At 38.7% G+C, this 144,179-nt stretch overlaps 2 protein-coding genes across 2 annotated transcripts; one reads left to right on the forward strand and one right to left on the reverse strand.

The window, feature by feature from the left end:
- Positions 1 to 42,159: 42,159 nt before the first annotated feature.
- Positions 42,160 to 117,715, forward strand: CDKL5 (cyclin dependent kinase like 5; the record flags this gene model as incomplete). The annotated part of the gene is made up of 17 exons (XM_082277341.1): positions 42,160 to 42,223; positions 42,769 to 42,803; positions 69,486 to 69,531; positions 72,540 to 72,676; positions 75,660 to 75,780; positions 76,909 to 76,968; positions 82,410 to 82,500; positions 86,731 to 86,920; positions 89,989 to 90,069; positions 94,329 to 94,489; positions 96,750 to 97,776; positions 101,120 to 101,225; positions 103,256 to 103,379; positions 110,745 to 110,847; positions 114,514 to 114,636; positions 115,732 to 115,851; positions 117,332 to 117,715. 17 exons carry the CDS (start codon positions 42,160 to 42,162, stop codon positions 117,713 to 117,715), a joined length of 2,973 nt encoding a protein of 990 aa, XP_082133467.1.
- Positions 117,716 to 130,583: 12,868 nt separating this feature from the next.
- On the reverse strand, positions 130,584 to 143,165 carry RS1 (retinoschisin 1; the record flags this gene model as incomplete). The annotated part of the gene is made up of 6 exons (XM_082278796.1): positions 130,584 to 130,736; positions 131,866 to 132,061; positions 132,201 to 132,342; positions 134,813 to 134,918; positions 135,231 to 135,256; positions 143,114 to 143,165. 6 exons carry the CDS (start codon positions 143,163 to 143,165, stop codon positions 130,584 to 130,586), a joined length of 675 nt encoding a protein of 224 aa, XP_082134922.1.
- Positions 143,166 to 144,179: the final 1,014 nt, after the last annotated feature.

A 144,179-nucleotide genomic window follows, 5' to 3' on the forward strand; every position in this document is an offset into this window, starting at 1 on the left:
GTGTTCAATAAAACTTTCCAGTAGCTAAAAACAAATTACAGGAAAAGTTTCCTCTTCTGTTTTTTTATTTTGAACACTTGGCAGCATTTTGTTTATTCCCCGGAGTCACTTAAACCCTCTCTGCAAATATTTGTGCACATGTAATAAGTTCAGCATGTGTTTAACTTCAGTTGCATTGCTTATAAAGGCGTGTGTGCAGGATTAAGGCCCATCTGACTTTGTGACCCCTTTCAGAGGTGAAGAAATATTAAAGCTGTCAAAACATACAGCATCGTGTATAGTATATGAAGCTGTTTTTAACACATCTTAATTGATTTTTCAAGTTGATGTTGTTCAAAATAGTTGGTAGCCATACTGGAAGCTCTTCAGTGTTTTCTGTGTTGTGTAAATATAAATGTAATGATGATGAACAGGAGATGGACAAAGGTTTATAATACATTAAGACAAGTTTGCTTTTAATGTCATATGCCATTTGAGATGAAAAATGGTTTATTATGCTTATGGGTTATTTATATATAGGATTGTTCATCCAAAAGTTAAAGCTGTTTGTTAGTCAAATAGTAGGCAATTGTCATAGCAGTGACAGTAGCTGTTACTGATTTTCAGTTCTGAACCTCAGAACGTATGCTACTTTTAATTATAAACTTTTTTATTCCAAGATGGGTGTTTACTGAGATGAGGTTGGATCTATTAATAAATACAGAATACTTCCTCTCCAACTTTCTACTGCTGTTTTTACTAGGATTGCATAGGGTATTTTGAAGTGATAACTAACATCAATGATGGAAAAGACCCCTCGGGGTTCTCTAGTTCGACCTTCTGCTCAAAAGCAGTATTTTCCTAGAAGTATGTTTATTCCTAAAGTGTCAATGGGAAGAAGTTGTGTAAAATTAAATTATTCTTCTTTTGCTGGGGAACATACACACTTCCCTGCTCAGCTCATTTTAATGACGCTGTTGCATTATTTTCTTTCAAGCACTTGAAAAGAGAATTCTAGCTAAAATGAAGCAAATGTCTTTGGTGCAAGCAGGCTTTTTTTTTTTTTCCTCTCCTTTTGGCTCTGATCTCCCTCTATTTTTGTTTCTACTCTTGATCTACCACATCCACAGTGTTGCCATCAGGTTGTTTACTTAACCTCTGCAGAAGTGCTTCCAGTCTTCCTTGCTTTGCATGTCCAACAAGGATGGAGTATTCCCAAATCCACCACTCCAGACACACAGTGTGTTGTTATCTACCTACATCTATGTGCTTTTTCAAAAAAACCAAAGAAACCCCTATCTCCCCTCACCTTAACTAATCCTTTTATGAAAACACCTACAATGAATCTGTGCTTGCTTCAGAAGTTTCATGCTTTAAAAACTTGAGTCTACCTTATGGACCTCTTCACACTTTCCTGATCCATCTGTTCATCTAGCACAGCTTCTTCTCTATCCCTTCACACAATCTTAAGCTGTTGAGATGCAAGACGCCTTTGCAGATCCTTTAATTGGTAGTAGTCTTTATTTTTACTTCTCTACTTCTTTTCGTATTTATTGAAAAACAAAACAGACCCCCCCAAAAAAGGGGGGGGGGAAAAAAAAAGAAAAAAGACAACCTGAAAAAAAACCCTACCCCAAAAGCTTGTGCTTGCTTTCTTTTCTCCTTGCTGGCATTATTATTACAAAGGATGTTTCAAATTACATGCCATTATAATGTTTTTATGCAACCATTCTTTTTCTCCTTAACTGTGAAATCTTGTTTGAGTACAGCTTGTGTTTAAAGGCAGTTATTTATGGAGCGCTGTGGCTGTACATCGTGATGTACAGTCAGTAATGTGTTGATCCGGTAAGTCTACAGACTAAAGCTACTCCTTTATGCAGTATAGCCTATTATAAAACAGAAAACCTTGAAGTGGGGAGTGGCTAGTGCTGATGAAATGCTTTGTGGAACAGGTGGGACTTCAAAGTTTTATTTTAGTTTGAGGGAAGGTTGCTTATGCAATTGTTCCATCTGTCCATCCATCTGTCCATTAGCCTGTCCTCCCACCCTGCCAGTAACTTCTGAACTGCTTGCCCAATTCCTAGTCGACTTTGGCAGAGGGGCAGTGTTCTCCAGTCCTGTTGCATGCATATACAGGTCTGACAGAAACAGGCAGATGGTTAGAGAAGAGATTGGGCAAGAAACGGGGAACCCCAGTCTGTGTGTCTGTGGCTGGCCTGTAGTAATAACCACCATGGCATTTGCTGCCTTTTCCTAGGCCAGCGTGCACAGGGAAGGTCAGATGGAAAGTGGGAGAGTTGTGAAGCTGCTGCAGTAGGTTATTGCCTGTGCATGATGGGAGGGAAGTCACAGGGACAATAATTTTGGAATGTTATTCTAGATGGGAAGCAGGGGTATTCTCATGGGTGGTCATGGGACCCAGAGTTACTGTGAGGGGGGAGACCTGTTTGGCGGTCTAACTTAGGTTTTTAAAGAATTTCCTGTCTTTAAGGGTATTGGGGAAAGCTGTTCCGCTTAGACCTATTATCAAGAGCAAGGAGGAATAGGTGGCATAGAAAACATCATCTGATGTACGTGGGTAAGAGGTTGTGACTATACAGTCAGTGACAGAAATATGAACTTGATGGAGGAAGAAGACTGTCAGCCAGCCAGGAGGAACTTCAAACATAGAACCTCATATATAGAAATGAGGGGGATTAGAGAGAAAAGAGGTGCTGTAGCACAGCAGATCAAATTGAAATAATTGAAATATTTCTTGAAAAAATTGGAGGGCTGAAATATTTTTTTCAGCTTAGGATTTAAAGAAATCTGTAGCTTCAGCACAACAAATGTGTTGCTTGACTCTCTTTAAAAACTGTACTACTGGTATAAATAAAAACAGATTTCAGAATGAAGGTGACAGTGTGGGATGCCCACAATAATAGTAACAAAATAGTATTTTCAGAAGGTGAACCATGACTCTGCTTTTCCCAAGAAAATAGCTATTCCTGTCATTTGAAGATCATTAAATCTGCTTCAGTAAATTCTATACGCATTGATGCTTTAGTTGCCTAAAGCTCTGTGAGTGAACAACCTATCTGAAAAAAAAACCAGGCATGGCCTTCTATCTATTAGCCTAGTTTTTCAGTTGCTTCTGCTGACTCAATAATATTATGTGATGTAACTCACAGAAAAAAAATCCATGCGTATTTGTAATTAATGTATTTGAAACTTAAGATTGTTTTAACTATAAGTTTGGATGCTTGGAGATGTTTGTTTGGGGTTTTTTTTGTTCTGAGATAAATCACAATAAAATACAGTGACTAAAATTGTATTGCAAGTAATATGTATGGATGAGGGGAGATAGGAAGATACTTGTATTAAGGTCACAGTCTGTTCGCCTTTGATCATACAAACTACTGAACAGCCCTGGGAGGCTTGGAGGCCTATCCTGTATTTTTCCGTACCAGTAAAATGGGTGACCTTTTGTTTGACTGTTCCAGTTATAGTCACCTAAAATAACATTTGAGCTATTGTTGGCTATTTCACTGAGAATGAAAGGCAGATCAAGCTTGTTATCTTGCTGCTCTTCAAAGAAATTAACCAAGAGGAGGTATGCTGTCCTTAAAGTGTAAGTCTACACAAAGCTTCAATGCTAGTGAGAAGAGATTGTTCAGTTACTGAAAAAATAAACAGTTCTACACTAATAAATTTACCTTCCCAATTTAAAATCAATGGGTAATTTTTTAAAAACCTAGTTCTTATGCCTTTTTAAAAACTCAGATTTTAAAATAAATTATTAATAATAATTGTAACTTTCACTTTGTGATTATCAAACTATGTTGGAGTTTTTCTTGCTCACTTTCTGGTATTTTTATGATGAGTTTTATTTTTGACCTCTTTGTAGCTTGTGAAGTACAGCAATAGTTACAACATATCAGTTCCCACCAAATTGTCAAGTCCCATGCACTTTTAGCATCCAGAACTATTCAGTCCCCCAAATTTGGGGAATGAATTTTAGTATTGAGTATACAAGGATGATGGTGTAGGGCATGAAAGTAATGTAATGAATGCATGAATGTAATGCATGAAAATAAGAATGTGCTTTTATACTGTTGAATCTCAAAGGTAAGGGCTGTATGATGGGACCCCCAGCCTAATTTGTGCTTCTGGAAGTTGCTGTGCAGATGAATGACCTGACCACTTCCACTTTCTGCAACCTATTGTGAATGTAACTAATACTTAAAAAGGAAAATACGCTGTATTTCCTACCCTTAAAGCTGGTTTTGCATACAATGCTGAGAATGAAACAGTGGAAGCTGGGTTGCAGCAGTGAAATGGAAGCAGGGATGAAAGCGAGACTATTCTGTTGAGCATGTCTACAGATTTTTCATCTGTTGTGGAGCCCTGACATTGAGAGAGCCATGTGTTGGGTAATCTGGAAGACTGTGTGCATTATTCTGGGCCATGTGATTGAGAAGGGTCTGGTGCAAGGATGTGGTGAGAAGTTGACCCTGTGGATAAGGCTCCCACTGGCCTGAAGTGTTCCTGCTCAAGGTGGAACACCAGGTGAGCTGTACTGCCCAAGTATGGCATTATACTATGGATAGCAGCCCTTGAGCTGTGTTGCTAATATTTGAGAGGATGTGTTGTGCTGAAGATTTAAATTGGGGAGCTGCAGATTCTGTTTTATGTTTAAAGTGTGGGATTTGGCAGCTCTTTTTGAAGCATATATATTTGTGCAATCTTTATTTGTATTTTTTAAAAATCATTCATGGCTCATTCATATCTCTTGTGATGAAAAGCCAGTCCACCTGTGAAGCTGTGAAAAAATTGGATCTTATTTCAGGTGCAATGATGGATAAAGATTAAAATGGACCTCTAGGATCAATTACATTTGTGAGATGTGTGGTAAATTTTTTACTAACTTCCTTTTCCTTCCCTAATAAACTTAGCCATTTTATTGAGGAACTGCAGGACAGATAAGGCTGACTGTGGTGGTGAAATTCTCTGCTGTAAATCAGAAATAATTTTCAATGTGATGTGAATTGTTTAATGTCTGCAAATGCCTGGTAGTTACATAGAACAGATTTTTGGCATGATGCCACAGCAGAAGTGGCATCATTGTATGCTTTAACCTGAAGTTTTAATTTGGAAGGAAAATAATGAAAGCTGAGATTGTTTTCAGTATTTGATAACCCTGCTTTTGTCTGGCTACATGTTGCAAGCAAAAGCACAAGGATATTACTACAGTGTAGTGTGTGCTCATATTTAGGTTCTGTAGGGCCACTGGTAGAACAGTAAGTGATGCTGAACACCTGAGTATCTGTAAACTAGATAATGTCCTGTGATGTGTGCTTTAAGATTGACTTTATGAGTATAAAAATGTACAAAATACACCATTAATGCTTTTATTACAAATAAAGCTATTAAATTGTTTGTTACAAAAATCAGATTATTTTAAATTACAGAATGCCTTAAAGGAATATTTAAGTAACAAATAATACCATGCTAATATCTTGTTTTCTCTTGGTAGTTTTTTTTGTTTGTTTGCTTGGTTTTTGTTGTTGTGTTTTAAATATGCCTCCAAAATACATGAGCTAAAGGGAAATTGTCCAAAAGGTATATGGATTACTGGAACATGAAGCATTTTTAAATAGTGTTCAAGAAAGTCATCTGGAATATGTACATAATGTTATTTTTTTCCTAATTACGCCTTGAATTTGAGAAGTCTTTTTCAATTTTATCTGATTAAATGAAGACAAAGAGACATTCTCTTTTGAATATTGTTCCTTAACAATACAGAATAAAGTAATGTATGTTGTGTTTATCACTTTTATTATAACTCAAGATGCTTTCTAATAATTCCATTTGAGAAAAATAATACTGCCGTTTAGTGAAGAGCAAAACCAAAGGAAGAGGAGAAACTGCTCAAACTAATCTAAAAAAAAAGATGAAAGCAGGGGTTGATCAATTGCACTGCAGTACCTAAGAGAAATGTAATGCTTCTGCAGGAGAGACATATAAAATAAGTTTCCAAATTGATTTCAAGTTAAGATGTCAGTAGTGGGGGGACAGAAAACTGTGCATGTGCCAGTGCTAGCTATTTATGGTACAGCTGTGACTGGAGTGCTAAAAAAAGGTGGAATGTAAGTCAAGGTAGCAACTGGACTAAATTCCAGGTGAGTTAATTCTAGAGTGCAGCTATTGACTAAGGCTTACTTTGGTTCATTACTATGCTCCTAAAATACTGTGAACCCAGCATACCTGAATTAAACTCTAAACACTGTTAAACATACATCCTTATGACCCTTCCTTTTCACAACAGAAGAACTAGATGAAAACAGGAATTTGTCCTTTGGTAAGTGAGAAACAAGATTTAGTTAAAATGTTGGGTAATTAAGAGTTACTTACCTTCATTTGTTACATGATGAAAGCTGTGTATTTTCTATCAGCACTTTTGAGAGTCCATGTTTCCAAACTAGCAGTCTGAGCTTTTTGTTTAAAAGTCTACTAAAATTGTGGGATATAATAAACTGCTCCTGTGACTTCAAGGAGTTTAGGTAATAAAGCATTGTGTACCATGGTATAAATGACTGACCAATTGTTCAAAGTTATTAAGTGGAGTAAATAAAATATATTAAATTTGGAAAGAGTGGAAAAAATAAAAATCTATGCTGTATAAGGAGTTGTGTTGAGCATGACCTGAAACAGTACTTTGGGTTCCATGAATGGGCCTATTTAATTGCCTTGTTTTGCATGTCTTCCTTGAAGAGATTTGTGAAACAAGGTGGAGAAATACAGACTGGAGAAAGTATTGAGAAAACAGAAATCTGTAGCATGCTTATGCTTCTTGGTATAAATTGTCAGCATTCTGGGCTGTATCTGAAGTTGCTATGTGGTTTTCACCTTTGTTGCTTGGCTCTGATCAAGGTGGCATCTTTATTCTTTTATTCCCCACTATTCATTTGCTGTTGCTTATACAATTTTAAGGTAAAAAAAGTGGTCAGTATTTTCTTTGGCACTTATTTGTAATGATTCTTTTAGGTAAACAGTATAATAACGAAGTAGCCCTTTTGCAAAATAAACAACATAATTCCCCCCAATTATCTGGTAATACTGTAAACTATCCATGTGTTGTAAGCGTTTCTTGCAGTAGAGGCACAGCTTAATGGAATCAGAGCTGAAGGATGTGAACAACAAGAGTTTTCATTTGTTCTACTTGTACCAGAAGGTAAAGTGGAAATGAGTTTTGCTGGTGTATATACTGAAAAGATATTTTAGATAGATTTTGCAGCTTTGTCAGTGACGTGAACTGGGATGTTCTGAGCATTCCTCAGTGTCCCTGCTATCTCTGTACAGAGGAAGTTGTTGGGAACTCCTTAGTTTTCTCCTTTTTCATACTGGAGTTCTTGGATTACTGAACAGAAACCAAGCCTAAAAAGTCTCCCTAGGCTGTAGACTGCTTTTAAGATAGAATACTGAAGTATGCTGAGCTGTTTTATTATTCAGTGATAATTGCCATTTCTCCCTAAAGTTCCAGTAATGTCCTTCACTGTTTTGTCCATTTGTATTAAAGAAATGAATGCTATTCAACTGCATAATGCATTTGTTTTTTTAACTGGGACACAAAACCCCACTATGATTTCAATATTTTTCTCTTGAAGACTAAAGACCTGGCAGTAATTAAGTCATAATTACATAAACTTTACATTTCTAGCTTTGCAGTTCAGTTTTACTTATGTAAAAATAAAGAAAATAAAATGCAAAGCAATAATTGATGAATGAGGTGATAGGATGTGGAATTACCAAGAGGGGAAGCATTGAAGCATTGCTTGTGAGACTGGGGGAGGAGGGGGAAGTGTGTTGCTGTAGTACATCTATAAACACATTTTACAAATACTTAATTCAGAAACAGCAGGCTAACTTGCTTTTTCAATGGAGGGAAATACACCTTTAATGACATCTGCTCTTCCACTCTGTTTTACACATAGCTTAATCTCTGTAGTTCTTGGGTCTTCCAGTGTGGGTTATTCTGTTTGATAGGTTTCTACAGTTCTGAAATTTTGGGGGAGAACTTCTGCAAATGTTGCAGTAGATTAGAGAGAGGAAGGAAAAAAAATTGTGGTTGGGAAAAAATCCTGGTGAAATATCATGATTAACACTTCTTTGTTTTTTTAACATTTAAGAACTTTGTGTTTAGATGCCAGTTGTGTGCTGTGTCAAATAGAAATAGAAAAAAGTCTCAGTCTGCACTTCATTTATGTTCATTTTCACTAGAGGAAAAAAAAGTGTAAACGCAATTCAGTCCATTTCTGTTTCTCTGAAGTTTCAAGTCCCATGTCACCCTGAAGTGAAGCCTGCTTTTTTTTTTTTCCTTAAACAGCATTGCATTCTTATAAATAGTCCACTTGTATGATACAGAAATACTGTGCATATGGTTTATAAACATAAGATGATCTTAAGAGAAGTCTTTAGTATCCTACGTGGGGTTTTAATGTTTTTGGTTTTTTCTTACTGTGCCTACTTTTATTCCTCAAATAGGGTTTTGAAGCTCTTCAATTGAGGTATTAAGAAAACATCTTTTGAAAATTATGGTGAACTATGTCTTATCAATTGAACAAAAGAAAAAAAGAAGGACTGAAACTAATTAGCTAATTGTCTTTTATTCCAGCTGATATTTTAACAGTTACCTTCCGATATTTGCAATACACAGTCACATTTTGAAGAATAAAAAAACTCTAGCCTTGGTATTTTTGTTGAAAGATGTGTCTGTGATAGCTTATCCATAATGGTGACACTAATAAAATGAAATACTGAACTAGAACTATTTCCCAAAGTCTTATTTCCTGTCAAACATCCCAGAAAACATAGAATGATGCAAGGTGGCTATCCCAAATTAACTGAAGAAGCTGGTGCTCAGTTTCTTCTTTCAGATGAGACAATAATGCATTGATCAGGTACTCTGAAAGAAGGCAACATGCAAGAAATCATTCATCTTTAGAAGACTGATACCTGTATGTAAAATTGACAGTATTTGCTAGGCTCTGCTGGTGGGTAGGAGGTGTTGGAAGTCCTACTTTGTTAGTCATCTTCTACATATGGAAGCTCTACTGTTATTCTGCTGCACTTCCCACTGGTTAACATCTTAATATATGGTGGAATTAATGAGATTAGCATCAGCAGGTTTTAAAGCTTACTGATTTTTACAAAGGTATCTGTCATAAGTGGAAATCATACACATATGAACTCGTGCTTTCTATTACTTGCCTGAGAATAAAAATTCACTGTTACTGCCTATAGGGTTTATTTTACAGCATAAGATCACATGACAGCATCTTTAATATTAGTCTTTTATCTATCTTATCTACAGCTGAGTCTGTATAATACTTGTGCACACTGCGTATTTATGGCAGATACAACATGTAGTAAAGAAAATGCATTATTTAGGATCAGTTATTTTTACAAGGCATCTTATTTGGTGGTGAGTGTAGGATTCTGTTGTTAATCATGTTTGTATGCTAATCAATGGCAATAAATTGAAGGGGATCAGAAAATACTGGGAGTGGTAGCTCCATATTGTTCTATGCTTTTGTATCAGTTAAAAAAATGCTTTTAAACCAGAAATAAGTGTCTTTTCCTTCTCAGGAAGACTTCCATATTAAAACAATTTAATTACAACCATTAATGAGTGTTGAGATGAATGAATCAATCTGTGCTTCTTAAACTACTGAAAACACCCTATTCGATTTCCATTCCAATTCAATTTAAACTGATAAAATTACACTTAATAACTTAAAAACTTATCAGTTTTACAGTAGTGTATTTCAAAAGACTAACATAAAATTGTAGTAGGTTTTTTCAATGTTACAAATCTGAAAAATAAAAGAAAAAGGCAAGTTAATTATTTGAAGGCATAAGCAGATAATGGATGTTGTGTTTCTGCTAGTAAACTTAAATGAGAATTTCACAGTATTAAAATATGTTGAATTTTGAAGCAATTGAGAGGAAGAGAGAGAATTATTAAAATTATAAAGTGTCCTGAGTTGGAAAGGACCCACAAGGACCATAGAGTCCAATTCCTGGCCCTGCACAGGACACCTCGAGAATCCCACCATGTGCCTGAGAGCACTGTCCAAATGCTTCTTGTACTCTGTCAGGCTTGGTGCTGTGATCACTTCCCTGGGGAGCCTGTTCCAGTGCTCAACCACCCTCTGGGTGAAGAACCTTTTCCTAATATTTAATCTAAATCTCCCTGACATAGGGTTGCCCCATCCCAGGTAGAGAACCTGGCACTTGCCCTCGTTGAACTTCATAGGGTTGGTGGTTGCCCAGCCCTCTGATTTGCACAGATCTCTCTGCCTGCAAGAAGTCAACAATTCCTCCCAGTTTTGTACGATGGGCAAACTCACTTTGTGTACCTTGAATATAAGCGCAGTAAGCTGGCTATTTCCCCTGCTCTCCCTGCCCTCTTCAGCTCCCACAGTTCAAATTTGTCATTATAGCTGGATTGCTACACTTAAACAACACTCAAGTAAAATGGGAATAGTCACTCCTGACAAGACGAAGTCATAAGAATGCAGATAAGTTGTGACTACAGCTTAATAATTTTTGGAATTTCTGGGTTCCTGCGTTCTTTCAGAAAGCTACAACTTAGCAGTGTTTTCAATATTCAGTGAAAGCGGTCTGAAGACATGGTAGAATGGAATGCTTTAGTTGTTCTGCGCTGCATGTGAGGTATTGCAGATGAAAAATCCTTTAGCCTTTTATTAGTTTCTCCAGCATCCTAACCTTTTTTGTTGACGTGTGCCCACTTTAGGTTCTTCAAATAAGGTACATTCTTTGTGGCCTTTCAGTAATGAATGTGACATTTTTAGAAAAAAAATATTTTGAACATATGGCTGATATATTAGTCATTTTCAGTTAACTGTTGTGACTTTTGGTTGGCTAAGGCAGTTTGCTTTTTAGCTTGTTGTATTCTGTAGAGCTCTATTCTTTTTACTGCAAGGTAAGGCTAATAGGTTTTAAGACCTTGAGTAACTAACTGTAATGAACTACCTTAGTCTGCCACAAATCAGTATATGATCTGTCCAGAAATTTGTGTGCAAGCATGGTAACATCAAGTTTGAGCTAAACTAGGTTTTACTTGCAAGTCTATATTTGATAGATTATTCTTGTATTAAATTACTCTTCTTGTTATAACTGTCTTACTGTCAATATGGCATGAAATTATGCTCTTTTTAGTTTCTGGGGTGTTTTGTTAAATAAGCATTGTTTTGTCAAAATGTACAAAACAGGGCTGTACTGAAATCTAGATCTTAGAAAGCAATTATCTCACTCGAACACAGTGAGAACAATAGTATGTTTGGGGGTTGTGCCTGTATAGGGAGAGTCTTTGGGAGAATATTTAGGGTTGTCCTTTCCTGCTTGTAGCATTCTTATGCTATACCTGTTATTACCTCCTGGCTGTTGACAGAAACCAAATGCTAGATTTGGTAGACTTGTGGTCAATAAAGTGTAACTGTTTTACTTAAAAGATTGGATCTTAGTAAAGCTCCATTTTCTGGGCAGATGACCATACTTCATATAGACTCCTACTATGTCAGTGGAGTGACAAATATTTGAAATACCTGTGGTCTGCAGGTCTTACTAGTGTTAATGATTTACTTTCAGTTTAAAGAAATCAACTTTGGGAGCCTCTAAAGATATGTAGCCTCCACCCCTTCTTTTAAAGGAACAGATCCCAGGTTAATGAAAAATACATAGTACTTTTTTTGAAGACACTGCCTGTATTCTTTCTCAACAGGGCAGGATTTTTAGAGAAAGAATTTGGTAACCTAGATGTGTTGATACCTACTCTGATTCCATATTTAACAGATACTTTAACAGTGTCACAGATTAGTGTTTTTACTTTCTTCATTTAGAATCTGAATTGTTGTCTGTGAGAAGACTTTTTGTCTTGTGTAAAGCACAAGGTGAGTCTCAAGGGATGTAGAAGAACCAGTACTAGGAGCAAAGAGAGGAGAAAGAGTAAGTTGTCCTTCTCTGCTCATTAATTGCAAAGTGGGCAATAAATAGGCATTTTGTTTAATTTTTTATATTAAGATATTTGGAAGTACTAGTCTTAGCCTTTGCTTAAGCTGTGAGTCTTATGCCTGGCTGTTCACTGTATGAATTACTGGGTTTATGACAGTTTTGTTTTAAATGGGAAGATTTGGATGTTTGTCCTCGTCTCTCCCAAAGGTTTGAATCATTGGGTGTAATAGCAAGTTACTTTCCATTTTCTAGTGCTGAATAGTCTATTTGCCTTAAAAAAAAAATACCCTCAAGGAATTCTAGATAAGATTCCCTAACTGAAGTAATTTAACTCTTAAATGAGTTTTTTGCATACTGCATTTATAACATGGACTAAAGCAATGTGTTTTGGACAGATTCATAAACTCTGGGCAGATGATCATGTGAAGAGGTTTTTACTGGCGCTTCTACCTGCTCTTGCACGATTTTGTATTGGGACCATGGTACGCTAAAATAATTTCTTGGACACCATCCTGTCTGTCAGCATTTAGCAGATGCCATAAGTAGACGACATTTTTTGCACACAGTGGGGGAATTTGAGGCTCCTGAAAACCTCAGGAACTCTGAGAAAGAGCGAACATTTTAAAAATTCATTATGATGAATTAAATCATCATGATGGAAGAACCTTAAGCAGGTCAGAGGCAATCGTTTCAGTGCCAGTACTCAAACTATATACTTGGCAAAAGGGCTGCAAATATCTCTTTCCCCTGATTTATATTGTTTTATTTGATGTAATATTAAGTTATAATATTAGAGTTAAAATGGGCACATGATACCTACAAATGGACATGCTTGTACGAGGACTTTTTCCTCCCCAAGTGCCTGTCTGTGAGGAAAAGCTTTCGAGCAGTTCTTTGATGTACGGATGTAATTAGGTAGGCTTTGAATCGTACCTTGTCAGTCTAATTGTAAAATGTAACAAGTGCAGGCATCAGTTTTGAAACAGACTTAAAAAACTTAAAATTAATTTTCTTAGGGCTGTGTTTTGTACTTTGGCAGGGCTGGCTGTCCCTGTACACTGAAATGGGAGAGGGATATTCGAAGGGACCTTGTAAGTAAAGAGTTTTCCCTGCAGTCTCCTCTTACCCAGTGTGGTGAGTAGGAGAAAGAATAGAAGCCCATCTTTCCTCCTTGGTTATAGGAGACCATCCTTTCTAATTTGAACAACTATTGCTTAGTATACTTGTATACTCCAGAGAAATCATAAGTAGGCTTAGAGTTAAGCAAGCAACGAAAAGGCTGAAACCTGTTGTTGTGGGAATGGAGATAAATAGTCTGGTCCTTTTCAGTAACTTCTCACCGAAACCTTTTCTCTTCTTTGGTGTTCTAAGTGGTAAACTTTTCCCTGTCCATTTTGCATCTCCACAGCAAATTAAGACTAAAATCCTAAGGAGAACCTGAGTCAGTCATGCGTTTTTACATTTGGTTCAAAGTGTGATCATTTTCCTGCTCATAGGTCTGAGGTTTTGTTGCGTTATATCACTTATTCTCCTACTTACACTCCACAGTCTTCTGTCTTGGCTTTTTAGACTTGACAGGGGTTTTTTGTAATACGAAGTAGAGGATAAGCAGCTAATAAATCATTTGCTATACAAATGAAACCACAAAATGAAGAGTAAATACACTGGTAAGGCAAACGCAGGTAACCTAGAATGTCTTGAAGAGTAATTTCAGGCTGTATGCAACTCCTTCAAAGGGAATTAAAGTTCATCTTGTATCTCTGTTTCATTTTATTGTCCTGAAGGAAGATGGCACAGTTCATATTGCTTTTTCCAATAAAGAAAGCTAGCCTGGTAAAATAATTTCATTCCTGGGGACTCTGATAGGGATTTTAAATGAATAATATATTGCTTTAGTATTGTTAGTGTTTTGGTGATGGGTCATTGAAACTATTTCAAAACATAAGTTGCAATTGCTGATCTATCCCTTAAATTCTCAGACATTTTTGTATTTATTTGCCAAAGTAACTGCTACATGACATAGCATATTGGTTAATTTAATGTAGCAAGTGTGGGGAATAAAGAAGCAAAGTTACCTATTTTTTTTTTAATTTTTTTTGTTAGAAAGCTATAAAAATCTGAAAATTCAGGAAACACATGTTGCATTCAAAGAGGGAACACAAAATTCACATTTTGCAAAATAGGCACCTGAGCCAAGATTAGCAATATAAAGTTTAAAAACTATCTTAATTTAGGCACATCTGAAGGGACTGTGGATGGATACCATAATGTTTAGAAAACTGCTAGCTGCCCTGAAGTGTGGGCAGGAGCGAAGAAATATCTCAGGGCTAAAGAGGATTGTGGCAAATTAAAATGTAAGCATTAAACATGGACACCATAGAACAAACAAGGGATAATAAAATTTTGCAGTCTTCTCTTGAATTTTGGAAATTACTTCCTGTTGTTGTGTAATACCCTCAGACACATCATGCACTGTAGTTTGAGATAACCCCAAAGGTGTCAAAGAATCACAGAGTAGCTGAGGCTGGAAGGCCCCTCTGGCAAGCCAAACCTCCCTCTCCAACAGGGCCATGTTGAGCGGGTTGCCCAAGGACCATGTTCCAGTCATGTTTTGAATATCTCTGATGTGGAGACTCTGGAGCAGCCTGCTCCAGTTCAGAGCCCTCCTTACTGACACAGACTTGCTCTGTGTCGGTTCATGCCCACTTCTGCTTGTCCTTTCAGGGACACCTCCAAGAAGAATCTGGCTTTATCTTCTTCACACCCTCCTGCCAGACGCTTAAACATTGAGGGGATCCCTGTCTGGTCACCTGTCTGAAGTCCTTGACACCCTAGTGTAGGGTCTTGGAAAGTGGCAATACCTGTTGACTCGTGAAACTGCCCTGAATACTCGAGCATTTGTGGAGCAGCTGTTGTACATCTCTGGCTGAGGGCTTGTGTAGTTGCAATTCATACTGCCTCTCAGGTTTTTGATTCAAAACTTCGACTATTTTGATTCTTAGAGCAATCTTAAAAAAAAAAAAATTATTATGTTTTGGATCTTTACTAAGTATTTTTAGAAGTGAAGGTTCAAGGTACTTAGTCATGTATATGAATACTTCACAAAATCCCATAACTCTCTTCAAATGACCTTGAAAAGTTATCTGCATCTGTACATTACTGAACTGGTTGCTATACTTCATTTGGTTTTCAAATTTTAAGGAGAAGAAAATTTCTGTTCTACAGCTTGAGATGAACCTTGCTAATTTTGTTTGGATTCTGTAAGTGCTTTGGATAACTGAGGAGAACGCTGAGCATTTTTTTTCTCCCTCGGCCTTCAGTGAGGTTCACAGATGTTGCTCCTCCAGTTACAATGTTGCTCAGGAGTTCCTAATCTGATCAAACACACTACCGTATCCTTTTCAGTCTCATGAATGCATTGTTCAGCCTGCAGTTGGTTAATTATCTCTTAAGCAGTTCCTCTCTAATTCATTGGTAATCTTCTGCTTATGTTCAATTTCCGTGGATTAGTCTTCTGAATTAACAGAATGAAAAGAAGAACATCAGAATCTTATTGATTTGATCATGATGATGAAAGAGAATGAGAGTCCGTGACAGCACACTCTTCGTGCTGGTTTTCCATCTCAGACATGTGAGTTGCCAAAGATTCTAGTCATGAACAAGCCATGTTATTTTTTGTGAGATTGCCATGGTGATCAGGTGGGTTGTGAACCACATTGAAGAAATAAATACCTTTTCCCAATTTGTGACCTTAGAAGAAAAGGGGAATTTGGGAACTCCCATTAATCTGAAGCTGTCAGGACTTTTCATGTCTTGCCAATACCATTCTACTGTTGGTAAAACTGCAAGGGGAGGGAGCATGGTAGTCCCAGTGTTATTCCAACAGTGGGGAATGGGCTGTTTCTTGGTTGCTCCTATTTGACCTTATGGAATGTCCTTAGTTTGCGGGTGCTGGTGGAGCTTTTCCAAGTAACTAGGAAACCTCTGTAGCCTTCTGCAAGTGTCTTGCCTTTTATCACAGGACTTTACAGCCACTGCTGGAATTGTGGGGTTTCTAAATAGCAGGTTTTTTACTGGTTGACCTTCTTGGCCGTTTCTCCTGTACTTCCAAAGTGCACACAAACCTAGTAGCATGAAGGGAACATGAGAAAAATTCTTCACACTCAGTTGGACATTTTTTTATGATCTCCTCCTATTGCTATAGCAATTGGTCCAAGAACTCTTATGCTGTTACTGAAATTTTCTTGTAATTACTGAGGCAGACATGCAAGGCATAATGTCTGTTTCTACAAACAGTGTATTTAAGGTGATCACTATTTGTGTGGGGTAGTACAGTGCTCTGTTTATCAGTTGTTGCTGTTGGTACAGAAAGAAGTAATTCATAGGATTCTGACTGCAGTGGTTGAGATGTTCATTTATTCATGCAATACTCTGCTGTTTAATTGCTAAAGTGGAGTTAAAAGATATATGGAACGGGATTATATGGAAGGGGATTTAATACAGTAAAAATACTATATATAGAAGCAATGAATTAGACTTAAGAGAGACTGTGCTAGAGTTGCTGCAGGGAATAATATTGTGTCTATCATAAAGTTCATTATTTTTGCTCTGTATAGACAAGCTCAGCACGTGTGGTAGAAACATAGGCCTTTTAACTTTGGTTTGCTTTCTTAAAATGAATGCTATCCAAGTTAATAAGACCTTAATGTCTTCCCTGTGAAGTTTGTAGTTTGACCTGTAGAATTAGTGAATACAGTACTGAAGTCTTTGAGGTGATTGGTTATTATTATATGCTGGGGGTTAAAGGTGTATGTCATGCCAGAGGGGGACAATTTGTAGTTATTTTGAAGAAGACAGGTGATTATTTGGATCCCTCAATTTTAAAATTTTTTGGGGGGATAAAGCAGTGTAGAGAAAAATACAAGTGCTGAAGAATCTTCTATGAAAACTAATAACTGGATGGAATGCAATCATAATGCCAGTTTCCTTGTATGCTCTGATGCAAGCTGATTTGCCTATCAAGTTGTAGTGGTCCAAGGAGATAGGAACTAAGAGAGACACCAGTGCAGTACAGTTTGAGATACAGATATAACTCAGGATTTTACTGAAATCTGGATTAATGAAAAACAGTATGGCCAGTATTTAACTGGTGTAGATGATCAAGTATCTTTTGCTTTTTTCCAAGGCTTACATTTCAAGTTTAAATTCAACTAAGCTGCTGAACAGGTTCCATGATCTATATTTAAGCAATATTTAACAGCTGAGGATGCCGGTCCCAAATACCATTCTTTAAATGGTTGCGTAGCATTTCCCTCCTCACAGGAACACAAAGGTAGTTCCAAAATTGAATCTGGTAACTTTAAATTACATAATTACAAGCAGAATTTCTAAATTTTATTAGGAAAATATGTAGTCACAATTACGCATTTCTTTTGCTTTCTTCATTTGCTGTAGGGATACTCTTACGTGATCCCTACTCATCATGCTGATACAGTGAGTGATGGTAAACCTTAAGACAAATAAGTATTGTGGATGAACACTGAATCACTTTTTCTTGGCAGATATAAAAATCCAATTATCCATATTAATCTGCAGTGTTAATCCATGAAACAGAATTCATTACTGCTTTTCAGGGTCATGAAAGGCAACATAGCATCACCCAGAAATGAATTTTGAAGGCTCTGGTGGGAGAATGTGCTGAGTTTCTACTTAGTACAAAACAATATTAAGTGTATCTTCTCAAGCTGTAGTTTTTTTTTTTTTCTTGTGACAGAAGAAAACCCCATTAATACAAAACATTTTAGAAAGCCCAAGAATCTGTGATAAAAGTGGATATAAGAGGCTAGGGTTTGTGGGGGCTTATCCCAATACCAATTTTACTAATGAAACTTCTGCTCCCTTCAGCTAATCCTGAAAATGTCCTACTAAGTAAGCAACTGGCAGTCTTCAAGTTAAATTACATTCACATCTGTTCTAAGTCTGTATCAGTTTGCTGATCTAAGTTTTGTGGTAAAGAAATTACACCCATGCAATACCTAATGAATTGCAGTAATTCAGAAGGGAGTGGTTCCCCCCCACACACATGTAAGATTTGAAACACTTTCCTTGGGTAATTGCCTGTCATTTTGTGGCTCATTGTCTTTCCCTCTTTTTTTCTGTTGTTGGGCTTTTGTTTGGTTACAGTTCTCCTTTATATCAGTCTTTCCTGTTTCACTAGAAGCAAGTCATCTGTTCTTGATTGCAGATCTCTCTTCTTTATTAAATTTGGCAAAAGTCTAGTATATTCATGATATTGCATGAACTGATCTTTTGATTTAATCTGCTTTCTGTTATTTCACGAAGTGAAACTTCTGAAGAAGTAGTATTTTGCAGGAAAGAAATCTTGGGTAACTGAAATGAGTTTCTTGATACGGCCTTAAACTTGTGGACAGACAACAGTTTAAGGAATTTACAAAAAAAACCAAAACAAGCCCAAACGCCACAAACAACAAAAATCCAAAAAAAGCTTAGATCCTGGTTCAGTGTTTGTGCAAAGGTACAGGGTTTTTTAGCTTTTTTTGTTTTTTTCAAGACTGCTGCCTGCAATCCTTAGGCTCATTTTAAATCTTCTTTAAAAATTATTTTAGAGATCAAGGCATATACCTTTTAAGCAGTCTTTTGTTTATCTTGCAGTGCCAGTTTTATTTGTTACTGAAAGGAAGAGTGGCACCAGTTCTGCACTATATATATTATACTGAATCCATCCCTTTCTGTTTGTCTCAGATCTCTGCTCTAAATGGTACGAAGCCTTCATGAATATCATGGTTGTCAGCTTGAAACTTGTAAATTTGACAAGTGAATACTGTAACCATACTCATATTCTGTGATATATATGGATCTGGAGATAAAAAGTGAGATCTATTGGTTTAGAATAGATGTTGATATATATATGGGAGTTTCTAAGCTTATTTAAATAAAGTGATGTTTATTTAACAAAGACACAAAAAGAATAAATTGAAACATTTGGTCTTGCTATCTGTGGATGTTTTTGTGTTCATTGGGTTGGGTTTTTTTTTTTAGTCCACAGGTCTGGATGTCTCTAAGGTTTGCAAAGCTTCCCCTTTGGATCCTACTTTTAAATTGCTTATAACTTTTGCCAAATGCATCTGGGCTCTTTTTTTTCCTTCCCTCCACCCTCCTGATACTGAATGACCACCTCAGCCTGATTAGTTTATGGATTTTCATGTGGTTTGGTTCTGACTCTTACTTAATTCCAGCCGAAACAGTTAATTGTTGAGAAAGAAGCTACTTCAGAATTAAGAAACCAAAGTTTTCTTTTAAAGTACTGTTAGAATATCTAATAAGGGATGGAAGAGTCACCTTCTCATGGTTATGCTCAAGATTTCACAAATGATAAGAACTTGTCCGGCTTTCATACACTTAAAAAATATAAAAAATTCCTGTTTGAATGTGCTTATTGCTGTTTGGAATTTAGAAGTTACAGGATCCAAAGATGAAAACTTGAAGGCAGTAGGAAATTGATTTAACTTCTTATAGTGACTGGGCTTAAGATATAGGATAATGGTGTGGGAAGGGGAAGAAGAGATGGTATTTGAGGGCAAGGTAAAGATCAATTATTGAGGAGGGAATATGAGAGACCAAAGCTGAGAGCAAAGGGAGTCTGCTGTAATGCCAGGTTTTTGAAAGGGAGTTTCTTCTTCTTTCTCTGCTGTGAGGCTTGGTGGCAAGGTATGTGTCTTACTCCTTTCTAGGGATCTGATCCCAGAATCAGAGTGGTTGAGGTTGGAAGGGGGTTCTTCAGGTGATCCAGTCCAGCCCCCCTGCTCCAGCAGAGACACCTAGAGTCAGTTGCTGAGATCCATGTCCACGTGACTTTCGGGTGTCTTCAAGGGTGAATACTCTGCATCCCCTGTGGAGAAACCCGTGCTAGGGCTCAGTCACCTTCACAGTGGGAAATTGTTTCCTGGTATTCAGTGGGAACCTCCTGTTTTTCAGTTTGATGCCATTGCCTCTGGGCAATCTTTCTGCTGGACACTACTGACAAACTTCTTGAGAAAGCTGAGATTTCAGTGGGAGCAATGTTTGAATGACAGGGATAGGTCTGAGGCAGTCGTGGTTCTGACTGGCTTTGGAACTATCTACAGGCATCATGCAGAATGAGTTAATCTGCTCCTCCAGTCCGTACACACCACCTGGAGAACCTACATAGAGGTGTGAATGTGTCCACATAGGCAAACTGTTAAAAATATTCCTGTGTTGAAACAGGAGAGAAAAAAATTAGGATGCCTGAGTCTTCTTAATTTGTGGCCTGTATTTGATGGTATGATTGCAAAAATCATTTGATTGCATACTCACAATTAACAGGAGTTAAAAAAAATGACATATGGAGTAACTGATTATTAAAGGAGCATTATACATTGTGCAGAGTGAATGAAATCATAAAGAAAACAGTATTTTCAGTGTTTGAACACCGATAGGAAATGAAAGTTGTTTGCTTTCTCATGTCTTGTTCACTGTAGGGTACAAGTGCTTGGTACAGCTCTCTCTGATTTTGTGTTCTGCTTGGAAAGGTGCATGACTTGACTGCATACAATGTTTAAAATATCTTCTAGTGTCTAGTATCTTATTTTAGGTAGTTTAGTTTTTAGCATTTCATTTCATGCTTCAGCTTTTTACTCTTCTTGAAACTGGTTGTAGCCATGAGTGTTGTACATTCTTGGAAAATCCTGATTGAGCTATCAAGATGGGAACCCAGAGTAGAATGACAGAAGAGTCTTTCCATGCTGTACAGGCTTTTTTGGTAGCATATGTTTTATGGGGTTTTAGTATGTTTCCACTTGGAAATAATTAAATTTATTGACTTGTTCGTCGTGTGCTAGAACTTCTTGAACTTAATTCCATAAACTTCCTGGCCATGCAACTGGCTTATTTGTACTGACTTCCTTTGTTTATTAGAGGGTATACTTAATTAGCTGAAGAGTAAATTTAATTTTTCTTAGATGATTTTCAGGAAATTTGGCTGCACCTTAATAGCTTTGTATTGGATTTTTTTGGTTGGTTGGTTTAGTTTTGGGGTTTTTTTAATCTGAATGGATGGGGGTCCCAGTACAGATCTTTCATATAGTTAAATTAATAAAAGAGAATTGTCTACTTTTTTGAATGCTATAGGATTTTAAGAAAACTAAATGTTATATTTATTTTCTCGGGATGATTCATAATGCTTCAGTGTACTTATGTCATCCTACGAGTCTTAAATATTGAACTTAACATAGGAATATTCTACCTCAGGTATTAGAAGAATGTTACTCTTTACATTAGGAAGGAGAGATGGATAATGACATTGGAGAGGTGTTCTATATTTTTGTGGGGATGCTGATCAATTGTTATGCTTTTTTTTGCTTGTTTCAGTTCCCTCATCACTGTAACTTAATGGTCTATATTTAGTATCTGTAGGCACTGAATTAAACAGTACAGGGTAATGATATACCCAGATTTAAGCCTGTGACATGGCAAACACATTTGCAGCAGTTAAAAAAACTAAGTGCATTTACTGCTTTTTAAAAGACCTTCTGTCTTACTCAATCTTTGTTCAAGCTAATCACTGTTGCATTGGAACACAAGCAGTGAGTTTTTGTTTACACAACAGGTTAAACGTTTATCATTGTAATTGCTGTGCTATGAAAAAAATTGTCATGCTGCTAATCTGTTAGTGATGCAGGAGAGACTTAGTCACCTCTGCTAGATACAGAGCTGGAAGACAATCTTGAATTTGTAGTGTGAAATCTTAAAATATTAACCTAGACTAGGGTAAGAGGAGGTGTGTGAGAATCCATGTAATCTAAGTAACTTGATCTGTGAATTGTCTTTGCTAACATTGTGCTGGAATTGTCATCTAGCAAGAGAAAACAGTGGCAGGATTCTGTAAAAGGTTTGTTGTCTTGGCTTGGAGTCACTGTTTGTGAAAGAGCATTAATAATTTGTCAGCCTGGGATCCAGATGGCAAAGCTACTCCTCAGTGTCCCCTTGAGCCTGCTGTGATGGTGGCCTGAAGGGAGAGCAGAATTTTTTTGAGGAAAAAAAAAAAAATTCTGCTCTCTATCCTCATTGTGTAAAATCTTCTGGACTGAAAAAAGAGTATAGTAGGTTTATTGCAAAGGTTTTTGGAGGTAGTATGTAATTTCAAAGAAGAAGGCTAAGTAAGGGTGTGGGGATTTCTTCTTGAAAAAAAGTTATACGTAAACAAATAAATTAGTGTAAAAACTTTTAAACTAGAACTGTTTTTTGACCCTGGAGTAGTAGAGGTGGTAGAAATAGGAATTTATGATCAGCTGTGGATACTTGGATTTGCAGACAACTCTATCTGGATCAGGAGCAGCTAGAATTGAGCATCTGGTTGTATCCTGAAACATTTAAGCATTGTCTTGCAAATATTTGTGGACACTTATTTTTGTTAGTTTTGATTTTCTCTTCAGTGACGTTCTGTGAATGCAAAGCCTGTGGTGTACTTCACAGGCTTCTATAACAGTAAGGATAACAACAAATCCATGCTCAAACACCATAAAATAATATTGGGGTGTTTTTTAAACACATGCTGAGCTCACCATGATAGAGACCATTTCTTAATGGTGAGGCTTCAGCCAAGTTCTGTTGTCTTCTCTCTGAGTGGGCTGACCCCTGCAAGAGCTGCTTTCACAAACCAACAAACTCTGTTTTCTGTGTCTGCAAGGTTCATAAATTTTTATTAGATTTTCTGCCTTGATTTGGGATAAGGGCTTTTTAGGAGGCCATTTATTTTTATTTTCCCTTTAAGGAATAGATAATCTTTTCCCATCATTATTTTTGATTCTACATGGAAGTTTTCATATAGTAGAGCCCTGAAGAACTTTAAATGGAAAATATGTTGCAGAAAGAGGAGGGGAAATAACAAAGATTAAGGCATGAAAGAACTTACACAAAATTTACATAGACAACACTGAAACACCCTCATCCATAGAATCTTTTGAATTAACTTGAGAGTTAATATTCATTATAATAAATAAATAAATGTCCTTGAAATTACAGCAAGAATAATGTGTAGATTTGAATAACAAGCTGCATAAATTGAAAAAGGGGATATGGTCCATCACATTCTCTCATATTAAAAAATGAAATATTAAAAACTGTAGGGTCTTGGAACACTTTTCGCTTAGATGAAGTCAACAAAGATGTATTACAGTTCATATGGAATCTGTTGCTGATATTATTAAGTGCCTTTTTGCCTACACTGTACTGACCTGACAGTCATTGCAGCAATCCAAAGCAGTTACTTGTTGCTATTTCATGTATAATGAGATTTTTGGGGAGGATGATTGAAAAGATAAGAGATACTCAAAAATTGGCATATGTTTGCATTTGACTTTTTTTCCTTCTCTAAATTCAGTAGTAGTTTTTGTCAAGACTTGTTTTTTTTTTTAAAAGGTGCTCTACACACCTGTATGTATACTGAATGCTCCTTTCTGTGTATACTATGTTCATGATTTGAGAAATGCAGTCAGACATTTTGTAACTGCAAAAATAAGTGGTAAACTGTACAAAATTAATATCAGCAATACACCTCAACATAAAATACTGTGCTATTTTAAAGAAAAATTAGGCCTGTAGTATTATTGTATGACTAATGTATAAAAATAAATACCATATGTCTTGGAAAATAACATCTGTTCTCTTGAAAAGAAACTTTGTCAATGCCTTTTGCTTACTGTACCTATGAATTTAGTTGTCTGTAGTCCCTCAGCACAGTCGTTGTTCTGGTTATTGATGAAGTTATTTTAGAGCATAATTTTTTTTTTTCTTTTTTTCTGATAGAAGAACATGAAAATACTGAAGGCAGATTATTTTTCTTGGGCCTGTAGAAAGCACAGGCTTTATAAAATCTTGCTTGCAGAATTTCCAGTTATCCGTTTCTGTTGTGGCTTTTTCAGATGGATTGAGCTGCAAGGTCTTCAGAAGCAATAGGGGAACACCAGAGAAAGCATCTCACAATCTCAGTTGATCTTGTTTGATTATTCAGCTCATCTGGACCCTAGCTTCTCCTTCAGGAGTGTTTTTTGTGTCATGACCTCATTTAAACAGGAGAAAGTAAGAAAGCACAGGGCTTTCAGAACGGTGATTTCTTCATCTTGATTTGCAGGTTTCAAGGGGTTCTCAGTTGACTACTGAGGTCTTATCTGAGTGCAAAAAAAGAAGCTAATCAGCCAGCATGATGCTGCAGAAAATAGCTGAGACTCCAGCTCACTGCAGAGAAAAAACCCTTGATTTTCCTTTAGAGATTTTTTTCAAAACTAATTGTGTGCCATTAGACAAGCAGTTAAGAGGATGAAATAGTATAAAGCTTAGAAGTACTTTTGTATGCTTCAGTTTTGTTAGTATAGGCATATTATAGTAGGTTGGTTTGATATTGGGAGGCAGTGCCAGCAACTAAAAAAATCCAACCAGCAAAAAACTAGCAAACTTCAGGCAGTTGAATGTGCTGTCTGTGAATATGAGTGTTCAGTACAGAAGCTCCCTTGAGACTGTTGAATTTTTATCTGGTCATCCTTGCACTCTTCAATTCATTGATTTGGTTTGGGTTTTGTGTGAATTGTTTTCTTGTCATTGCTGATTTGGCTGTAAATGTGATACAGGGTTTTTTGTTGTGGGTTTTTTTTGGTTTGGTTTTTTTTTTTTTTCCTCTGGGTCCTGCATGTGAAGCACGTTTGTCATAATGTTGTTCTAGTTTGTCTTGTTTGAAATGCTCCACAAATGTAATAAGGATTATAGCCCAAGTCCTGAGCAATCTGGTTGAATGCCTTTGTCCCATTTTGAACTAGAGCAGAGCAGGCTCTGCTCTTCTGCTCCCTTCCCGCCACATGTATTCCGTACTTCTAATCTTGTGCATCTCCTTCGTAGGTCTGCTGCTCACTTTTGGAAACCAGGTTTTTTGCACAGTCTGGGTGTGATTATAGGTCTGCCATCTAGACATTGTCAAAGACGAATGCTTCTTTACATTTTTTTCTCATATTATCTTTTCTTACTTCTGTGTATACTATATAGTATGTATACATTTTTATAAATATATATGTGTGTGTATAAAAACATACACTGCATATATACAAAATGGTGTGTTTATGGCTGCTGACACTTTGTTGACGTATCTGGAGCTTCTTACATTTTTACTTCTGCTGCCTGATTGGTTAAATGGTGCCACGAGTTTATTGTGTGAAAGCTGATACTTGCAATTTCATATGTGAGTGTTTAGAAGCTGGTTAATAAATCGGTTAGTGCTTTCCAGTGAATTAAATTATGTATTATAAAGGTGAGGATTTTTAATTAAGGTACGTTTGATTGTAACTGGTTTACATACTGATGCCAAATAACCCATGAGTGTTGAAAAGCATGCTGATGTAAGTTACTTGTTGAAAGAGCAGCTCAGTGTAGGTGTAGCTTTGCTGGAAGCCAAGCTTTTAGCAAATGTTGATTCCTTTCTTCCTTCCACCTGCAAAAACTCTTATCTGAGTTTTCTACTCTTTTCAGTAGAGCTGTTGAAGCTCAGTATTGTGGTTACAGGCATGAACGTAGGTACTTGTTTTATTCCTAGTGAAGGTGTCCTTGGCAGATTGACATCTCTCTGGTGTGGTCTCGCTGCCAGATCTAGAAAGAATTTCCTGGTTTGCTGCAGGGAAAATGTGCATGGCTATTTTACTGAAATGATGGCTTGTTACCTGTTGTGTAGGGATGACATGAAATTGGATTGGACAGTAACTCAAAAGGTGCTGTAAAACTCCCACCACTCAAAACTTCTGTTTCTATTTCTCTTTAAGATAACTTTCTTGAGGGAATATTAAGATTTTATGGCTCTTCTGAGCTAGGTTTTGGAAGCTGTTTTTCCTTACTACAGGAAAAAAAAGGTTAAACCCCTAGCAGGACATGGGACTGAGACCCTGGGAAGGCAGTGCAGAGGACTAGAGACTGTTGTCTTGAGTTGCTATGTATAAGTTAATTGGTTGGTGTTAATTGAAGGCTTGTCAAGCTTTTGGCTTCATTTGTGTGTGGAATTTAAAGGCATTAGAGCCTCTAGTGACACAGCAGTCCTTTGCTCCTCAGTGGTCTTTTGCTGGCAGTCCTCAGTGGTCTCTTGCAGATTTTTGTGCAGAGTATGTGACACATTGTGAGAAGATATTTTGAGGGTGAAAAATATTTATCATTTCAAAAACTGACTTGGAATATATCCAGAAGAAGAACTGAAGTCTTGGAGATGTTTGTTTGTTTGTTTGTTTGTTTGTTTTTTCTTCTTCTGTTGTTGAAATTCTGTGAGGACAGCATGGTCATGTACTTTGTCAGGGAGTAGATGCTGGGACCCTTACTGTACTGAGGATAGGAAATTCTGTAGTTGTATGCCTGTGAATTGAATGGAACACACCACCAGTGGCTGATGCTTTGTATTGTGGTGGCTTTGGTTTGTACACTTTTTCTAAGTAGCTTATGTAATCTTACTATAAAACATAATATATTTACTGTAATCTTTTTAGTACTAGATAGATTTGACTTCTCATGGGAGTAGACTTTTAAAAAAATATTCTTGATTCCTTTAAATATGGTATAAATGTTACTGGTGAAAATCTTGGTTTTTAGTTTAGTGTAAATCTCCCTTCAAAACACTTATTTTTAACTAATTAGATAGAAATGAAAATACTTCAGGCTCTACACAGTAAAAGCATGTTTTCATTGCCAGATTCAAGCTGGCAGATTCACTGTCCAAACAGTTTACATAAACTAAACAGGATAAATTTAAATTGGGCTAAGAACTCCTAAAAGGACACCAACTAAATTAACTCTGGGATTTTGTACGAATTACATTTGCTTAGTGGCCACTTGACAGTGCCTCTGTTACAACTAAAATAAGTGTTTAGTATGCCTAAGCCTCTAGTCTCCTATATTCTTGAACTCTGAAAGTTTTAATGTTTTCCCACTTCAATTGGATACTTCAGATGGGGTTAAATAGTATTTCTCCTTTTCTTTTTACTAAACATACATTTCAGTGTATTCCTCAAGTTGGCACAAGTTCAGGAACAGCTTTGAGGAGAGCTTGCTTATGTACTGTGTCTTGGGAGGGGATTTCCCTTTTCTCATATGAAAGAAGAGGATGCAAACTATTTTTGATGGCATGGTGCATTTAAAAACTGTGTGGAGATAAGAAATCTTTTACTTCTGCTTTTGAAATCAAGTATTGCAAGATCTCATTGATTCAGGTCTTTGGGTGCAAATGTATTTGTCTTCCTAATAATGGCATTTGACGTTACGGTTTTTAATTATTAATAAAACTATACACTGGAAGTAAGTTAACAAAATCTTACTTAGAGAAAGTTCATCAACACTTGCATCAGGCTTAAAATAGTTTCTTTTGTTTGCAGTGTGAATATCTGTGCATATTTCATTAACCTTTTTCTCGCTTGATGTATTAAGGTGTGCTGAGGAGGCTTTCAAAATGCCTGACGTTAACCACATTCCATGTTCTATTTCTAGTGTCACTTAGCTGCTACAGCTGCTACAGGCTGAACTGGAAGTAAGATCATTGCGTTTCACCGCCACTGGAGCTAAGGGTAAAAAATTATTTAAGTTCACAGTTGCCCAAGTTCTCAGCTTGCCAAGAAACAAGTTTCTAATAGTTGGAAAATGTGCTGATGGATTCCTCCCCCCTTCCCCCCAGTTAATTAAACTTCAAGAGCTGGAATATATTTCTGAAATGAATTGAGAGCTTGTTATTGGAGCGGATTCAAGTACTATATGGAGAAGTTCTTCTAAGAGAAGAAAAAAAGAAGAAGGGTTGCTTTTACATAAGTAAAAGAAAAGGGCTGATACCTCCTCCTCACACCCCCAAACAAGATCAGAATGGCGTTAGATTTTGCCTCTCTGTTTTTACTTGCAAATTAGTAAAAATGGCAGTATAATTTGTGTTCACATCTCATGGCAATAATGACAGACCTTCTATTTTGAGAAATTGACTCTTTTAGTGCTGGAGACAGTTGACATTTTCCTTGAAGTTGTTTCATAAAAGTGAATTCATTCTCCAATATGCTGGGCAAAGCGTGATCCACGTATCTGTTTTACCCTCATGTGGGTGATGGTGCTTTGTTAATTCATGAGCTGCTGTCTCTACAGGTTTGTAAAGCGTATAATTTCTTCAGTCCAAAGAGTTGCCTTATTTTACAAGTGTTTTCTGTGTAGAGCTTTCAGAAAGCAGTGGTCTGTATCATTCTTCCAGTCCACTGGTATATGAGAGATCTGGTTTTCTTGGTGCATTTTCTGCACTGCAAAAATGCCATTTATTACTGAAACAGGATAGCCTTTTATAGCAGATCTTCCAACCATGGAGGATGATGTCTATCAGACCATTTTTTCATTTTTGTAGAGTTTACCTTGTGAACTTAGACTAAAAATAGGAAGTAAATGACCTTTTTCTTGCTTGGGAATCTAGGATCTGTTTAGAAGTGCTAAAAAGAGAGTAAGTTATGATATCAGCGAAGCTTTTGGCTTATGTATGATTCATTTCTAGAAAGTAGAAAGAACAGAAGAGGTAATCCAGTTAATTCACAATTACTTTCAATAAGGACAAGAAAGGTGGTCATTAAGCTGAACTTCTAAGAAATTAAATTTACTGGAAGAAGGACTTTGTTCCCTGTCATTAGAAGTAAGTGCATGCATATGTACATTTCTCTGTGTGTATATATATAATCTGCAGAGATAAGAAAAAAATACTTGACCTTGTATGTCTCTGTAGTGAGGGTATTTGTAAGGAATTTTGGCCATCAGTTTGCATGAGAACCAGTTAAAAATTTGCCAGTCTTATCTCTGGCAAAATTGACCAAACCCTCATTTTGTTAAACAGAGCGAAGTGTAGTCTTGTTTGAAAAACCCAAAAGAACAAAAAACTCACCCAAACTCCCCAAAATACCCCAATATCAGTATGATGTACTGTGCTGGGGGGGGTGGGGGGGGGTAGGGGGGCTGAAGAGCTGGGGAATTTTAAATGAGAGGACAAAGCAAATGAAAGAAAAGCATATTAAAACTGGACCATTGTCTGGACTAAAAGACCCATAGTGGAAAGATGTTGTGATTTAACTTTTTTCCTCTTGAATTTCTTGAAGACAAAGGTATTGAATACCTCCACCCTAATGACAGCAGTGAGTCTTTTTACTCCCTCGTTTTTAGCCCCTCCCTTGAATTAGCATTTTAGACTGCTTTTTCCTCCTCCTTCTGAAGTTAGCAGTTAGTTTTCATGCAGAAAAAGTAGTTTAAAGTTTTGAAATTTTACTAGATAAGAAAACTGTTCCTATCTTTTTCTGTATTCTGGCTTTCTGGAAAAACCCCAAAAAACAACGACAATAACAACACCCCTCTCCTCCCCCACCCCCCAATATTTATAGAGTGGGAATAAGAAATTTTATGTCTATTTTACATTACAGGCAGCTAACTAGATTTATTCTTTTAAAACAATAAGAAAGCAGGCAGAGAATATAGCCCTTTTTTTTTACCTTTATTCAGTATTAACAAAGGAGAAGAGAAGGTGGCTTCTAAAGTTGGGTACTTAATGCAAATTCATTCTCTTGCATAAGCTACAGAGCAATAGAACATAACACTGTCATTAAAACTGACTCATAGCATTCAACAGAAGGTGTGTTTCAAGCTTTAAAAGTGTTAAGAGAATTACTGCAGTCCAGTAAATACCTTGCAGTGGGAAAAAGTACTTGAGCTGCATTTTGTTGCAAAATGTTGTTGTGCAAATTATTTTGAAAGTATTTTGCTTTTTAAAAATATCTGACCATGCAAGCGGAGAAATAGTTATTTTAAACTATAAAGTATTTCGCTCATTTGAAAAATGGATGCAAATAGACTGTGAAATTCATTTAGCATCCATATTTGAAATTTCAGCTCAGGATGGGGACTCTTTACGTTACTTGATTGTCTTTTAGCTCTCTTCATTGCGGCTGTGGGGAGATGACTCCTATATATTAGAAAAATCTCTCTCCATCAGTAGGTATTTAGCTCTGTACGTTGGTGTTTTGGTGGGTTGGGTTTGGTTGGGCTTTTTGACATATTAGAGGAGGGGAACATAAAATGCATATCTAGCACCACAAAAAGGCCTAAATGTTAAACTTGCATTTAAATTGGTTTAGTATGTAGCCTCAGCAACAAAGAAAGTGGTATAATCCAAAGAAGATTACAAGAATGACTTCTTTTTGTCTGAGCAAATAGTGTATCACCCATTCTATCTGGGTTCCAAAAGAAAGTGGAGATTATTCTTCCGATGTTAGAAATGCACAAAGAGAATATTAGTAGAAAGAAAGAATATGGTGTGGTTAAAACTGTACTCTTGCATGTTGTCTCCCTACCTGCTGAGCAGTGGCTTCTTTGGTTGGATGTGCTGGGTTAGGCATGGGCTCTGTGCTGCTGCTCTGATTTCTGCCTGTGGTGGGTGAGGAAATGTCTTGATATGCATCCATCTAGTTCCTTGATAACCAATATTTAAGCCTATCAATATATGCATATGGTTCTGTACAGCTTACTGGCAAGCAAAAGTCAACTGTTTCATCTTTGATTTAGAGTCTTTCACCTCAGCATCTCCCTAGCAGCCTTTGTCAGTAGGTGTAACTGAACTTTGGAAGTTCTTTTTAATCCTCTGAGACATGGTATGCCCTATATTTTTCTTAAGCCATTATTTTTCTTAGTAGTTTTTACTTTTCTTTTGCAGGAAATAAATGACAGTATTTCTCTGGGTGTAGACTTCAACATTCATATCTCCCAAGTTACTTTTATTTCCCTGAATATTAGAAGCCTGTTTGTACAAGAAGTAACTAGATATATACGAAACAAGAAAGTCAGTTATGCAAATATTGACTTTTGGATGCTGCAAGTCTGTATTTTTTTTATAAACTAATATAAATCTCAAATATCATTATGAACTCATTGCTCATGCCTGAAACAGCTTGTCCTTAGAATTTTGTTTTCTTCTTTCATTTCAGAACCTCTCCATCTGCCAGCCTTTTACTGTCTTCTTCTGTGACTCCCTGAAGTAGTTTCCCTTCTCTTCCTCCCTCACCCACCCTTCTTGCCCTTTGCCAGGAGCATTGCCTTCCCTCTTTTCTCCTTCTCCTCCTCCCACCCTCCACACTCCATAATTAAACTTGGAAGACTCAAAGGATAGAAAAATGCATGAAGGATGAAAATCAGGATTATGAGGTTTTTTTATTACCTTTCTTCTGGTAGGTCTGCCAACATTATTTACTGTTTAGATGCATCTCCTTTTTCTCAAGACCTGTTTTTCAGGTCTTCTTTTGGGTCACTTACATATCCAGACATGCTTTTGCTGCCATGGGAATCTCCCATGCAAGAAGCTGTCAGCATAGCAGGAGAGTCTCTGATTGGCAATTGCCTTTCTCTGTGGGAGAAAGGCCACGTATCTGCCATTTCGTATTTATGTTAAAATATTTTTCCCTTGATACCTAAACTTCTAATCTGGATGATTCTTCTCTTTAGATTATAGTGACTAAGTTGCAAAAATATTCTTTTACCTTTTTTTTTTTTTTGGTGGTAGCTCATGCCTTCAGTAGTAAAGTCCTCTATTTACTTTAGAGACAGTTTTGTCAGATTAATAATGTTAGCAAAAATACTAGTTAAAGAGAGTTCATTGGATATGAACGTTTTACCTGTGTATGGTGGTTGATGAAGGTATAGAGCAAGTACAGACTGCATTTGTATTAAGAAAGTTAGTCTGAATGTTTGTACTTTTAATTATGAGGATAATTTTCACTTTATGTGAGATTCAAAATATCTTGGTTTTTTTCTTTTAGCTACTAAGTGGGAACCACTAGGCTGAAATCAGAAGAGAAGTTATTCCTTAATTAATTTTTTTAAGTGATTATGGAAGTTGGCATTGAAATAGCATTGTTTATTATTAAAAAAAAAAAAAATTATTACCAAATCCTGTTTCCAAAGATGAATCAAATTGCCTCCTAACAGTTTTGAAGTTTTTTCCTGAGTTTTCTGGTAAGACTTTCACTTACCTTAAGGCTCATATTTTACCTCAACAATGCTGTTCATGCACAGAACCATTATCATAGCATGGTTTCAAACATTAAATCTTAGTTATTTTATAACACCATCAGAGGCCTTCAACATAGCAAAAAAGTTTCCTCATCAAAGAGTTTAACATCTAACTAAAGACAAGACCTGAGAATCCAACTAACAGTTGAAATAAGCAGGAGAGGAAAGAGAACATCATCGTGATTATGTCTTTGCAATTAGGAATCTCTGGTGGGTTGACCTTGGCTGGCCACTGTCACCAAAGTCACTCTGATTACTCACTCCTCAGAGCATCACAGATGGACTTGGGTTGGAAGAGACCTCAGTGATCGTCTTGTTCCAACCTCCTCTCCCCAGGTCTTTTCAGTGGTGAGCAACCCCAGCTCTCTCAGCTTGTCTGTAGGAACTGTGCTCCAGCCCTCTGACCATCTTTGTGTACGGCCTCCTCTGTACCTGCTCTAACAGGGTCACGTTTCTCTTGTGCTGAGGACCCCAGACCTGGATGCAGCACCACAGCTGGGGTCTCATCAGGGCAGAGTAGAGTGGGAGAATCCCCCTCCCTCCACTTGCTGGCTACGCTGCTTTTGATGCAGCCCAGGGTGCCAGGGGCCTTCTGGGCTGCGAGTGCACACTGTTGGCTCATGTTGCTTTTCATCCACAGGAACCCTCGAGTCCTTCTCTGCAGGGCTGCTTTCAGTGACTTCTCACAGTCCTGTATTCATGTCGGGGTTTGCCCTGACCCAAGTGCAACATCTTGCACTTGGACTTGTTGAACTTCATGGGCCCACTTCTCAAGCTTTTGCAGGTCCCTCTGGATGCCATCTTGTCCTTCTGTTGTGCCAGCTGTTCCACTCAGCTTCATGTCATCAGTAAACTTGCTGAGGTGCACTCAATCTCACTGTCTGTGTCATTGATAAAGGTATTAAAGTGCACTGGACTCACAACAAGCCCTGAGGAGCACCACTCATCACCAACTTCCAACTGGAACAGGGAGCCATTGACCACAATCTTTGGCTGCATATCCAGCCAGCCAGTTCCTTATCTGTGTCCTTGGCTGCATAGGGGAGAGATAGTATAATGAATATTTATTTTCCTGCTGCTTTTGGATGAGATCACTAAATTAAATTCGTGCTTTTGTTTCCTTCCACACGTTTTTTTTTCTCTACTGGAGAATTGCTTGCACGTATTGCAAATGGAGTTGGTCACCTTAATATATCTTCCAAAAATGTTTGCAGTAATTTAGCAAACTGAAGTCCCCCTACCTGAAGGTGTTCTAGGTGGCTCAGCATGAGGACATCTGTCATCACAGCACAAGTCAACACTCTGTTGCTGTACTTTCTCTGTGGTGGATTTGCACTGAACACAAACTTTATTTCAGAGTTTTCAGTTTAATGTTCAGAGTCCTCCCTAAAATTGTCTTTGGTACATGATACATTGCTGCTGCTGCTGTTTCTGTAGGGAGGCATTCCAGAACACTCTAAGCTTTCATCCTCTGCTTCAAGAAAGCTTATGTTAGTAAGTTGGTATGTTAATAGCAGTTAACAATTAACAAGTAATGTTAATTTAGAGGAATTGGGAGTTGGTTGGGGTTTTTTTTCTCTTCTTCATCTGGAATGTGAATCGTTTTTATTGAACTTCAGCTTATTGTGATGGTCATAACCTCTTAATGCAGTCTGAGCCACTTTGGAGATTAGTCTTCTTGACTTGGGTTTTACTTAATTGATTTATTCACCTGTGTAAGTTTAATGGGGGTTTTTTTCAACTAGAAGGCATAGCAAAACTCACCTTAAATTTAAACATGGTTAGTGTTCAGTTACTCTGATAATAGACATCGTAAAAAAGCCCCACCTACAAAGTGTAAAATAAGCACACTGATATACTTTTAGTACTAATCATACTTGGTTAAATTTCTAGTTGGTAAAACTGGAGCAAATGCCTTGCAATAGACCTTCACACATTGAAATAGTAGCAATGTCTTCAAATTCAGATGAAACTTCATATGGAGGGATGTTTCTACAGGTTTGAATTTCTTTGAGGTTTTTTTAACCAATCTGCTTTGAGATTGATGGAATTAGAGAGTCTTTTTCTAGTTAAAAAAGTAGTCAAACCTAAACAAAATTATTACAAAATCCTGCAGCACTCCCCCACAAAACCCACTGTACACCATTTGTCCACCATGTGGTTTAATCGCTTGTAATGACTTTAGTGGCAGAAGATCCTATGATAAATCTTTGAGTTATTTCTTTAAATGTGCTCCTGTGCATGTGCTTGCATATTAATATGAATTTATTCTTGAAATGACCTGGGTTTGGGTATTAGGACCATTAGTTGTTGACTGGTTTCTTTTTTAAAACTTTTGATGACATTCTTTTCAGGGTTAACTTTGTATAAGGTTGATCAATATTATTTAAATAAAATGTTTCTAATTATTTGCCTGTAAAATGCATGAAGAAGCAATGATAAATAATTTTATAGTGTAATTAGAATGTGGTTCTGTTCATTTGTATTTATTGTATTTTATTATTAATTTAGTACTAAGTTTTGGGGGGCTCCCCCCTCATAATTTTATTTGTTCTGTGTGTTCGGTATGCCCTTTTCAAGGAAAAAGGGATTTCTTGCTTGGTTTCTTTCATAGTGAACCAGTCATTTGTATTTAATCATATACTTGAAGATTACAAGAACAGTAGTCATTGCAGTTGTTTTGATCTGCATTAGAATGCTCACAGAATTTAGTTTCAGCATTTGTTTGCTATTATAAATACTTTTAATCCACCTTTACTTTTCTGTACTCTTATGAGAATGATCTGTCTCAGCCAAAGCCAGTGCAGGGAGGAGCATCTGACTTTTAGAATGTGAATGGGAGTTATTTTTAGAACAATGAAGACAGAACTGGGTTGGAAGGGAGGGGAAACTTTGTCAAATTAGAAGAATTTCAGTCTCACTAAGTCACCAGCATGCTTTGTGTGTGCGTGTATGAAAGATTCAGTGGCTGATCCAGTTAAGAATGCATCAGAGGACTTTTCCTAAAGTGGCCAGGTCTTCTGCATCTGTTGTTTTGTCTGCTGCCAGCATGGCAGTGCAGCACTGCAGGGCTCGGTCAGGGGCTGCTGCCGTTGTGGAGAGGAACCCCGTGGTGCCAGTGGATGCCAGGGACCGGGGAGTGTGATGGATGCGCTTGGGAGGCCCATTCTTTCCACAACCACCCTGCTGAGTTCAGGCTTCAAAACAGACCTTCAGCTGACTGGCTGCTTCTAACATGTCCCCTTCAAGAGAATATATTGTACTTTTCTTGGACAGGAACACCCTCTGCCCTCGTGCCTCATTTTTTTTTTTCCCCTTCTTATTCCTAAGTATGTATCTTTAAACATTGGAATTGACCCAAAAAGTGAGTCCTGATGTGTAACTGAAAATAGCAACTCCTTCTGGGCACTTCTGAAGATGAAAAAGATATGTCTGTAATAATATTTTGGAATATTATATTGAGGATTTAAAGTCCATGGCAGATTGTCAGAAATAATATGGGACTAAATAGTAGGCAACATGACAAATGAATATAGGATATTACTGGAGACTGGTGTTCTGAGAAGAGAGAAGGAAAGATTAAAATCAAGAACCAACTTCCAAGGAGACCGCTACAAATACTGTGGCAGATAAAGAAATATTAGCTTCTTCCACAGCAAGCTATTCTGTTACAAAGTAAAACATTCTATTATCTAAAAAAAAAAAAAAATTTTTTTCTTTACCGTCTTTGCCTAAGAATATATCACTAAGCCAAAGTGTGCTTTCACTTCAACTGCAAATGTTGGGCACTTGTGTTTGATAGAAGTGAAAGCATACAGTGTCAGACTCCTTGTGCCAGAAGACACTGCAAAGGCTTTGGATTTCACAGGTTGCTGTTGAGAGCATTATCCTCTGCATGCTGATGATTTTTCTTCAGAGCTGCCACAGGTACAGTGAAGCCCGCCCAGCATGCGCAAAGACTGGCATCAACTGCGTAAGAAGCTGTCACACCCACAAAAGACTTACTTGTTAAGGTTCTTACTGGAGAGCAAGACTAAAATGGTAGCAAAATTGTCTTTCCTGTCCTCCTATTATGACTCATGGGAGCTGCTTTTGTGCTCAGCGCTTTCATAATCAGTCTGCTTATTTGTCAGTATGGTCTTAGAAGCATCCTGCTAAGCACCCACTCTTTTTGAGTTGGCCACAGCTGTTAGGGAAGATCGTGAATCCTGCGTTTTAACTCTGAGAAGTGAATTTAGTTCACATATCCAGGATGAGCTGAATTTATTTTTGAATCTGTACTTGGATACAGAAGGAAGAGCAGTCATAGAACAAGATAAAACAAACCAAATAATTGTTGCTGCCCTGGCCTTCAAGCTCAGTTTTCCTTTAGGAATTTGACCAAGAGGTATCTTTAATAGTTGGGAACTGATTCATCCTTTTTCAAGTTGCGTGCTTGCTGTGGAACAGGAACTTTGTTCAGGTTCTTCCCCCATGCACTCTTGGCCCTGCTGCCATGGAGATCAGCTGCCTTTAGGCCAGTTATGTGCTGATGCCTTCCCTTGATGTGTAATCATTTATGCATTTGCAGGTTTCAGTATATCAACAATTATTAAAAAGAACCAAAAACCAAAAAAATCCAAGCAAGTTCTCCAGAAACCAGCAATGGTGAAGTCAGAGTCCAATGGTGATATTAGCAATATCAAGAAAAGCTTTCTGGAGCTGAATTTTAAAACCTGTAAGCTTGTGCAAGGAACCTTGGTGTTTTGCTTTTACATAATTTGTTCAAATTTGACAGTTTTCTAAATTTTGTATTTATTTTCACCAGCTGTTCTTTTCATTCCTAATTTTTTCTTATGAGCAGAGGAGGATAGATTGAAGCTTAGAGTATGAAAAATGGCTTGCTGTAATTGTCAAGTTCTTGTTGCTTTTTATCTCTTCAGCTTTTTCTTTTTTCAACTTCCTCATTGTGGATTTCTTCATATTGTGAAATCTTCATGGCCCTTCCTCCAGAATCTTGTCTTATTTAGAAGATCTACTGTCCCTTCATAAAATGGCAAAATAAAGTGGTAGCTTTTTTCCCAAATTAAGGATTGAGACTGGTAAAACTTCACTAGCAGTATGATTGTATTATTTTTCTCTCCATTCCTTAAGTTAGAATGTTACTGCTAGCTTCCTCCTTACAGCTTTTCATGTACGAAATTTTTTCTTCCTGACCAGTAATTCCTCATAATAATCCTGATGCATTCTTCTGGGTCAGAAAATTCAGAAAAAAAATCTTCCCAACTATTTTCTTTACCCTGTCAGTTATATATACTGCTGTAACACTGAATTGGGTGCTTGTAACTCTAACTAGGGTTTTCCTGGAAAACCTTAATGAATAGAACTACGTGTATATGGGGGAGGAAGAGTAAAGGTGCTGAATGATGCATTATTGCTAGCAGAAGTGGTTAATGCTTCTTTCATCCGTGTACCTTGTATAACAGAAGACATGACGGGGTGTGGACTAATACATAACCATCAAAGACAGATGATATGGTATAAGTTCTTTACATTTGTTTACCTGCTGTTTTGTTAGTGAACAGAGGAAAATGTAACCAGCTTCTAGAAATTCCTAGTTGTGTCTTCTTGGTGAGTAAACATAATAAATAAATAAACAGATTAACTTCTTGTTTTAGAAGAGCAAGAGGGGTGTATTATCTACTGGCAAGAAGCTTGTTTAAAATGAGTTTGAAGTCAATTAGAAGTTTGTAACTGAGTTCAGCAGGATGCAGGTTGAGTTCTTTCTGTCATGATAAATGAACTGAATACTTGATTTGCACTGATGTTGATACACAAATTTAACTGTATTTCTAGAACAGTTTTACTTCTCCACATTTTGTGAAGACAAATATCTAAGTGTTTCATAATTCTCACTAAGTGTCTCTCTTAAAATCTAACTATGTAAAAAGAGCTTCCCCTCTCCACATAGGTCTTGAAATAAATGAAATAAAGAATAGCATTTCTGTTTAGGATTGAGGCTTTGGATTGAGTTTGGTTAAGTCTGATGCTTTTGGGTCATGCTGTAGAATTCTTAATGGTCCTGAAGGGAAAAGGAATTGTGGAAAATCTAGGGGTTTTCTCCACTGCTTTAATTTTAATTCAGATGATCAAGTAACATAATGCTGTAGTATTTTGTATGCTCATCTCAAAAATGAGCAAATGAGTTTGTACATTTTCTGGGATTTACATATAAGCGTTACATGCTATTGCAAAACAGCTGCTTTTGTATTAAAGTCTCACACCGTTACACTTTGGGATTAAATAAAACTTTTTCTTGTTCATCTCATGATGTCTCATTTTGCCAAGGTGGCTCTGTGTTCTGTAGCACATCGCGGTAATGTTGAGAGCATCTCAGAGATCTGTTGGTGTAATTCACAAGTTGTTGATGTGCTGTGAATCTGGCTGCAGTAGAAAGGGATATTAGGAGAACGACTGCAATTTCCCTACTGAGAGCCTTTGAGAGATAAATGATGGCCTTATTTCCTCTTCTCCAAGGGTTATTCTAGCCAGCAGGCAACTTAGGAAAACAGACCAGTGTGGCACTCAGTGCAAAGAATGAAATTGTGGCAGCTATTAGTAAGGTTTTCCTTGCTATTTCCAGTGTTCAGCTTGAAAGAATCTATCCTGTCTTCACTAAGTTACAGAATAAAGTAATTCTTGCTATGGATAACTTTCTTGAAATTACTTTCTTTTTTTAAACTAATAGGTTTTTTCTTTGTTTTTGTTATTACAGTTACTCACTCTGACATTCATGAGACTGTATGTCATTCATGGAGTTTTGAGTTCATGTTACCAGATTCCCTGCAAGAATCAGTGATTTTCAAAACAATCTTAACAAGGCCAGTGACTTTTGAAAAGCAGAAAAATCCCAAAAAGTGGGTACTGCCACTGAAAAAATATTTTTAGTAGCTTGTTTTTAATCTTTCAGCAGCTTTTGATGGCAAAGATCTCAAACAAGCATATAAATTTTGTCTAGAGATGAGATGGGTCTAGCTAGTCTGACTTCACTAATGTTTGAATTATGGCCCAGTTTGAGGCAAGAGTTGGGGAAAAGTGTTTGGGTATGAATCCATACTACTGCTGCATGCCACTTGTCATCTTTCATTAGCTTTTCTTTTCATTTCAAGATTAAGTTCTCATAAAGTGCCCTCAGCAGAATTGTGCAGAAAGCTGCCTGCAGCTAGTGTAAAAGAGGGGGGTCACTCCAGTGCAGTTTTCTCTTGGGAGTCCCCCTGTATGCATCTGTGTTACCCGTGATGTCAGTCGTGGTGCACTTGGGGGAGAATTGGGGAAGCTGGTCTGTGTCTTTCTTTGGGCCAGTTGAAGTGTGTCACTAACAGTGAGTGAACATAAATGAGTTGACAGGGTATTACCTTTAAGGAATTGCATGCAAATGCTTCTCTAGGTGCCATGAACCCGGGGGTAGCAGGGGATCAGCTTTCTGTGGCTCTTCTAATGAAGTGAAAAGGGAAGATAACAGTGGGGAGATCTCTCCCATGATCAGTGGGGAGAAGATGTATAGTACTGAATTTCGTAGAATCATAAAATGTTAAGTGTTAGAAAGGACCTTAAAGATCATCTCCTCCCAACCCTCCCTGCCATGTGCAGGGACGCCCCTAACTATACCAGGCTGCTTAAGGCCTTATCCAACCTGGCCTTCAACGCTGCTGGGGTTGGGGATCCACAGCCTCCCTACCTGGGGATTTTGGAAAGGAAGGTTAGCTGCTTGCAAGTCTAGCCTTTATTCCCAGTAAAACGCTAGAATTCATACTGAATATACTCGCAGAACTGAAAATAAAAAAATGAAAATAGTGGATCCCCGGCTGCAGGCCTGTATAGCTCTAAGTAGTTCATGAGAAATTTAAAAATTGTGAAGGAGGGACAAAGGAAACTGCATCTTAATTTCTTCTTGAGTTTTTGGTACCGTATCTCATAAGTTTCTTCACTGTTTTATCATATATCCAGGAAGTATTGTATACACTGTAAGGCAGACAGTGTACAGTGATAACATTAGCAGATAAGTAATCAATTTATCACAAACTAATTTGTGGAAGGAGTTGTAAATGAATAACAGTTGGGAACTGAAGTAAAAGATTTGGTTGTTACTGAATGGTGCTAATAGAAAACAAATATATGTTTTCTGACTTTTCCTTTCTTTCTGGCAAGTAATTTTGCTGTTCTGACCTTGGCTGACGAGTTTTCTTGTGTCTTGCTTACATTATGGCATTAATGGTTGTTTCAAGGTCTCTGTAGCAGTATTTCTGTCACTCAGCTGCAGCGTAGGGACAGTCAGCTAGCTGTGCCTTGTGCCTGGCACCAGCCTGTTTCAGTAGAAAGCTGAAGCAGCTCAGTGAGGGCTGTGTTCTCATGTTGATGGGTGCAACTGAGCAGATGCTCCTGTTTTTCCAGGACCTCATTTTTTTTTAGTCTGTTACTGTAACCAGAAAGTCTGGACAAACAGCAAAAAGGCTTTTGTGAGAAGGAGATGCCAAATGAAATAGGAGGAGAACATAAGGAAGGGAAAGGAAAGAGTATTTCATGCAATTCACAAGTGAAGAAAAAATTGATTAATTAAAACAGTAAATTAAACCACCAAAATGATTCATTAAGGACTGGGCAGCTTTTTTAAAAAAACAAAAGCAAACTAGAAAACCCTAACTATCCCTTTAATTTGGAATTCACTGCTTTATTTTCAAATTACTGTGCTTGATTAACTCTGGAGTTGCTTCTAAAATAACAACCTCTCCCCACATGATCCGCCTGTGTCTTGCTGAAGCAAATGTCATTGTGATTCCCCTCCACCCTTGGATTGTCCTTTTGTTACGTGTGACTTGGTCAACACAGGGCTTTTGGCCAGCACCCCTGGCATATAGTGAGATCCCATTTGTGTGAGCTGAACCCAGCATTATTGGGTCACACTCACCCATTATGCATAATTAAATGTATTCGCTCCCATTCTGCCATCTTGTTCTTCATGAGTAGTTCTGTCCTTGAATCACTGAATTTAAAGATTATATATTTCCAATTCATGGTGAAGCCATTTTAAAGCTTTTGTTTCCCCATTTTTGAATGTGGTATATATGCCTTTAATTTTAAGGCAACAAATGTGGTCTGAACTAGTAAAACCAAACTTTGATGGGTTTTGTTTATCAGACTTCTAATATGATATCAGAGAAGTGGTGGGTCTAAAACAGGCGAAAAAACTTTAGTTTTTACCCTGTGTATAGTTGCTTAATTTGAAAAATTACTTCAGTGTTTGGGGAGCATGGAAAAGACCCTTTGAAAACATTTTTTTTCTGTTTATCACATTTCTATTAAATAGCTGATAATGAAAATAATTTTTAAATCTCATTCCTAATCAGTCTAGAAAATAATTTCCTTTAAATTTTTTTTTTTAATAATCACAGAAAATAGTAGTAGAAAACCGTTTTCTCCTGTATAGTGTTCTTTCTACCGTATCCTTTTTATCATTACCGTGAACAAATAAGAAATTAACTAAAGAAAATTTGTTTTTATATCTAGGTGTCAACATACACCAAGCAGACCATAAGTAATTATAACTGTATTTTTGCTTACTGAGGTAGTTCCTGTCAACATTTTTATTTGCTTCTGTTCTGTAGAAAGTAACGTTGTGCCAGTTAGTTATTATTGTAACAGACATCCATCTGACAGGATATATGGTCTCAGTAGGTTCTGTCCATTATACCTGCTGCTATGCTCTCCTGATCATAAAATGTGGAAGCAAATTAACTGTCTGTTAAAATTGTTAGACTATATTGGTGTGATGTCTGTATACCATTGCTTTCTCTTACTGAAATAAACCAAAGCACTAATTACATTCTTTTCTCTTCTTTCCCCAGGAAGCTATTGATTGCCTAGAAATTAAGAAAGGGTGTGAGAAGTCTGACTGATCAAGGTGGAATTTTTTTTTCCCAGAGCCTTTTCACAATTGCCTTTTGCAAAATCTTCAGACAGTCCCATTTGTGCCATGTTTTGTGGCTCTCACCGTAAGAGGAATTTGTCTTGATGAAGATTCCTAACATTGGTAATGTGATGAATAAATTTGAGATCCTTGGGGTTGTAGGTGAAGGTAAGTAGGATCTTAATAAAAGATTAATTAGAATTTTATATAGATTTGAATTAGTCCTCTTGATGATAGTAAGTTAGCAGTTGCAAAATTTTTCTTGTGTATGTTTATTATCTATGGCTTCTGCTAATTTCCTTGTCAGATGGATAGAGAAGTTTGGAAGCTGAAAGGAGTGGAAGAGAAAAAGAACAGTTTTGTGGGGGGGTTGGGGATTTTTTTGTGTTGGTTTTTTTTTTTTTTTCTTTAAAAAGTTTAATATATTGATTTCTCATTAGTGGTACTAGGGAGATGCAAGTTATCAAACTTACCTGCAAGCGTATTGTTAAAAAAATAATTTCAGTGTTTTAAAATCCATTTACTTTTGAACAATTTTTATGAAATTGTTAAGAGTGTACAGAGATTTAGCACCTGTATATGCAAGTTCTGGATAATAATACTGGGAACAATGTTATTTCTATAGTTAGGAGGTTACTGAACACTGTTTTATCTTTCCACTTTTAATTTTTTTCTGCTTTGAGATGGCTTATATCTCATCATCTTTGTTTCAGGAGCCTATGGCGTTGTACTTAAATGCAGACACAAGGTAAGTGAATTGCTTTTAAGTCAGAGGGAAATACAGTGACTTTTGATGAGAACTGAAGTGTTACTGTGTATGAGATGTGGCATCTGGGGTGGACTTTTTCTTGCCATCAGTTACTTAATAACAATCTTAATTGCAAGTGTCAGGGGCAATGGCTATATCTAGTACCAAATCTCTTTTTTTTGTGTTTAATGTTTGTCTGAAATATTATTAATGTTTAATTAATTTCAACTAAGAGAGTTTTTAAGAAAAGAGACCAAAAAAAATTATTTTGGAACACAATTTATGCTCACGCAGTCTTAATTTGAATGCCAAACTATTTGCCAAATAGTGCTGCATAAGGACTTAGCTGTCTTGGAAGAGGCAGGGGAGAGAAAGCAGGAGTCCATGAGGGATTTTGACATCTGTAGGATGATCAAATGGCAGTAAGAAAGCAGTAACTTGTTTTGGTTGTTGATTTTAATTTTGAAAAGGAAGAAGTTAAAAAGGAAAGAAGAAACACTGATATAAAAATGAAGTCTGGCAACCTGTCTGCACTATTTTAACTAGTGTGTAAGTGGGATGTATTTGAACTTGCTGCTCATCAACACAGAACTGACACAAACTACTTCGCTGTCTTCGGAGCTGCAGTATAGTCATATAAGAAAATAACTTCTCTGAAGCAAAACATTTCAGAATTGTAAATTTTAGTGATCCAAGAATACAAAAAAGTATTTTTATGTAGTTCGTACCTTTTTCTAGAAAAAGTTAGGACTGCGCAGAGGGTTTGTGTTCCTATGGTAGCTTTTAGCATGTGCACAAAAGGGCTTTTGCACACACCGTATGGTTGAGTGTCTTACACTGTTGTACTGACTCAAAAAGGGAAAAAAAAATTAGAACTTAAGATCCTATCTCAAGCTGAAGCCTTGTTGGGCTTGGGGGTCTATAGCAGTCAATAGACTGACTTAGGTAAATTGGATCTTTTTAGATAGTTAGGGTATGAAAATTCAGGGCGAGTAGTTTGAGAACACCTGGGTAGTGATGATACAGTTTGTACTAGGCAGCTCTATTCTTTGTGGAAAGTAACCTCACCCAGACTCAAGAAGTTTCTAGGATTTCCTGCATTGCTGAGTGAAATTTAAGCTGTGCATGTTTATTCATGCTCATGGGAAAGAGTTCAGTACTCTAAAAGTATAGTATATTGGTAGGGTAATCAGTTGTCCAGGTTCCCATGAGAATACCTTGCAGTACAGCAGATGACTAGAAAGGAAAGGCTTTCCTTTAGCAGAGGAAAGTGTTTTTTCTTACATCCTCTTTGAGACTGCTGCCTTCCTTGTGAGCATCTATGTTTTTTGGTAGTAGCACCAATTTTTTTCTACAGCTTCATCTTAATGGAAACAGCTGTGCTAAAGTTTTAAAACAAAGTGGCATTTCTTTAAGCTTCTAGCAAGTGGGTTTACTAAGACCTAGGGTTTCCAGTTTTTGGAGATTTCAAGAAAAGGTGAGGTATGTTGCTGTTTTCATCTAACTGATTTATGATTCTCACTTAAAACAAGCTGCACTGGGCCTCTGAGAGGAGATGTGTTTAGGAGCCGTCTGTTTTACAAAAAAAAGAGTAACTGTCTAAAAGTTAAATGTTGGCCTTTCCTACTTGTATAGGAAAACAAAGATTAAACACACCTTCATACAATCTTAACAGGCTTATCTGGAAATGCAAGGATGTATGGTTTGGGTTTTTTTGTTTGCATTTTTGGGGTATTTTTTTACTGTTCGGCTGCTGGTGGGCATACTTTTGAATGTAGAAGTATTTATATTAATGTTTATAAATAGTGGTAATATGCCAGGATCAAATTCCCAGCTATTTTAAGTCAATATATCTCCACTGTATTGAGAGAGTAAATTTTGTGTGAAATGAGGAGCCAGCCCCTAATTGAAACAATTTTCCAACATATAATCCACTAGTGCTTCAGTAAATATATAGCTTTTTGCTTCAGTGCATTTCACTGGCGTGTGTATGTAGATTTAAGTAGGAGAGAATGGCATAAGGAACAAATACCTTGTCCTTATTATATGTATTTTTCCTTTGCTAAGGGAACATTAGCAGAAAAGCTAAAGTAGCTCCTCTAGAATGACTGTGTTTACATTATTATACAGCATGTTTTTATCCCAAATCCTTCATCGCTAATTGTGGTTTGTGCATAAAGGTTACTTGTTTATCTGAGGGTTTTTTTCTGATGCAAAGCTAATACAAATAATGTTGAAAAAAAGCAGAGATGATGTTCTGAAAATCTTTTTCCTATTTTTTCATTTAGTCAAAGGACTTTTCCTAAGGAAATACAGTGAAGTGCACTGTATTTGAAAATACTGGAAATACATTTGATAGTTACAAACTCTTAAAATAGGCTGTCTTAGCTTACCTGGATTTTGGCTGTTTTCTGAAAAGAAAAGCCACTTGAACAACTCAGAGATCACAGCTGAGGAGAAGAATCTTTGCTAATGTTTAAGATTTGTCAAATATTTTTCCTTTGAATAAAACCAGTATCCCTTTTACTTTGCAAAGTGGTCTTGCTGCTTCTTGCAGAGTTAACCTTTGCTAGTAGGCACAACTATTAGCAGGACTCTTGCTTCAGGTTTGAAACTAATAGGATAGTACTGTAATTTAAAATCAATAAAGTGGTAGGAAGATGCTGTGGTCTCCAAAGCCATAGGTCTGCAAAGATGGGCACATGGAGAAAGAAGCCTAAAGAAAAAAGTTAAGCCTAAAGCTAGTGTGAAATGGAAATGTTACACAGTGAGGTAATAAACTGTGTGTATAAGAGGAACACTGACAATTGTAGTTTCAAGTAGAGTCTGTTGAAATGAGGTGAATACATCTTTAGATGCTTGAGATAAGCAGAGACTGTCTAGGTTGACAAGGTGATGATACTGGAACAGGGATTGTTTTTTTGGGATGAGGCAGAGCTCACCACACAGCCAGGCTGGAGAGAAAGAGGGGTTCATACTAGCAGGGAGTCAAACCGTGAGAAGCATTTGGATTGTGCTCTGATTATTGGGGTGCTCTGATTATTGGGGTGCCCTGTGCCGGGCCAGGAGTTGGACTTTGGTGATTCTTGTGGGTTCCTTCCAATGCAGGACATTCTATGATTTTATGCCTATATTGGTATGTATAAATTGTTGGCTGTTTTTTAAGTTAGCCAGTTATGCAGGAAAATGTGTGATGATGAAGTTTCTCTAAAAGCATAGTTTAAATGAATGAAATCTCCTAGACTTATCTTGCAGTGTGCTGTGTTACCAGAGGCCTGGAGCCTGAGGGCATATAGTTTAATTATTTGGAAGTTTGGTGCAAGTTGTTCTTATATGTCCAACATCTCTTGCCTAATGAGATGTTTTTTCTGGTGTTTTATTTTAGAAATGTGTCTGGTTTTGGTTATTCTTAACAGTATGAAATTCTTCTTTGAGATAAAGACCACTCAATTCCCATATTAAAAACAAACAAAAAGAAATGTTAGTTAGAATTATTTGTATTTGGCACTTCAGTACAATGAAGAACAACCTTTTGAATAGGTTTAGTACTTCCAGGCAATTTCTTCTTAGCCTAATATTTAATTTTGTTTTGTTTGAGCCTTCTGTAATACTCTTGCATTGTGTTCTGATAAGTTGTCTGCCTCAGAATACATGAAAGAAATATTTGCTGACCGCTTAAAGAAAGGTACAGTTTACTCATTAGAAAATATAATGAATGTGCATATGTAGCAGAATCATAACATTTCTTTTCAGTATCTCAGCCTTTTTCATGTCTTTTATTACCCAAACCCCTACGGACCAGCAGGGTCATGGTTTTCTTAGTTTTCCCTTTGAAGACAATTTTTTTTGTTGTTTCTACAGGCAGCCCACTTCTACACACTTCACACTGTTTGTGTTTGAGCAGAGTAAGGAATTCCCCTTTTACCAATGTGGGCCAACTTGAGAAAATTTTCCCATGTCCATTACTGTGCTTTGAGGAAGTCATCCTTGTAGGACAACCAGCCCTCACAGGGCTGGCTCTGAGCAGCTCCTAGAACAAGGCGAAATCTGTTCTTTTGAAAGTGCAGGGTTGTATTTCTACTGTCCGTGTCTCTTAATTCTTTCAGAATCTTAATTCCATTATGTCATGGTGGAGATGCTGGTCTGTTGTAATCCCCGTAAGAAGGGCATGTAGGCTCTGTAAATTGTAATTTAAAGTGCTGCTTCTTTAGTGAGTATTAACTTGAATAAAGCAAAGTAAGACAGGTAATCTTACATCCCTTAAAATGCTGGGAGTCTTCAGTTGTGCAGCATCAAAATGGCCTCTGATCAGAGTGCAGTATACTGTGCAGACCAGTCTGTAAGAAGAGGTTTTTTCATTATTTTCATTATCCAACCTGTTACAGGATTCTTTTAAAAGAAAACTCCTGATCAATTCTGTTGTCAAATAGAAAGATGTTCTCAGGAGAACTTCTTGCTACATCCCTAGATAAAGGCAAGGCCACACAGATGATGTAGCTTCAGATGCTGAGTGGGAGCTGCTTGCAGGCTCCTCTGGTACAATGACCTGGCTGAGTTTGTCCTGCAGTCCAGTCAGCTGAGCCTGGGCCACCTGAGGTGAACTCTGATGTGCATCACTGGTTTCTCCATGTACAGTGTTCTTCTGGTTAGGGTCCACACACATTGCCTCTGAGGTGATCATCAGCCTTCACCGTCCTGTTGGTTCATTGATCAGTGTCAAGAAATTGCCTTCTCCATTTTCCAAAAGTCTGATTGTCTCCATCATGCTGTATTACCCTTGCAACAAATGTTGGAATGCTCTAAGTCCTCTGTGAAAAATGGACTTTTTGGTAAGGCTTCTCTTAAAAAGGCTGTATCTATTTGCTCTATTCAGAAGGTGCTTTGAAGCAGGTGTTCCCCCTAATGTAACCTGTGTTGTTCTGTCTTCTAGCCCTCATGCAAAAACTTTTGACTTGTTTCTTAGCTATTTCAAAGCAAATGTACGTGCATTCAAGCATCCTTCTCCTTTGCAAGGATCTCCTTGCTTTCTTAGGATATTTGAAGGAAGATGAGCTGTGCCTGTTGTGGCAGTGCTCTGGTCACGCAAGCAATTCCACTACATTTTCTGTAACCCTAAAGAGTGGTTTCATCATCTGGGATGACAGGTAGTTCAGATCATGAGTATTTCTAGAACTGTGCACTGATTCTGGTTCGTCCTGGTTTTTTCTCACAAATTTTATGTGAAGCAGCTAGGACCTGGTCATGCCGCTTTCATGGAGCAAATGAGTATTTCATACTCAGAAAATTTGGGTTTTCTCTAATATTGTCGTAAAAGCAGAGTTCTGAATCTCCCTGGTGGATGTTAGAATCCCTTTTCTGACTCTTGTATCTGCTGATGTTATTAACACCTTTGCACTTCAAATCTGCTAACCATTTTTATGTTGTTGAGTTCCCCTTTAGTGTTAAAAGGTAAGCGTACTTGTTTGTAAAAGTTGCAGGTTTTTTCAGTGTGCTGTGTATTTTCATGTACTTGCTTTAGATTTGGCTCTCAAGGTTCCTTAGCTCCCCAGCAGGTGCTAAGCCAAGTATTTGGACTGAAGAATATAGTCAATGCAGTTTAATGTTTATGGTATTATCTTTTGTACTGAAATGGGTACAGCTGTTTCTTGTTTTACTTTGGATTTAACTGATTTGACAGTAGTTCCTGTTTGGTTGATTGAGAAATAAAATGATGAGTAAATGAAAAATCTGAGTTCTCAAAATGAGACCAGATTGCTGCCTGTGTTTTTTCCCCTCCTTGCTACAGTCTTTCATATGGTGAAGGTAGTACAAATTGATTTCAAATTTTGGCTGCTGAGTTGAAGAACACAATAGCACTGCCTGGTATTTGAGCCCTGGGATACCAGCTGTGCTGATCTGTAATTTTCTGGGTTTTGGTGTTTGTATTTCACCAAAATTTCTGTGATACTGTGAGTTAAGGAGAGGTATTTCTGTCTTGACAGAAGTAGACATCGCTATTGTTATATAAGTATGATATTGGTATTCAACATTTTAATGATTTGTCTGATGGTAAATGTTAAAATACTGCTGTTAAAAGATAAGGAAAACAGACTGCAGTGGTAAGCATTTAGCATTACGTGCCAAGTGATTCTGTTCAGGGAAAGCATATTTTAAATATTTGTATTTTTTTCATATGCAATGGACTTTCAAAATCAGAAACTTTCAGCAAAATATTAATGATGTAAGGAGCATTTTCAGTGTTTGGTTTTATCATTTCAGAGTAAAGCTGAGAACTGAGAAATGTGTAGACTTTCTCCAATCTAATTCCTGCACCTGGGGAAGACTAACCCCGGGCGCCAGCACAGGCTGGGGGCTGACCTGCTGGAAAGCAGCTCTGTGGAGAAGGACGTGGGTGGGAGTTGTGGTGGACAACAAGCTGGCCATGAGCCAGAAGCACCCTAGAGGCTGAGAAGGCCAATGGGATCTTGGGGTGCATTAGGAACAGCATTGCCAGCAGGTCAGGGAGGTGATCGTGCCCCTCCACTCCCCCTGGTGAGGCCACGTCTGGAGTGCTGTGTCCATTTCTGGGCTCCTCAGGACGACAGAGACATGGAGATCTTGGAGCGGGTTCAGTGGAGGTCAACAAAGATGATTGAGGGATTAGATGTCTCTCTTATGAGGAAAGGCTGGGAGAACTGGGCCTGTTCAGCCCTGAGAAGAGACAGCTGAGAAGGGATATCATCCAGTCTCTGCAGGGAGGTGTCAGAGGATGGGCCCAGGCTCTTCTCAGTGGTGCCAAGCAATAGGACAAGAGACAGTGGGCAGAAACTGATGCACAGGAAATTCCACCTGAACATGAGGAAGAACTCTTACTGTGTATGACTGAGCACTGGAACAGATTGCCCAGAGAGGGTGTGGACTCTCCCTCACTGAAAATACTCAAGAACCATCTGGGCACAATCCTGTGCTATGTGTTCTAGGATGACCCTGCTTGAGCAGGGAGGTTGGGCCAATGGCCCACTGTGGTCCCTTCCAACCTGACCCACTCTGTGATTTTGTGATATACACTAGAATGGCTATTTTGTGTCAGATGATTTCAGACAGCTCAGTATCTTAAAACTGATTTTATTAGAGGTAAACAACAGATGAACAACAGGGCTGGTGTGATGTGATACTCCCCACAGTATTCACAGTGTCTAATTCATACAGTGCTACTGGAAAGTCATTATCATCAGAATATTCTAGCACAGAATATGTCAGCAGTGTATTTTTTAATTTCCTTATCCTGTGCCTAAAGCTGCCTATCCTATAGGTCTTCTACTTGCCAATGTGTCTTGTTTAAAGTATTAACTGATGTTTTTGCATGCTGTGTATTCTGTCCTTATGTATTTTTTAATATACCATCAATTTACATGTAACTATCCATTACCTAAAACTAGGTAAAAATACAGTGCCAAATCATACTGATTCATGTCTAAGATCTGACATATTCTCTCACATTGTTACTATTGCTATCTCGTTGTTGCCTCTGTTTGGTTACATCCTCACATTTTTTGCTGATTTTTTTCTTTGATTTTTGTATGTAATTAAAAGCAGTATGCTAATTTTCTCAATTAATCAAATGTGGTTTGGCTTTGTGGCAAGAGTTTTGATTTTAATTGTTCTGGCAGGGTTAAAATCTCTGTGCAGCATACTGTTTTCTTTCAGTAAGGGCACCTCACCTATGGAGTATTACTGCGTTAATGCTGTTGTTTCTCAGGCTAAAGCATGACATCACTGATGGTTTTTTGTGGGAAAACTTGTGTAAAACACATACAATGAACACGAGACTTCATGGAACCTCTGAGTTTGCCAGTAGTAAATGTTTGCAGTAGTCGAAGTTGAGATCTGTCCAAAGTATTATGTGAAGAAAATAGAGCTATTAGGCAAGCGGTAGTGCTGAAAGTTGTATTAACTCTTTAATAACCACTTGCTTCAGCTTCACTATGAGGCAGTGAATAACCTTTTGAATTCCTTACAGAATTCTGGTGTGAAATGTTAGATGCAGAGTATTTGTTTCATGGTCTTCCAGACTACTTCCATGGCATTCCCTTGAGTGCAGCAGTAAAAGGCAAGCTCTCACTTGATTAGTGCTGATTCACTTCAGTTATTGCTTTCCTATACATAGAAGTGACATACAATGAACATCTATAACTGGTCATTGTGCAGGGTAGGTGTGAATGTGGTATTGACAGTTTTTAAAGCTTTCATTTTTCATTGATGAATTGTGACATTTGTCTTTACCTGAACCTTCCATAGTCCCCTTGGTGCCCTCTGGCAGGGGGAAACAGACAATCAGATTAGCATTATATTAATGTATTTTAAATATCATCTATGTCAATAAAGTCCTGATTTACATTCAAGTAAGTGGAAGATTCATATGTATACTGTGGCTGCTCCTAAGATTGGATAGTTGTGCAGAATGGAGCATAGAAACTGAAGTTGCTGAGTTCCCACAGTTTGACCAGACCACTACTAACTCAGTCTCCCCTCTCACCCCCGAGATGGGCTATAATATTCTCTGTATCACAGTATTGCTGCCTTTTATTTCTTTTCGTTAAAATCTTATTCCCAAATCTCTCTCTCTCTTCAATATTTTTTAAAGAGTTGTTTCATACTACATTTCTTAATAAAAACCATTGAAGTACTAATTTTGAGGAAGCAGCAGATTGTAAAATGTCTTACCCACACTAGTGGGAAAAAAAATAAATTAGATCTCTGTGTGGTGTTGTCCTGATTTCTTCGAAATCTGAGTCCTGGGATTAACTGAAGTAAACATTTGGATTCACACTTGTAAGGCTGTGTAGGATGAGGGGATGAAGTAAGGTAGTCCCAGATCTTTTTTTCATTGTTTCTAATGTTTTCTGTCTGTTACTTCTGCTATACATTGCTAAGATATGCTTTGTTTCAAGGTTTTATTTAATTTGATCTTATAAAAAACCTTGTTATCTTTATCAGTCAAATACAGTGATTTCTTTAAGCGGGCTGGCCAGGGTTCAACAAAGTGGGCATGAATTTATTAAATTACCAGAGGGAATGGTAAGGGAGGCTTAGGTTGGGTATCAGGAAAAGGTTCTTCATCCAGAGACTGGCCAGGCACTGGAACAGGCTCCCCAGGGAAGTGGTCATGGCACCAAGCCTGACAGAGTTCAAGAGGCATTTGGACTATGCTCTTGGGCACATGGTGTGATTCTTGGGGTGTCCTGTGCAGGGCCAGGAGTTGGACTCAAGGATCCTTGTCCTTTCCAGCTAAGGATATTCTGTGATTCTACGAAAGTTCATTTTTTTGTTATTAACATAAGTCACTTTGTAGCCATATCAATGGAGTGGTGCTGCTTTGATGTCTGCAGTTGTGCTGTGCTGTTTCCCTTTTGAGTGTTTTATGACAATCCAGACTGGTGTTTGAAAGTTCCCCTGTAGGATACTCCATTCCCTTACCTCCTCCTTTGTGTTTGTCATGTTAGGAACCCTGCTCAGATATGGGTGGTGTTCAGTACCAAAAATTCTCATTCCGTCTCTCCTTTGTTCCCAAAGGCTAATATTTAGAAATGAAAGGTGCAGGGCAAAGATAAGAGAGAGTACTTTCAAAGTGGAAAAATTAACTTGCTGTGGAAGGGGGCACTAAGACTTTTTTTTTCAGATGTGTTCAATTTAAAGCAGTACAGTGTGAGGGTGTTTGCTCTCAGTACCACAGGTTAGGATGGCTTAAGTTGGCTTGTCCATTATAACATTTCATACAGTACAAAGCTGGGGTGCAGAGACGCCTGATGCTGCTGAAGTTCGTCAAAACAAGAAGGGTGAGGGAGACAAACGGGGTTCACCCTTGTACTTCAGTAATTGAGGTAGCTGAAGGAAGCATAGAAGCCTGAGTTAAAAATAACAAGAGTGATTCATCTTACTTTGGAAGGATATGTAAAATGTGTTATTGATGGTTTTCAATTAAAATTAAGTCAAAGATAAGCAATTTGTTGCAGTCACAGTATCTCAGATCAGTATTTCTTTTAGTCAGACAGTTTCTTCCAGTTGGTCACACTAATGGCTCTGGATTAACTACACATCTTTTGCACTTTTTCTTTTGTTTCTTAAAGAAACTAGATGTATTTTTGATAGTATTTTACCTAATATGTATGTTATATGAATTCTTGCTGTGGGTACTGGTGTTGCTAAGTGAAAGGTTACTGCCTATGCTGCGAATAACAGCTTTGCTTGGAATATTGCTGGTAAATAAACTAGCCCCTTAATAGTTGCTGCAAACTCCACCTGCAAAGGGATTATATATACACTTGGAATAATACAGAAATCGTATTCAGACCTGCAGCAGTGTGTTCTGTGGCTGCCCTTAATGGCTCTTAATTGCAAGCAGCTTGTAGTGCTGTATCTCATTTTAAGTCCTGGTAAGGGAAATCTTATTTTTAAATCTGGATGTGATGAGCACCCAAAGCAAGACTATCCATACAAATTATTTTTTCTTGCAAAAAGTTGGAAATGTTATGCTGAAAGTTAAAGTTTAGGAACGTGACTACAGTATTTCTTAGAAGCAGCAGCAGGAGGAATTGAAACAGATGAGAATTAGAGATCTGATGTAGGGTCTTGGACCATTAGGAAAGTAGCAGTGCAAGCGAGTGAATTTATAGTTAATGCAAATTAATATATGGGAGAGGGAACAGCATATGGCTAATTATAGGGCTACATCTGTAGTAGTATGAACTTGGTTGAATATTGGATTACAATCTGGTCTTGTCATCAAATTGCAAATGACTGTGTATTGTAATTGATGCAAAGAAAATTATATTTCTAAATTTTAGGCTAATTATTTTCCTGCGAGGGATTCTAGTGGAGTTTTTAAACTTTTCTGGGACACGTGAGCAGCTCTGAGCACTGGGTTCATCATCTATTTCTGGACACTCTGTGTATTTAAACAAAGGCCACTAAAATAGAGCACAACTCAATGTTTCAGAAGATCATTCATGTAGATTATTAAATGTAAAACGGTAAAAATGGGTTGGGATCATCTGGCTGGCATTTAAAATTGCTTGTAGCAACCAAGTTGATCTAAAAATTTTAATACACTAAAGTGTCTTGAATATACCATTCACATTGCCTTATTTTCTTAATTTTTTGGTGAATTTAAAGTCTTTTTTTTTAACTCAGGAGTTCTGGAAAATGAGCATTTGACAGTGTAGGTAAAACACTGACAATAACAGTGAAAACTTTCCTATCATTTCACTTTTTCTGAAAACTATAGGCTCTTCCTGGCACTGTATTTTTTTCATCAGTAAAGATTACAGTGTGTTTTTAAATAGTATGTTGTCCTTCTGAATGTCCTGGTTATTTCCTTGATTCCTGAATTTCCTTGATTACTCTCTTCTCTATAATTCCTAACTGGTGGAATACCCTCCTAAAATATAAAAAACTTTCTATTCTTTTTGAATAAAAATTCCTGGAATTTGTAACTTCTTTTGAAGTATACTGGTATTTACTTCTAATTCAAAGCCTGGATAACAATAAATGGGGAAAAAAGGAAAGTAGTTTCCATTCATACCATTACAGCTGTTATAATTTGTACAAACGTGTAAAACCTCATGCAGAGAATTTAATAATTGCACTTATTATGTGTGGTGTTTGATCACAGCTAAAAGCCTAACTAAGGGACTAGACAAACCTGACATCACAGTGTGGTGATCAAGAAATTTTGGATACAGTGGGAAGGCAGGCTGAGCTCTTGAATAGAGGCCACTTTTGCCAAGACTGCTTTGTGCTCTTTTTTCAACCAATAGCAGTTATTAAATGTTTGCACAGAACTGAAATCATTCTTTATGATATCTATGCCTTATACATGTGTTACAGTTCTGAGACTCTTCAAAACACATAGTTCTTTTTGCTGTGTGTAGCTGCACCTGCACCTGGACAATAAAGCTTGATGAGTCTGCTGCTTGCTTTTTTTCAAGAATCAATTTTTTTCCAATGGCATGCTAGCTTCTCCTTTTCTAAAGTATGTCTATTTAAGTTGCTTCTGGTTTAAGATAAAACCTAAAACATCCTCTGGTTTTATAAAGTATTTGCATTTTTACTATCCCTGATTTATTTTAATTTAAATTGCTAAATTAGCCCAATCTTTGTGCAAGTTCCTTTTAAGCCCTAACATCTTAGAACATAATGGCTTTACTTTGCTCATTATGAAAAATCACCCACTTTATGCAATTTTATTTTCACTTTTTCGGATGTGTAGCAAAGTGAGGATTTGTTTCTGAACAGAGCAGGTAACTCTTTTTTGGAAACAGATACCAACATTGCTGTCCAATTTTATAGTTGCTTGCACCTTAAAAACTTCGATAAGGCATCTTCTGTTTCTTTTTCCATGTGAAGAGTAGTTTCTGTACAGTACTGGGGTGTAGAAAGATTAGTATTATGAAGTTCAGTGTCAGTCTTGCATAAAGGGAGGGTGAATATTTGCAGTTCTTGAAGTGAAATGATTGTACTCGTGGATGGCTATTCCTTCATGGTTTCATTCACTTGTACCCTCATACCCACACACTTAGAAGTATAAAGGGACGTGTGTGTGCTCATGGGAGGTGTCAGATTTGGGCAGTGTCTCCAGTGTGCAGAATGAAGGACAATGGTAAGCTTTCAAGTCCCCACTTCATCTCTGAAGTTCCTCTGGGTGGTGATGACAAACTAGTTCTTACATCTTTCGTTTATGTGTTATGTTTAGGTGTTGTCTGTTGTTATGGATGGTCCTTAGCTTCAGTCTTGCTTTCTTGAATTTCCATGGGTCTGTTTTCTGCTTTTCCTTGTTTGGAGTTTGTGTTTTAAAAGTATGTTTATAATCTGTTTCCCTGATAGGCTAACAGAGGATAGGCTCATATATTATAAGCTGCAACCTTGTGGCCATCCTCCTATTGGGATGCTTGATCTGCTTGTGAGTCAGCTGTGCTGCAACCTTCTGGGCTTGGCATAATGTTTTACTCAATTTTAATATTGGAGCACCATCCCATGAACAGTTTTCTTGGTTATTAACACTGTTTTCTCTTGAAACCTTGTTGTGCAGTTTCTCCTCATGCTCATGCATGCTTGTGTGTGCACTCTCTGAGTGCTTCCCCAATATCCTATTCATACTTACCCTGATCTGTTACACACTTCTGCAGCAGAAACAAGATGCCTATGTTCTCTGAAAGGGTGGTGGTTCTGTTTTCGGTTTTTGGCATAGAATTGTGTTGCCTTGTTAAACAGCTCTCCTAATCTTTCAGTCTAGAAAGAATCATTATAACATTGGGAAATCCTTCCCAAATGTGTTTTATGATGCATATTTTTCATACAGTTCTAAGAACAGAAGATTACCACATATTCCAGTGTGCTGAAAATTATTTGCAAAACAGTTTTCTTAGACGTAACTTTGGCTGAACAGGATTACCATCATTATTGATTTTCCTTTGGGTTGTAGATGGACTTTAAAAAAATTGTGGTTTTGGGGTATGACAGAGGTAGGTGACATTTGTAGGTGTAATAATGCACTGAGATGTGGAAAGACGAAATTCTGTAGGACCTAAAACACTTGACTGGTTACACCTACCACTTCTTTTGACGGTATGCATCTTGACCAGGAGGCAGGCTATCTTCTTGAAATCAATTAACATTTCCAGCAGAGATGGAGTAATGTCATGTTTATGCACAGAAATATGTTGCAGGCAATGCCATCTGCAGAGCAGAGCTGACTAGCTGCTGCTTCTACAGGATCAAGTTTCCTGTGACTGTTTGTGTGAAAAACTCAAAGTGGTGCCTACCTGTTTTTTTCCCCTCAAAGCATCAGCCAGTGAAGAATGGTGTTAAGAAACATATACAAGATAGTATCTGATGGAATTGCACCCTGGGTTCTGACCCTGCTCTAATTTTGTAAGTCCTTCCTGCTTCCACTGCTATAAATGTTGTAGTGCTAAGGGACTATTTGAGGAGCAAAAGAGAATCAGCAGCAACTTCCCCAGTGACTTTAGAAAGGCTGAACACAGGCCAAACAACATCCATCCTTTGGGCTTTAGCAGGCTTAAAAAAAAAAAAAAAGAAAAAAAGTGAGGGAGTGGCATTTCTCCCCAGAAATTCTGGGGTGTAGTGCCCCCTTCATCCATATCCCTCAGATAACATAAAAGAGACTGCAGACCAGATGTCTAGATGATGTCAGTATCAGAGAAGCAAATCAAGGGTGATCAGCCTGTCTATAGTATTTCTTGGTTTCTATTCAGTAGGGTTCTCAATTAAATGGATAGTGTTTAATTTATACTGCTGAAGATGAGCTTCTGTTGCTTTACCAACATCCTTCCAATTACACATGTGCACGTGTAGATAGCTGTGTGAGTGTGTATATACACACACACATATTTGTTTAGTTAATGAGTTACAGCAAAGTGGTCTCTTCTGGTAAGTTTTAGAAAATGGTACTAGCCCATTCCTTCTGTTGCTTCTTAGCAGATTTTTGTATGTACTAGTTATCATGTTGTTACACTGATCCTTTTCATTTTTATGGATATAAGGAGAACTGTACACTTGTGCCTCAGTATAAAATATGAATGGCAATAAATCTGCTGTTTTATCAAAGTATTTAGCAGGCATGTACAAGGCTTTAACAAAATATGAATAAAAATTTCACAGCTAAGTCTTGTGATTATATTTTCTCGGCTTTCACTTGTCTCTCCATCTGAAGATCATGTTTCAGGAACCTTCTGAAAATGTATCCTTACTGCTAAAGTGTCTTGTGGTTCTTTCCTAAATATGTTTGTGTGAAGGAAAACAAGCTTTTTACCACTTCTGAGCTATTAAAAGAAAAATGAAAATGAAAGGTCTGTTTAGTTTTATCGCTCTGTATCTACAGTAAACAATAAGACCCAGAATTTTTCAGTTGGAGAACATGCCTTTTCTGAACATACCTGGCTAGGAATCAAATTATGAGGGCATAATTTGTTCTTGCAAAGAACAAATATGCGGAAAGAGAAAAGTAAAGAAAAAATTAGGTATCTCTTATCTATGGATTTGTTTGAGGTTTTTCTGTTGATTTTTAGACTAGGATAGGTTAACAATTAACATTCCTCAAGGCCACCTTTTTATTTTTTGAAGAGGTGGTGATAACTGACTAGTCACAGAGTACTACCTGAATGAAACCTGTGTGATGAGGCTAATTCTTTTTTTTCCTATGAGGATTTTAACTGCATTTAAAGTAAAAAATTTATTCATTTGCCAGCTTTTTATATATATTACTAGATATCCAGAGCTATTGCCATATAATTTTATATTGCAATGTTGTTCAGTTTTTTTAAAAAAAATAAATCACACCCAGAATCATGTTATGATGAAACCAAATCAGATTTAGCACATTCAAGCACAAATGCTAGTCAACAAACTGCTGTTAGAACTATTGTTTACTCTCTGTACCACCAGAAGGCTTGCTACTATATCAGTTTACAGAGGACATAAGGCACCCTTCCTCTGAAGCTTTGTTTTCCATATCTGCATCTAGTTTAGACCAAGTGCTGCGATGAAGCTCCAAGCTTACTTGTACAGATTTAGCTTTTGGATTTTTGTAGTAATCTTAAATCAAATCTGAAATAGTAGTACTGTTACTAAACATTAATGAGAAATTTTTCTAAGTAAAAGGTTCAAAACCTTTACTCCAGAAAGAGTCATAAAACTTTTCCAATTGTTACTTTTTCTTTCACCTCTGTTTAAATGAATCTTTATAGTGCCTTGGAACTGAGAGAAATAGGGCCCTAGGAGGTCAATATATGACATAAATTTGAAATCCATATTTTTCATATAACAGCCTCTCATGTTAAATATTTGAGCTCTTGCCCAAGAATCTGATCTGAAACATTCCTGTGGAAGCTTAACATAAGGAGAAAAGCTACTTCTGATGGGGCCTTATTTGCAAGTTATTTGAAGTTTTATTAATTGCAGGTAGTACCTTTAATTATACCAGAGAAAGGAAATGCAAAGCTTATAGCAGGGATATTTTTAGCTTCATGAAGATGCTCACCAGTGAACATACACTTTATTCTTTAATATGCAGGTGAAAGAAGAAGGATGAGCTTCAGAAATTCTGGTCTTGCTGCTAGCTGTGCCAGATTGCTTTGTGGGATGTGAGAATTGACGCTGCACAGTTACGTTGGCAATGGGGATGTTCTTACTTCAGTAGCACAGTTTGGAATACTTTATTTGTGTTTCTAGCATGTGAATTACAAATACAATCCAATGGACTGTGATGATCTTAATGTAGCAATGCAACTCAAAGAATAATGATCCAGAGAAAGTAATATCTCTGAGGTTACTAGTCTTGATAAGATTTCTGAAATGTACCTTAAAAACATGTGCATGCATAAAAGTTTGTGCATGCAAAAATAAAACATACAGACAGAAGGGCTGCAAAGTTAAGTAACTTGGGTGGAATTAATCTCACCCACTGTTTCAGTGCTTAGGTCTTGCATAACCAATCTCCCTCATTTATGTAAGTTGAGAGAGTCCAAAATCCGAAAAGCAACTCTTACCATCTGGAAATTATTAAAATCAGTAACCTTCTGGCCAAATCTTCTCTCCCTCCCCTGGTTTTACTAACTGTGGGGAAAGCCTTGAAAAATCACAGTGGGTATCTAACTCTTAGCTGGCTAAAGCTAAGTGAGATAGACTCAGGAAATATTTGGCGTTTTCTGTAGATTCACTTAAGTCTTTTTGAACACAGAATATAATTGTTCTCAGTTTGTATTTAGCCTTGGAGGTTGCTGTTTCTATTTTAGGCCTGGAGAAGGGCTTCAGTTTCTTTTGCATATGCCAGTATTTCTAATGAAAGAATGCTACCTTTTCCCCTCAAATACTGCCTTGCTTATATACACTGTGATAAACTTACTTTTTTTCCCCCCCCCCCATAATTTTCTAGACTTCTTCAAATATAAAATTCATCATGGAACACCATATGGATACCCACGCAGTTGTCACACAGCTGTCAGCTTCTAGTATTTGAGATGGCATAGCTAGTAACCTGTTGCCTTCATCCCCCGTGCATACCAGAACACTGTGGAATGAGACTCATCTGTGGTTTTAGTGGGTTTGCAGCTATTTCTGAATTCTCACCATTCCTCTGCTTTCAGTTAAATTGGGTTCCACTAAAATTTTAATGTTCACAGATTCATTTATTTGTTATGCTGGTTTTAACACTAGCTTCTGAGTCGAGGTGCCTTACCCCAGTTCTCTTTTCAAATCTGTTTTCAGGCTGCGTTTGTCTGCTTTTATTTCCCTGTTTCTTTAGCCTATATTTTCCCTGGCCCTTAACTCTTCACTCTGCACTTTTCTGTCCTCTCTCCTTTATTTCCACATGTATGTTCAGCTTCTCAAGTTAGCTACATTACCATGCAACTTGTGTAGAGGCAGCCCTCCTGTTCCTCCAACCTCTGCAGCAGTGATCAGGAGGTGTTTGAGGTATGAATTTTGCCTGCTGTCTTTCTTTTAAGCAGTTTGGAATACATTTTAATCTTAATGCTATTCTATGAAGAAGAGAAATTCTCTAAAAGGAATGCACTTTTAAATGCTCGACAGAGAAAAACGGCAATTTTCTTAGGAGGCAAGATTTTCTCTCATTATCCAGAAAGTGCACTGTCTGTATAATCTCAGACAAGAAAAGCCTTTCTTTCTCTGCAAACCTGAATGTGGAAACTTTGAAAAGAAATGAAGGTCTCCACTGAAATACATATCAATATACAGATTGGAAAAAACTTTTTGAATTTAATTTGCTTTGGTAAGAGTGTAATGTCAGCAAAAATATTTCTTGATGAAAAAGACCTAGAGAGCAAAAAGATGTCTTGTAAATGCCAGAGAATCATTAGGGGCAGAGGGGCATATTGTTTTCTTTCCATAATACTGTTGTCTAATGTGAACTGAGGCTTGAAAATACAAGTGGCATTTCCTGTTCAAATTTACCCTTTTCTGGAGAGCAACACAAAAAATATTCTCACTAAAGATCTGGAATAAGTGAAAAGGGTATGTTTGTGAGCCTTAATGCTGCTTGAGGAGAAAGAAGACACTGTATGATGGAGAGGCCATTGCATGACAGATTCTTAGGGTTGGTGCAGACATCTATGAAATGTTCCATAGCCAAACCTAACAATGAGCTGACACCAGAATACCAAAGGTGTTGGTTACATTAGGTAGCACCTTTTACATACTGAATTGCATGAAGAAGACAGTGTTACACTATTTTGTGTGCCCAAAATGTGAGGAGAAAAAGTTTTCAGTTTAAAACTTTGTTCCTTTATTTATTTATTTTAAATTGGAGGCACTAACCATAAAAGTTCTCATCTTTGAGATTCTAGACAGGAAGACCATTGTAGCTTAGGCTTTCCTCCAGATGCGGAGAGCTTACCATTACTAACAAATTAATGTGTTAAAACTAAAGACAACCTCTACCTTGGCTCTTGCTTTTTCTCCAGAACAGATCTAGGATGGCTGCTTGGTATCTGAATAGGCAATTGCCACCTCTGGTGGTTTAAGGCCCACTGCAGATACCGAGGAGTTGTTGCAGCCATTTGCACATGAGAGTTGTTAAAGTTAGGGCAAACCATGCCTGTGCTTCTGCAGCTTGGAAATGCCAGCAGCTGCTGCTGTTTATGTGCTTTTCCTTCGCACTGAGAGGGCAGGGGTTTTTTTCCTAAGATAGTGTTAAACCAAGTAAACTAAGTTTGAGAAATCTTCTGTTGTAGCTTGCACACTAAAACTAAAATTTAGTTGGTATGTAAAAATTGTTAATATAGAATTAATAGTGGTACTTTATGATGGATGGATGGATGGATGGATGGATGGATGGATGGATGGATGGATGGATGGATGGATGAATACAGACATTTCAGGAAAGATGGGCTCAAAAGAAAGAGGGGTGAAGTTTCCCTTTGTGGGAAAGAGTGTCTCAGATATATGGTGGTATTTTCTGGGATGGTGTGACAGCCCACTTTTAAGGGAAAAGTGGGTCCTCACAGATGGATAACAGTTGAGACGCTGTGGTTCAGAGTTAGAGGGGAGATGAGAAACTATGGCATTGTATTGGGACTTTGTTGTAGACCACCTGATCAAAGTGAAGAAATGGGCAAAGCCTTCTTTAAACAGCTGATGTAATTTCTGGAACACTTGTTTTTCAGGGGGGAACTCTGATGCTTTTTTTCAGGGGCGGATTTAACTTCCCTGGCATTTCCTGGACAGGCAGTGTGGTGGGATGTAAGCAGTCCCAAAGATTTCTGGAGGGTGTCAGGGAAGCTTTCTTGATTCAGGTGATGGAAAGACCAGCCAGATTATTCTAATAATTGGCTACAGTGTTTGCAAAATAGTGGAGTTCAAGATCGTGAGTATATTGAGCAGAAAATGTTAAGAAAGTACAGACCTTGAACAGAGAGTCTTCAAAAAACTGGTAGGTGGGGATTTCATGGGAGGCAGCTCTAAAAAGCCCCTCTGACAATCCCATGTGAGTGTTGTAGATACCTCAGCAATCTTAAATGCTACTAGATGCCCATGTTTGGGCTACTGAATCATGACTTGAGTGACTGATCAATGTAGAGCTCTTAGAAGCTTGGAAACACAACTCACATACAGGCATCTGAATTTAGAGGTCTTTATCTGAAACTGAATTCCATCTGAAGAGTTTCAGCCTCAGGAACCTGCTTGACAAGTTTTCCTTTGGTTCACAGTAGATCTTGTTTTACACATTAAAGAAAATGCCTGTCAGATTGCTGATGAGAAAAAAGACAACCCCCCAAAAATTTAAAATGTGAAAGTACCAGATAAAAAATAAATTGTATCCACTGCAGAAATAAAGATTTCAAAACTAAATCTTGAGGTGTGATAAACGTCAGAAGTTCAGCCAATCATGCTGAAACTATTTTGACTCTCAGACTTAAAATGACAATACTGAGGACTTCTTTAAAAAAACAACCAACCAACCAAAATAAGTATTTTCTAGTAAGTTCTACTTACTCATGAGTTACAAGGTGCCCAGGAAAGGAGCACTGCATTACAATAACAGAAAGTTAGGAAATACAATGTAATTATAAATGTCTTGTTGACCTTTGCATTTATGGAGTCAGTGATATCTTAGAGGAACCCATGAAGGTAGTAAAGTTTGCCTTTCTACATTCTCTGCATTGATATCACTAGTATTCCAAGTGTTAAGATTATGCTATAAAAAGTAATTAAATAATGCTGTTATCTGCCAATGCAGTATTATGCTATTTATAAATAGCTTTCATTTTCACAATTTCCAGTGTTAACAGCCCAAGAAAACCCCTGAACAAATAGAACTGGAAGAAGACTGAGGTTTGAAACTGAAATTACTATTATTGACATTTCAGCATCGGAAGAATTTTATAGGCATTTACTGAATTTGGTTTCTGTTTTATATCCATGGTTTGGATTGAACAATACTGTCAAATTGTAAAATTATATAGTATGGTGCTACAACAGAATGAAATGAAACCCAGATTATTTTTAAAAATTGCCACAGTAGTACTAGTTTATCATGAAAAGCTAGAATAGCTACATTTATAGTATTTAAAAGCTGTTTTTTTATTCCAGATCCTTTTCATTATATTATTGTACGCATTATTTGGGGAAACGTATTTACTCTCTTGCTTGGAGAAAATTGTGAATAAATAAGAAACATCCTCTTGGAACAATGGAAGTTTTGATGCTAACCACTATCATCAGCCTGCTAGTTAGTAGAAAATACTGAGTGGGTTCTCTTCCTTTCAAGTGTTCTTTTTAGGGTAGTATTTACACCCTAAATTAGTAGACTGCAAGTTCTTGAAGAATGTAAAATGCATCCTTTGTAGTGCATGCCTTAGGATTCAGGTGTGCCTCTTCATAACTGTTCAAAGCAGAATCAGCTACAGCAGGTTGCTCCAAATCTTATCCTTGTGGATTTTGAATACCTTGAAGGCTCTTCAGAAAATCCCTAGTAATGGGGACATTGAAAATTGGCAGAAGTGCCTTCCAGCCCCAGCTGTCCTGTGAGCCTATAAACTTCCTGCAGTCTGGAGAGTCCCTGGCATCAGCATCAGTGTCACTTGAGCCTGCCACTGGGGCTGGAGCCCCAGTCTGGCAGTCCATGGATACAGATGGGCCACTCATTTGGCTTACAGATTTGTCTGGTAATTGTATCAGAAATGCCTGCTGTTTATGACTCCCTTATACTACACTTGATTTAAAACAAATAAGTAAGACTGGTAATGCAAGCATTGCCTGTGACATCTGAACAAACAGTAAAGTTGTTGCAAGTGTTTCTGAAGGACATAGATAAATCAGAGAAACTGCTTCAATCTGCATTCATTAAAAAAAAAAAAAGTCTCTTTCCTGTATTACCTGCACTTACTGGACATTTCCTGTCAAACTTGTAGCTCAAGGTTTCAGCCTTTTCTTGTGCTCCTTTCCCCAGTGGAATAGCTGAGCTTATATAGCTGTTCCCCTTGAAAATCTTCTAGTGGGTCTAGAGTGGTTTAAGCTTTCCTTAGTCCTCTTGTTCTTCCTCAGCTAGGAGACAGTGTGGCCATCTTAAAATGGCATGTCAAGTATGGAACTCTTTGTTCTGTTAGGAGTCTTCCTCTGCACTTAGATAGTTAGTAAATAACATTCTGCTTTCAAGAGATAGAAAATTGATTTGTGGTGATTCACACTCTAGTGCTTCTTCTCAAGTGAACTCTAAAATACATATGTTAGAAAAATTCTAAGCAATTTTCCAGTAAATAAAGGCATTGTGATAACTCAGACATACTGTTCTGTCATTATTTACCAAAGACTCTGTCTCTTCCTAAAAATAAATAGGACTTTTAGATTAGGAAGTAATTTCCTGAAAGTTCTCCTATGCTAAGAGTTATATTGCTTAGATAAATCAAGTGTGGGGGTTTTAGCTGAAAAACAGAAGAATTGCAGTTTTCTCAAGGGAGAAATGTAAGATTGAAACAGTGAAGCACCTCTTGAGGGAACTTCTCCGAAGCTTTTTAGGTGTAGAAGAAGACATAGTATGCTATGACTTGCACTTTGTATTGTGAAACCATTTGAAAAAAGGAATGGCATCATCTTGCACGTCTCTCTTTTTCTACAGAGAATATTTTATGGTACTCCACTAGATTTTGAAAGTAATTGCCAGCAAAATTGCCAGCACATAATATCAGAAGTGTTGAGGCAACAGGAAGCTGTGTTCTAGTCTGTTAGTACTGTCCAAAGGTGGTAGTGTTTAAGGCAGAATGGAAATGGAGTCAGGACAGTGTCCAGGCAATGCCTCAAGGACCTGACATAATTGCAGGTAACGATGCCTGTGACCTCTCAGAACGTGCATTGCTTGGCTTAGTTTAAAAACTTCCGTAATGACAAATGTCCCATTTGTGATACATTGATCTGACTAAAATGCTGTTATTTTCTGTTCTTGTTTTGAGAGTAACCTTAAAAAAAAAAACAACCCTGCCAAATAATTTTTCAAAGCTTCATTTTAAGCAACTCATGAAAAATGCTTTACCATCTTGTAATTGTTTTCTGGGATTTTGTTGCCTCGTGGCTGACTGCTTAATGTTCTGTGATTTTGCTAGAATCACAAGTATTGAAAAATCTGTTCTAAATACTTTAATGTTGTAGAACATAATAATGTTTATGCAAGTCAAAGTAAAACTGGACTACTTTGTTCTGAAAACACATTAGCCATCGTATATGTTTGGCTAAATTTCGGTGATCTTTTTAATGTGTGTCTTTGTTGTGGGAAACTCAATTGTATAAATGTAAAAATGGAGCTATGAGGATCAAACTAGGTTCTTGCTCACTTCTAAATAATTTCTATGACATGTAAATATTCTTTGTGAGTAGAGAATGTGATTGGTTTAACTTTTTCTAACAGAAGTTGAGTTTGGGCCTAAACAGCCTCACACTTGTACAGATAGAAATCATGAGCTAATCACAGAACATGCCATATCATATTTTAATGTTTCACTTAATATATCAGCATAAAACTGATGTGATGTACTAGATAGTGCTTGAGCAGCACCAGCTGAGTAAAGGCAGCTGTATTCTGCTTGTGTATGGGATGTGCTCAGTATTGACTACTGCTATCTCTGTTCATGTTGTTGATATTTATAAACATTTGTTCTTTCAGTTGCTTAAAAATTCCATGCTTGAGAAATTCTTGTAATCATACAGGGTGAGGCAGTAAAATTATAGGTGAATGATGTAGCTTTCAGAAGGTTGGAATCTTATCTATTTTTCAAGAATCTTGTTGTGTACCTATGCTTTGTGTCAGATTTTCCATGATGTGCAAAAGAAAAAAGGAAAAAAAGTCCTAACAGAAACCTTTGAAATAAAATAGGGACAAATATTTGAAGAGATTTTTTTTTGCAACATGACATTTTCAAGAATAGGATATGGTTTCTCTTTCCAGACAATAATGGTTGTAGTTCTAAGATCTTTATTTAGGGTAAGCAGCATCATGTTCCTTGAGTATTCCCATCAAAGATCTTTCAAGAAAACAACAGAGATACATTACTCTGCTGTTCTGACACTTGTCTTGTGCCACATATAATTACATATAATAAAGGTGACTTATGTAATATAAATTTTGGAGAGACAGTGGGAAAACAGAGGATCTCTGTCCTTTAAACGAAGCAAAATTAAATGGTTTTGAATTAGGAGCTCTTCTAGTTTGATAGTGGTGACAGGAAACACCAGCTGTGACAATCTTGTGAGGAAACCTCAGGGAGAAACTTGTGGGTGGGAAGGAGCATAGCAGTGAAAATGCTCAGCTCTCGTAGCCATACTCTCCTCTCATCTGTGGTTAAATGGGCAGAGGGTAAAGCGTGTGTTTTCTCCAGAGGCAATTCCCACGCTTATTTTGAGGTATAGGAAAGGACTGAGCCCTAATATGAAGTGATTTTTCTCTCCAGGGCTGGAGGTACCCTTTTCCCACGAACAGGTATCTTGTTCCTGTTCCTCTCTATCACTATATTTATATGTGAAGGAAGAACAGAAATGTTTGTCTTAGCCTTATTAAAAGATATTAGCAGGTTTGTACATGAAGAGATATATTTTGCCTCTTTTTAGACACATGTGATCATGTAGTCTGAATAACGCCTTTCTGTACATCCTTAACTTCTACACAAAGTCTTTTCAGTAACATTCATCTGTTGTTGCATGTTTAATTGTAAAACAGTGTTCTTTCTATAGTTTTAGAACATAGAATGTTTATAATATACAAGCTCAATAATCAGAGGTAATGCCAGTGTTATGAGAGATTTGACTTCTGTGTTTGCAAATTTGCTGTTGTTGTAAAGTGAAATATGGAGGCCATATTTTTTTTATTAGAACGTGGTAATGAGATGCTTAGTAATAAATGTAGCTGAGTGAAGCAAAATTGCAGCTAAGCAAACTCAAATTTTCCTCCTTCATAATATAAGCTGGTAGTAGTAAGTAGTAGAGATCAGAAAGGATTATGTGAGTTTTTTCTTTCTTTGACATTCATTGAAGTCAAACATTGAATCAACTAGACCAGCTTATCTACCTAGATGATACATTTAATTGTCAATGACAATTTTCATGCTAGGAGTTGGATACCTGAGCTATTGTATAAGAAGGTTTCCACAATCAGGCTGAACATTGTTTTCAGTACTGTTCTGTTTTCATCTTGAAAAAATACCCCTTGAAATGCAAAAATAAATATTTTAATGAATGACAGCTCTATTCTGGAGAATTCCAATTTGGCCTGGTTTTGAAATGCAGAAAACCAGATCCACAAAAGAGTTCAGATTTCCAAAATGTCTTTTAAGTAAATGTTTAAGTCACAAAGTCCAAATGCAATCTATAAAGAACCTTCCAGATTTGCCCAGGAGTCTGAATTATCACTATTGAATTTCTTCATTCCTCAAAACTGTGTTTTTCTTTGTATCCCCCATTCTGTCCATCTTCTCAGGGCTCAGCAATGTGGTGTCTGTGTGCTTTACACCAAGTGGCTGTCAGTACTTGTTTGAAACTTATTTGAATCAGAATTGCTGTCTGTATGAGGATGCATTTTATAGCTCCTGTATTTCTTTCAGTGCACTTAGCTATTGCTTTGAGAATGAAAACACAGACTTTTTATGGTAGCTGGAACATCTAAAATTTTTTCTTTTACTTCATGTGAAATAGGCATGTAATACTAATGGATAAATTTGGTTCATCTGCAAAGTGGTGTATGCATGCTGTCTAAACATAGGCATATGACAGTCAGCAGAGGCTTTTGAGGGCAATTACAGTGTTCCTTTTCTGAAAAATCTTTCAGAGGCTTAATTAGCCAGAACACCTACCAGTAGATACCAGAAGTCAAATAAACTAAATTTACTCACCCTCTTAATGTTCCTTCATAGTCCTAGTAACTATTACTATTATTACTAGAGTTAGAATTAATAAATATAACAATACTATAACTCAGTAGTAGAAATATAATTAGTAAAATAGATTGTTCAGTTTGAGACCATTCTTTCCAGGTGCTTTTATTTTAATTGGGATCAGGTATTTTACAGGTTCATGTGTTACAGTGACTTGAAATGAAAAATGGAGTAAATGTTTGTGTTACTCAATAACTGGCTATGCACATGTCTTCAGGTGCTCCAGAGGGGCTTCATTTTTATTGCTGTCCTCCAATCTGGCCTTTGTATGCTATTAATAGTGGGATGTTGTTGGTTTGGGTTTTTTTTTTTAACTGTAGTGTTTAGTGAAGGCATGTAAGGTAGATCTAGCTCACCAAGTACCCAGGTAGCCTCCTGCCTGTCTGCTCACAAGCCCTTACTCTGTGACTTTAAGGCTTCTTCCACGTCCTGTTGCTAAAGTTCAGTTACTGCATTGTTGTATGAACAGACCTGAACTAGGCTACATTTGTTGGCAATGTTTTGTCCATGTGCTAAATGCATTCCTGCTCACACAACAAGAGAGAAACTTAGGAGAAAAATGTGACCTATGATTTGATGAGTAGAGAATGCTAGAGGAATGCACAGGCAGGTGGACATTAGGAAGTCACCACTTATGACTGTACAGTAAGCATGGTTGAACACTGCCAAATACAGTTACTGATTCCTGTTTTGGGTAGGTTTCCCTAAAGGTGACAAATTTTTAAAAGGAGGCACAGAAAAGCTACTTTCCTAATACTGTATTCTTCGTGGGTATTTGAACTTTGAAGCCCAAAAGCTTTTGGCAGCCAAAATCCCAGGTCTTACTGTAAGCCTTAGCCACATACTGGCACAGTATTTTCATTTCACCTCATAAAGATAAGCACCCATATTCATACTGTAGTCACATAAAAGATTATTAGAACTTCAGAATAACTAGGAAACAAGACTCCCAGGAAAAACACTTCTGAAAATTTCACTGGTATATATTACAAGGTGTTTAAATATGAACTTTTGGCATTTAACTCTGTTGCTTTTTTGCTGGGGTTCCTAATTGTGACATATCTGCTGCATGTGGGTTTGTACTGCACTTGGCCTGATCGCTGAAATATTTACCAGATTTTCAATTAATTTTTTTGCATTGTGAAATTCCTTTTGAATGCTTCTTTTTTTCTTCCTGTGATGCTCAGGGGGAAGAAAAAAGGTGAGAGAAAATGCACAACAAATCTTGCTCATTTCCATTTCTTTTATTTTACAGGAGACACATGAAATTGTGGCTATCAAGAAATTCAAAGACAGTGAAGGTAACCTTTTCTGCTGCATGATCTTTAATGTCAGTAACTATGTTGCTAATATCTCTCCAGTTAAAATGAGAAGTCTCATATAGCAAGATATGATTTTAAAAAGGTAATGATATATTAGCTCTGTGAATATTTAACGTACTTGATCTTTCATACCTTCCTAGAGCCTGAATTATACACTCTAATTAGATAACTACATTTATTTCTTGATGCATCTGTCTTAATGTGGCTGAGATTGTGGTGCTATACATGGTAGTAAGATCTACCGTTTGGAGATCGGAAGTGACCAGAAAATGTAAAAAACTCCTCTTGTAATACTGACTTGCAGAGTCCTTGGGTTTTATAACCCTTCATCTGTGAGGGAGGATCTAAATATCAGGGGAACTTGAAGTTGTAAATGGAGGAGATTGAAAGAAGTTGTTGAGAAATTCAGTCACGTGAAGATAAGTCTGGGAGCTCTCAAGGATCCATGGAGAGAGCTGGGTGGTGAGGCAGCAGCTCTGTCCTCACTTCAGTGGCCTTCAGTCTCCTCAGGAAACTTGCTCTTTGCCCCCTCACAGCAGACCCTGTGTACTCTGCAGCATTGCTGAGTTTACGGAGAGGGAGGAAGAGCCAACTTCTGCAAGGCTTAGTGTTGCTGGCAAAGAGGAAGTCAGGACACACAGAAATTATTCTGAGTGCTACACACACATGTACCTCACCCAACAGTAATAAACCCAAAGAACCTGGGTCTCTGACCCACGCTTGTTGGGGGACAGGGAATCACCATATCCTATCCTAGGCAACACTGGCAATCAACCATGAGAGCAGCTGTGTACCTTGTGTACATCATAAGTCAGCCCTGAGCCCCAAAGGGCTGCACAAAGAGATGGAGAAGTGTGAGGTGTGAGAGGAGTCATCCCAGTGTGATGCGATGCTGCTGTGGTTTGCCTTGTACTGAGGCTTAGGCCGAAGGTTAGCAATGTTGTTTGAAGGAAAAGCAGTCACTATTTTGGCAAACTTTCTTTTTTGCTATTCCTACAGGATTGCTGGTGGCCATGAAGGTGGTGTTGGTTACAAGGGCTGTATTTTTCAAAGTCAGTCAGACACAGCAAAGTCTGATTTGCATCTTGTTTTGCACAGTGCGAACTCCGCTTGGCACATCATTTTCCCAGACACTTGAAGAGTGTATTTGATAAATGTTTCAGCTCTGCTATTCAGAAATATGTTTTAAATCCCTGTAAAGGATGTAAAAGATAGTTTAATTGTGGTAACTATCTTGACCAGGTCATGAGAGTATCTCAGAATCACTTTTTGGAACTTGCTGTGGCTATTCAGTACAGATCCTAGGCAGTAAATCTCAGTATTAACCCCTAAACAGGATTATTGTATTAGCTTGTCTACAAAAAAATGAAAACAAAAAATACAACACTGCTATTAGGTCTGGCTTTCCAAGGGTATTACATAACATCAGTTTACATGAGTGATGACTGCTTTTCAGATTTGTAGCTAGTTGTTTACGAGTTTCTGGAAATATGACAGAAGTTCTTTTGATGGATTTGATTCAGCCCATTTCACATCTGTCTTGTTAATATGGTAGTTCATTAGAAGTTTGAATATACTGTAATTGTTTCTATTGACATTTTTGTTTCACTGAATTTTTGCCGTTGTTTGACATATGAATACTAAATGTGCTGGAAAGTGACTGTCTTGTTATAGATGAGATTATGCAATCAGGCTGATGCAAGCCAACATCAAGCACTCAGTTTTAAAATGAAAAGATTTAGATTGCTCTAAATTATATATTTTTTAATCAAAACATTTGTGATTATAGTATTTTGTTTTCCTTTTCCCTCCTGCTGCACTTCAATTTTTTATTTTTCCCCTTTCTCTTCTGATGGTGATTAATGTGTTTGTGTGACCAGTGTTATTCGCTCTCCCCTACAAACTTGTTTTTGCTTTTTTGCCTTGGAAAAACAATTTCTCTTCCTTGTTGCTTCTTCCTCTGTCTCTAACTGTCTTTGTGGTACATGACCTGCAAATGTGATTTAGCTTCGAATTTATGCAAGCGTTTCCCATTTAGTAACTCTGTGTTGTGGATAACAGTTCTATGAGATTAAGTGTGCTGTTTCTATATGTGCATGAGCAGATGTACTGAATTAATGGTTTTAATTTTACTAAATGAAAAATAAAACCTAATATAGTCAGGTTTACTTCACATATCATTGCTAGTATCCTTTAGAACCTAGTTAGTTCAGGGCCCCTTAATGATAAGCAGTGTATGAAGCATTAGTGAAGTGCTCCTCCTTTCTTGAACACCTTTCAGACAACTAAATTGTCAAATCAGTTAAATTAAAATTAAACTAAATTGACAAAACAGTTAAATTTCTTGACTCCTCTGAATTAGATTCAAGACTTCGTTGCATCAATACTTACGCTACTTCCTTCTGTGGCTGCTACACTGGTCTGGTATTGCTGAATTTCCTTTGAAAGATGTGGGGAACGTACAGGACTTAAAAATCTGTGCTTCAGTCTTAAAATTTGTCATGGCTTTTGGAAAATAAAATTATTTCAGAATCAAATACATTTGTTTGGCACTGTTCAGAGATGAGCTTTGCATTCCAGTGTTTCTGCTGAGGACAGCCTTCCCAGTGCTTTGTGTGTGTGATGTGTGTTTGTGGGGTAGAGCATGTACACAGAATATTTTTTTGAAGCATATTAGTTCCCTTCATAATAAAAAAAGATAAAAATGTAAATTATTTGTTTCTTATGACTTTTTCTGCCACAGAAAACCTTTCTGGTACTGATGGGAAACCTGTGAGGGTTGTATAATAAGCACAGTCATCATTTACCTCTCTTCCAGTGCAGAAGTATGCAGACAACAGAAAGTCCACACTGGAAAACAAGCTGTAATGTCTAAAACCAGAGAATTTAATCAGGGGTTCAAAATAAATCGTTATAACACTTGTTACTTGGAGGGTTTGTTTTTTTTTTTAATCAGCTTATTCTGTCACTTCTACTTTGCACTCTAGAAAATGAAGAAGTCAAAGAAACCACTTTACGAGAGCTTAAAATGCTTCGCACTTTGAAACAGGAGAACATTGTGGAGCTGAAGGAAGCCTTCAGAAGAAGAGGAAAATTATATTTAGTTTTTGAATATGTGGAAAAGGTGAGTTGGGTTTGTAGTATCCTTGCCACAGTTAAATCATCAGCTTACTGAAAATGTCTTTAAAATTGCTTTTATTTTTAAAAATTAAGCTATCCTAATCTCTAAAGAGAAGCAGCAGAAACTTTAATACAGTATGAGCTGTAATTAGACATCTGTTGTGAGATGGCAACACTGATTGCTGTTGTTTTTATGTCGTGTTGGTATTTTTTTTTTTTAAATTCTTCCATATGTGAACACCAACATGTTAAAAATTATGCAGACTGGAATATATATGATTTGAAGAAAAATTTCCATCTGAACTCTTTAATCCAGTTTAATTGTAAAGCTGTATAACTGTCCTGTGTTAGGTTGTGTAGTGAGTGTTGACATGGTCTTTCAAAACAAGATCATAGACTTTTGACCTTGGAATCTCTTTCAACTTTCTCCACCCTTCCCTGTTAAAAATAGGATTTGTTTGTGTATTTCTGTAACAAGGCCACTATCAATAGTTGCTTAGAGGGATTTGGCAAAGACCAGTGTCATTAACTCCAATCCTGACCTCATTTTGAAACTATTCCAAAATTTCCTTAGATTGGCCTACTAGTGCCAAGCATCCTGATCTGTTTCCAGAGAGAAACAACTTAGAACAGATTGGTCTTTGTCATTTTTGCAACCTTCCTGATGAAGGTAGACGTTCCCTCTGAATTCTAACCCTATAGCATTTCTTCATGGAAACAATGAGGTGATATTCAGATACACAGAGTGAAAGAAAATGCAGGTTTAAATATGACTATAGCCTTCATGAGATACAGTTCTTTTGATTGCAATTTTCATTTAATATGCTGCCAGTGTGGTGTTGCAGTCTAGCTGAGTGCTAGTCCTCTGCGGTTAATTTTCTCTCATGGAAAAATTTCTCACCCTAAATGCTATGTCTCCTTTACCTCAAGTTGACAACTTATTTTGTCATATAACTTGACTACATAATGTGAAGTGACCTATATTAGCCCACAATTTGGCAGAAATCAGTTTTTGTTTTCACCAGCAGATCAGCAACTTCTAATGTGGTGGATCTTACTTAGATCCAACATTCAAAGCTTGACTTGTTTCACCCATGTTCCTTGTAATTGTTCCAGACACGTGGAATGTCTTTGATCACACACCAACTTAGAACATACATTTAATTTTCTGTTATAGTTGACTTGGCTAAGTTATCTGTAGAAGGGGGTTGAAAGAGCAACATAAGTAAAAGATATTAATTGTTCTGATAAGGGTTATATATTCAAAAACTGGTTAATATTGGTAAAAACACCGGGCTGCAATATCTAGCATTAATTGCATCAAAATAAAAGAACTTTATGATAAAGGTAGGCGTCATGTACAGTTTGTACATAATGTCATTTCTATATTAATGTTCACCTTTCTTTTCAGTTAAATTTTGAAGTCCATGGACATTTCTTATTTTCAGATACCTTAAGTAGTATTACCCATAGTTTCTTTGAAGACTATGATGTTTCTGTCTTCTTTGGTTGAAGGGAGTAGAAAGAATTAAATAAAATTTGGTGGAATAGACTAATTTCTTGTTTAACTGGTAATGAGCACTTTGTGTCCTTTGGGGAATCTTAACTCTGCAATACTGAAATCCATATTACTTAAATTCACATTTAGTCTAATCTCCTTTATTCATCATCCCCTTAGTTAATGTCTTCGTATAGGATTATGTCTTCCTGTGTTGATGCTATTATTTTGTTTTGTATTTGTAACACTAACTTCTTGACTGACTTACCCAGATCCAGAGCCTTTTGTGTGGACAAGAATCTAACTAAAATCAATATGGTTTCTTAACAGAACATTCCTTTCCTCAGATCTGAAGTGTGTTTCTAAGAAAACTTACACTCAAACACATAAGTTCCAGTATTTACTCCCAAATTGCAAAACTTAGAAATGTTTTCAAATATCACCAAAATCCCTACTCTTTTATGTATTAGTGTTCATTAAAACATCTGTCAAGAGAAACCTCAGAAATTTTACTGTAAAGCTAAAGAAAATGTTTGTCAAAGACAAGGTAAATTTACTGTAAATGAAAAATCTACAAATGCTCAAATCCATAATTAAATGAGTTGTGTAAGGCAATATAGCCAGAATACTTATATTTCAGTGTTCAGACTGAAATATAAATAAGACCTTTCTCTCTTCAAGCGGGCTGCTGCTGCCCATTATTAATTCAGAAATCAACATACAAACTTTATTGTACTTCTAATTGTGCAAAATTAGAGACATTTGCTAACATAATGGGAATCTAAGTGTTCTTTTTCGAAGAGGAAATTTACTAGTATAAAGAGTAAGTTTATTTTCTTTCCTGTGTATATCCATAAAACAGTTGATATGGCCGTGGTTACTGCAGTGCCAAGATGTCAAAGATCACTATAGCTGATCTATAGCTATAGGATACTCCCTAGGTTTCTATTTATGCCCCTGTGAAGCATTTTTATATCTGTTACTTCATTTGCACTAAGGGGGTTTGTATTGTTTTATACCCATTCATATCCAGATACAGTTTGTGATTCATCATGGCCCTGCAGTGTCAAAGTGGCAGAACTAACTTAATGAAGAAAACCGTATGTTAAAGCATTGTTGAATATTTACAAAATGCTTTGATTTGCTAAACTTTTTATATTGTCACACTGACCTGGTGTTTCTGTTTAAGCAATGTTTTGTAACTAAATGACTTTTAGGTGTCTTAGGGAAGTGGTTTAATTGCAGTCTTTTAAGGACTTGTGGTATATCTGTGGTTCACCTTTTAGGATTGTCTTCACAAGTGTTTTCTCTGGAATGAAAGCACTAGGAGAATGTGTATGATTAAAATTCACTTCCTGAATGTTAAACTACTGGTTTCCCATAGCTGGGCTCTGGAGCCCGAATGTGTTGCTTCAGAAGGCTGAAAGCATGTTATCTTCCAGCAGCTAGAGTATAGCTCTTTTAAATAATGTGTCTTTTAAACATTTAGAATATGCTTGAATTGCTAGAAGAAATGCCAAATGGAGTTCCACCAGAAAAAGTGAAAAGCTACATCTACCAGCTAATTAAAGCAATTCATTGGTGCCATAAGAATGATATTGTTCATAGAGGTAAGTGTGTAGTTCTCCACATAAATAAGCTCCTTTCTAAAGGGAAACATGTTATATCTTGAAGTAATCTGCATTTAACATAAATATAAGCAATTGCTTTATATCAACAGGAAAAAAAATGTAAATTTGGCTGGGTCTTCAGTCTGTTGCATGACTCCAGATCGTTTGAAACTAAATTTATCTACATAACAAGTTTGCTGTCCACTGTCTTTGGGAAATGATAAGCACAGCAAACTGAAACTGCAGTAACAGACATTGTGTAAGAAAAAGGAAATTTTTTAAGCATTTCATGATACTCAGTCATTTCAATTTTGAATCTGACAATAGAATATTAGAAGAAAAATAACCCAAAACTTAAAACTTGGTCCCCCATGTTTTACTTCTTAAGGCAGTTCCTCCCAGCTCCTCTGAGTTTCAGCTCTGTATATTTACTTTCTCCTTTAGCTTCAAGCACTTAGAGTGCCTATCTTGATGTATGACTTTATCTAGTTTTATGTATTTTACCCTGATTTAATAAAATTCTATTTTTCTTTGTGACTTCGCAAGAGTAACATTTCTAATTAATGTTTCCAGTAAGATAAAATTCTCTTATAGTATGCTTTTTATATTTAAGAACAGCATGATTCTAAAAATATTTTCAAAATGTAATTTGGAAAAGGTACCATGTGTATAATATAGGAATGAAAAAAGGGCTTAAAACTAGACAAGACATTTCTTCTAAACAAATTATGAGAGGTGATCAAGATGGTCATTATAACTGAAAATGTTGAGCACAACATACTTAATATTTAATTGGTTAACTGGGTAATTGAATATCAATAATTTCTTTTATTTTGCAATATGAAGTATAGATATTGGTTTTCTGCCCAGGAATATCTGTAAGCACATTTTATCTTTCCATATTTTGTTGGGAAACACTTAAAAGACTTCAAAAGGCAAAAAATTAATTCTGCCTGTTCACAAACTGAATTGCTGGAAGCTGTTTCAGCAGTTGCTCTTGTAATGCTTCATTTATGATTGCATGAATATCTCTAAATAACTTACAATGAAATAATATTTGACAAAGTCCAAAATTAAAGAGAAGTTAACAGCTTTTTTTTTTTTTCTCTCACCCACTCAATACTTCAGATATCAAGCCAGAGAATCTCTTAATAAGCCACAATGATGTTCTGAAGTTGTGTGACTTTGGTAAGTTCGGGAGATACCTGCTGCTTATCATTTTAAAGAAAATCTCTTGCAGTGGAGTTTTGCCTTATTTTGTAAGAGTTCTACAGCATGTACTGTTTAAAAGTCTTTTAGCAGTCAGAATTGATTACTGCTTCAGGTTTGGGGCTAGTATTTTAATTTGAAAGATCTTTGGGATTAATTTGCATACTCTGTGAAATACCTCTGTTAACATGTCAATAGAAACACTGTATTTCTCTTCCTGTATTGGACAAGGTTTCTGCTTTTGATGTTGCTGACACTCAGCTGAGAGGAGCACAGATGATGAGCTGATTAGGAGGCTGGCGAAACGGTAGTTTTATCTGGCCTGTATCTTAAAAGAAAAGATAATTCTTGTTTGTTTAGTAAAGACTCATTAAACTTACACTTTTTATATGTTTTTCAAACCACTGGCTTTTGTGGAATGTTATGTGTAGTTATAGGTCAATGCTTTTTGTTACCTTAATTAAGGAATCATATGTCCACCTATGATTAATGACTGAATGACTGGAGGTCAGAGTCAGAGCTGTACATGTTATGTTAAATCTGATGTTTCCTGACCTACCAATGCCTGTTTAATGTCAGCTTTAAGGCTTTGAAGAATCATCACCCGAGTACAAGGTGAACTTTGCCCATGTGAGTAATCTCAGAAGACAACAGGGCAGAGTGTTCCAACAATCTGTATTTTTATTCTAAACACTACATAAACACAGAATAAAATATTGTTCCCTCTGAAAAGCTTACCATTTGGCTTGGCAAATAAAAGCCAATTCCATAGTGTTACCCCAAGGGTACTTTTCAGTAAGAATGATTTGAAAGCTGTCATTTCAAACCTCTGCAATTTTGAATGAAAAGAAGAACTGCTAACAAAATAAATCAAACTAGTTTTTAAGGAAGACAAAAAAGGTGTTTGTCATTTGCAGTGCTGCTTATTTCTTCTAATCCTAAAGGCATTTTTGCTTAACCATTCAGAAACAATAACTGTTCTAGGAAGAACCTTAGAAGATTTGTTCCATATAAGTTCTTTAAATTCAGGACCATTTATTCTGCAATGTAGGGAACTGCACAGCTCTGACAGAACACCAGGGTACTGTTGTGTGGTGCCCTCGGTGCCTTTGCCTTTTTGGTACCCACAGGCCTCCTGTCTGCACCACTGTGGCTGCTGTCCCTTACCTTACACTGATTATCAGTGTCTTGCCTGACTGATTATCCCTGCCAGGCAAACCCCACTGAGGGACCAACCCACTGCCCTGTGCAGAGCTGAACAACCAGCACAGGCAGCACCTGTCCCTGATCAATGCACACCCCAGTCTGGGCTGATGTCCTCACAAGCAGGAACAGCCAGTGGGAGCATGGTGCTGAGTGGGTCCTGATGGGAACTGTGCACCCTACATGTCCTTCCTTCCCTGGCCCTTGCCCTCCCTCTTTCAGTTTTTTTGGATGGGCAATGTCCCTGCTTGAAAGTAATGCCATTAGAGTTGTCACATGACATCAGCTGACATATCTTTGTGTGTGAACTTGTGTCAAGATCCTCTGTGCAGCAGAATTGCAGGAAAATAAAAAGCCAGACAGATGGTCATGTTTTGGACATCAGTTTTTGCAGTAGATAGAGATGATGTGAATTCTGCCAGCAGTGATGCATGGTCTGTTGGCTTGCTCACGCTGTGTGTTCCAGCCACATTCTCTTTCTGCTGTTGGAAAGGATGTGCAATCACCATGAACTCAGAGTGATCAGCACAATATCAAGGAAGGCAAACTATTACAGGAATTGCTGTGGTTGTTAATGTTCATGTGGGTTAGTTATAGTTTTAATTTGCCTTTCAGTTTTAGTTGAATTTAAAATTCTGAGAAACTCTTTTAAGATGGAATCAGTTTTGATTTTTTAGTGTTACTGCTAATTGACAAAATTGCTGGTGGCTTAAGCTATTACTGTAAAATACATGTCAGAATGGCATTAACCACAAGTGTTTCCTGAACGTGCAGAGATTAGGATATAAGAATTTGCCTTTTAGCATGATTTAACATATGCTGTCTGGCTACCTAACTTAATTCATGTTTGGAACACAGGTACTTGTCACATACAGTGTCACATTCCTCATGTACTTACAAAGAAAAGGATAATGCATCCATTTCCAGTGGCCCAGTGGACAACAACAGTTTGAAAAGTTCATAAATTTTTAACAAGATAGTTCTTCATAATCTTTGTGCCATGTGTTCTGTACATACCGTGCTAGATAAAATTGAGATTGGTTGTTGTGCTTGCCTGGACACATGTTGTGTGGGTGTCATTTCTGCCAATAGAAGTGGAAAAAGAGAACAGTACAAAGAGCCGATTACAGCAGGTGCATCTGACTGTTGGAAATAATTCGGTTTTCTGTTGTTGCTGTTTCAACACCAGGGCTTCAAAATTACTTGTTTTAGCAATCTCTTAATCTCTGTATGGCATGTAAGCATAGAAATCGTGAAACATGGGACTGGAAAAGACCTCAAGAAATCCTCTAGTTTTTCCACCTACTCAAAGAAAGGATTAAGAATGTCTGTGTCATTCTTGACAGGTGTTTGCTTAGTTTATTCTTACAATTCTGAATAATAAAGGTTCCCTAGTGTTCCTAGGCATCTATTAAAGTACTTACATGTCATTAACAGTAGAATGCCTTACCTTATGTCTAACTTAAATGTGCCTTGTTTCTCTGTAAGAAACTGACAACCTCCTCCTTTTTTTTCTTACATCTTTTCCCTTGACATCTCTCCTACCATGTTCCTAGTTGTTTAAAATCCTTTTGTGAAATTTCTGATTTTGCTTGTTATTTCTTTCTGCATCATGATGCCTTTGCAAATGCTATTGTTTTCAGTTGCTCTCACCCAAATCTCCTGTCTTCATTTTATCTATTCCTTCTCACTGTTCAGAATTTGTCTAATCTTCTCCCTAGTTTCCTTCTCTTGTTTCTATATTCCTGATACCTTAGCACAATTTGGAGGAAGGAACAATAAGCAAACTCCATTATAACCAAAAATAAAAGTAATTGTTCCCTTAAAAAGATATTACGCTTTTCTGAACTGTTATTTCTGTTCATCCTCTTTCTGCATGGTGTCATAGGGTCAGAGCAATTGAATCTATAAAATGCATCACCCAGCAGTATAGAGGTGACACTGAAGCCCATGATGAAAATTTTACTTTCTGTCTTGCCACATCAAATCCATGCTGCACCTGGCCTGTAAAGTTGGGGGTTGATTTTTCAGACTACACTAGCTGGTTTCTGGACATAATAGCTCCTGCCTGTGACCAAGTTCTGATAGACTGGCCTGGAGGGAGGAGGATGAAACCTTGACCTGTTGATTCTTCTGATGCCCAGGAGCTTATGTGCTGCCAGGCTCATGTGTTACATCAGCATGTGTTTATTTCTATTATGTGACAACTTTTTCCCTTCTTCCTGTCCCCATTTCAGTCTGGGGTTTCCCACTTTTTGACTGTCCTATTTCTTCAGTGTAGCTCCTGATTATCTTCCCTCTGTTCTTAAAGACATGAATGAAGGATTTTCCACTGCCAAGATTAATCAGATAGCTTGTAATTTGAAACAGAAATGGGGCTGCCTAAGCTGTTCTAAATATAGTAATGTTTTGAAATTCACTCAATCCCCATGTTAGAAGTAAAAAAAAAAAAAAAAAAAAAAAATTCCTTTCCAGCTTTTCTGCAGCAGCACCAGTAATGTTCATTAGACTTTGTGGGGACAGATGTGAATTATTATTTTGGGGCAAATTTGAAATATCCATTCCTCATCATACTCATCCTGTCTTTTAATTTACTAACACTTGAAGTTACAGGTATCTTGCAAAAGGTAACAGCTGTAACCTATGTCATTAACAAATTTTTAACTGTTTCCTATGATTACTAGTCTAATAATAACAATAACCTTCATCCAAATTGTTACTTCAACTTGGAGTAAATTAGTACTCCACAGGGATGAGTGGAACTGGGCTTCTTCACACTAAGCTTTACACGTCTAAAATACAAAAAAAATTCTAAAAAAAATGATAAAAAATTTGTAACTTTACAAAACATTGTTATATGGGAAAGGTAATTTTGGAAGCTTCTGGAAAGGAACTCAGACATAAAGCAAAACATTTATTGCATTTAAGGAGCACTTACTGATTCAGGAAATAAAGTTATGCCTTATTCTTCTTCAACACTTTGGAATTTTTATTATTTCTTCATTGTTCATGCAATAATGGAAAGACTTGTGGTGATTTCACTGAAGGGAATTTTGAACTGTGTTTTAATGTTACATCCCAGTAAGACAGCATTTGGAAATGCTGCTTCTGCATTTCAGTCCCAGAAGCTTGTCTCAATTTGAGCTTAAGTAAGGAGCCGATGCATGTGGAGTCTTGCCGCTGAGATCTGTCTGTCCTGTCTCACCTAATTGTTAATTATTTATTTGAAACAGTAAGACTTTATACTTTTTGAAACATGAACATCTGCCCTAGAGTACTTCTACCTGAAAAATCCAGTAACATTACTGTGGTGCTTGGCTGGCTTTTTATAAATGGAGGAGAATGAAAATAAAAGTTTAAATTATTCCTACAACTGGATTTTCCAGTAGATGCACTCTTCTCTCAGCCAGTGGTCATAATCATTATACCTTTGGACAGTAGGGAAGTTTTGGTACAGTTGCAAGTAAGTAAACATTTTAAATTTTTTTGTTTTATTCTTAACAAAATGATGTGGATAAGGAAGTTAATTTGGACGTGCTTTTTGATCCTAATTCATGAAGAGCCTTATTGTGAATGTGATGCTAAAGCAGTTGGGAAGCCCAAACATGTAGGGTGAGCCAAGTGCAGATATAAACAGTTTTGCTGATCTTTCCTAGATTCCTGCATTTTATAGTTTTGGGCAGATAACCATTTTGCTTGCCAGGCCAGGGAGGGAATGCACTTAGATGAGAATAACATGTAGTTTTTTGACCGTTTTAAAAAATCAAAGACTGTAGTAGTTAGGATCAATGACCAGAATAGTCTAGTCCACATGCATGTGTAATGTTTCTAAAGTTATGAATCTTCTTCTGTAAACAGCATCTCAGTGAAATTTAGTGGCTAATATTTCAATAGCTGACATGGCATACTGACAGTTCACTTCTATCAGTCTGTTTTGGTTACATAATAGCATACAGAGTAATAGCAACCCCACGGACTTGTGAGGAGAGTACACAAGTAACGGAGTCATTAAAGCTGACACGCTGACTTTCACTGTTGTATCAGTAAAAGCTTGCATTTCAGTAGACAAGCAATTGTTGGAGACATCATTCTGCAGCAGGGGCTGTAAACAATTTGCTTCTATGTAAATAGACGTGACCTCTTGCTGCCAAAATCAGTGGTGATACACATATTGTTTTTAAAATGGGATATAATATTTCGCACTGTTTCTCTGACAGGCTTTGCTCGTAATCTCTCTGAAGGAAGCAATGCTAACTATACAGAGTATGTGGCTACCAGATGGTACCGCTCACCTGAACTCTTGCTTGGGTGAGTACAGTTTGAGAACTGCCATGATAAATGTTCACTGGTTCTGTACATTTTTTCGGCACCTTTTGTAGGCTTTGCCTGTGGGGAACTGTGTTTGATTTAAAGGCAAGATTTCAAGAGGCTTTCAGATTTTCATTAATTTTTGTTCATTTCCAGTAAGTCAGTATGAATCATTGACATACTGACCTGTCTTGAGCTGAGCAGTGTTTAACTGACTAAAGTATTAAGCTGAATGATAACAGATGTACTTCCAGCTCCTCCACCCCCATCCCCAGTTCTTTCAGAAGAGGTTTCCATGGTAGTCCTCTAGCCTGGAATGTTCCATCAGCCCTGTGTGGACATCACATAGCAATGGCAGTAAAGCTTTCACAGTACAACACTCCTGGTTACCTTCATCCTTTGCATCCGAATTATATTAAGAAGAAATTTTTTGCTCAGAGGTGGTAAGGCTCTGAAACAGGTTGCCCAAAGAAGCTGTGTGTGCCTCATCCCTGGCAGTGTCAAGACCAGGTTGGATGGGGCTCTGAGCATCCTGATCTAGTGGAAGGTGTCCCTGCCCAGGTGAGGGGGATTGGAACAAGATGATCTTCAAAGGTCCCTTCCAACCCAAAACTTTTTATGAATCTGTGCTTTGATTTTCATTTGTAGTTACCCTTTGCCAGCACTGCTGAAGTCACTCAAGAGGATGGTGCTAGCTTTCTACTAGTTAGGAAGAATTTATTGAAAGAGGCTGTATAAATCATTTTAATAAAGCACTGAGAAGTTAGCATTGCATTGACTACAAAAGTATTAGTTACATGAGTAGCGTCAGCCAGGAAATGTAGTGTTACTCCCTTTATTCATCTGTAAAATGAGCATTTTTACTACCTCACAAGGTGAAACAGGTTTTAAGATGCTAAATGAGCAAATTCATGGGACCCAAAAGGGCAAAGGAAGAGGAAAAAAAGCCATGGTGGTCTATGATACATGATCTTCCTATTACTGTCAAGTTAAACAGAGCATTAATCTAAACTACATGAACACTCTCATAGAATACAATTCTAATATACAGTGCATGTGTATTTATAGACACATATTCTTAAAATAAGGAATTAGTAGCCACAGGATGAATCAAAAAAGTTCTGGTAACTCCTAAGAATCTTTAAGCACCATGTTAAATAGTGCTGGGAAACAAGTCTTTGTTGGAACCTTTGATTAACACTGAACTAGATATTTTTGAACGGGTAAATAATTAAGTAGTAATTACTCTGTCAATAGGGTCATCCCAGTATTCCCAGAGCTGTGCTAATCTTAATCAATTTTTTGGCAGTTGTTTTCTTATGTGCAGAATAGTATGTTAAAGTTGCCATTAAAAAACTCAAAGCTCAATTTTTTATGTTTTGGAGAAAACAGTAAAGCTTCCAGTGAAGTGTGTATGTGCATATACAAGTATTAAAAAAAAAGACTTGGAAAGAAAGCATCAATTGTGACCTTTTTAGATACAAACCACTTTTTCCTATCTCTAGCAGTAATGAGGTTTTAGGAGGAAGGACATTACAAGCTTGGCAGACATAGTATTAGTCTGACCTGCAGTTTTTGAAACTGTTTTGTTAGCAAAGGAAATTTAGCAGGAATCATTTGTGTTTGCAGTTGACTAAATCTGTTTGATTAGCTTGTAGAGTAAGGGAGGGGATTTGTGTATTTAATGTTTCAATTGTGCTCGTGTATGTTCTTAAAGCCAACTTTTTCTGGCAAAGTGATGCCTGTTCCTTGGCAATCCTGTTTTATTTCCCAGGCATTCATCTTTCCCATTACCCCTTTCCGTACATGTAGCATATTTTTAAAAGCATCTAATATTCACAAGTCTTCGCAGGTTTATTAAATGCATTCATTTTAACAAATACAGTTTTACTTTTTCAACTTCTAAAATGTGTCCCAGAGAGGTTTTTGTTTAGTGATAACATTGAAGACTTAAATTTCAGGAGAGGAAAGAAATTGCTGCCTAATTATTCATAGAACATCTAAAATCTACTCACTTTGGAGACCCTCAGGTAACTACTATTAGTGGAGTATTCTGTACCCTTAGATGACAAAATATTGCTAAAAGCCAGTAGATTTTAAAACATGCTAAATTACTAGATGAAAGCATGTTTTGCAGAATCTAGTATGTGCAGGCTTAAACTATAGTGCTTCTCTAGAGGCATGGTCTATCTGTCCTATAGGAGTTATTTCATTTGTCCAGCCATATCACTCTTGCATTTTTTTGTCTGCTGCGATCTGAGGAGACTGATCCTGACAATCAGCAGAAAAGAAGTCTCAAGCTTGCCTTTTCAAACAACAATGTTGCAGTTTGTGCTTCCTTGAGAAATGGTTATTTTCTGATTTGTTTCTGTTTGACTACAGAGTAAATAGTGAAAAGTTCTTAACTGTGATTCAGCTTCCTTTATTCTTGAGGGCAAGGGCAGGTAATGGTCTGTGCCTCAAAGGAGTGTTAGCCCATCCCTCAGTTGTAACCCTAGCTTGTTCTACAGTACCTCAGCCTACAGCAGCCTTTTCCCCATTTCACATTTTAGTGGAGAAAACTGTGTATTAAAGGAGTTGCAAATAAGGATGTATTCGCTTTTTTGTCATAATAAAGGGGTAGGATTTTTACCTGCACAGAATATTTTAAGAGCAGATCCTTGGCTTTGAAGTCCATTCTTGCCTGTGTTGCCTTGTGCACTGAGAAAAAAAACTAGGCCTTCCGTGTCATTCTGACCTAATGGGTGGGTTGGAGGAGCAGCATCCTAGAAAGGTCAAACACAGAGTCTCAGCAAATCCACAGGTAGTCACTGTGCAGGATTGGTAAGCAAATTATGAACCCCACTGAGTAGTGGTGGTACTAAAAGAATTGTGATGTGTCTGCTTTGCCTCTGGTGGTTCCTTGTCAGCAGTCTATTCCAGGGAGACAGACTTTGATTTTGGGATGGTTGTTGTGAGAAGACTACAGTGTCTCATGGCACATTCTCTAAGGCAAGTGGTTCTTGAAATTTTGGTGTCCTACTTCAGCTTTCTCAGCTACCACAGAGTCCTGCCCCGGTCAGCTCAGTGAGCCTGTGGTTTCAGTCGGGCTGTTGTCCAGCTAGAAATGCTTTCTCACCTTCACCTAACCAAATCACCGTAAGGGTTTACAGTTCCTCTGGCCAAGTGTCCTCCCTACAAGCGAAGTAAATAATCATGAGTAATCAATGGGGAAAAGTCAAATATTTTTTCTTTAGTTTGAGGATGTTCTTTCTCTAAACATCGTTAATCAGCAGCATAAGGAAGGAGTGAAGGAGACAGATTTAGGATAGGGTTTGTCACCCGCAGCTCTTGGTGCTGTTTTACTCCAGAAAAAGGCAAGCCAGCTGTAATGTAAATCTCTTGAAACAGAGTTTGAGTTGTTGCATTACAAGTTTTAAAAAGGAGAGACTCAGCGAAATATGTTTTCAGTTCAGTCTTTGTTCCAGTCTTTATTATTTTTACATGCTTTTTCTTTGACATGAAAAGAATTCTTCAGTCATTCTGTTCAAAACCTAAACATCGGAAAGACATTATTGAAATAATATGGGTGTACAACGATTTTTTAAAAATTCAACAAGCAAGAATTTGGGTGTATAAAAAAGAGTTCTCCCCAAACCCCAACCTGTGGCTTTACTCCCAAACAGGAATTACTTACTTTATGATGCTTTCATTGCTTCCTCACTTGTGTTTTCTAAAGAATAGTTTTCAGGAGCGCTCTGTTTTCTCTCTAATTAAAATTTTTGTGTATAAATGCTGAAAAAAAAAGATTTCTTAGGATTTCTGTTCTCCCAGTGGCCAGGCCCAGTATGCCTACCCACCTATTAAGCACAATCGAGCAAGAAATGCAATGCAGGAGCAGAATGCAGGCATGCGCCCTAGAGGGAAGGGAAGTTAGTGGTAGTTTAACTGTGAGTGGAGAAGGCTTTGCAGTCAAAAGGTTATTCTTGTATGTAAAATTTTTCAAAAAGAACAGTGTGTGCCTGGGGGCACATGAGAATTCCTCTCCTGCCTTTTCAAGCAATGATAGATACATCAGGAAATCTAGGGCAGAGACAGAGGGCTTGGGTTTTGAGGTAGTTTCCTTAATATCAACGTTCATTTTTCTGTGTTGTGAGGAAGTGGGCCATGAGAGAGATGGCAAATAAGTTGAAGCAGCTCAATAAGAAGACAGTGGCAGTGGGTGACAAACATTTTCTTTTCGCTTCACAGAGCCCCTTATGGCAAGGCTGTGGATATGTGGTCTGTAGGCTGTATCCTGGGAGAGCTGAGCGATGGGCAGCCCTTGTTCCCTGGCGAGAGTGAGATTGACCAGCTCTTCACCATTCAGAAGGTGCTAGGCCCACTGCCAGCCGAGCAGATGAAGCTCTTCTACAGCAACCCACGCTTCCATGGTTTGCGGGTAAGAGAAAGCTTTGTTCTTCTTTCTTACTTTTCTAACTTACTTGTGTACATTTCCACGACTGTTCTTTTCATTTGCATTGTGCATTATCTACTGCTTGTGCTTCTGTGTAAGTATAGGATATATAGATTATAAGGCATTCATAAGTCAGAGTAAAATTGTGATTACACCAGAACTGAGTATTATAAATACATTTGTTTTCCTGTTAAAAGTTGTTCAAAGATTTTCTTTCATTTCTTTGACATTTTTGACATGGAATTAACCTCATATTGCCCTGCCAGGTTTGCACTGTAAAGTTTAGTGGCAAAGCTCTGTCAGGTCAGGTTGTGGAAAATTCAGGACTGCTGTTTTCAAGCTAGTTTGTTGGGAAAATCTGAGCTATAGATGTTACTATCATGGCAGAGGAGCTTTCTGCCCTTTGACTTATATTCCTGGGGAGTTTATGTAAGTCACGTGAGTAAAAAAGCTCTTCCTGCTGACAGCATTCCTTTCAAGGGTTTGCCAATATAGTATAATGGCAAAGACTCACTAGTGTGAAGATCTACTCAAGTTGGGATATGCAATATGAAAAAATACCAGAATCAATAAATAAGTAATAACTCTGTTACTTTTAACAACACCTGGTCAGTGATTGTACTCATGTTTCCTTGTAATTCAGTTTCGGTTGTCCTTTCTTTATTGATGAATATTGCTTGGAAAGGTGAGTTTATGATCTTGATAATATTCTGAAATCATTAGTGTAAATCATATAAAGAGACATATGAAGGTTTTAGGAGCCCTGATCTGTGCTGAAGACTGAAGATTTGAGTTTTACTCTGAGAAAATGGGAGAATGTGGAAGGGAAGGAGTGGGGACCTAGTTGTGTTAAAATGTGTTAAAAGTTGCTATAACTTTGGTTTATCTGATGATGATAAGAAAAGAGTAGGCTTAAGGTGTTAAGGTAATTATTTTAGGTATAAGGATAACTTACTATTAACTTACTGAAGAGTTTTTGTTGACGTTTGTAGACCCTTCAAGAGTGGAGGGTTTAAAAAAAATTATTAGACAAGCATTTCTTGCAAGGTTCTATTTGTATTTCACCCTGTTCAGAACAGTGGGCTGGATGGGGTTTTTGCATGAGAAATTTATAACCCCTTATCAGTAAAGCAATGCTTTAAAAATTGTAAGCAAGATAGATTACTGCCTCTTCAATGTTATTTTACAGCATTTCTGGTTGTGCAGTGTAATCTTATTTGGATAAATGCTCTGTGATGTCTTAAGATGAGAATGAAGTATCTTTGTTTTGTAACTTTAAAGTAGAGTAATTCAAGAAGACAGCACAGACCTAATATGATTAGCACAAGGTTCAGAGTTATGAGTCTGTTCTCATCCTGGATCAGTGGTTTATTGCTTGGCCTCAGATACGTTTCTGCTTTCTTACTCCTGTCTGTAAAGTCAGGATAATGGTGATGTTGACAGGGCCATATGGCTCCTCATAGAGAGTATTTTTAAAAACTGAAGTTTGAATAATGGTTTAAACTTCAAAAATACTACAAAAATTACTGGTTTGGAATATGATATTCATTAGTTAATTCATGAGAAAAAATTACCCTGTGCTGTAAAAACACCTTAAAAGTATTTTTTTTGTGAATGTAGCATAGTGCTTAATAGTGAAAGATTTTCTGTTGCAGAGCAGATAGTAGGTATGCTGTGATCAAGCCAGTTATTACTTGCAAGCTGGATCTAGTGCTGGATATTCACAAGATAGAAACTGGCCTATCATGTGGAGTGTGCTCAGACTTTGTGAATTTCTACATTACCCTAAGTGAATACCGTATTGTAAAACAGGATCAAAAAAAGTCTCTTCAAACACTTCTGCATGGATCCAGATTCACATTTGCAAACTTTGTCTTTTCTTTCTACTCATATCCTCCATATATATGACTATAACACAGTTTTCCTCACTCCGGAGGTTTAGAGAGTATTTAGTGATCTCTCGTCAATTCTTTTGAGGAAGAAAACATCCAGGGTATGTTGAAGACATAAGGAAATAAAATAATATGGGATCAGAAATTACTGATAGGCTCATGCCTTTATAGAAAAATGTGAGTGGCAATGTAGGGCTGTAAATACTTGTTTCTACCAAGAAGTTATGTAAAGAATCTGAAAAATTCCAGTGAAAAGCCACTGCTGCTTGTGCACGGCTTCAGCACATTTTCATGTTTCCTTGATCATTCTAGATATAGAAGCTTCTTTGTGATTAGCATTCTACATGAAGACATGAACATTTTACAGTTTGGTTCATGTTAAAATTGGAGGAAGCGTGGAAGCCTTGGTTTACCTAAGTTACTATTTAAGATCAATGTAGCAGACTTGGACTTTAAAAATTCTCAGTTGTTAGTAAACCACTTCAAAATAAAGCAAAGTCAAAAGAAAAATACAGCGACTATTTAGGAATAAAAGCATTCAAAGTAATGTTCTCCCATTTTTCTTCAAAGTTCACATAATGTAATTTATGAAAAGTAATACTAGTACAAATAATGGATGCCCCCAGCAGTGTGCACTGCTTCTCATGGTGTTGCCAGCAGCATGACCAAAGCAGTAACCCTGAAACTTAAAACCTTTGAGCTTTTGCCTTTTTTCACTAAAAACGTTTGGGAATTGTTTGTTAATGTTTAATATTTAATTAGTACTGTATTTGCACTCTCAAATTTTCTCTAAGCTATTTTTAACCTTTTATTTAATATATGTTACTTATGTTAGTTCTGAATCTATTTTAAACCTCCTGTCAATCATGATGCCACAAAAAAAAAATTTAAGTTTATTATTTCTCACCTGAGAGTGGTTTCCTGGCTGCCCTAATAATCAAGAATAGTTTCTTTGGTTTGACTAGATGCTTATCAAACATCAAGAGTTACTTGTTTCATTATAATATTTTATAGTTTTCATAAACCACTAACTTATTCAGTGCTTATGATTCCCATTAATTACATGCCCTGATTCACTGTGTAGTTTGTATTTTTTGAAACATGGTATTTATGTATTACTTTGTTTACATGATCAGTATATTTTCACTGTATTTTTTACAGTTTCCAGCAGTCAATCATCCACAGTCTTTAGAGAGAAGATACTTGGGAATTTTAAGTGGTGTATTGCTTGATCTTATGAAGGTAGGAAAATGTCTTTTATTTTCTGTCTGTAACATGTAGGAAAATATGTAAGTGACTTTTTACCTTTATTTCTTAATGTAATGCATCTTAGAAGGACTTGGGAACTCCCTTTTGAAGTACTTTGATACTGCCATTGTTTGTCATAAGGCTTGGTATTTCCTAGGAATCAGGAAAACATCCCTTGCAAATGCCAGGAGAGTCTGTTCAATTTTAACTGATTTGATAAACAATATGTAGCCCAGACAAAGCATCATCACCATCCTGTGCAGGGCTGTGCATTCACACTGACACACATGCAGAGGCACTGGCTGCTGGAGTGTGAGCTCTCAACCCATCATATTTAGATACATCCACAAAGTATTTGGGCTAACCTGAGTTGTTGGGTAAGCATGAGGATGTGGACAGTTGTCAAAGACAAAGCTGACACACGGCAGTTTTGGGTTTTTAGCCAAACTCTTAATCTGCTTGCTGTCACCTCTATACAGTGTGTATGTTAGGTTACTCTTCAGTCTTGTTTTGGAACAAGTCAGCTGGTTACACATGGCCAAACTAGGATATGGTCCTGAGATTTCTTATGGGGAATCAGAAGAATCAGGAGAAGCTCATTCCCCTCAAAAACATTGTGCTGTGCGTTCGTGCAGTGTTCCTGGGTATGGGACATGTATTGTTGTCCTTACTACAGTACTATAGAAACACTCCCATGGTAAGTGGCAGTACAACCCTCACATCAATTCATCCCCAGCAAGCTGAAGAAAGAAGTCATAGTATCCAAAATTAGGTTTAGAATCACAGAACCACCCAAGAATTAAAGGCAATATGGGACGCACATGAAGTGTGGATATGGCTAATCAACTCTGAATGAATTGTATGATCCCAAACCCATCTGCACCAGTTGTCTTGGAAAACAAAGATATCTGCTTTGGGATATACTTGGGTTTTTACTTGCTTTTAGTAGTATTGTTGTAGCCAGCAGAAATCCACCAAATTTGCCCTACTCTTCTTCAACACAACCAGTTCAAATCACTTTGATCTCCTTGCCTTATGAAGAAAGTCAACATAGCTTTTAGCTTGGTTTCAAGGAGTCTGCAAGATTAGATACCCCAGGGAATATAATTACTTGTTTTGGCACTATACTTTCTCCTCTATTTTCTAATTCACAGGAACTTTTTTCATAGTTACCTGTAGCTCAAGCTCTACTAGCATATATTGCAGAATGGCAATTTCAAGACCAGTGTTAAGACCGTTGTTACATGTACTGGGGCAGGGTTTGTTTTCATTTTATCCTAGATTTTATGTTATATCTCAGTGTCTTTTAGGTTCTTGTGATGTGAATTAAAAATTTCAAAGTTGTGAAATTAAGCACTTGAATTTCAGGGAAACATAGGCTTCCAAATAATTTCATTCTTTTCATCTTTTTTGTCCGTGTTTCTGCCTACAAGGTGAGAAAGGTCAGGAATTCTGTAGAGGGGATATTTTGTGTTTGACCTGCATTACTTAATTCAGGAGTTGGAACCTTGTTAAACAATGAGCAGAAGCCTACAAGAAGAGAATGGCAGAGACTTGTGGTTAAGTTGCATGTTGCAAATGCTGCACATACTTTGTTGTGTGCCTGTCTCTTCTGCAGACAATGGATAGTCTGACACATGTCCACACTTGTGCTCCTCATTATCTGCATTCCCAGGGACCTCAGGTCTGATTACTAGATTACTGAACAGCCCACGCTTCAATTTATGCCAGCTGAAGAAGTGAGTTATTAATATATATCTATTTAGAGAGCATTTCTGGACTAGATTAATGAAGAGGCACCCATTTGACCTTGTTGCTTTGTTGTTGCTCCAGTCCTCCACTCTCTTTCACAAGTCATGCTGGTTTGCAAGCATTAGGGAGTTGGGAACTGGTTTTGCATGTTATGACTTGGGAAAAAAAGACATTGAGACGTTCTTTTTATGTCATCTGTCATTCAGTTGTCTCTGCCATTTAGCACCAGAGCATCTGTTTGCTAAAGAGAATACTTACAGAACCCCTTCTTTTTTCCCTTGGTGTTCTTCACTTGCCTTGGCTGGACTTTGGCCTTCTGAAATGGCCTAACCTTTGTGCTAATACACTTCTTTTATGGTCCACCTTTGTATCCTGTCCTTCACTCTAGTTCTCACACACTCCTGTTTTGCATTTTGTTCATTAAGAAGCTCCCTGTTTAGCCAACCTCAACCTATGAAAAACTTTTTGGTCTTCTATACAGTAAGATGCTTTGTTCCTGGACTCTCAAGAAATTTTCTTTAAAAATCAAATGGCTGTCCTGGACATCTTTCCTTTGATGGCAGTTTTTCAGGAGATTCTGTCCAGTAATTCCGTATATAAAATGGAATTTGCTCTCCTGAAGTTGTGGGTCCTATCTCTGATATTTATCTTCCCACCTATTCTTTCAGTCCTAACTGTAATCATGTCATGGCTGCTATAGCTCACAGTGTCTTCTCTGATCAAACTTCTCACCACTACTTTACTGTTGTTGAGCAGCAGCTCAGGTAAACTGAAATCCTCCCTTTCGCTAATTGGCCTCTCCAGCAGCTGTACTAGGAAAGTTCCACCGCTATAGTCTAGAAATCTCCTGGAACACGTACACAGACTGGATATCAGGATAGCTGAAGTCTGCTGTGAGGATGAGGATCTGTGACCAGGAGACTTTTTCTTCTTGTTGTAGAGAGTTTTCATCATCTTCATGCTCTTCAATGCGTTATTGGTAACAAACTCCCATCTTAACATCCCAAATGTTGCTTTCCCTTCTAATCCTGATCTAGAAATTGTCAATGGATAAGCTTTTTATTCCATGCTGACATTTGATACAATCCAGGAACTCAATTATATGGAGTGTTACTCTTCTCCCTCTCCATCCCTTTCGAGACCAGCTGTATCCATCAGTGACCATGCCTCAGCCATGAGCCCTGTCCCACTATTTCTCTGTGATTCCAGGCAGGTTCCCAGCCTTGTAATTCCCCATGGACTTGCAGTTCTCCTTGCTTGTCATCCAGCCTATGTAAGTTAGTGTACAGGCACTTGAGGGAAGCCTCTGGACATCTCTTCTGAGGGGGAACGTAGGAATCACACGTGGCCTTCTCGTGTTTGTTTGGCCTTTTGAGCCACTGTAGTGATGAGCACCAGAAAAAAAGGGGGAAAATCGAAGTTCCTCATTTAGTACAGTTTGTCACTTGAGAAGGGAAGATACTGCATACTGTATGACCAAACTGCATAGGAGTTTGATTGCCACTTGTTTTGTTTCCTGAGCATTTTCCATTTTGAAGTGCAGGGATCCTGTGAAGGGAAAACCAGTTTGTGGTCAAGTGGCTGAATATGTTGTTAATGTATTATGTGTGTATGTGTGTATGCACATGCATAGATACTCATAGACTTCTCTCTTAAACATACACAACCCTTAGGAAATAGCTATTCATTTTACTTAAAAGCCATTCAAACTTTTAACCTTGCTGACAGTCATGCATGTTTGAATATTCCAACATAAGCTTTGTATTGTTCTTTCCCTGCAAGAAACCTTTCAAACTTCCCAAAATACCCAAACTCCTGTTTTCAATTTTGTGATTAAATATTTTCTGCAAGTCAGGAAATGTCTTTGTTTAGACTCACAACAGATCTAACAGAATTACAAGGCAAGTGTTATTCTGAATGCATTGTAAACAGTTCAGAGAATTATTTTAAAAATTCTCAAATGCGTGGATTTGAAGCCTGTAAGCTAAACCCAGAACTCTTACATTTGTGTATTTTTAAAAATACTAACTTTAAAATATGTTTGTTTTTGTATAAGAATGTTCCCATATAGTTGGTTTGTTTGTTTGTAAAGCCTGTTTCATTGTAGCATTTTATTACTGGTAAATTGAATATTTTTAATTCAAAGAAATGTTGTAAGGTATATCCTGAAAAGTATGTTTAAAATACATCTATTTAAAACATATATAGATATATAAAAAACATATTTTAAAAGTTTTAGATATCTTTGTATTTTAAACATACTATCATATATGTGTACATAACATATACATATAACACATATATGTGTTTATTTTGTTTCATATGTAGTTTAATGCACCATTAAATTATTCTAGCAGTTACATATAATCCCAGAAACTCTGGAGATTAAAAAATTATCGCAATAATATTCTTTGTTTTGTTGGGTTTTGTTTTTTGGGGGTTTTTTTTACTAACGTAAATACAGATACTAACGCTTAAACTTTGGGATTTATTTTTCAAAGAACCTACTGAAGTTAGATCCAGCAGATAGATATTTGACAGAACAATGTTTGAACCACCCTTCATTTCAAACCCAAAGACTCCTGGATCGCTGTGGAAGTTCACCTTCACGGTCAGCTAAGAGAAAACCTTACCATGCAGACACCAACACTTTATCCAACAGGTAAATGTAGTCTTGTCACTGTTACCACTGACATTTGCTCTGCCAGTGAGTTGTTATCATGCTCACATGCAACATCATCTACAAGAAAAGTGGTTGTTTGACAGCTTAGGCACACTGAGACATGTTGTATGCTGTTCTGTGTTGCCTCACTGAATAAAGGAAGCAGACACAGTGTTTACAGCTACACAAGCTGAAATTTTTGCTAACTTTCTGCATCAGGCTGAGTGCTTCTTGGAAAAAAACCAAACCAAAGACAATGTTGAAGCCATTTCTGCATATAACAAAGAAAAATAATTGGCTGATCCACCTTAAAAAAATGCTAGCCTTTTTCTTGAACAATAGGAATTTTGTGGCTTGGAAGATGCCCAAGATTCCAAAGGAATGCTCTTTTCTTTGGAATGCTACCATTTCTGTTTATGTACAAATCTGTTTAAGATTTTGGTATTTAAAAGTTTAAAGTTCACACAGATTTTTAGCAGCTGAATGTCCTGAAAACTGTGCACATTGATCACATTCCAAATTGGAAATGAACAGAATTTTGTCTGCAGTTGCAGTTATGGATAAGTCTAGTCTATTTGACCTCAAAGCAGGATGTGTTTGCTCAGTGGCTCCCTTGCTGGATCCACGCAGCTTGAGAGAAGCCTATGAGTTTCAGTACCTCAGTGAACCAGGTTTACTGGTGGATAAAATACTTCAGTACAAAAAGCCTCATGTTATTGCTCTGACAAAAGCATTCATAAAAGGTCACCCTCTGAAGTATGCAGAATATTGTAATGTTCTATATGCAGGCTTTTAATCCTGGCCATGTTTTTCTTTAGCTCTTCCTGTGAGATTGAAAAAATTGCTCCTCTATTTTAAGACTGGGGATGATGACATTCACAATCTATACTTTTTCAAAGATAGACACCAAAGGTTTTCACTGCCCTTATAGATGCTTAGGGTAGAAGTTTTACCATTAGACATGTGGCATCAGAAGGAAAAACTTACATCCGCTGGAAACTTGTCTAAAAGGCTTGCCTAGTAAAAATACTGGGTTACTCATGTCTCTTAAGTTTTTAAAGAATATACTTCCTGTTAACTAAAAAGATATTTTAAACTGGCATTAAAATTGCTAAAGTTTTAGAAACTGTAATGAAATAGACAATTAGATCACTGGAAGTGGTTGCTACAAAAATCCTAGGTATAAAAATGCCTAGCATTATCCAGTTATAATTAACTGAAAGGTCAACAAAGGCATAGTGAGCGCTCACTTCAACCCTCAGTAATGTATCTGAGTTACATCATGGATTTGCTACAGAAATAATTTAATTGCTCATAGCCTGCCTAGGTCCATCAAGGCAAACAAGTACAGCTGCAGCACTGCTCAGTCTTGGCTAGTTTGCAGTGCCAGCCTAAGTCCAGAAGCAGAACTGGTTTATTGCCAGAAAACCTGAGAAAATAAATCCTGCTCTAAAAAATTCAGGCTCAGTGTTTGCAGAAGCAGCTCATATCTCAGTCCTGTAATACCAAACCAGAAGAGCTGGAAAGTAGAGTGGAGGTTAAGAATACCACCAAGTAGCTTTGCACCAAATCACTGGTCGCAGAGCCTTTCAGGTGCAGCTTTGGAATGAGTTAGTGTGCCAGAAACTGGGATAGTGCCACGTTCCACAAAAGCTGGGTTCCTGTGGTAGACCTGGTTTGGGGTTTGGTGTTACAGGGCTTACTCAAGCTCACTCCATCTGAACAATAACCTCTTTTCCCCAGGTTTCCTCTCCCCTCCCCCTCCAAACCAGGAATACATTAGATAGCCTGGAGCATTGATCGTATCAGGGTTTTTTGACAGTGCTGACATATTTGATTGTTCTACCTTCCTTTGATATGCCAGGTGTATTTAAGATTTTTCCAATTGATATACAGCTAATTTTCTTGATGTAATGCTTAACTTACTGATGTACTCACATAGTACGCACATACATGCAGAAATGCGGAAATATATGTTGGAGTTTCTATGATTGGGTTTGATATCTTGAGGGTTTTTGTCAGCAAAATCATTAACCAAAGCTGGGTTTGCCATCAGATTATAACCAGAAACAATGTACGAACGCTTGCAAATCTGTTATTTTAGTGGAGCTTCTGGTGCCTCAGTTGGCAATATTTGATCTTACTGCAGTTAAATTTTGTGGGTTTAAATGGCAACTGAAATGAGTGTACTTTTTTGAAGTTATTAATACAAGAATAAGTAATCTGGTATATTAATGCTTCTTTATGCATTTTAATATAGAAATCAAGCCAGCAAAAGTTCTGCTTTGCAGTCACACCACAGATCAAACAGCAAGGATATGCAGACGCTAGGGGCTGGTGGGCCGAGAGAAGAGGGGCTTCCAGCAAATGAAAGCTTTTTAAATGGAAACCTTCCTGGACCTGCACCTAGTCCAATGCACGCAAAAAAACCAAGCAACACACCTGGATCTGGCAACAAGGATATAACAAATAATAACATGCCACATCTTCTCAGCCCAAAGGAACCAAAGGGAAAAACAGAGTTTGATTTTAATGTGGACACCAAAAGTTCTGATGGTTCGGGCACAAAGTACCTGAAGTCTAACACCAGATCTCAGCAGAACCGGCACTCCTTTATGGAAACTTCTCAAAGCAAAACTGGGACGCTGCAGCCCAGCGACAAGCACAGTCGCCACAGCTACATCGATACCATCCCACAGTCTTCTAAGAGTCCTTCCTATCGGACAAAGTCCAAGAGCCATGGAGTTCTGACAGACTCAAAATCTGTGGGCAACCTTTCTGAAGCCAGGGCCCAAGCTGCAGAGCCAAACACCAGTAGGTATTTTCCATCCAGCTGTATGGACTTGAATTCTCCTACCAGTCCAAGTGCTCCCCGGCACAGTGATAACAGAACTATGCTCAGTCCATCCGCAAGGAATAACCGCAGCGAGGGTACCCTGGACACCCGAAGACCATCAACAAGACACTCCAAAACAATGGAGGAATTAAAACTGCCAGATCACATGGATGGAAGCCATTCCCACTCTCTATCTGCTCCACATGAATCTTTTTCCTATGGTCTAGGTTATACCAGTCCTTTTTCTTCACAGCAGCGCCCTCATAGACACTCTATGTATGTGAGCCGGGACAGAGTGAGGTCAAAGGGCTCAGAGGGTGGCTTAAGCATAGGGCAAGGGATGGCAGCCAGAGCAAACAGCCTGCAACTGTTATCTCCACAGGTGCAGCATAAGTCACTCACAAGGTCTGTTGGCTCATCACGAGAAGACTGTACGGAAGATTCTAATAGGGTTAGTCCAAAATATTGCCTCTTATGGAAGGTTTACCTTCCTCTTCTTAATTCATGTGGGGGCAGTGGCCTGCTTTCTGTGTTCTCTTTGTTTCTTTGAAGTTATTTATTTGTCCTGTAAGGCATGGGGATGTTGTTGGGGGCTTTTTTTTCAGAAGGGCTGAATATTTCAAGGTGCTTTTAAAAACTGGACTATGAATACCATTTTCTTAAATGTGAGAACAGAAAAATTGTCTCTAAAGTTAAAAATTCATTAGTTGTTTTTAGTCCTTGGTTACATTGTCTGATGTCATTTTTACTGTATCATTTTGCTTGATTATCTTTCTCATTTGTGTTTTTATTTAGCTTTTCTTGTATGTATTTCTGTTACAAATGCTAATGTTAATTTTTGAAGCCAGTGTTTCATGGAGTTATAGCAGGACATTATTGCTGAAATACCATAATTTACAAGAGAAATATCAAAGCTTGCAAGATTTCTTCAGATTGTAGTGGCCACTGGTAAATTGACTCCTCGCAGTGGTTACTGTCAGTGGATGCCTGGTTGTGTTCTTCTGTGAGCATTAATTAAGAAGTAGAGGACAGGCTGGTCCTGGTGTTGATTTACATTCCTTACATAACACTTCTGAATTATCTCATGTTTTACACATCAGATATGTAAATATGACTGTATTTTAGCTTTAAATTCCTCTATTAACAAAATGGTGCAGAGACAAATACAATAAAGGAGTGTTTGTTTCTCTATGCCTACACCTGTGATAGACTGACTTCTAAGGAGACAACATCTAGTTCAGATTTGTTGACAAATTGAAGTCAAAGAGCTGCAAATAATATTTAAGGTCCAAAGATTATGGTTTACTCTGAGAAACTAAAATACTTTTCCTACTTAGTAGTTCATCTAAGAAATACGTGTAGCTGACCTAATGTGGTACAAGTATCATAAAAAGAAGAGTTTCAGGTAGTGGTTGTCTCCTCAGTCCAGTAGAGAAAAAAGATATGTTTTTTCATATGTAGACACATCTCCTCCATTCAAGAGTATGTGTATTCAAACATGAGAAAATAACAGAAGTGCAGTGGAATAATAATTTTTAAAAAGCTACCTGGTAGGCATTACAGTGCCTCCATTTCAAACCTAGTTTTTTTCTGTGTACTTATTTTTCTGTCTCTCATTTCAGTCAAATTAAATGTTATTTATTCTTCAGGATATTATTCAGAAGGGCAATAATGTCAACATTTCAGTTTTTGATAATAAAAGCTCATGCTACATTGTAATCTTCAGTTAATTTTCTGCATTATGCAGCAGATAGTAATTTGAAGTAATTTTGATTTTATTTCCTACTATTTAGAGGCCAGTTGTTTTTATTGGATCATTCTTTGTCTTTGAAAATTGCTTGACAAATTTTTATTTTAGTTAGAAAAATCAGTGTGCATCTTCATGCTTATGGTTTTGTTCATTTTCGTTTGCTTTGGAAAGTCCATTCAAGATAAAGAACTTGCCTTTATCTCTTATGGTCAGTATTTTTAAAACTTCAGCTTTCACTTAAAGCTTTTAAATCTGTATTTCAATCATTAGAAGTGTGAAAGGAAAATGACTCTTCTGAAATGGATGCTAAGTCTGTAAATTCACAGAGCTTTTATTTGTTTTTACTGCTTTCAGTAAAAAAATCAAAATTAAATTGTCAATCTCCTTATGCCTCATAAAGGCATTTTCACAAAGAAGTCATTCTTTGGCTACTTCCTATCCTACCTTTTTTTCCCCCTTTTCTGCTTTAGGCATTAGGAGTCAGAAAATTTCACTTCCCTCAGGATTAGTGAACTAAAAACCCATGAATAATATGTGTTCTCATAGATTCTTCACTGTTTTCGTATTTATTTTTTCTGATCAGTTTTCCTGGTTTTCTTTCTCTGCTCATATTTCGTGAAGTTTCCTCATTTCCATGTTTCTATTTTCTCACTGATTTTCTTTTTAGCTCTACCAAGTCTTTTTAAAGAAAAACATTCTTTGTTTGCCATACTTTAAATCATATTTTAAAAGAAAAGAATCAAGAAAAAACTCCCATCCAGTCTTAGTTTTAGGGCTTTTCAAGTCTCAACACAACAGGGTTTTTTTAAGGGTTTTTTTTACATTTAAACTAAATGTACACAAAAAGGGTTAAGCGGAAGAAAATCAAATACAATTTGCCAGTACTGTCTCATGTTTGAAATTTAACTGCTGATTATAAGAGGTATCTAATACAAGTAGTAATTTAATCAAATGCTTTAGCATCTGGTAAATTTTAGAAGAATCCAACTGGGATTTGAAGTATTGTTTTAGCTGCAGTTATGGTCTTTGTTTCAAAGTTTGTTTTCTCTGAGACAGTGAGACCAGATCTTCATCCACAAAAGGCAAAGTAAATTTTGCAAATCACTCATGCGGTGAATTGAAATCCCAGTTTTTAATTTTGGCTAGGTTTTTTTGTGGCTTTGGTTTTTAACCTTTGTCCTTCTTGAACATTCTAGATTTCAATTCATACAGGGGTATGAATTCAGTAGAATTTCAGTAGTTTCCTGTAGGGTCTTGTAGAGAGCATTAAATTTCATGTGCTCAGTCCATACTGGGGAAAAAATTGCAGCTTCTGGTTAATTTAAGAGAGTGGGGTTTTGTCATATTTGGTGGCAAATTATGTGCATAAGGATGTTTTTAAAGGCTCACCTAAACTTTTACTTGAAGTACTTCCAGGAAGTACTGTTTTCAGGAAAATAGAATAAATTAGAGGTAATTATATGCTTTTTGCTATCCTGACTGAAGTACTTTGCCTATAGATTTCTTAGTTCAGAGACTTTCTCTTATTTTGCATACAATAGATTTTGTGACTGTTGGTACCTCTAGGTAATGATGTTAAGAGATAAGAGATGATAAGAGATCATAGTCCTTTGGTGTTGCAATTATCACAAATGAGATGCATTTCCTGCCTGCTTTTTAAAGTTTGCCAGTAGCAAAGTGACCAGATTCCATCAGAAATTAATTTAACAAGCCTCCAGTGAAAGATTCCTCCAGAGATGTTACAGCTGGATTTCATTCATGTTGAAAATCTGAGGGCCTGAATCAGACTCAAGTCTTTAAAATTACAACTTAGAGGCAAAATTTTGTTAATGCCATTCCTGTCATTTTGGAAAGAAGTAAGCAAGCAGCGCAACCAAGTAATTATTGATTATGTAGACTGTGATTTGATATTGACAGTTATTAATAATTTGAAAGGAAAATTGTATGCTGAATTTTGGAGTTTTCTTGCTTATGCATGTTGGTTAGAAACTGCAAATCAGTTTACAGTCTTTCATTTTAAATAGTTTATTGTTCTTTTGTTTAGGGTGGAGCATATCATGATCCACATGCAGAAGATGGAGCATCTACTAAGGAAAATCGAATTCTATATAATGACCCTGTTCCGAGAAGAGTTGGCAGCTTTTACAGAGGTAATTTCGTGGTGGATCTTTCAAATTTAATCAAGAATTTTAGCTTCGAATATAAATTAAGTAGTAGAAATGGATACGGAGAATTAACATGAACAACTACAACATTTTTTTGGAAAAAGTATCATTACTCCACTTTCAGAGGTTGAGTTTACCAGCTAGACTGCAGAACCTGCATTGGTACCATATTGTTTATTTGTAAATGATAGCTCACTTTAATTGAGAAGTATATCCACTGTGCTACCTTGTACAGCAGGATATAATTTACCAGGGTGAAATTAACAAAATAAACTAATATTACCAAAGTAAGCAGTCAATTAATATTTTTAATTTTTATTTTTGATTCATGTAAAGACTCTATCTAAACACCTATGCACTTGTAGCACATTGACATACTGATCTGTTTCAGATACTGTGTTGCATGGAAGTGTAATGCTAGCTTTTCATGGCTTGAAACCTATAGCATTTCTTTTGTTAAGATTTACTAAAGATCAGCATTTCCTACAAGCAAGAGCACACTTACATAATTCCAGTTCAGAATAAATAATAAAACACGTCTGTGTATGGACACACACAAATAGATACTGTTCTGTAATGGCACACAAAAGATGATGATTTCTGAGCAGCTGTCTCATGGCTAAACCTAGCCATGTTGTTTTGAAAAAGATGACAAGAGGCTAATTACTGTCCTGCAAGTGTTAGGAGGCTTGTGGGGCTCCCCTGAACCTTAAGAAGTCCCAATCAGCTGAAATTCGATTATGAGTCACCTAATAACCTTAAGTGGAGTCACAAATCTCCCTCTGATCCTCTCAGGTTGGTCGGTTGGCTGATGACCTGATTTAGACACATTAAAATCTGACAATCCTTGCAAGTGTCCCACTGCAGTATTAAAACCTGGGAGCAGAATTGGAGCTTGCACTGTTTTGAGCGATGCTTTTGAATGTAAGTTTTTGTTGCAAATGCAACAGAGAATCCTTAAGAATTGTCAATCCTGAATTGCTTTCATTCATCCCTAAAAAGCTCCTAAAATTGGACGTGGATTATCCTTTTTTTTTTATACATAGTGAAACAAAAGTTCCAAAGAAGAATGACTTTGTGTAAGTCATGTGCTACAGAAACTGTAGGTCTGGGATTTATTCAATTCCTTATTATGAACTAGAGGGTTTTTCCTCTTCAGCTGTATCTGTCAATCAAATATATTTTAGATGGACTTAGTTATTGCTTTGGGAAGATGATATTGTATTTAAAATAATACATTGATAATAGTATATGCAAAACTGGTGATAATAGTATATGCAAGTTACTGTGAAAAAGGTAAGTTCTTATTTGTATCATTTTTAACCTTTGTATTAAATCAGTATTTATTAGCATATACTTTTGTACTACAGCTTGAACAAAAACTTAAAGATTCTGTTTTATAGATTGTGTAATGTGATGCTGCATTAATGTTCCAGCTGACCAAGGGTCTGGTCAATTTTTAATCCAGTGCAGGTGTTTCTAGTGATATTCATAATTCTAATAAATTTACATTCTAAGTCTGTATGTAGTTGTGTGTTTCCAAAGCCACAGTATGTCTGTTTGAAAAATACATCATATCCAATTTTGATATTTTAATTTTTAGTGGATAATCTCCTAGTAACACTGAAAATCCAATTCTTTTTTTTCCAAAATGGGTACTACTTTTTTTAAGGTCTAAAGTGAAGACAAAGTGTAAACTATAGTATTTCATGTCTTTAGTAATTCAGTATTCCAACCTCTTACTCTCTTTCCTGTTTTTAAATATCAATCACACTTACAGCTCCCTACAAATAGAAGTGTTCTCAAATCTAATAACAGCTTAGCCAAGTTCTGATGATGGTCTCAGTTTACAACCAATATAACCCTGCAAGGATCACAAAATGTCAGCTTTTTTTTCAATTGTACACAAAGTCTTCACTCTCTTGTTACTGTAAGAGGTAGAGAGGAAGCAGAGAAGCAGGAGCTGGGATTTTTGGCAGAGCTCAGTGGCCATTGTTTGCTGTTTCTCTGTTCAGTTCCATCTCCGCGTCCAGAGAGTACCTACATAGAAAACAATGTGTCAAACAGAGCCTCGGTGTTACCAGCAGACAGCACCACAGTGACAAACCACTCCAAGAGACAAACCACCTTTGATACCTGGTGAGTTGTAATTTGCACACACGTGTAGAGAATGGCCAGAAAAAAAAGTGGTTTTAAGAGGAGGAAAAAAACCTCACGCTTTTCTTGAGATTTGCAATTGTCCATGTGCTTTGTTGCTTCCTTCAACTATACTGGCATAGCATGGCATGTTTTCTATCCCCTTTTGAGCAGCAAGAAATACTTCATTGCACCCATAACATGAATGCATTAAAGTTTATATACTTTTGTCCAGTCCTTCACAATTTTTTTCCCCGCTATTAGTCTTCAGTTAAAGATAGTACAGAGTGCTTGTGTGTGTGTAGTATGTATAGCAATTTGTGGATTACAGAAGCATGGATTGTCAGACAAGTGGAAAAAATATCAAAATGCATGTTTACATATATAAAATAGGACTACATTAATGAAGAATATTTTCACCCTACAATGGGGACTGCTGCTCTTTTTGTTTACACACAGAAGGAAATTAATACATTCTATGGGAAAATGGACTAAGCAACATCTTAATGGTGTATATTGATTTTAAAAGATTAAAAGCATCACATGGCTCCATTACATAACATAGAGTACTTAACTTTAATTATGCTAGTAAAATGACAGCATATACATAGCTTTGCAGGACTTAAAGGGAATTACCTTAATTTTGTTTCTCTGAGAGCTGTTTGGCTCTAAAATACTCTTATACTTTGTTAAATCACAGCAAAGCACATTGAATAAAAATAAGCAGATGGAGCTTCAAAGGATTGGTGGGAGGAATGGACTGCGTACATTTGCATGGTTCAACTATGCTTTATACCACTGTTTGAAACACTTCTCTCTGAAAGGGCCATAAGGTCATGAAATCTAAAGAAGTGTTTCAGTGGTTTGTTGACTTCATGTGTTTTCACATAAATAGCCAGTGAATTATGTGCTTAAAAGAGAAAGGGGGGTGGTGGGTGGTGGACAGTTGGTATTTCAGTTTGTGTTCAGGTTTTATACCTATGTCAGTAATAGAAGATGTTTACTCCAGAACCCTTCTCACCTGCTCTGATTCACTAGAGTCTGCTTCCTGTCCTTCAGTAGCTCCACCTACATCCATTTTCTGGAAGTTAGCTGAGGAAACCGGTCATTTATGTAAAAAGGTGGTACTTATGTTGTGGCTTATGTGGCTAAAGAAGGTATTTATTCCTACTGTTGAACCCTTTTACATATTTTGCTTTCCTTCATATCTGGATCTTTCTATCTTGCATATAACATAAGACAACTGAAATCTTGTTCTGCTTTATATATCATTCAGCAATATGTTGTCTTGACTGCAAAGAAATGTAATGTTATTTTAACTCTGAACTTTAAAAATCTCATATGTTATTAGAGCTGGTTGGGAATTTTTTTTATGAAGTATGCTTTTTTTTTATAATGCCAAATTACCAAACCCAGAACTTCTCAAAGGAACTGGCTGATATCCACTAACCTTTTTTTGTGAAGATTCTTCAGCTCCAGGATGGAATTGCCAGTCAAAACCAGAGATACTCTCAAAATAACAAATATTTTGAAGGCAGCATTATTTTTTAGAATGTGAACTTGAGTGCAGGGTCTTTGTCATTTAAACCAGGGGCTTGAACCAAGATCTTAGATCAAACAAGTGAATGCCCAAAACCAGAAGTTAGAGGTTATTCTGGAGCACATTGTCTGGTTCCCTCAGTACATTCTCTTGAAGCTGTTTCATCTTGTTAAAACAGTGAAATGACCACAGAGGTGCTGAACATGGCCTAGTGAGAAAGGCCCTTCATTAACTTTGAGACATTTAGATTTAAGTCCTTGCTCCAAATAATGTACTCAAGTATTTTCACAAAGTGGAACAGCTCCTTTGAGAGAAGAACCCACAGAAGAATAAGCATTTCTTCTTATGAAATGGAAGGAATAGCAGTACCTGCAACACCAAGTTACTGCTAGTTTGGCACATGCTTATCTTTCTCTTTTCTTTTCCTACTCCCTATTTTCCCAAAATGTTTCCTGCCCAGCTCTACATGCTAACTCTGTTCAAGTTGTCCTGGCAATGGTCTAATGTTGTTGCAAAATTGTTCTGTGCATAAGTGCAGCTTAATCAGATTCCTGAGTGGTGAAGAGTCTATGTTCCTCTACTTAATTTTCTGTATAGAAGTTGTGTAAATGCTTATGAAAATGTTGAAAGCTCTAATGGAATGTGATTCTGCTTACATCAATTTTATGATGAATATTTTATGATAAATATTTGATGTTTGACTGACATACCTAACTGGTACATGACAATTCATCTCTAATTATGAGTGACATGTATTCCACCTGGACTTGCCACTACTGTAAAATATTGCTTCTCATACTATTGCTCTGTGTTGCCTTTCTTCTGTCAAAGATTCTGTGAATGTTTGCTAGACTGAATTGTCACAGATGTTCCCTTGTCTTTGTGTGCATTTTTTCGCTCTGTCCCCACTGTCCTGCCTTTTAAAATAAAGATGTTATAAACTTGACTTTTGTCATCAGATTTTACTCTTAAATTACTAGGTCATTTCTGAACTTCAGACAACTTGATTTGAAAAAAGGCAAATTTTTCATCCTTCCAGAAAATATTTTCTTTGCTAGAGTTTAATTTCTGTAAATGATCTTAAACTTGCTCAATTTTTTCTTATTGATACAAGAATAGATGCTTTATTCTCTTTTACTCATACAAGCTTTGTCCTGTGCTGGGCAAAATCAGTAGGTATAGTCAAGATACTTAATTGTGTTCTGCCAGTGTGCCAGAATGTTGGCCTGAGTTATCTTTACCATTGTCATAGTTCTAAACATCTCTTTAGAATAATTTAGAATAAATTCCAACATGCAGTAGTGTATCTCACATCATATTGGAAATGTTTGCATTGACTGCTTACAAGCTATTTGGGGGCTTCTGGAAGGCATTTTTGTCTAGATCTTTAATGTCCATACCAAAGTAGTAATGCTACGACAAGCAGCTTTTCATATCTTCTCTAGCTTATTTCATACATTTCTGCAAAATAAAAAATAGGAGCTATACATATAATATTATTATTATTATATGTATATAATATATGTAAACACAAAATATCTGTCATTCAAGAAAAGAACAAAAAAACCCTCACTTTTACAAGAGTAAAAGGCTTAAAACTTTATCCACTGTTAAGTTTCAAGGTTCCAGAACAATACAATATTTTGAAAGCAGGACGTGACTATTATATTGCTGTGTCAGTATCAGTGTAACATTATAGTCACACTGTTCCTTAAAGTAAAAGGTTACCAACATCTGGGCAAGTTAGTTTAGAGCATGTTCAGCTGTGTGTGCAGTATAACTGTTGCTACATTTTAATACTTTCCAGTTCTTTAATGGAATTTGTAAAAAAAAAATCAGGAAATTGCAAATTCTGAATGGTATTCTGTATATGAGATAAGAGATCTGGGGTTTATTCCACTTAATAAATGCTCCTTTTCCACATGAAAAATAAAAAACTTGCACCTCCAAACAGTTCAGATTTGATTTTTGATTTTTAAGGTTTTAATGCCAGACTTTTAGACCAAGTTTTACTGGGGACTTCAGCTTGTGGGATTAAGATTCTTATCTTGAACTATCTATTTGAATTGCTTCAATAGTTCCTGGTATTTTCTTGCTTTTGCTAAATGGTAGCTGTGTAACTGCCCCTTAAGTGTCTTACTTTGAGCAAAACTAAAAGCTAACTTGGAGAATTAGTGTTTGTCCATTTATCTTCCAAAGAAAAGTTCAGCTATTTCAGTAACTCCTTTATTAGACAAAATCCTTACTCATGTAACTGTGATTGGATCAGTAAAGGGAGTAGTACATTGGCAGTCAGAGGGTTTCCAAGCTAGGCTGCCTGCTGAGATTAGGGTTGCTGAAGAATAACTAAAACAAGCATGAGGAATTGCCTCCCAAAAAGAGCTGTCTGCAGTATGAATCTCTCTATGGCAGCATGAATGCAACATGCTTCCAATTTATTCTTTTCAGTTAATGTGAAAGCACATCAGCTTGCTTGCCACGTGCATGTTTGCTGCTACACCTCATTGCACCTGCATGAAGCTGGATACCTTTCCTCCCAGGGGCAGTAAATAAGAGTGATTATCACAGAATTTCTGTTTGTACTTATGCCTTTTCCAAGTGTTTCAGGCCAGAATAACCAATGTGTTCTACATATATGTCCTAAGCATGCAAAAGGTACTCAAAGATAAAATAACAAAGCACAGCACATTTTGCCTTTGGTTTCTGCTTGAGAACGAGCTCTCTGAGTGGGGGCTCTTCTCTAGGGCTACTCTTACTTGCTACTAAAACAGCGCAATAGATTCTGGTAGAATTCTTTGCTTTCAAGAGCTGAAGCTTTATGCACAGTACCAAGATCCTTGCAGTATGTTGTAAGAGTTTAGTGCTTCATGACTCTACCTTACAGATTTTTTTCTGATAATCCTAATTTTTTCCTGTACTGTCCATTATCTGAAAATCATCTTTCGGGATGCCTAAAATATCCCAGTGTTTCATCATCGATCAAAATGTTCTGCTCTATTTTTACTCAGTACAAAATCCTGGTGTTGAAGCTTCCTGCTATAATGCTATATATGTTCACTCTCTTCACATAATGAGCATGTGTTTTGAAGCAGTTGCTTTTCAAGGTCAATGCTTTTTCAGACAACTGTACTGCAATATGAGTCATAGGAGTTAATGACAAACCATTCAGTATAAAACCACTGGCTTTTGGGTAAGCAGCAGTTGAAAATGAGCAGTTCTCAGCCCCTTATTTTCCTATTCTCTCTGGTCACTGTAGTCATAAAGAGGAAATGATGGTGCAGGATTTCATTTCTCTCCTCTCTGCTCAGCTGCTGTGGAGAGCAGTTTTCTCATCCAGGTTCACTGGGCCGAAGAAAAGAATCACACTCGAGTGAATCTCTGTCTAAAAGTATGGCAAAAATTGTTCCAAGCTTCACTCTGAAGATTAACTTCACTTTTTAAAATATAGCATCTCCATTTTGGAATAGAAAAGCAAGACATTGAAAAGTTTTAAAGTAGTGTAAATTAACCTCCTGCGGACTTGCTTATGATCTGACACTGGTTCCTTAGTGGATAACAGTCATCGGGTCGGTAATTTGCATTGGGGCTATGGTTTGGGATATGTTTGCAGATGTGGATGCACAGAAGCTCCTTTGGGGAAAGGCTCTGAAGATTCTTAGCCCCATTTTCATGACTTTCTGAGTACAAGCGGGATACTTGGGGTGCATGCTTTCTTCCAACTTTTTTAACAAATCAAGTAAAAATCATTTAGTAAATAATTCAGCAGCTGTTCTGTCTGTGTTAAGTCAGACTCCCGAGTTCACTGAATCTAAAGCTATCAGTAGTCTTTACTCTGGCTTTCTCCTTGGTGCTTTAACTGACTTGTATGAGTGCCTTACAGCTTTTACACTACTTACAGTAGTACCAAATACAGGGACATGACAGCAACAGGAATCCTTAGCAATCCACTGTATTTAAAATACATGTTATAAATACAATAATTACATTAAACTAGAGATTTTTTCCTGTAGTAGTGTTGTAATGTCCACATTAAATATATGTTGTCATGTACCTGCATGTATTTTCTGCATCTAGATATAAGTTTCCCAAAATCTAAATTAGGAAAATTTCTACCATACTTCCTGCCTATGAATCTTTTTGCTAAGACCATTCACTTAATGAACAGTTGGACTTTTATTACAGGATTTAAACACTGCGTGCATTTATACTTAGAACCAGGAAACATTTGGAGCTTGAGGTGGTTTTATGTAGAAACTGAGGAACTGATACTACCTACCAGAGTGAAGATGATTTTATCAATAAGGAGGGTGACTCCAATGATTTCTACGCCAATTATGTTTTTAGCATTTGCTTGGGGGAAAAAGTCAGCTTGGCATGTAGTAGCAGCTGAATCACCAGCTGATAGCACAGCGTTTAAAGCCAGAATTAGAAGCCAGTAACAACTATAGTAGACAGTTAAATGTTGCTACATTACAGACACTCCAAGAAAAGCTGCTCCTGTTTGTCATACAGAGCCCTTAAAACAGTGGCTTTCCTTTAGGTTTTCCATCAAGACAATGGGATAATTCCTTTTTTGTTTTCATGCAATTTAAGCATGAAAAAGGACTATTAAATCACCCAGTATGACTTTCTGTATGTTAGTTGCTATTAAATGTTGTCCATTCTCTGGGATGCAGGCCCAGAGGCAGACCTGTCTGATGTGTGTCTCCCAGATGAGTATTAGGTCCTGATTTGAAATGCCAAAGATGGGAAATCCACTTCACTAAGGCGTTTGTTCTGGCAGTTAATGATGTTATTGTGAAAATCAGTGCCTTATTTCTAATATGACTTCTCAGGCTTCATCATCCACCCACTTATTATATCTTTGCCCATTAGTTCAAAGATTTTTCTAGTAATTTCTTCCTGGATAAATAGCTGTGCATCACAATCAAGGAAACTAAGTATTTGGGTTGGTTTGGCTGTGTTTTTAAACACACTAAAGAGATTGAAATCTCTGAAATTATTTCTGTGATGCTTTCCTGCAGCATTTTCAATTTTCAAGCTATTTTGAAGAGCACTAGAACTGTATTCAGTTATGCCTCACCAGTGTCCTTGTAAACCATCTTTTTACCACGTATAAGTACTTTACATACATGGTTTCCTGTGTATATTGATAGTAACATGTTATTTATCAGCTGTAGTTGCTTCAGATGTATAAGTTAAAAGACGGAAATTCAGTCTTCAGGCAAGTCACCTGTTCCATTTTCGGGTCACCTCCTTTTGCCAGCACTGTCTCACCCACGCATAGCAAACTAACTGAAGGTTTTAAGTTGAAATGGACAACAGCAGATCCCCACCTTCCCCGATGGTAAATTGGGAACCATGTCAGCAAAGTTCAATGCAAAGTGGTTCTCTCTGGCCAGCTTTGCAGCTCCTGCTTCTTCGGCAAGCAATGGATAAACTGGACCTGTTCTTTTATACCTCCTCGCCATTTGTATGTTCTCTCAGATATGCTTTTCATTTTTCTAAAAGACCTCGTGTGTGATATTATGGTTTGAATATTAAATTCTGGCTTAAAAGAACACATGCATGCTTTCCTTTTCCCTAAATAACTATTCATTGGTTTAAACTAATCATTTTACCCTAACACTATGTACCTCCTATCCCTGTTAATAAGACTATCTGGTATTTGTGTAGTAACCCTGGAACCAATGAATGCTAAAACGTTAAGTATCTTTTTACTTTAATCAATAATTTGCATTCTTTGGCATCAGATCTCAGCATTACACAGAATTTACAAAGTAATACCATAATAAAATTTCTCTTACAATACCTTATTTCATATTTAGGAAAAGTCCTGAAAACCTTAACAGTCACTCAGAACAGCTCAAGGAGAAAGAAAAGCAAGGTTTTTTCAGGGCAATAAAAAAGAAAAAGAAGAAATCTCAAAATGTAAGTATGCAGCATTTCTAATAAAATAATTTGTTTATTCATTTTGAATTATACCATTTTAATATTCTAGATTAGTACAGTAGCTTTGTATTATTTATGACTCTGTGTGTGTATATACTTGTTCTTTTATTTTCTCTCTTCACTATATGAAAGTCGAATTCTTCTCCTGTTCAGGGTTGACTTTTCTGCCTTTTCAAGTACTTCACTTACTAGTCCTGGGCACCTTTGTTTTCATTCAGATCCTTTGAGAGCCAGTTTTGATGCAAGTTTTATGATGTTGCAACAAGTTCAGGATATTGTAATACCATTCCAAGAATAGTAAATGCATTATTATGTGTGCCCCCAGAGCTTGAATAGTTTCAGGCACCCATCCAGAGAAAATGAGACTGTTAAAAATGAGAATTCTTTCCAGTCGTTTTCATGGAAGTGTCTTGGTAACAGTTTCTGTCTTCTTGCTGCATCCCATGACTGGAATAGGGATGATGTGTGTTAACCATTCTTAAATGTTTTATGTTTTGTTGAGGGAATGGATTGTGGCTTTTGTTATTCAGTATAAGTCTTTGGTGTCTCATACATTTTTACATTTTCATATAATTTTTGGGAGGGAGAAAGGACTTTCTTTTATCAGAAAGTAGTGGTATACTAACATTTCACAAAGTTTTATAACGAAGATATCCCTAAGAACTGAAGTAAGCTAAACATAACATCATTCTTAAATGACAGCTCTGGAAACATTAAAACATTTAAAATTGTGATGTTCCTGTAAGTGTAAACGCAGTTATAGTTGTGAAGATTCTCAGAATGGAGTAAATTGTGCTCACTCCTGGCAAAGGAGAGTGACTTAATGAAAATACCTACTCTAAAGGAGTGAGGTGATATGACTCTGAGTGTTGGTGGAGGGATGATCTGTTGAAAATTGGGAGAGGGGAGTGATTATCAGGCTTTTTGTTGTTTTGGGTTTTTTTTAAAGTTCTTTGAACTGCGTGGAACATGTGCATATGTGTATTAACTAGCACTTAGAAATGCACCTCACCTTCCTGCTGGGCAGGATTTAGAGCAATGGCATCTACCTCTCCTTCTGAACTTGTTAATCCTCATACCTGTGTGCAGCTGAAATACGATCATTTTTATTACACAACTGAACAAAATGTCTAGATTATAGCTCCGGGACTATTTGATACCAAAATGTCCATGTAAAGATAGCACACCTAAGGCCATTGGTTCCAGTGATGCATTTTCAAAGGGGAAAAAAAAAGGTTTTAAATTTGCATTGTTATACTCTGATCCAGCCATCCAGACATGGTGGCAGAGAATGCTCCAATAGCTCAGCTGATAGATGGTGTATTTACTTCCAGATTAAACTCTGTGAAAGAAATACATACTGGATTGTGTTGCCTTTCAAAATCTGGAATTTTACAAAACACCTAAATCAAAAGTACCTTGATCTATAGCTACCAAAACCATTGCTGATTACAAGACAAGGCAGATTTATGTATAATCCTTACTCCTGTTTCTTCTTACTGTTAAGGAGAAGGGTAGAGGGGAATGGAGAGAGTGAGAAAGGAAAAACAACTACTGCTACTTAGAGCTGGTATCTCACAGAAGGATGAATAAATTAGTGAAATAAGATAGTGATACAACTCTTTCATCCTCAGCTGAAAACTTGCTGAGATCAACTTGAGTTGTGGAGCCAACCAGAGCCAGAAAAACTTCCTTTCATTTCTATTTACAGCTGATTACCAGGACAGTATCTAGGGACAGACTGTACCACTGATGTGTGTGCAAGTGTCTGGTTCAGACACTGTTCTTCTTCATCTGTTACTTGAAGGCATCTACCTAACAAATGTTGGGACATTCTTTAGGACCTTCCAGTACAAACAAAAATTACTGTCTTCAATTCAACACCAAGTTTGGCTTCAGTAGTAAAAGCTGTTTACAGCACTGTAATATTAGGTCTTCAACAACACGTAGAATATTTCCTATGAAATCATATGAAAAGTTTTAGTATACAGCTTGTGCCTACCCAGGTTTTTTTTCTGAGACCAACAATTCATGTAGGGTCCTACAGGTATAAAATTCCAGTTACGTACTCAAACAGAGACTTTCTGCAACAAATAACAAATTAGACATGAGGACTGTCACAGAGCTAGGAAGCACATAATAGCTAGCTATGACTTACTTCTGATATCCTTTGGCAAGTCTCATTTGGCTGGTGATCATCATCACAGGAGTCATAAAAGATACCTGAAATTGGATTGAAGACATCTTAGTAATGTCATTCTCAAAATATCTAATAGCCCAGAATTGATCCCAGTTCCTGACGCTTCTTCCTGCAGGTTGTTCCCATGAATCATTCTCCCTAGAGTTCTCCAGGTGCAGCACCTCGTGGGATAGGAATTGTTACTGCCTGTTACAGGAATTCTTTGCAATAGTGTTTTTGCAGAGCTGTTCTTATCCATTCTTCTTTTCATCGTTTGAAGTGTTTTAGTAATGTAGCAAAAGGTTTTGAGGATTGCTAGAATCACAGTTTTATCTGTCATCTGCCACCAAACAATTTGATATCCATGAGGGTTGTGCACAGTGTCAGTAGGCACTATCTTCAGAGGAGCCTGAGTTTCGCAGATTTTGGCACTTGTTTCAAGCTGTGGGTCTGAAGAAATTATCTGCTTTGGAAAAAACAGTTGCAGGTGAGCATTTCTCTTAGCAATGCCTTGATTCCTTTTTTAATTTACTGAATTTGAAACAGGAAATTCTTCTGACCATAAATTTCCTAAACATAAGCTATGCTAATTATTGACTGTCATTAACTCGGATGGAATCTAGAAGGTGAGAAAGCTGTTTGAAACCCCTTGCTTTTGGTAGTGTACCTGTCATTCTGTTTGGTCATATAATAATTCTATGGCATAATAAAGATTTCTTCTGATAGGCAGGAAAATGTAAGGCACAGCATGTGTCCTATGCTTGTTTGCACCTAAGCAGGGGAGAAATAGTCCCATTTATAATTCTGGTACCTTATAATTCTGTTGGTTGTTCATGCATCCATTGGTAAGCTCTTTGGTTGTGCTACAGAAATTAAAACAGCCAGCGTGCTTACAGCTATACGTGAAGTTGCTAATGTCATATTTATGTTAGAACTGAAATAATTAATCTTGAAGCTTTAGCTCTTTTTGCAAGTTAAAAATAGAATGCTTTTTTTATCAACTGCTCATTCTGGAACCAGCTCCTATTATTGTTAGTGTATCTTTAATATTTTCTTTCTATAGAAATAAGAAATGTCATACTGCTTTAGGTCATTATCAGAAATACAAATGATTGCCAGAGTTACAGGATTTAATCCAAAGCTCAGTAAAGTCAACAAGACCTACCAGTTGTTTCCAAAAGGCTCTGAAATAAATACATTCTGTATTCCTAATGAACATAGGTATAAGAATAGGTGTGCTGATCTTTTTTTACATGCTTTCTATGCACTGAGTTCCTTGCATTTGTTCCATAGGCTTTTTTCAATCATTACTGTATTTTCCCAAGGCAAATTATAGGCTTGATAACACGTATTGTCAAATTACAACAACAACAACAAAAAAGAAATAAAGAAAAAGAATAACATAGTATGGGCAGATACCTTGAATTGAAATACTATGCATTTAGTTTTTGTGTCTTATATTGCAGACAGACTCAACCAACGGCGAGAATCCAAGCATCAAGAAATCCCTCTTTCCTCTTTTTAATTCAAAGAATAATTTAAAGCATAGTTCTTCTTTGAAAAAACTTCCTGTAGTCACTCTACCAATGGTATTCATTTTTAAGTACAGTAGCACTGTAAAATGCTCCAGTAAATTTGTTTTACTGACTACAGCAGCATGTGGTTTATTTTCATGGTATCACTTCCTCTTCATGCCAGTTAAGTATCTTGGGCCAGTTCAATAAATTTAAGTAAAATCAGCCGTTCTGTTGAAACGGATTGTGCCTCAAAATTTTTTTTTTTGGTATTTGATATAGTGAAAATGTAACACACACAGTCCCAGAGAGAATGAGCCTTGGGAGTAAGACTAAGGAAGGAAAACAGTTGTGAAATTGTGTATGTTTAAAATTAAATTGTCACATTATGTTTCAGTCAGGAAAAAAATTAACCTGGTTTTGTTTATCCCTATATCATAAATACATAATTTTATACAAACTACTCCTTTATATATAAATTTAAATAAATCAAATACTAACAATGCATTATCAGAAAAGAACTTTAGCTCATATGTCTGTTGTATTTTTGTTTGTCCTGATTGTTCATGATAAAAGGCAGCTTGCATTAAAAATAGGTTATATTTTGACTGTCCTTTTTTTGATTAGAATTCTTGAAATGAGATAAAAAGCTACATGTAAGTTTTAAATTATCTTTCTGCCATAAAGTTTCAGCTGTTTCTTAATTTTTGCCATAGTTTGGGATATTTGTGGAGGAGAAGAAAGATGGGAATAGAGAAAGCTCTTGGTTTTGTGATGTCAGTCAAGACATCAGTTTCAAGAGATTTTGGTCTGCTTCACTCAGGAGCAAATTTATAGAACTGATCCATGGTCTTAACTGCAGTATGGAATGCTTTTAAAATGAAGATGAGGCTCAACAATATTTTTTAAAAATTTTATTTTTGAGGCCTTGTTTAACTGCTCTTTCTTACAGCAAATAACACTAACAGCATGCTTTAAGGGGTAAGGGTAGAGCAAATCTGCATGATGTTCACAGCCACTTGCTCTTACTATGGGGAAAAGTACTGAGAGGTCATTGCAATTCTGCTGCAGAAATGGGCTTCACTTGTGTTCTGTAATTAACTGTGGGAAATTATTTACAGCTATTCTTAAGAAAATATTAGGAGATCAGTATTTAATATTTTGTTGCAGATGCCTAACACTGAAGGTCAGGATCTCTTGGCATTACAGAAAGCCATTCATTCTTCCAATCACCAGAGCAGCAGGCAGAAGGATTGGCATCCTGAGAAGATGACAGAAATCCAGCCTCATGTAAGTGGAGTTATCAATTCCCTATCTATTAATATCACTGACATATCTTGACAGCTTTTTCTCTGGGGAATAGAAAAATTGCATTTGACATTGTTTCCTGACTTTCTAATGCCTTGCTCATTGAATGTAAAAAATCATGTACCTGCAGTCCTGCATAATTTTTTTAAAAGGTAGACATGAATGACAAGGAAGAGAGACTAAATGTCCTGTGTCAGTCTTTGAGCCCTTCAAAAGATTGGTTATGTTTTAGTATTACAGGCAAGCAGTGTTTCAGTGCACATCTGTGGTAGAGATGCAGTGGTGTACAAAAGCCCTCAAGTCAACTCTGTAAGGAGTGGTGAATCCTGAGGGCTGGCTGCTGCTCGGCACAGTTTGATACTTGATGTGGTCACCAGAGCATCGAGACCACGTTACAGTGTGGCTGGCACAGACTGCAGTTTCGGCAGGCTACATTTTTGGAGCATAGTACTGCACTAGTGCAACTTTATTTTCTCTAAAATCTAAATTCTAAAATCTAATTTCTCTAAATCTAATTTCTAAAACCAACTCAGCAGGCAGTGTTTGGGAGAGAGGGTCAGTGCCATGCTCCATTGTTGTCACATTGGAAACTGGAAAAGAGGGTTTGTTGCAGCTGCAGTGTTTGAAGAAACAAGTTGCTCTGCGAGCTGTGGAATTTAATGAGGCTGCTTTCATACCACTTCGTGTACTCAGGCTTCCCCAGGCTCTTGCTACCCATTTTCAATAACCCCATATCACCATTTTCTTTTCAACCTCACCAGTGAAAGAAGCTGCGGGAGACTAGAGCTGCCTATCAACCAGCTGCCAGCAAACAAAATATGTAACTTCTGAGTTCTGCCAGACCTTTTTTCAGTTCAGATGGTTATTCAGGACTCCCTCTAACCCCTAACTGATGTTCACAACAGTTTTAAGAACTTTGTACTTCTGAAATCTGTGCCTTAAGTTCTGGAATTGTCTGCCCAGGGAGGTGGTGGAGTCACCATCCCTGGATGTGTTTAAAAAAAGACTGGATGTGACACTCAGTGCCATGGTTTAGTTGAGGTGGGGTTAGGGCATGGGTTGGACTCAGTGATCTTGAAGGTCTCTTCCAACCTGGTGATTCTGTGTGATTCTGTGTGATTCTGCGTGTGTGTGATTCCTAAAATGTGGCTGAGGTTTTTAAGTTAATAGCAGGAGAAGTAACAGATGGACAGCTATTGCAATTGTCTATGCCTGCATTTTCAAAAGAAACAAGGGAGCAATTTTTTCTGAGGGAGAAAAGGTTCTGTCTTTTCAGGTAGCTAATAGATTGGATTGTGATGAGATTGGATTGTGTGTGTAGTCATAGCTTGGAATGAAATACATCAAGCGAATATGAGTTAAAAGTGAAGGAGGCCTGTAAAGTTGTAGATGTCCAGTTTAGGATAGGACAGTTTTTTTATGGGAAGTCTGAGATGATGGAGCTTTGCTGTGTGTCTTTCAGAGCCAGCCATTAAAATCTCTTCGGAAGCTCTTACACCTCTCTTCAAATCATCCCGTCGCTGCTGAGCCCCGCTTCCAGCCCTTACCCAGCCAGCCAGCCAAAGCTCCTTTTCCTGAAGTGCGGATTCATCCCATGAGTCAAAGCTCCAGCAGCGGCAGCAGCAACGTGCGGCCGGAGCCCCAGCCGAAGAGCCGGCCGGCGCTGCAGATCCCGAGCCAGCTGGAGCCCACCTGGCACGTGTCCCCCGTCAACAGGAGCGTGAGCGATGGGCCCCCCTACTCCGAGCAGCTGCCTTCCAAGAGCGGACAGAACGGGCACACCTACAACCGAACAAACCGGTCGCGAATGCCAAATCTGAACGATCTCAAAGAGACAGCCTTGTAATTGCACTCCAGCAAATAGACCAGTGTGGGTGGAGATCAGCATAGGGGAGCGGTGGTGATTCTGGTGATGGTAAGACTGCATTTTCAGCTTTATAAAGGTGTGCAATATGTACATGTGGAGCTATGCTGTTTGGCACCACGGAGAGAGTCAGGGATTATACAGGAACACAAGTTGAACTATGAATTACCAGTCATCAGAAATGTCACTGGATGCCAGGCAGAGTGTGCCGGTCAGGGAGAAAAATGCACTGTCATTTTCTCTCATTTACATTCCAGCTTAGTGCACATCTCTGTCTGAAAGCTGGGAGACTTCTGGTATGTATTGGCACTTATAAGGGTGAAAACATTGTCTAGACCTATGCCCTTACTACATTTTTTGCTGCCTAGTTAAAACAGTGGGGTTTATGTGATAAAAGTGTATCCCTGTTAAGGGTTTAAAGTTAAATTGTATGTCTTAAATTTGTTTTTTAAACTTCCATATTTGATAGGATTTGTAATATTTATTTATGATGACCTAATATCGTACTGTTATAATCATATCTTTTATGTTATAATGTAAAGTTATTTTGAGCTGTTTGAAACATTGTGAAGCAGTGCAACAGCTACAGTAGTTTCTATAAAAAACTAACAGTAACATTTATATATTGCATCAGGAGTATTTTATTCTATATATAAATATATACATAAATGGAAAATAACTGTCTGTTTTTTAAATATACTCATTTAAAAGAAAAGTATTGTTATGACACTATCTGCCATATTTTTTATACATTTGTGATATAAAGTGCAGTATTATACTTCTAATAAAAGGAAGTTGAATGTGGATATAAACGTGACTGTAACAGTATGAATCTTGCTTGGCTATGAGAGCCCAGTATTACAGGCATTATTGGTAACAAACAAAAGATAACATTCAATTCCAAGCTTTATTATGGGCTATTTTGTTGGAAGTATTGGCTAAATGTAAGAGACTGCAGAACTGTACAGTAATCTAAATGTGGTACGTTCTCCCCTGTGTCCTTAGCTTTCCTAGTAATATTAATGGGATTTCTGCATCTGCATCAAGAGCACAGAGCCCCAGTACCAAATTTTTGTTTCCTCTGAGGAAATAAAGTGCCCCATGACTACGAGCGAAAGCAGGTGCTCTTCCACCTAATAGCAGGGGTGAAAACCAAAGAAACACAGCATGAATTGCAAGTGAAATGCAAAACTTTGACACTTAAGCATAGCATGGCACTGCAGATCATGGTATAAGCTTTTATGCATATGTGTATTTTACATCTCTAGCAATCTATTAACTAATAAGATAAACACTGTATTAGAATTTAAACTACTCTTGCACTTTTTATTATATTTCAGGATGTATTTAAAGCTACAAATCTGGTATTTGGATATTGAGGGAGAAGGTTGCCAAGCAACTTGATTTCTCCTTAGGTCTTACTATCCAAATATTCCCATACCCAGTTCAGCTACCAGTCTCAGCAAAATACTAGATCTTGGGTTCCAGTCTCCTGTACAGCATAGTTAAAACTGCCTTTACCTTGGTGAATGTCAAGTGTAGCAAATACATACCCTGATTCCTCTGTTGCTACCAGTAAAGTCAATCACAGGTGAGCCAGTAGGAGTCAAAAGAGTTATGCCAGTCTAAACTTTGTGCAATAAGAGGAGAGCCAGGCCCGTAGTGTCAGAACAATACAATCTTTCCTTTTTAAACACATTGGTTCTACTCCCTCATTACTCTGCAGCATAGTTTGTGTTCTAGATGCTGTCCTCATAAGACACCTGTACTTGCAAATACACTGTCTTTTCCAAAAAGAGATTAACCTGAATGTAACTTCGATGATTTAGCCATAGATGCAGTTAACAGAAGCAGCCAGGTAGTAAAAGCTGAACTTCCTACTTGGATAACAATGCAAACTGGACATGTTGTTCAGTACCTCTTGAGTCATACCAAAGTTCTAACAACAGCAAATTCGGCACCACTACTGTAAAAATTGCTGTCAGAAAGAACAGTATAGAAGGATGTTATATCAGGTTTGTCCAGGACTAAAAATCAGTCTACTAAATTTGAAAAATTACGAAGTAGGAATTCTTTCTTTGTCAATTGCCTGCAAGAAATGTGCATGTAATTTTTCTATAGATAGATATAATATATAATATCTCTCTATATATGATATATGCTGTATTGATATATCATATATATAGCATATATATAAATACAGTAGACATGAAGGGGTATTCAGTTTTTTTCTAAGTTCAGTGGGCATCCAGGAAAGACATTGTGATACTTACTTGTCATCACTGTCAGAGTTTAGCAACTTATTTTAGCAGTCTCTGTTAGATTCATTGCTTGGTCGCAGCTACATGAGCCCTGTTAGCCCTGCTTTGAAATGGGCTGATGCCACTGAAATCCCTCACAAAAACCCTCTCTGAGAGAGAGTGGGGCTCTAAGCAGTGCAGTTTGAATGTCTCTTTTAGGGCAATGGAGCTGGTGAAGGGCCTGGAGCACAAGTCTTATGAGAGTGGCTGAGGGGGCTGGGGGTGTTTAGTCTGGGAAAAGGAGGCTCAGGAGGGACCTCGTTACTCTCTACAACCGCCTGAAAGGAGGGTGGAGCCAGGTGGGGTCAGCCTCTTCTCCCATGTCTCAAGTGAAAGGATGAGAGGAAATGACTGACTGTTGTGCCAGGAGAGGTTCAAATTAGATATTAGGGGAAAAAAGATCACTGAAAGAGTGTTCAGGCATTGGAATAAGTTGTCCAGGGACATGGTGCAGTCAACGGCTCTGGAAATGTTCTGGATGTGGCACTTGGGGATATGGTTTAGGGGTGACAGGGGTGGTTGATGGTTGGACTGGATGATCCTAAAGGTTTCTTCCAACCTTGATGATTCTGTCATCCAGTCTCGCAGGGAATGTTCAGTCTAGACTCTTCTGTGCTTCGTGGATATGTATCCTTTTGCTTCTGCAAGATTTTTAGCTTGCTGGTAAGAGCTTCATGCTGGGGGATGATGATACTGGGCTGTATGTGGCTGTTAGGAATTCTAGCAAGGAAGAATGTTTCCAAAAGGATTTTTTTTTCTCTGTACCCATTAAGTTAAATCAGGGTAATCCCTGACTGTATATATAGCTGTTTAAAGTAGTTAGCAAATCTTCAAAGGTGATCCAAGGAATGTTCAAGTATTTGGTGGCCCATATTTACAGAAAGTTGTTTCTACTTCATACTGCATTTTCTTCTTCAATTCAACAAACTGTAGTAGCTTTCAGTTGAATACTAAATTGTGTTGAATGTACATAGTATTTTCTTTCTTCTGTTGGAAAGAAATTCCAGCCACTCAGCCAGCTGGTGCTGGGATGAATTGTGTATTTTTAACTTGGTCTAGCTTCCCAATATTTAGAATATTGCTAATGTAATTTTGTCAAGGCTTTCAAAGGAGTCTTATTATAGTGACTGAGATATTCTGACTTAATAAAGAGGAAGAGAATGACAGAGCAAACTATTTTGTAAGTGTGAGCTTTCCTTTTCACTGGTCTGTGAGTCTTGTACTACATGCTCTATAGATTTACATAGTATAAAGGATCCTGGTTAAACTGCATTTTATTCTTTGGCAGTCTTTTGCCTTATGGCATCACTGATGATGTGAACAAAAAATAAACTAAGTTTCAGAAATTAATTGTAGTCATTTTGCAGAACTCAAGCTGCCTAAACTTGTCTATATGTTTTTGCTATAGCTCTTGAGCTCTTTTTAACTGAAAAAAAAAAAAAAAGCACCTTAAGTTCGTCCTAACTGAAATTGTGTAAGTGTCTAAGCTGTCATTTTAAACTGCCATGTAAATATATTAACCTAGAACAGTATCTGTTTTCAACAGACCTGGCCACAGAGAGCAGTCCCTTAGACCTATTTAATGCTTTTTGCTCCATTTATTGCAGTCCAAGCTTCGTTGCTCCTCTGAGAGGTTGCCAGGAGAGCACTGGGCAGAGTTCTTGGCAGGAAGTCAGTGATCCCAGATTTAGTCTCTTAAAACATTCCCCAAACACCACTTGTTCTTTCAGATCAATATTAAAGCAGGCTTTGAACTTCCAAGTGCATGAGACATCCTCAGGTTGTCGTTTGGCTTGTCACCTTTCTCTCTACCGCACCAGCTTGTTTCTGGGACCAAGGCTGGAGTGGCTCTTCAGGAAGCAATGGCCTGTGGTAGGCTCTTCACCTTCCTTGTCATTGCAGTTAGGTCTCTTAAGAGATGAATCTTACTTGTTTAAAAAGCTACATACCAACCTTTCCTTTTTTTCTTCAAAAGCTGATGAGGTGTTAGCTGAGTAGACTCCTGGGTTCACCCAGAAAAAGCTATGTATTCTCAACAATTCTGTAGACCTCCCTATAAGAACACAGGGAACCTATGGGAATACAAATTGTGCAGCTCTGAAAGCTCTGTTGTGATCTAGGTAGCTAAGGCAAAACCTAGAGGAGCTGTGCTCTAGAAGTATTGGGGGTTTTATTCATGTTTCGTTTTTTTGTTGTCATGATTTGATAGTGAGACATGCTTTAAAATACTTGTGTGTAATTAATTCTGTATGTGTTGATCACTGTCAGATTAGAGCTGGGAGAATATTTGCATCCCAGTCACGCAAGGAGTATGAAAAGGATAGCCATATATAATATACTGCAAATTGTGGGGTGGCAATGAATGTTTTTTTCCATTCCAGCTAGCATACATACTACATAGATTAATGGGATAATATCACAAACCATGCATCTAGGCTGTTGTTCATGTTAGTAGGCCCACCATTTGAAATAGGAGTGCCACAGGAGATGATTGGAAAGGTGATGTGCCCTATGTAAGCATTTTTGAATAACCTTCAAATCAGGACACTATTTAAGAACAGGTGCCTTTCCCTACACAGCTCTTTCTTATGGTGTCATGATATTAACCATTCATTAACTGGGTTTGTAGTGAATGAGGAAAAAAAGCCATTTAACTTCTGGCCTTTTCTTAAAAGGGGGTGATTTGAGTGAACCCTTTTAATGTAAGAAAGCTTGGAAGTTCTAGATGTTGGCACCTTTTTTAAATGGTCAAGCAGCAGCAGTGCATCAATTCTCAGGCTCATCGGGCAAGTGAAGTCTTGTGCTATACTGAATGTTGTACTGAAACAAAGATTCCTCATTTTGCAATCATGAAGCAAATTTCATTAAAATTAAGCAAAGCAGATTTTATAGATCTTCTTTCAATTGTAAGAGAAAAGCTGTGTTAGGCCATCTGTTCTCGCAATGGAGTGTCTTAACAACTGCCACATTAGATAGCATAGGTAAATCTGATGGATTAGGTCTGAATTTTACTTGTTCTGAGTTCTGCTTGCATGCACATTTGTGACCTTGTGTGCAGCCAATTGTTTGATGCAAAAGTTGTGGTTTGACCTAGTCAGTGGAAGATGCATGAGAAGTGTGAGAGGACTGGCCCCACTATGTTTGGATGCTTTCATTCCACCAAATCAAATTGCTCCTCGGGCTCTTTTAGAACATAACAAAATATGCAGCCAGGCAAAAGTGACTCTGGAAACATGGCCCAAGTGGCCGAACATGGAATTTGTGTCTTAGCCTAAGAATGACTACACATCTCTTGTCTTCTCTGCAAGTCAATCTACCTCCTCTCTCTTGCAGAATGTGGTTGAAGTTGGGTTTGTTTATTCTGAGCTTATTACTGACTCCAAATTTTGAAGAGACATCTAAAAAGATTCTTCCTCTAGGTACTGTTAGCAACCACATAATAAAATGTTGTTGGGCCTTCATCTGAAATACTTCTGAAATCTCCAAGCCATCTGAGTTTTCCCTCTAGAATCCCAACGCCATTCTTTGCACTGCTTTGCAGTCTTCCCTTGGCCTTCCCCTTGTGGATCTCAGATATTGCAGTTGCCTTGTTCTTTGTTGTTTCTCTAGTGCAGATTTTCAGGGAGTTAGAGGCCTTATCTACTACTCCACCCTGTTTGCTGTTTTACTCAAACAGCTATCCTTAGACTTGCTCAGGATTTCCTTCATTTTAATTTTCCATTTCATCTGGGTGAGGTACCTTAGCTCATTGTGCCCCCACCAAAACACGCTGCCTACCAGGCTTTTCGTTCCACCAGGTCTCTTTTCACAGGGCACTGTTTCTCTGGATCCATTCTGAGAAATGCAAGGTGGCCTCTTAATTGTACAGGCATAAAAATGCGTTGTGAAGTAGCTGCTGCCATAGAGCTTTCCATTAGCATAAAGATAAAGCATGTTCATAGCACAAGGTGGAAGCCACTATTCAACTTTCCTATAGGATATGAACCTCTTGGTGTAAACTCCTGACATGTAAATCCAATGGCAGAGCTTTTAACTCTTTAGTTACAAGGCAAAACTTTAAGCATAGGGAACTGTCTCGACTTTTTTTTTTTTTTTTTTTTTTTGCTAGTGCACATCTTAGACTGTACTACTGAAGGATATGACTAATTGAAAGAAGTAACTTTATATTTGGGTGATACAGAACAATAAGCTAAAATCTTCCCAGAAATTTTGTTGGAAAATCTATGCAGGCATTTTAAAATCTGGTTAATCTGATAAGGAATTCCAGGACTGCTTACGTCTCCACTGTGCAATGTTTAATTTTAAATTTGTGTCATTTGGAAGAAAGAAGGAAAAATAAAGTTTAGGAAAGTCTTTTTTTTTTCCCACTATCTGTCAGTACAGATTAACAGACTGGGGAGGCAGCTTTCAAAACTTTTAAATTTATGGATAAGATTCCATGATGTTTTTTAACAGCTACTAGAAATCTAAAGCGCACAAACTTTTAAATCTACCATGCTTTCTGTTGTGGAAGGGATATGTTGTGGTGTTAGCCTTTTTAATCCTGGAATACAAATTGATTTTAAAACGTGTTGAATATTTAAGGATGACTTCATTCAAGTTAATAAACCATTTGTAAAGTGTTTGTATACAACCCTTTGTATCATGTCGTTGGTACACCTTACCAAATTTTTTTTTGAGCATGTATTCCATTCTTTACTTCTGTACAATTTCTATTGTTGCTGTAAATATTCTAAAAGAGAAAAAAAAAAATCCTGTGGTAACCTTAATTATAAGCATGAAAATGGTTAATTTTTACTGAGCACAATGTATTTTTGAATGGGCCTTCCAAAATATGTCTTTAATAAAAATGCAGATTTTGCACTAGAACACCGGCATTGTTCAACAGCTGATCTTATTCCTGACACGTCTCTTCCACAGCACCTCTCCATATGTTAGCTTGGCTCATATGACTGGAACAGACCAGAACCAGGACCCCTGTGCCCACTGGGTCACTGCCAGGTCCTGGCTGACTCCCCCATCTGAGAGGCCTGATGTTTCCATGGAGCAACATCTCTGAAGCACCTTGTTGCCCACCATTCCTCTAGTTTCATTGCAGGACGGATTCTTCCTTTCAGGGCAAGAATCTCTGCTGTTCTCTCTTTTGAACATTACCAACCCACCCAGCCCCTCAGCAGGCACTACCAGATATTAAAATGCCCTGAAAGTTTCCAACCCACGGTCCTCACTGCAGGAAAAGTGTCATGATGGCATTTCATCATTGTCACATGTGAACTCAGACACTTCTAGGCAAACGTTGAGGTGTCAGCAATAAGAGTTTTTGATGGCTTCCTCTTTAATGTATCCTGGCTATGAGTTTTTTTGTTACTGTGTGCAGCTTTAAAAACCTTTAAATATTTCCCTGCTAGTCTTTCATTCTTTGGGGTAATTGGAAACAAACTGAGGAGTAGGGACCACTTTACCTGGGCCTCTGTTGTTCCCCTCTGAGCTCCAGCAAGACTTGCTGAAAGCCAGGACTTGCAGTCTGTTAGATCCTTCTGAAACAGGTGCCTGATGGGTTGTACAGCCTTGGTGAGACCAGGCTGCTGCTTGTGCCTGCACTAAGCTGTGCCCGTCACCTCCCCAAGAGGGAAACTTCCAGTTTGAGCTGATGGCTTCAACTTCCACCAGGACAAGCAGTCCAGCATTTTAACAGTTCCATCCAGAAATGGGGTTGAAATGCATTTCCTTGGAGTGCCCAGTGCTATGGGGGACTTGGCTTTACTCTTAAAACCTTACTTGGCTCTTACTCTTCCAAAAATCTTGTTGGAATAGTGTTGGCGATTGAATCATGAACCCAGACTGGCAAGGAATCTGAATCGTTTATGCAAAGGAGTGAGTTGCTTTTATACACTTTTCTAAGGCACAGTATTTCCTTATGTGGCCTGACCTATCCCATGTTGCCACATTAGCAACACACTTCCATAGGGGTCTGCCGTGTGACACCTCTTCCCCCCAGGGCCCAGTGGAGACAAGCCTCTGTGTGCTGCCATGTGCCCCTTTGTTCTGCCATGTGCCTCTGCAGGCAGGTTTTACAGCTCACAACCCAATTCTATCTTAAAATTCTCCATAGAGTAACCCCTTTTCTGTACCCCCTTCAGAGCCCCAGATACTGGAGTGGCCATCTCCTTGAAGAGGTTGAGCACCTCAGTGTGGTAGCTCCAGTGTTGTTACAGTGGGGATTCTGTAACACGATGTATCAAACAATGAGGCCCATGGAAGAGAAATATATATGGACTGATTCTTGATAGATGTTCCAGAGATGTTCCAGAGATGTTTATTTCTCCAGCCGCATGGCCGGGATCTGCCGAGGAACTGCCGCAATCACGGGACCCGAGGGTCCTTGTCTGTGCAGGGGAACACAAAACAACCAATGGGGAACGAGGCTGAGCAGGGGCAGGGGAACCCCGTGTCTGTCCCCAGGGCCCCTCTCCCAGGGCTACATGGCAGGGGGGAAGGCCCCAACACAGTGCAGTCAGTATTAGTCCCCCATGGGATGGAGGGCAGAGTGGACTTTTTTCTCTGGATGGAAGAGAAGGGATAATTCCTGCATGTACCTATTAAGATAAAGGGGCTATTTACTTACAAATGAAGTGGCTGATCTGGAGGCCTGAGGCAGTCTCTGATCAGATAACTTAGATTGGACAAGTTTGACTTCTCAGGACCACTGGTTCCCTCACTTCTCTCTAAGCATCCCATCCTAAAAATCCAGGTCATAAAGCTGAAGGCAGTTCTTAGTCCTATTCCCTATTTCAAACCCCTTGTGTTTTATGCAGTTACAAAGCCATACATTGGTCTCCCTATCTCTGCAGGTAAAGACCGCAGGATTGTTTAACATCTTTGTCAGCAACATGGACAGTGGCATTGGGTGCACTCTCACCAACCCCTGCTGTGCAGTCAACATGCTGGAGGGAAGGGAAGCCATCCAGAGGGACCTGGGCAGGGCTTGGGAGCTGGGCCTGTGCAAACTTCACGAAGTTCAACAAGGCCAAGTGTAAGATCCTGCATGTGGGTCAAGAAAGTCACAAGCAAAAATACAGATTGGAGGAGGAACAGATCAAGAGCACCCCTGAGGAGAAGGACTTGGGGCTGCTGGTGAATGAAAAGTTCAGCATGAAAAAGTGCACCTGCAGCCCAGAAGGCCGATTGTATCCTGGACTGCATCAAAAGCAGTGTGGGCAGCAGGGTGAGGGAGGGGATTATCTCCCTCTGCTCTGCTCTGCTCTGCTCTGCTCTGCTCTGCTCTGCTGAGACTCCAGCTGGAGTGCTGTGTCCAGGTCTGGGCCTCCAACATGAGAAAGATGTGAACCTATTAGAGCAAGTCCAGAGGCAGGTCACTAAGGTGATCACAGGGCTGGCACACCTCTCCTATGAAAACAGGCTGAGAGATTTGGGCCTGGAAGAGAAGGCTCTAGTGAGACCTTATAGCACCCTCCAGTACATAAAAGGGGCTGCAATAGAGCTGGAGAGGGACTTTTCACAAGGGCATGTAGTGATAGGACAAGGGGGAATGGCTGTAAGCTAAACTAGGGCAGGTTTAGTTTAGATATTACGAAGAAACTCTTTTCTGTGAGGGTGGTAAGGCACTGGGACAGAGTGCACAGAGAAGCTGTGGACGCCGCATCCCTAGAGGTGTTCAAGGCTATGTTGGATGGGGCTCTGAGAAACCTGGTCTAGTGGAAGATGCCCCTGCCCATGGCAGGGATATTGGAGCTAAGTGATCTTTAAGGTTCCTTCCAACCCAAATCATTCTGTGATTCTGTGATTATGAGGAAAAGCTTTTGTATTTATGTCATTATACTTTGGCTGGTGCTGTCTACTTTCATAATGGCTTCAGTCACACTGTTACTGCAATGTGCTGAATTTATGCAGAAGTGGAAGTCGAATGCAATTCTAAAAGCATTTTAGGACCACTTAATTAATTAAGCCTCTCAGCACTCTTCTTTTTATATAAGAGGCAGAGGTTAAGTGAATTTCCAGAGGTCAATTAGCAAGTGAGCTGCATAGCAAGGATCAGAACAGAAACTCCTGCTTTAGCAGGAACCTTTTAGTTGCAAGTCAGAAGTAGGTCCCTTCCCCATGCAAGCTGGAGAGGTGAACTGCAGGCAAAGGACAGGGCAAAGCAAGAGGCAAATGAACTGTGAAATGCACTGTGTGGCAGTTAGTTCCATGTTATTTGTTGTCATACATTTCAATCTAGAAAAAGGTCTAGTGATTTCTTTGAAGGTGGGAGGCTGGAAGAGTAGCACAGGTCCTTTCTACCTAGACAGTATTTTCTTCCCCGAAGGTTTTACTATATCCTCTGTGTAGGATCGGTCATGTGCAGATACGTAATTTAGTGTGGTATCTTGGCATATAGTGGCGTGTGGTCCATCCATTCAGGCTGTTCATTAAGCCTGCCAGCTCTTCCAAATCTCACAGGAGCTTCTGGTCTTTGCCACGGGGTGCATTTCTGAAACCAGACAACTGAAAAACCCTGGACTGTGCATAAGAGCTTGTCAGAGGCCAGTCACAGACAAGGCTTTGACTAGCTACTGTCAAGCTTAACTGCTTTGGGGTGATACAAATATTCACCAGCTTGTGCCCAGTCCATCCTTCTGCCCCTCACGGCCGCCCCTCCACTCCTCAGTCATGCAGCAAAACATCAGCGCCAAGGCTCCATCCCCCATTACCATTCACCAGGACATGGAGCAGAGCTGCCTGTGCTGCTTTTAGGGCAGGGAGAGCTGTGTTAACATGTTGGGAACTGCATCCAGGGCCTGGAAATGCTTCAGCTTTCAGTGTTGGTGTTAGCAAGATGAGCTGCAATGGCTGGTGGGGAGCCCTTGTCTCCCTATTGCTGGATGTGCAGTGCCTCCAGGGAGGCTGCTATACCATGCTGGTCCCACAGCTTGGCTGCCAAGGAAGTGCCTCGAACTCAGTGGATCTTCTCAGTAGATCTTGCCTCGACTGTTCAGCATTAAGAGAACCACACAGTGATTTCTTATTAAGAAAATATGTCCCTAGACCAATTTGTGGATAGGCAAAAATCCTATCCACAGATGAGGAGGTGGGAGGGAAGCAAGGGAGTACTGGTGTATAGCAATCATCTCAGCAGATGGGAATTGGTCTTTTCTACATCTCTGCAGACTTCATATTGTTGGTTAGTGGAGCAGCTTTCAGACTTGCCAGAAGAGCTTATTTTCCTGAAAGCTATTATTTGTCTCTATATACAAGAAAAAAACAAGGCAAAAACATCTGCTCTCGCAAATGAATGTGATGAATTGCACAGCCATCCAAAGGCTTTTCTCATGGTCTCGGTCACACCTCATTTGGTTTTAGTCACATCTGAACTCCTGCCCTGCACACCAAGCATTCACCTCCCTGCCCATAGGGAGAGGACAGGAGAGGCAGACGGGCTGCCTCAGTGCCACTGTCTTCATGCCTCACCTCTCTTCCCTGAGACAGTTCAGGTTCTGATGCTGTGACTCTTTGGAGAGATGCACAGATTGTTAGAAAATAGGGAAAAGGCCTCTGGTGCCTGCCAGGTTTGTGCTACAGGTTTGTGGGAAGGCAAACCAAAGCTGGCACTCCAGAGCTCCCCAGAACCCTCCCTCATGGGAGCTGTGGGAGCTGCAGTTCCCACCTGGGCTGTGTTGGGCATTGGCTCCTGGGCCAAGGCAGGGACATGAACTTTAGTAATTGGGCCATCACCCCAGGAAGATGGGTTCATCATCCACGTGCCCCAAATGCCTTGGGTGCTAAACATCCACTGGAGATCACGCCATGGAGATCAAACAGTTAATAAGAGTGAGTCCCTCTGTCTGTGCCCAAACATCCACAAGGAGCAAAAGTGTCCTGGGGTCCCCAAGATGTGTCAGTGCAAAAATCTAGAGGATACAGAGAGGGTTTGTCCACCTGGTGCTCAAGGCACTGATGTCTGTCCCAAAACCAGCCACAGCAGCTCAGGCCAGAGGGATCCTGATACAAGCAGACTTGAGATAATTTGAGAGTGTGAAATTCAGATGTGCCCTTGTACTGGGGACGGGCCAGATCTGGCTCCAGCCCCATCTCAGAGCATGAAGGTAAGATGTCTGTCCTGACACACACCTGCCCACCCAAAGAGAATCCAAGCCCTGCCTTTGGACCCCATCTCAGGGCATGAAGGTGAGATGTCTGTCCTGACACACACCTGCCCACCCAAAGAGAATCCAAGCCCTGCCTTTGGACCCCATCTGCATTTATTTCAGTGCTCACAGCACATCATGGTGATCATTTCCCCAACCTAACACCCAGGGCCAGAAGCACCACATCTCATAGGATCCAAGCCATGGCCCTGAACCTTCCTCTTCCCCAGAGTGTGTCCCACAAGCCCCCATCAGCTGTATCACCAGGCGTGGTGTGAAGGAACATTTTATTCAGGACAGCCCCTCCCTTTGCAGGCTGGGCGTTTACACCGCAGGAGTGGCAGCGGAGCGAGGCAGGGCGGCTGCACCGGCAGACACCCACAGAGCCTCCCCCAGACACAGCGCTCAGCCGCACTTGCCCAGGCACTCGAGGAGCTCCATGCGGATGGCGATGCGCACGTGCCAGCCCAGCGGGATCAGGCGGATGTAGCGGGCCACGATGGGCGGCCGGAGCAGGTTCTGCACCGAGGATGAGCGGTCCGAGTTGCCATAGAAAACCTGTGAAGGGAGGGGTGGGTGGCTGGTTAGGGGGCTGGAAATTCTGTCCCACGAGTTTTAGGTGCCTGTGCAGAGCAGAGGAGGAGGAGGCTCCTTCCCCTCTACCCTCTGAACAAAATACTTTAAAAATAGCCAGATGTAGACAATTTTTGTCACACTGATTCAGTTTTCTAAGTAGGTCATTTTCCCCCATCGTTCCTGAACTTTTTATGGTTAGGCCAGAAAATCTTACCCCATTCTCCTCCCATTCTGTCACCTTCGTCTTCCTGTAGCAAGGCACTGCTTGTTTGGAGTGAGCATGGCTGACTTTGGCTCTTTGAAGTTCATGAGCCAGTCTCCTACACATGCCAATATAGACAAAAAATGTATTTGAGGGCCCTTTCCCCATTCCTTGGCCTGGATGTCACATCTGCTGCCATGACCTGTTTTCTTGGTAAAGTTCAACATCTCCCTAGGGCTGCAGGAACTTCAGCAAAGCCAGCAGAACCTCCCATGCTAGGACAGGACCATCCCCACAGATCAGCATTGAAGACACCTGGGAGGCAGCAGCTGTGGCATCCCCAAGCCCAGCTGGGCTGCACAGGGATCACAGGCACCTCTAAGATCTCCCCAATGCAATTTTTTGCTTCAAATCAACCAGTAAGAAGTGCAGCGTGACAACGGTTTGGTGGGTTGTGACTTAACTAGTTGCAGATTTTGTCTGAGGGGTCTTTTTGCACCAGGATCATGCACTATCCCTGGACACAGCAATAAAAAGAATCCCCAGGCAGTGCCCAAGCATGGATGGGGCTGTGTGGCCACAGCTGAGAAAGGGGTTTTATCATGGAGGTAATGCCTCCTCTGCAATGCCAGCTAATGCCTCTGAGCTTAATCTGGACTTCAGTATGATAATTAGAAAACACAAATAATGCATTTTGTCCTTCTGCACCGGTCAGCATGACACTCACTCTCACAGGGGGAATGGCCCCTCTCAGCGCTGCTCCCTGACGCAGGGTGAGCACTGAGACCCATCCACCCTGCTGCTCCTGCAGGATCTCCCTTTTGGGGCACCTCCCACAGAGACCTGGTGTGTTCACGTCACCAAACACATCACCCCTCCACCAGTGGCCAAAGAGCAAAGTCCACTGACCCGGTTGTTCCCAGTCTGGTCCTTGTAGTACACCCAGTTGAGGTTTTCATCAGTGCGGTACTGTATGCTGTACTTGGTCATCCACTCGTCGGCGTCACAGCGACCTTGCGTGAGGATCCCCGAAATCACCTTCACCTCCTTCAGGTCGACCTGCAGCCACTGTGCATTGTCCTGGTACTTGGAGAGCCACGCACACCTGGGGGGACACCACCAGCCCCACTCTGTCCTGAACAGTGCCCTCCCAGGCAGACCCTCCTGCCCCCACACTGCCAGGTTTCCCCAGTCCCCACACCCACAGCCCGTGGGACCCCTCAGGGAGGCACTTTTGAACTCACCCAAAGCCTTGGCCGTTGAGGCGGGCCTTGTTGGCTGTCCAGGAGGAGTACCAGCCCGTGTACTGCTCAGGATTGGAGCAGCTGATCTGGTCGGGGGTGACGGCACCAGACTCAAAGCCCAGGGGCTTGTGGTAGGGACATTCTGCAGAACAAGGGAAAAAACACCTTAAGGGACAGAAATGGCTCTGTTTCCTGGGTGTGTTTGCACACGTTGTCAACTCTTCCTGGGGTTTCATTGTTCTCTCTTCTCCCTGATTAGGATGCTGGGAATGCTCTTATCCCATACCACAACCTGCCCTGGGGCCACAGGGTCTTCATTTCTAACTTTCACTCGTGTTAATTTCTAACTCTTCTTTCTCTCTCAAAACTTACTAGACTTGTTCTGCCTGCAACATTTTGGGGGAAAGGCTTTATTCAGATGTTGCAGTCTGAATCTCCTTCTTGTAAGCATGTGGAAGAAGAGCCTGACTGGATGCATCAACCTGGATCCAGCCTCCAGGCTGTCAGCTTTTGCCTGGTCCTTGAGTAATGCTGGGCACTTCTTTGCTCGCAGAGCTTTACCTCCTTCTGTTCCTCCAATCACTGTCTTGACTTATGGCTCTACTTGCATGGCAGAATTGCTGAGCCAGCTCTGGTCATCTCTCCACAAGCACCCTCAGATCTGCATTTTCTGCTATGGGGACCTTTGTGTCTGGAGGTGGCCTTGCCTTGTGGAAAACTCACAGGTGCTCTGGTGCCAGTGAGGTGTAATTTTCAGCCCTGCTGAGGGCTCAGGGATTTCCATCTCAGTTTTTGACTGCAGATCTTCAGGGTAACAATCCTACCCCCGCAGCTGTCTTCTGCAATAGCGAGAAATTCAACACAACTACCACTGGCTGCAAAACTACTGGAGAAAGAAATATTCATTCGTCATTAAAACTTTCTGTGGTGGGTCACCGCACAGTGCTCTGGAAGGCAAGACTTTAGTGATGCTGAGCACCTGCATGCTACCTGGACCTAGTTGCAGGGGTTTTTGTTACGATCTTTTTTTATGTGATCAGGTTACAATTGTGTATCAAGATATACAGAAAGAAGGCACTCACAAGTGTCACATGGGGATTGCCTAGGCAAACATCTGTATCATGGGCAGCTTTCTGATTTTGCAGCCTGTGGAGCCTCTGCAGTCTCCAGTTTAGCATAGTCTGTTTCATGGGTCTCAGCAATAAAGGAGCAAGCAAAGTTCTGTGCAGCTTCACTTGTGGATAAGAGGTTTCCTTGCCTTAGCCATGCCTGAGCAACCACCATGGTGCTCTGTGTTAAAAACAGTCAACATATGGGGAGCATCAGTGGGTGCCCAGAACCTGGCATGACTGCGGCCTCCCCAGTGCAACTCCCCAGCACTGCAGCCATGTGGTCAATGTCTCATTAGCAAGCTCTACTAGGTCAATATTGCATGCATCAATATCTCATTAACATATCTTGCTCAGTTGGAACCTCATTAACACGTTTTTCCCCATGAAAACATATAGCCACTGTCCTGCCTTCCTCCAGGCATGGAAACATCATGCTTTCCCACCACGTTAAAAGCCTTGCTCTCCTTGTGCAAGAGGGTGGCCCCGTGTGTTTACTAGTTGTCAGGCTTATCTCAAACACCACCCAACTTTACTTTTAGCAACACTAATCTGCAGACCACACAACGGTAATGCAATTAGCAGGTCACCTTCTGGTGAGTCTGTTGGTGCCATGCATAGGGACCTGCCAAAACAGATGCCTGGTGCCTGCCCAGCCAAAGCAGCTGAGCCATTTAACACTGTTACTGCCAAGCCAGAGAAAAGTCATTCAGTGTTTGCAAGGCCGGCTGCTCCCCTCGGCCATGCTAGAGGCAGCTCTGCATGGCTGCTCTGCAAACTGTCCCTGGGTAGCAGGGAATGCCAGGCCACACCACACTGTCTGGGCTGGGCTGGGCAAGGGGAGTGCAAAGCCCCTGTCTGGGGACAGGGACAGCTGGGAGTTACAGTGGAAACGTTCCTCATTCAGGAGAACAAGGAAAATGCCTTCAGTACTCAGCTACATAATGCTAATGTGAGAGACACCCCCTCACGCCTGGCCTGGCCAGGATATCCAGCATGACTCCTCATCCACATGTCCCTTGGCTATGGACAGATCAACCAAACCTACCACCTTCCCTTCCCTTCCCTTTCCTTCCCTTCCAGAAATATGCTGCAAAGAGGGAATAAACTGTTTTTCTTGATCCCTGGAGAGTCTAGAAGATGTCACAGGCTAAACTGCAGCAAGGGAGGATGAGCCTAGGTGGTACAAAAGGTTTCCTACAGCAAATCCTACACATGGCAGTAGCTGCCCCAGGCAGTTTCTGGAAGCACCAGCACCGAGACCTCCAGGGAGAGAAAGGCAAATGTCCACTGTTACTGGCCAGCAAGGACCACCCTGGGTGACCTCCCTAAGTCCAGGCATGGGGGCTGCCTCTGCCTGATGGCGCAGGGTCACCCCCTCACCTCACAGTGGTTCAGCTCCACCAGCCCGGATTTGGAACGTGCCAGCTCTGCCAAGCTGGGTGCAGAGGGGAAGCTGCTGAAGGGCACCAGACAAACACAGCTAAAGGCTCCCTCCGTTACCTGGCATGCACTCCAAGCCGTTAGACCCGCTGGACCACACCGAGTTAGGGCCTCCTTGGCAATCGCATTTGCAAGCCTTGCTGTGCCACAGCTCCAGTCTCTCATCCTAAAGAAAAGGTAAAAAATGAGTAATAAATCAATGTAGTCATCAACAGTAGTGTCACGAGGCCAAATGTGAATTCTGAACCTTAGACAAATGCTTGTGCCTGTCTGGACTGCTGCACCTTGTCTGAGACCCTTTCCTGTTGCCAGCTCAGCATGAAGCACAGAATGACTTGGACCCCTCAGATTCAGAGGTCAGAGCATGTGCCTGAGCTTGAAGGCCCAGGTGCCATCCCTCCCACCCCAAGGCACCAGGGCTGGGCAGTGTCAGACCCCCAGCATTCACCTGGCAGCCAAACTATCCAGAGAGACTTACCTCTCCTGGGGAAAGGGCCATCACAACTGGGCAGTGGGCATGGAGGGAAGAAGAGAGAGGGAGAGAGAGATCAGAAACAAAGATGCTGTAAGCAAACATCAGGAAATACAATCAACATTTACTCCTGAGGTAGGGACAAATAAATAGCAGAAGGACTGACGAATCTACCATATTTCCCCAAGCTGATTGCCAGGAGAAGGCAAGAGAACATGGGCAGGAGCAGGGGACTGCATGTGCCCATGTCTGTACTACTCCTCCACTGGGTTTTCCTTCAGATGCTTGTGGCATCTCCTCTTCCCAATCAGATACACCTGAATCACCCTGAGGAGAAACACATGTTGGACCTCTCAGTCTCTGCTTTACAGCTAATTTTGCCCATATCCATTTTTTTCTGTCTTTCTGCTCCACAGTCTCCCTGTCACATTTTCCCCTTAAAATCTGTAAGCTGATGAACTTCAAGGGTGAAATCCTAGCCAGCCACAGCAGATTGCAAGTGTCTTTGGAGGAGACCGGACACCTCACAAGGTGCTGGGCCTGAGATCACTCCCTCTGGATGTGAGGGAGAAAAAAAGAAGTGTAAATAGGTCTTCCTAATCTATCTCACAGAAAAGACTCCTTTTTTTCCTTTCTTAGGGAAAGCTAGTCATTGTGGCTATGGAGGAATAGATGCTATTTTTGCAACATCTGACCTGTTTTATCTCCTGCCTCTTACTGAGCAGTGGCTTTTTTATGAGCACTTTCCTTACTGAAAAGGCTCTTCTGGCTTCACAGTGAGGTCCAAAGCAGAGTATGTAAATAGCTTTTAGACTGGGAGAATATTTCCCAAACAGCTAGGAAAATAAATATTAAAAAAGTAATACCATGACTGCTGCTAACTCATCAAAACAAGTCAAATGTCAGACATCAGGTTTTCAAAGCCTGTAGGGCCAGAGGTTTTGTGAATACGAAAAGAGGATTTTTTCACCAATAAATTAGACTCTGAATTATTCACTGAAATCTAGTTATGATTTATTCATTCATATACTGTCACTTTGCTGAGCCTAGGAAGCTACATCTAATGCTGGGAATTTACATCTCACATTTCTATAGCAGGTTTCATCTCAAAAGACTCACAAACACAGAGCAATTATAATCAGCTAAAATATAAACTATATACAAAGTTTATTACTGAAATGCAACTGCTCCTTGGGTGTGACAATGAGTCTAAATGTATCAAGAGTCTAAAAGAAAGGCCCCCAAAAACAAAATGATAAAGACATTTTTAAAAATTCCTTTCTCTAACACAGGGATGGTCTCCTGTGCTTCAGAATCCCAGAGCAGCATTTCTGCCATCAGGAACTTACCACATTAACCCAAGGCATTGGCCCTGGAAGAAGAAGTAAACATCAGTCTACAATAAAAAGATGTGGCTTCTAGTCATGCCCAAGAGGGAAGCAGGGGGCACCCAGAGCCCAATATGTTCAGGAGGAAAACATGCTTGCACATCTCCAGACATCTTGGAAAGCATAGTCTGGGGATCCCACACAACACTGCACTACACCTTTCCCAGCACAAATGTTACCAAGCCAAGCCCTGGGACTCCACTGTGCAATGAGAAAATCAAGGTAGAGGGGCAAACCCAAGGACACCCCTGTGCTGTGCCACATGGGGCAAAGAGGTTTGACTTAAATGAGTGTGAAAGTGGTTTAAGTTAATGCTGTCTGTCAATACAATAGAAATCAGGATTTTATCACTTAAGAAAACTGTGCCAATAAAAGCAATGCAGTGCCTGCCTCTCCTGCCTGCCCTGTTCTCTGTTTGATGCCAGTGCTGGAGGGGCATTGGCACCTGGGGCATGAGATCCAGGCTGGCAGGTGTCTCTCCTGCCCCTCTGGCCCATAGAGCAGTGTCCTTTCCCAGCAGGACAGGTGCCCTGCTCCAGGAGCACCAGCTACAAGGGCATCCTTGACATCTGGGATCCTAGCTCCCCAGCCACCACAGCCTGCTGTGTTCCCATTGCCCAGCAATCCCTGGCTCATGGGGCTGCAGGCTTGGCTCCTTCCATCTGTTTAACCACTTTATTTTCATCTTTAGGAGACTGATTTTGTGGAGAAAAGTTTTTTGTGTTGTTTCGGGTTTTTCTTTTGGTGGTATAATACACTTTGGCCTGGATCAGGGGCTGGAAAAGGCCACTAAGATCATCAAATCCAGCCATTAACCTGAGGAAGTTAAGTAAGTAGTGTGGTGAGGCCTATTCTTGAGCACCGCATGCCTGGGGTGAGGAAAGGGGATGTGAGTTACCAGGATGATATAGGGTATTGCTCTGTGGCCATGCTGAGCCCTTTAATAGGCCTCCCCTTTGAGAGCCAAGATCAAAATTTAATATGCCATTGACACATGCAGCTGGAAACTCAACAGCTGTGAGTGAAACAACAGGAAAAAATGAATAGATTTCAGGTGGGTGGACGTATGGTAGCATCCATTCAACCACCAGGAATAAATCGACCTCCCCAGGTCACCCAGCATTGCATGAGTGGCTGCACTCGGCCAGTGGTGCCTGCTCCTGAGCTATGAGAGTGGCTTCAAGGGCTTTTAGCCTCATCTGCCAGGGGACACAACTGCAAATTAAGCAAGGGAGGGAATTTCAAGCACAAAAGCCCTTTTGTCAATGCAATGTTTCATTGGGTCAGCCCCACAACACACAGTGGTGCAAAGGCAGTGCCAGGGCACAGGTGCTGGCGTGCTGCCCCTCTGGCTGTCCCAGCTGGGCTGGGCACCTGCACCCCTCACAGCATAACTTGCTGATTTAAACACCTCAAACAGGAGCTCAACTTCGCCTTTTTCAGCTCGAACAGGTGAACTGCTAAGGGCTCACTCCCGCAGGGGGCTCAGCCATCCAACCATGGCACAGGGGAGCAGCAGGCTTGGCTTGGGGTAAGCACAGCAGTGGATGGTTAAATGCCCTGCCTGGGCAGTGCAGCCTGATAACCCCTGGCCTTGTGAGAGGAAAGCAAACAAAAGATGCCCTTGCCTGCAGTTGGCCACAAAACATAGTAATTGATATATTGGTGTGTTTACAGCTGTAGGCCCTGTCCTACAAAGGAAATGAAGAGGAAAGCTGGCTGCCAATAGTCCAAAAATGTGATGGGCAGCATGCTTTTATAGCGAGCATGTTTGCCTTCAAGGAAGGTTACAAAGATAATTGGTAATTGTAGGTCAGACAGAACGAATTGCTGCAATTCAAGGGAGAGTCGTAAGTCCTGCACGGCCGCCAGGGGCTGTTGTTTTAAAAGCACAGGACTGAAAAAAAACCCAAAACACTAAAAAGGAAAGAGCTCTATTTACAGCCCCCCAGGACATTTGACAAACCATCAGTTCAGTGAAATAAATTATTATCTGTGTTTGTGGGAGGCAGGGTAATAAGGCATGCGCCTTTCCTGTCCCTTCATCCCACCCTGCAGTGTGCTGTGTCCAGAGCACTGCCATGCACAAATGCTATCCCATAGCGCAGGACTTAGGAACCAGGGCCTGGGACAAGATCCAGGGGATGATTTTGTGCCAGGGAACCTGTCCTGGTGAGGCTGGGCTGGAGCCCAGGTCCTGGGATGTCTCCACTGGGCACCTCCAGCTGAGCAGGATGGAGGGGAGCAATACACCAGGAACTGGTCCAGGTTTGGGGCAGAAAGAAAAGAGCTGGCAGAGGTAGCCCTGGAGTGCCAAGGTGAGGTGGAAGATGGATAAAGCAGCAGCCACAGCTTAGGGCTACTTGGGAAAAGGGGCGATCAATAGCAAGAAAACTTACTGCTGGCATTTTAATGACAGGAACAGGTAATTGTGTGTCTCAGAAAAATTGTAATCATTAGGAATGTGATTAAACAAGAGAAAGAAAGGAGGAAGATAAGTGTGGGCAGAAGTAACACTGCCAAAGGCTGAGCACATTTCAATACAGTAACTCTGGGAAATCATATTCACTATCCCGACCATAAAGTCACAGCAGCAAGTCATTTTTAGTGTAGGAATTAATGACAGATATACAAGCATGAGAAAGCACATTATAAATATGAAAAGAGAGAAATAAAATAGAACACAGAATAAATGTCAGTCACTCGATTTACTGGAATAAGTTCACATAAACCTGATCATTGCAGGAGAAGTATGGGGAAATTTCTGATGACTTTATTATATAGATGTTCTAGAAGCTTCAGCTGGAAAATAGTTAACTTTTTCTCTCATCTCTGTAAGCAACATCTCAGTTTAACAGCACTCAGACAGGTAAAATTATTTTCTCTCCTCCCAGTGGAGAGCAATCCCCCCATGATGCAGCCGTGCTTTCTGGGCACAATGGCTCCTTTTGCATAGATAGGCACCTGCTTCTCTTCAGCACCTGAGGGTTATGGGGTAGGGGAAAGGAAAACAGCTTGAACCCCAGGAAAATAAGACTGGAGCCCCAGAAAAGCTCCAGAAAGTCACAAAAATGAAAGGCATGGCTGGAATGAGTGGCAGTGGTTCTATCATGCTTTCTGAAAGGCCCTCTTTAACCTGAGCACCACATTAGACAGCAGAGTTAGGAAGCAGAGTTAGGTAACAGCCTGTACGCAATACAGAGGGTTGAGACACTGAAAAAAGCATTGCAGCGCCTCTGTGCCCATTGGGTGCTAGTTTGTGTCTTGCTATATTATTAACTGAGGCTATTTTTACATCCCAGCCCTGAAAATCGTGCCAGGAGAGTGAGGTGACTCACATCAGGTGGCACCAGCCTCCGTAAGAAGGTGCATTTCGGGAAGCTGCCACATTCGTGGCGTTCTCCCCATCTCTCCCTGCCCCTGTGCCAGAGGCAATGGCCCCTGGGGCCCCTGCTGCAGCTGTGGCCAGTCCCCAGGTACCCTTGGCAAGCACAGCTCCCCTGCCCACACACTTCGTGATTGCTTTTGTTGATTTTCCCCCGGGGCTTTTTCCATGGCCACACTAGGCAGGCTCCATGGGACCGTGTGTTGTGCAAGCAGTGCTTTTATCTCTAAAAAGCGTGGGCTTTAAATGGTCCTTGGGAGCTGTGCCGGCAGGCAGGGACCCCCAGGACACGTGCAGATCTGTGTCCACCCAAAGACATCGGAAGCCAGGCTGGCCTGGTGAAAGCAGGGTGCCCATCCAGGGACTCCAACACCTAAAGCTGGGCCAAAAGCTCAGCCCGCATCTCCTGTAGATGATACTGTGGTCCCAGCAGCACACCAACACCCCGGCACACACCAGCCTGCGAGCACTGATCTCTGCTAATCACCGGGCAGGCTCGGTCAGAGCCAGAAACTGAGGGCAAGAGAACCAGCACCAGCATCAGCTTGCACAGGGGAGGTCTCATACTTTGTCTTAACCTTCTGTCTCAAGCTTTAAATCAGCTGTTCTTTTCCTCCTTTGTTTTATGGGGAATTTTCACAGTTGTATTATTTTAATTTCCATTTAATTTTCCTTATTTGAATGATTTTCATTAGGTTTTGATTTTCATTCATTTGTATTGCGGTTCATTTAATATTTACTGGTATTTATTTGAAGGCAATAAAAACACATTTAAGTAATCACAATTACACCTATTTAATTCATATTAATTTCTCTTTTTCCATAATGTTTCCACTAATTTTTTTTTACGTTGTGACAATATTTGAAAAAAGCTTAAATAATTTGGAAAAAAAAAAAATCAACCTTTCCCCCTTTTTTCCTTAAGAGATGTATAATTAATTATCTTTTTTCCCCATAGTTCCTTAGAAAACTTTCAGCATTTTCTGATCTTATTGACGTTTGTTCCTTCTTGCTTGGAACTACGCAGAACATTGCCTGCATAGTAATTTCATTAGATGCATTGATTATACTAAAGGGCAGCACTACTAAAGATATTATTTACTGTGATCCAAAGGCATGTTTGAGCCTTTAATTTTTTTTTTTTTTTTTTTTGGGAGGGGGTGGGGGTGGGATGGTGTTCTTGTTGTTTGTTTTTTGTTTTTTCAAAGCTACAAAAACAGAGGTGAAAAAAGAGAAATCCCGTCTCCCGAACGGCTGAGATGCGCTTGTTCCTCGAGCTGCAGCAGCGAGCACGGGCGGAGTGTGGCGGTGCGGGCGCGTCACTTTCAGTGCGCTAAAAGCGCGTTCGTGTCAGCCCGGGGCTCGGGGCGCTCCCCCTCGCCATATGGAGGGGCCCCGCAGCTGCTGCGCTCTCGTCGCAGGAGCCTTCCTGCTGCACCATATGCTGCTGCTGCTGCTGCTGCTGCTCCGGTGTGCCCCCAGCAAACACAAGCCCAGCCAAGGCGCGGGGGCTGCGGGTGCTCCTCTAAGCCACTTGCTCTGCCAGGGAAAATAAGCTAAGCGGCTTATCCTGGCATCAGTGCACGTAGCTCCGAGTGCTGACCTAGCGGCACCTTCGTGCTGGGAGAGGCAGGAGTGTGAGGGGCACCTGGGCTGCTCTCGTTTTATCCGCAGGAGGACACCACGAAGCAGAAAAAACGAGTAAATTAAGAAATACAATAAATTAAGAAAATAAATTAAATACCAAAGGAGTGATGCCTGGAAAGTGATCTTGCAACTTATTTTTCACTGCAGGCTCTCCAAAAATATCCTGATGTGTGGGTGTCTATTAAAAGCAAGCTGTGTCTGGGATTCAGAGCAAGGTACATGAACTTATTCCAAGGACTAATTGCAGTTATGCCACCCATAGGGGAAAAAAATGCTGGAGCCTGTATAAAAACGCTCTTCCTAGAAGCTCAGGCACCAGTAATCTTCACAAGTGAAACAAAGGAGAGTGAAGAGATAAGGTACAAGGAGAGTGTACAAATATTTGCTGGGAGATGAACAGAAAGACCTATTAATTAGACAGAACTGTGTACAGCCAAACATAACAAGATGAAATGAAGGCATGGCTAGTGGAGGAGCACTTATTTTACTACCATGAAGTTTGATAGAGCAAAATATTCAATGGAAACAGACAAAGATAGAAAACACCAGACATACCAAAACACTCGGAATTCAACACCCACAGGAGACAAGTTGGACTGTCTGATTAATCTGTTCTTCACCCTGACAGATCATATTTGATTCACACATTCATGTCGGTAGACACTGCCCAGCATTTACCAAGAGCAACCTGCAGCCTGATTTAAGAAGAAAGCAGCTTTGCCATTGGCTTCGATGAAGCCAGAAATTTAAATATGAACCAGGAAATTATCTCCTTGTTCTCCACAGCTGGGTGAATTAAAATGGAAGGAGATTGTGACCCTAAATTTTCTGGCTCCTTCTAGCTCCCACTTACCTACTTTTGTTGCTACTTTTCTGGAAAATGAGTATGAGAAAGCCTCAAAACTGATGAATACCTTCCCCATTTTCTAGATTTACGAATTGCTTTTTTGTTCTAAAAGTGTCTTTGGAACCCTTTCCCAGGCCAAAATACCTGGAAAGGCCTTAAGAAAAAAGGCAGTCTTCATCAGCAATGTCTGCTGCTAGAGAAAATCATCAGTTTTTGATTAATCAAGAGTTTTGATTAATGAAGGGCCAGTCTTTCATGTTATACTGTACCTCATTTTTCAAATCAGCATTATTATTTACACACTGGCTCAGCTGCACTACAATTTTCTTTGCAAATTCATATTTTGACAAATTATATGGCAATTTTTTTACACTGCAATTATTTTTTTGAAACAGAGTTTTACTACTGAATATTCATAGATCTGTAAGAATGCTGCTCACTCATGTGCATAAATTACACATCTCCTCCACATTTTGCTTTTCCCTGAATTATTATGTTTCCATGAGAATGTAGAGAAGAGCTTGCTCTGTACCCCACAGCCCCTGGCAGAAGAAAGAGCAGCTGAAACAGGAAACACAAAGAGGGATATCTGAAAGTGCCTCTCAGGAGGCAAAGTGCATACCTTTGTACCAGAAAAGAAGAGACAGCAGGACGCTTCCCATCTTGAACTGCATCTTTTCCTTCCTCTGTTGTGAATAGCTCCTTAGTGTAATGCTTGGCTTGATGGGAAGGCATGAGATTAACTTAAGCGTTGCCTAAGCACCTTACTCTCCTCTGTTCTCATGATTTTATCAAGCACCATCAAGCCAACCACACAATTGTTGCTGTCAAACTCCATCCTAGAGGATGTGCCATCTGTAACAGTTTTTAAAGGCAAGATGTACTGAGGTACTGACACTCTGAGTGTGAATCTGACTGTATTTGCAGACATATGTCCAAATAAACCAGGACAAACCTACATACAAACCACATACACACCCTACAGAAATGCAGATGCCTAATGCTTATTAAAGATGGGTAGTATATATTGTCTATTGTATATAGCATGTGTTCATTATCTTCCATCCCAATTATTTACCTCTACACTATCCATGCCTTTCCTAACAATAGCTGTGTGTAGAAATCTGTCCTGGCCTTACTGCTCTTCCAGTCACCTAATTGCACAGGGCTGAAAACTGCAATTAGTAGATCAAACAAAAATAGTGTTTCTCAGTTGTTTACTTGCTAGGCTGCAAAAATCTCAAACCAAAAATGCAAACCTCTCTTTGCTAACAATTCTACCTAGAGTATCCTCTCAACCAGCCTACATTAAAGATTTGATTTTAGAATGACTGATTCAAGATAAAAAGAGACTGCTAGTGATTCCAGTGGATCTTGCACCTGTTCCTCCAATCTCTGTTGATTATTTGCAATTAGCAATGAATTTTTAATGGACATTTTTGAAAGCAATTGCTTCAGAAGCAGCTTGCTTCGTTTCAAGAGATCTCAGATTATATGCACTGGGAATAGATTAAAGCACTGCTTAGATCACTAGCTGCTGTTAAGCTAAGATAGTTGTGCCTCTACTCTTCTGGTCTATATTCATTCAAAAATGCTGTGCAAACAAGGATGCTAGCTTTTCGAAAACAGTCCCCTGGGCAGCATTCATCTCACTTGCTGTAGGATACCCACAAATTTGGAATGCCCTG

The sequence above is a fragment of the Coloeus monedula genome (genome assembly GCF_965178545.1).
Source record: "Coloeus monedula genome assembly, chromosome: 3".
Classification (NCBI taxonomy): Eukaryota; Metazoa; Chordata; class Aves; order Passeriformes; family Corvidae; genus Coloeus; species Coloeus monedula.